This window comes from Scardinius erythrophthalmus (genome assembly GCF_964197995.2).
Source record: "Scardinius erythrophthalmus genome assembly, chromosome: 7".
Taxonomy (NCBI): domain Eukaryota; kingdom Metazoa; phylum Chordata; class Actinopteri; order Cypriniformes; family Leuciscidae; genus Scardinius; species Scardinius erythrophthalmus.
In genome coordinates this window covers 6,738,877-6,844,669 of record NC_138227.1, presented here as the reverse complement: position 1 = coordinate 6,844,669, position 105,793 = coordinate 6,738,877, and the positions used below count along the sequence as shown (strand labels likewise).

At 37.9% G+C, this 105,793-nt stretch overlaps 8 protein-coding genes and 2 long non-coding RNA genes across 13 annotated transcripts in view; all 10 read right to left on the bottom strand.

The window, feature by feature from the left end:
- Positions 1 to 291, bottom strand: part of LOC308693574 (uncharacterized protein) — a 1,876-nt gene extending 1,585 nt beyond the window's left edge. Inside the window, exon 1 of the mRNA XM_081370566.1 lies at positions 91 to 291. Within this exon, the coding sequence (XP_081226692.1) occupies positions 91 to 175 (85 nt within the window). The 5' untranslated portion in view covers positions 176 to 291. The remainder of the gene's footprint in view (positions 1 to 90) is intronic.
- Positions 292 to 2,925: 2,634 nt separating this feature from the next.
- Positions 2,926 to 4,810, bottom strand: LOC308693571 (uncharacterized protein). The gene is made up of 2 exons (XM_081370563.1): positions 4,606 to 4,810; positions 2,926 to 4,325 (listed from the first exon to the last, which is right to left on the bottom strand). The coding sequence occupies exons 1-2, from the start codon at positions 4,688 to 4,690 to the stop codon at positions 3,184 to 3,186; spliced, it is 1,227 nt and encodes a 408-aa protein (XP_081226689.1). The 5' UTR covers positions 4,691 to 4,810; the 3' UTR covers positions 2,926 to 3,183.
- Positions 4,811 to 8,860: 4,050 nt separating this feature from the next.
- On the bottom strand, positions 8,861 to 17,263 carry LOC308693576 (uncharacterized protein). Its single transcript, XM_081370568.1, has 3 exons — positions 17,088 to 17,263; positions 12,226 to 12,399; positions 8,861 to 11,172 (listed from the first exon to the last, which is right to left on the bottom strand). The coding sequence occupies exons 2-3, from the start codon at positions 12,308 to 12,310 to the stop codon at positions 10,112 to 10,114; spliced, it is 1,146 nt and encodes a 381-aa protein (XP_081226694.1). The 5' UTR covers positions 12,311 to 12,399; positions 17,088 to 17,263; the 3' UTR covers positions 8,861 to 10,111.
- A 647-nt stretch (positions 17,264 to 17,910) lies between these two features.
- Positions 17,911 to 24,068, bottom strand: LOC308693572 (uncharacterized protein). Its single transcript, XM_081370564.1, has 3 exons — positions 23,857 to 24,068; positions 22,456 to 22,704; positions 17,911 to 19,530 (listed from the first exon to the last, which is right to left on the bottom strand). The coding sequence occupies exons 2-3, from the start codon at positions 22,538 to 22,540 to the stop codon at positions 18,431 to 18,433; spliced, it is 1,185 nt and encodes a 394-aa protein (XP_081226690.1). The 5' UTR covers positions 22,541 to 22,704; positions 23,857 to 24,068; the 3' UTR covers positions 17,911 to 18,430.
- A 365-nt stretch (positions 24,069 to 24,433) lies between these two features.
- LOC308693575 (uncharacterized protein) lies at positions 24,434 to 33,585 on the bottom strand. Of its 2 annotated transcripts, XR_014030481.1 has the most exons (3): positions 33,377 to 33,585; positions 27,091 to 27,339; positions 24,434 to 26,812 (listed from the first exon to the last, which is right to left on the bottom strand). XR_014030481.1 is itself a non-coding variant. In XM_081370567.1 (2 exons), exons 1-2 carry the CDS (start codon positions 27,173 to 27,175, stop codon positions 25,728 to 25,730), a joined length of 1,170 nt encoding a protein of 389 aa, XP_081226693.1. In that variant the 5' UTR covers positions 27,176 to 27,309; the 3' UTR covers positions 24,490 to 25,727. The 2 variants fall into 2 exon arrangements, 1 of the variants encoding a protein (XP_081226693.1); XM_081370567.1 differs by lacking the exon at positions 33,377 to 33,585 and having other exon boundaries at positions 24,490 to 26,812; positions 27,091 to 27,309.
- A 424-nt stretch (positions 33,586 to 34,009) lies between these two features.
- On the bottom strand, positions 34,010 to 46,301 carry LOC308693573 (uncharacterized protein). 2 transcript variants are annotated; one of them, XR_014030480.1, is made up of 4 exons: positions 46,128 to 46,301; positions 44,679 to 44,729; positions 39,630 to 39,878; positions 34,010 to 37,443 (listed from the first exon to the last, which is right to left on the bottom strand). XR_014030480.1 is itself a non-coding variant. In XM_081370565.1 (2 exons), the coding sequence occupies exons 1-2, from the start codon at positions 39,712 to 39,714 to the stop codon at positions 36,347 to 36,349; spliced, it is 1,182 nt and encodes a 393-aa protein (XP_081226691.1). In that variant the 5' UTR covers positions 39,715 to 39,831; the 3' UTR covers positions 34,016 to 36,346. The 2 variants fall into 2 exon arrangements, 1 of the variants encoding a protein (XP_081226691.1); XM_081370565.1 differs by lacking the exons at positions 44,679 to 44,729; positions 46,128 to 46,301 and having other exon boundaries at positions 34,016 to 37,443; positions 39,630 to 39,831.
- A 214-nt stretch (positions 46,302 to 46,515) lies between these two features.
- Positions 46,516 to 55,505, bottom strand: LOC308693570. The gene is made up of 3 exons (XR_014030479.1): positions 55,365 to 55,505; positions 48,508 to 48,756; positions 46,516 to 48,216 (listed from the first exon to the last, which is right to left on the bottom strand). It is a non-coding gene; the product is annotated as an uncharacterized lncRNA (long non-coding RNA).
- Positions 55,506 to 65,854: 10,349 nt separating this feature from the next.
- On the bottom strand, positions 65,855 to 72,777 carry LOC308693957. Its single transcript, XR_014030531.1, has 3 exons — positions 72,622 to 72,777; positions 67,781 to 68,029; positions 65,855 to 67,493 (listed from the first exon to the last, which is right to left on the bottom strand). It is a non-coding gene; the product is annotated as an uncharacterized lncRNA (long non-coding RNA).
- A 2,108-nt stretch (positions 72,778 to 74,885) lies between these two features.
- On the bottom strand, positions 74,886 to 84,246 carry LOC308693956 (uncharacterized protein). Its single transcript, XM_081371149.1, has 3 exons — positions 84,128 to 84,246; positions 78,973 to 79,221; positions 74,886 to 78,662 (listed from the first exon to the last, which is right to left on the bottom strand). Exons 2-3 carry the CDS (start codon positions 79,055 to 79,057, stop codon positions 77,821 to 77,823), a joined length of 927 nt encoding a protein of 308 aa, XP_081227275.1. The 5' UTR covers positions 79,058 to 79,221; positions 84,128 to 84,246; the 3' UTR covers positions 74,886 to 77,820.
- A 2,057-nt stretch (positions 84,247 to 86,303) lies between these two features.
- On the bottom strand, positions 86,304 to 96,791 carry LOC308693361 (uncharacterized protein). 2 transcript variants are annotated; one of them, XM_081370215.1, is made up of 3 exons: positions 96,649 to 96,791; positions 89,239 to 89,487; positions 86,304 to 88,027 (listed from the first exon to the last, which is right to left on the bottom strand). In XM_081370215.1, exons 2-3 carry the CDS (start codon positions 89,321 to 89,323, stop codon positions 87,093 to 87,095), a joined length of 1,020 nt encoding a protein of 339 aa, XP_081226341.1. In that variant the 5' UTR covers positions 89,324 to 89,487; positions 96,649 to 96,791; the 3' UTR covers positions 86,304 to 87,092. The 2 variants fall into 2 exon arrangements, with proteins under 2 accessions (XP_081226341.1, XP_081226342.1); XM_081370216.1 differs by lacking the exon at positions 89,239 to 89,487 and having other exon boundaries at positions 96,649 to 96,754.
- Between the last annotated feature and the right edge of the window lie 9,002 nt (positions 96,792 to 105,793).

The following is a 105,793-nucleotide window of genomic DNA, read 5'->3' as shown; positions in this document are numbered from 1 at the left end:
CTTATTATATCACAGCCACCCAATCTGTTGAACTTGAAGCTGTATTAATGTTTCTCAGCAGTTGATGAAGAATCAAGAATAGACACCAACCTATTTGTTCCTCAGTATCTTCATGTTTTATTCTGGATGGTTCTGGATCACTCATGTCTTCAATCTCCACTTTAATAATCTCCATCTTTAACAGTCACACAGAATTTAGCTGTTTCTGCTTGGATTTCTCCAGTTATTTCTTCTCAGAACGACCATCTTCTTCTTTTACGTTTTATGATAGTTTGTAAACCACTTTAAGGTGCATTTGCGCCACCTATTGGAGTGTAGTATTGAGTTTGGAAAAATTATGGCCTGCTGATTTTGATTTAAGTGCATTATATAGTTTACATTTCTTCAAGGCATTGTGTAAAATAATTTAAGGCATTCATGCATATTTAGACTTAAAATAATACTGAAATATATGCTAACAATTAAAAACAATACGGACGTGTCACGTGCAACTAGTAGACTGTGGCAAATGTTGGCATATCTTTGTGGGTCCAGTCAGTGGATGTATGTATCAGCCATGATAAGTGAAAGTTTGTTGTAAATGTTAAAAATCAAATTAAACAAGGACATTTGCTGATTCAGATTACACGTTTTGTCATTTAACTTGGATAAAAATGCTCACAAATCAAAGAATAAAACAGTGGTTGTTTTATATTCAAAATTGTTTTATATTTGCAAGAACAACTTAATGAAGTGGACAAGATGTTTTATTTATCATAACTCCATATGCAATCAGAACACTATATAGTAGACTTTAATAGACTATGTAGCAGATGGCATCAATTTATCATGGACACACAACCTAGCTTGAAAAAATTGCAAATTAAAAAAAAAACATTACTTGGCAAGCTTTTTTGGCAAAACTCTTATCGCGATCATAGGGCAGGTCACCCATTTGTCTATATAGCAGGAAAAGGTCAGAAATAAGCATAGAAAAGGCACACAGATGTCACCTTAAACCCAGACTGTGTGAGAAGTTGGTGGTAGAGGAATGGTGGAATGAAAACTAAAGTTTATAAGCAGTTGTACACACCAAAATATTCTTTGCATTCAAAATAGGTTCAATTAATGCATTAATTACCACAATGGGTTGAAGTCATGTACTTCAACTTCGACTTGTCTGCTTTAATTAATCATTAGCTAATGATTTGCAAATATATAATTATGTTATGATGACTCTACTTGTTGGAGCACATGACCCTCTCACAGAGGGATGCTCAACTGTCGTTATAAAGTGAGTTTGGAGTAAAAGCATGTTATTAAATGTTGTCTTTTGTTGGACAAGAGGTTCATAAATGCTTCTCATGTTTTGGAAAGATGTTTGACTCGTGTTGCTTTTTCAAATGCACGTCATAAGTGACTCAAACTCATAGTGCATTTAGATGGAGCAGCGTTTACAGAGTCGTACATCAATGACACGCTATACATAAAAAAATAATCGCAGCCTTTTCAAAAGCTGCAACTATTTCAAAATTGTGATAAGCCAACTCGATTTAAGTGCAATTTCATTTGCGATCAATCGTACAGCCCTAGTAGAGGCTGACGTCAACTTGGGGACGACCGACGGAGGCGGAGCTGATGGATCCCAGGGCGCAAGACGGAGAACGATGGAAATGAGACGAGCTGACACAGGAGGCCCGGGCGAAGCCGCATCGATGAGCGTCTGAGGTGGAGCCAGATTTCCTGCCGGTGTGATGGAGGACTGAGGCGTACCTGAAGGGAAGGAGGAGCCTGTTCCACTCCAAACGCGAATAGTGCATCAAATTCACGTCTAGTTGGACGCTTGAACATTTTGAATCCATTTGCGCATCCAGAGCGAAATTGATGCGCGTAAAAAGCAAAAGATTGAAGCAAAACTGACGCGCATCTGAGGCGAAATCCGCTTGTCTGTTTGCAAGATGGCTGATGTTGATTGAGCATTCATCGAGAGAGTTACCACATCAGAGCGAGGATCACCCTTCAGGACACCAACTACAGGCGCTCTATCCCAGCTGCAGGCCGCCTGTCCATCTGTCTTCACTTAGAAAATGTATATGAAAATTTAAATACAGTATATATATATTGAAAAACTATCAATGTTTTTCAAACTGTGGTACGGATACGACTGTTGGTGCTCTTTCTAGTGATACTCAGTTAACTGCTATATTGAATATTATATTCTGCCATACTCCATTTTGAATGAGTGACTCCAGGCGGGAGTTCACCACGTGACAGCACTAAACGGGCTCCTGATTGGTTAACGTGGCGAGAACAGACGCCAAAGTTCAGATCTTTCAACTCAGGCGTCAGACGCGAATTCGCGTCAAACGCGTGAATGCACAAAAAGCACCAAATAAAAGAATTTGCGCGTAACACGCATATTGCGCCAGACACTCAATTCGCGTCATTCACGCGAATGAGGCGAATTCGCGTCCGCCACGCTAAACCCCTCATTCGCACCACAGGACCTCCAGACGCACGTAAATGCGTCTTTACATTGACTTAACAACATTGAAATCTCTCACGCCAGACGCTCTATTTGCGTTTGGTGTGAACGCAGCACAAGGGTGGAGGAACTGAGCGTAGCGGAAGATCCGCAAGTCCATGTGACGACTGACCAAGGCGGGACTGGTGGGATGAGGGAACCCGCCAGAGTTGAAAGGCAGAGGGTGTCTTGTGGAGCCGAAGGTGGAGCCGACAGATCGAGACGAAGCAAGGTGATATGAGGCCGAAGCCACAAGATGAAGACAAACAAACTAGAAGTCCATGAAAGTGACACTAACTGAACATAAACCTGATGTTTATAGAATGACTGGATGCAAATAGAATGTTTCCACTCATGAATGTGATTAAAACTATATAACTCATTCTTTGTATTCAGTAAATAGATTAATCAAGACAAAATGTTGATTCTGTTTTATTTCTCATAACTGCGTGTACTGTCAGAGGACAATATAGTACATTTTGTAAATTACATGAATATTATCTAAAGAAAAACCTATTTAGCACACAACCCATTCTGACAGAAAAAAACATACAATGAGTTATTTACACTGTAAGAGTTGTTGACTGGTGAAGTTTCAACTCCGTCTTTCTAGTTTTCCAAGCTTTTGACCAAATTCACAAAATTAAACTGATACTGTTTAGTATAAACTCCTTATTTTATCACACACATTTACTTGAATGTACATTGCAACATTTTTTCATATGAGTTGAAAGGCTTGACAAATGTTTAAAATCACTCCCACACTGAGTACAGTAGTACGGCTTCTCTCCAGTATGAAGTCGCTCGTGTGATTTCAGGTGCGGAGACTGAGTGAAACTCTTGTCACAATATGAGCACTTGTAAGGTCTTTCTCCAGTGTGAGTTCTTTGGTGCAGTTTCAGATTGGCAGCTCTAATAAAGGTCTTCCCACAGTCACTACATAAATGATCTCTAACTTCATTATGCGTTTTCTGACAACACACATGATCTTTCACTTCATTATGTATTTTCTGGTGCTGTTTAAAACATTTTAGCCATAAAAAACTCTTTCCACAAAAAGTACACACATAAGGCCTTACATCTGAATGAACTTTCAGGTGTTGTTTCAGATGTGATGATGAAATAAACTTTTTACCACATTGATCACAGTTAAATGGCTTTTCTCCAGAGTGAATGCGCAGATGATATTTGAGATCAGTTTTACATTTGAAACTCTCTCCACACTGAGTACAGTGATACGGCTTCTCTCCTGTATGAACTCGCTCATGCGATTTCAGGTTTTCAGAACGACAGAAACTCTTGTCACAATATGAGCACTTGTAAGGTTTTTCTCCAGTATGAATTCTTTGGTGATTTTTCAAATGGGAAGTTGTAGTAAAGCTCTTCCCACAGTCAAAGCACACATGATCTCTCACTTCATCGTGTGTTTTCTGGTGCAGTTTAAAATGACGCAGCCATAAAAAACTCTTTCCACAGAGAGAACACACATAAGGCCTCTCACCTGAATGAACTATCATGTGTCGTTTTAGATTTGATGATGAATGAAAATCTTTACCACACTGATCACAGTTGAATGGTTTTTCTCCAGAGTGAATGTGCAGATGATTACTGAGAGTTGATGCTTGAGAAAAACTCTTTCCACACTGAGTGCATGAATACGGTTTCTCTCCCGTATGAATTCTTATGTGTGCTTTAAGGTGTCCTTTTTGACTGAAGCTCTTTCCACACTGAGGGCAGGAGTGCAGCTTATTAATTTTGATGCTCTGCTGTTCCTCCTCTGCTTCATTCAGTTCATGTTTTTGCAGTTTCATCTCTATCCAGTCTAAAATACAAAATATTATGTGGTTAAAATAAGTTCAAGTGAACTCGGATTTAACAGAAGAAAGAAACAGAGTATCAAGTTTCAGATCTTTGATGTGTTAGTTACATAATTTTCATGCTAATCTGTTTAAAATGTATTAATAAAAGCCATTCAAGATTATGATCATTTAGATGCAGTTTCTGTCTCATTTATCATCTCTAATGTGTTCATTATTTCATAGCCACCAGCAAATCTTTGTTTCTCAACAGTCAACAATGAAGAATCAAGAATGGACACCAACCTATTTGTTCCTCAGTATCTTCATGTTTTACTCTGGATGGTTCTGGATCACTCATGTCTTCAATCTCCTCTTTAATAAACTCCATCTTTAACAGTCACACAGATTTCAGCTGCTACTCCTGGAGTTTGTCCTTCTCTTGTAGGATGATGGGAATATTCCCAGTATTTATTGGTGAATTGTTGTGTGAGGGGCTTCACTGCAGGTGTGAACTGTGATCACTGTGTGATACTGACGCCCACAGGACCAGATCTGGAAAAATCAAAAAGAAGTTACTGAATTTATACTGGATTACTTTAAAGGAGAAATATTATGCAAAATTCACTAAAACTCCACATAAACTACATAAATTTATCAATTAACCATTCAGACACATTCTGTTGCATTCTACAAGTTGTCACTTCTTCTCAAGTCTCTCCATCATTGTACGACTCCGGTCTGAACATCACTGAACACTTTGCAACACTGAAACTTACTAATCTAAATTAAATTAATACAAAGCCAAATAGATTTTAATAATGACTATTGTTTTTTTAGAGCTGCTTTACAGCTGAATTTGATTTTTTTTAAATATTTTTCTGATTTTTGATATTACAGCAAGCAACTTTGATATTAACAAATATGGCAGCTTTGACAATAAGAAATAAAGGTGATTGATTTGACTTGGTTTCTAGGAATCTGTAACATGACAAAACCAATATCAAATGTCAGTAAGCCAGTAAGACGATGTTATTTTAGTTTTTTCAATTTCTGACACTTCAAAATCTCTTGGAAAAGCAAACACTTAATTTAAAATTTTTTTTTTTTTAAATTACTATACTTATACAAATAATTGTTGTAAAATATATAAAAAAAATCGATGTGATTTCTAAGTGATCAAATTGGGTGTTTACACTAAACAAAAATGCAAGGGGGTAATATGTATTAATTTATTTCACAAATCATTGAGCTCTGATTTCTAAATGAACAAATTATCATTAAATGTATTCACACATGATATTGGGCATTTAAAATGCAGTGTTTCACAAATCAGCAGTTAGTTTTAAATTATATGTAGTCTAAATGATGATAAGTAATGTAGAGACCTGTTTTTTCCTTCCACATTTACTTTGTACACGGTCCCTACCGTCACTACTACGTTGCTACAAATTGAAGGTGCATTATTAAAACATATTTATCGTGATGTGTCAGTTCTACGTTCTAATACTTTTCAAGTAAGGTACATTTTTACCAGTATAACTATTCGCTTAGAACCTATTTTTCGCGGCTGAATATCTGTAGAATATCTAACATCCAACGTCAAACCAGCTTAATCACATTACACTCCAGTTAGTCCGTTTTGCAACATGATTCAATGAAAATCCCAGCGCTACATACCTGTCATGCTGGAGACCTTTTGCCAGATATGAATGCATCCAGATGTTATTTAATAATTCCTTAAGTAAATAATCCAGTAGCTTTTCTCTCAGTGACAACAGAAGCAGACTAAACGTTACTTCTTTTTAATGTCATAACGGTTGACAGACCAGCTTTCGGTGCATTACCGCCACCAACTGAACTGGAGTGTGGAGCATTGATGAGAAATGAGAAAAAAAAAAAAAACAATATTCTTACATCAATTCCTGTTTCCTTATTGAATAGACATTTTTTAGCCAGATTTTCATAATGATAGTGTATTATGTTCCATTTCCAGCAGCTTATCCTTTAATACATGTCTTTCAATTTTATGCTATGCATGAGAACATGTTCAACTGTTTCTGGTTCATTACACTTATTGCACTTCCCTGTAAAATGTTTATTGATTTTATGTAAATTGGCATTTAATGCTGTTTGTCCTGTCCTATGCGAAGATTCTTCTTTTCTTCCTAATATTGAAACCCAATCTCCTTTTCTCACTTTTTTCTGAATCTGAAACAGGTGTCTCCCCTTCATCTCTCGTTCCCAAGACTTCTGCCAGATGTCATTTGCTGCCTTATGACTGCAGGTCTTAGCTTCTGATTTACTCATATTAATATGGATCTTTACATCCTTATTGGTGCAACCCACCCTTAAAGTGCCTTAATGTACTAAAACAGTGATATTAAAAGATCAAATTCAATTAACACCTTTTTGATGATGCATACTATACAGGTGAAACTCGAAAAATTAGAAAATCGTGCAAAAGTTTTAATTGTTGATGATTATGGCTTACAGCTTATGAAAACCCCAAATTCAAAATCTCAGAAAATTAGAATATTAGCCTACATGAAAACAATAAAAAAAGGATTTTAAATACAGAAATGTCGGCCCTCTGAGAAGTATAATCATGCATACGTATATAGTTATATATAAATATATTAGTTTCACCTTTTAATTTTAATTACTGAAATACACAAACTTTTGCACGATATTCACCTGTATACAGGCGAGTAGATGAGCCAAGAATATTAATGCAACACGTTTTATTGGTTTTCAATGGAAAAAACTCTTAACGTGAAACCTTGTGTTGTATTAATATTCTGTGTTCATTTGCTTGCTTGTACAAAGTATGCATAATCAATAAGGTGTTCATTGAATTTGGTCTTTTAATGTCACTGCCTTACTACAAACCAGGTAAAAATGACTGGGTGGGCAATGGAGGAAAGCCTTGTTTTGCCCATGCGTTCCTATAATGGTGGACATCACGTGAAAACTACGAATACTGCGATTATTTCCTTGAGTATGCTCCCAGCACTCATTAAATAGATATCTTGTAGGGTTTAATTAAATTTAACAGGGTTAAAATTGTAAAATAAAATGGCTAATTACTTGCATAAATTCTATTTTTTGAGGAACAAGTAAAAAATTTCTGGTTTTAATTCATTTTAAGAGAATATTTGGGGGATGATTGAAAAAATGTCTATGTGGTGTAACCGTCAAAACTTTGTACCAAATAATTGATCTTGTTTAAAAAAGGTGAAATTCTCAATAAAACACCATATCAGCTAGTTTGGCATAATCTTACATTAGAACTAAAACAGTAAATAAAAGTAAATGGAACACCATTGTTCTGAATATTATAATAAATTTTTGGAATCATGTGAGTCAAGTCAAATTCCTGAAGTGTCAAGGTGGTGTAACCACCATTCAAGGAATCATTTTTGTAATATTGAGTAAGAAGAGGATGTGACAGGAAATTATATCACAGAGACGGACCTCCAGTGAAACTAACTGCTGCATGGAGACAATTTTAGGGTATGGCAAGGTATTGTTAAGTATATGTCAAATGGTATGACCCCGGAAATACATTGATAATTCATCATTATTATAAAAATCATTATTAACTTTAAAAATGACTTTTTAAATATTACCTCCAAGGCCACATGATTACATGGGTGTCCATGATAATGCCTGACAAATTTGATTTGAAACTGAAATGTCAAATGGTGTAACCGGTTACACCTATTGACTCCTATGCAAGCCTTTCTGTCAGGGGCCAATTTAGTCAAATATCACTAGTTTATGATGCTGATTAAAATGTAATATAAACTAACCTACTATTTGGAACTCTTTTCAAGTGTTCAATGTAACCTTAATGGTTCTTGTGGAAGCTCAAATGTGCGAGAATGAACCTCATTGGTTCTCGCTGAAGCTCAAATGTACTGCATAACACGAGAATTAACCTCACTGGTTCTCACTGAAGCTCAAACGTGCTGCGTAACACGAGACTGAACCTCATTGGTTCTCACTGAAGCTCAAACGTGCTGCGTAACATGAGAATGAACCTCATCAGATTTTTTCAGTTTTTCTTCAGCATTGACAAAAACAAAACCACTTCTGTTGAACTTGTTGACTGTCATGCTTGATTTTCAGTCACAATTTCCTCAACAAACAATGGCCTTTGACTCAATGATCAGGTGGTGTAACTGTTTTTTTGTCAATTGGCGTAACCAATATTTTTCATAAAAACATAATTATATACAGGAAAATTAATGTGGAATAAAATTTAATAATCTAGTTTAGTGTAATAACATGGTTTTTAACAATTTTTACATAATTTGTCAAAAGATTATTTAGAAAACAGAGGTGTTTTCAGCATATGTCCTGAAAAATATTGCAAAAACATTAAAAATTACATTTAGAGATCGCTCTAATAAAATCTATTTTCGTGTGATAAATTAAAATGTACACTTACATGCCATCTAGGTGGATAAAATATGTAATATTTCACATTCTTTTGCAGTTATACCATTTGACACATTCAGATACATTGTCTTAACTTTCATAAAAAAAAATGGTGCAAAAGTCATTTTTAATTACATAAAATCAACATAAATACACTATGTACATTTTAACATACCTAAGGCATGCTTTTAAAACAAGTTTTTACAAGATTGTCTCATCTTGACAAACCTTATTTGTCACTGACCCTGATACATATAAATGTACATATAAAAAGTACATGACATGAATATGGGACCCTGGACGACAAAACCAGTCACATGGGTAAATTTTTTGAAATTTAGATTTATACATCATCTGAAAGCTAAATAAATATTTATTTGGCCGAGATACAACTATTTGAAAATCTGGAATTTGAATCGAAATATTGAGAAAAATCGCCTTTAAAGTTGTCCATTTATGTTCGTGATTGTGCTGCCATCACTCACAAAAATAAATGTTTTATATATTTACGGTAGGAAATTTACAAAATATCTTTATGGAACATGATCTTTACTTAATATAGAATGATTTTTGGCAGAAAAGAAAAATCGATAATTTTGACCCATACAATGTATTGTTGGCTATTGCCACAAATATACCTGTGCGACTTATGACTGGTTTTGTGGTCCAGGGTCACATATAGGCTATCTAAAAAAAAAAAAAAAGAAAGCACATAATCCATCCTGACAAAAATAAACTACAACAATGACTTTATTTACACTGTTGTTGGGAATAGACGGTTAAAGACTCAAGGACCAGATATGATGCATGAAGACCTGGAGTTAAAAGTGCAGTAAATTGAAGACAAGAGTCAGAATTATAATAAATATTTTTTTTTTTACTGAAGACAGTTTGCAGTTTCACCAGCAGAAGTCAGCTTCAAGACTCACAAGGAGTTCATAGGCCGCTTCCCTTTTACATTTACAAAAATCACAGCAATTATACCCTTCACCAAGGTCTAAGCTACGTCATTACTTCAGGTTGAATGATTCTGATCGGCTAAGAAATAGATAAACATAGTAATTTTCCACACATGGACAGATAGACAGAAGCATCTCTTCATCAATGATACGGTTGACACCCAAACCCTGAGTTAGGGAAGAGTGTTCCTTCGAGGTCACGAGTCTGTGTCTAGGCGCCAACATGTCAAATAAAACAAGTCTGTAACAAAGAATACTAGCATACATACACCGATACACAGCTTCTTCAAGGTTGGAGTTAGTTGAACTCTGCTCTAAACAGGAGACTTTCCCAAAAGATCCACATAACATGTTCTTTCTCTCAGTGAGAGACAATAGCTTTTCACCAAATTACTGTTATTGTGCTTTTACACATTTACTTGATCTTTTACACACGGAGTACACTGGTACGGCTTCTCTCCAGTATGAACTCGTTTATGTAATTTCAGGTGTGCAGACTGAGTGAATCTCTTGTCACAATATGAGCACTTGTAAGGTTTTTCTCCCGTATGAGTTCTTTGATGTAGTTTCAGGCATTCAGCTCTAGTAAAACTCTTCCCACAGTCACAACACACATGATCTCTCACTTCAGTGTGTGTTTTCTGGTGCAGTTTTAAATAATAAAGACTTGAAAAAATCTTTCCACAAAGAGAACATAATTGAGGCTTCTCGTCTGAATGTACTCTCAGGTGTTGTTTCAGATGCGATGATGAAATAAACTTTTTACCACACTGATCACAGTTAAATGGCTTTTCTCCAGAGTGAATGCGCAGATGATATTTGAGATAAGTTTTACATTTGAAACTCTCTCCACACTGAGTGCACTGGTAAGGCTTCTCTCCAGTATGAACTCGCTCATGCGATTTCAGGTTTTCAGAACGACAGAAACTCTTGTCACAATATGAGCACTTGTAAGGTCTTTCTCCAGTATGAATTCTTTGGTGTTGTTTCAGATTGTCAGCTCTAGTAAAGCTCTTCCCACAGTCACAACACACATGATCTCTCACTTCATTGTGTGTTTTCTGGTGCAGTTTAAAATGACGCAGCCACAAAATACTCTTTCCACAGACAGAACACACATAAGGCTTCTCGTCTGAATGAACTTTTAGGTGTTGTTTTAGATGTGCTAATGAAATAAACTTTTTAACACACTGATCACAGTTAAATGGTTTTTCTCCAGAGTGAACACGCAGATGATTCTTGAGACCTGATGCCTGAGAAAAACTCTTTCCACACTGAGTGCATGGATACGGTTTCTCTCCAGTGTGAATTCTCATGTGTGTCTTAAGGTTTCCTTTTTGACAGAAACTCTTTCCACACTGAGTGCAGGTGTGCAGCTTATTGGCTTTTGTTCCTTGAGATTTGATGCACTGCTGTTCCTCCTCTGCTTCATTCGGTTCATGTTTTTGCAGATTTACTTCCATCCAGTCTAAAATTAAAATATTATGTGGTTAAAATAAGTTCAAGTGAACTCTGATTTAACAGAAGAATGCAACAGAGTATCATGTATCACATCTTTGATGAGCCAAAAGTTTAGTTCAGTTTTTTTCCTTATTTCACAGCCACCAAATCTGTTGAACTAAAGCTTTGTTACCTTAGGGTGTATTCACACCTGCCTTGTTTGGTTCGATTGAATCGAACTCTAGTTCGTTTCCCCCCTTGGTGCGGACCTTTTGGACAGGTGTGAATACAGCAATCGAACTCGGGTGCGGACCAAACAATCGAACCGAGACCCAGCTGAAGAGGTGGTCTCGGTACGGTTCCAAACGAACTCTGGTACGGTGTGAACATGAACCGACCCAACTGCAGAAAACTGCGTCTTTTTATTTGACTGCTCTTATGAGGATACTTAACAAAACTGACATTTTGGCATAATGTTGTCTTATTATACAGACATCCCAAGTCTCCCGGAAGTTCCGGGAGTCTCCCGCATCTCGATAGCGGCTCCCTGATTCCCGCAAATCAGTTAAAATCTCCGCGAATCTAGAGAGAGCGAGCAAGCAAGAGCACGCGCACGGCAGAGAGAGGGAGCTAGAGACCTTGCGTGTGTGTGTGTGCGCTAGTGTGCCTCACGAAGCGCATGTAACGACCCAAGCAATCAATTGTAAGTGCGGGCGGGCTTTTATCTATACCATATAGTTTCTTCATATTGCGTTTGTAGAGAATAACACCAAATCAGTAAAATAACAAATATTACATTACGAAATATCTCAATGCTGAGCCTGTTTGTGCACTTCCTGCTTTTCCCTGCTTGAGAATTCCTGTCCAATGAATGGACGACCTTAGCACACGTGTGGTTTTGTTTACACATTTTGGTTCACTTGCAAAAAGAGCAGTGTGAAAGCGAACCGTACCAAACAAAAAAAATCAACATTCTATTTGGTCCGGACCAAAGCAAGTGAACTATCGGACTTTCCTGGTGTGAATACACCCTTAATGTTTCTCAACAGTCAACAATGAAGAATCAAGAATGGACACCAACCTATTTGTTCCTCAGTATCTTCATGTTTTATTCTGGATGGTTCTGGATCACTCATGTCTTCAATCTCCTCTTTAATAAACTCCATCTTTAACAGTCACACAGATTTCTCACAGATTTTTCACTGCAGGTGTGAACTGTGATCACTGTGTGATACTGACGCCCACAGGACCAGATCTGGAAAAATCAAAGATAAGTTACTGAACTTATACTGGATTACTTTAAAAGAAAACACATGGTGCCTTTAATTTAGTTCATTTTGATGGTTACATATTAGTAGTGTATAAAACAGCTCTAGGTTGCTCACTTTTATGTAACCCAGGATATTATAAGCATGAAACAGGGCAAGGTTCTATTATTTAATTAATATCTAAACTAATCAGAACTCTAACATAAGATGGAAGAAATCCACTTAAACAATATATTCAAACTGAATAGAGAGGGGGTGGTGGGTATAAGTAACAATTCTTCTAAAAATTGTGAAATCATTTCAGAAAGTTCTGATATTAGAAAAAAACATGTTTAGGTAGAAAACAACGCCAATGTCTGGTACCATCATAAACTGTAAAATGATTATAAAAATGATTTAAACAACTTTACAGTTAAAATAATACCAGTTTTGACCAAACAAAAACTTGTATATAATGTTAATATACAGCTCAGGAAGCAGACAGACTGGCTAAACCGACCGTCTGCTAGCTGTCTCACGTCACTGAGGTCAGATAAATCCCAACAAATAGAGACTCTTTCACCTAGATATCATCATATAGAGACTGTGTTTGTTCCGTGAATTAGTAAATACCAAAAATCTCACAAACACATTTAAGAGTAAAAATGTAATTGATGTTCAACCGGTAAAAAACATAAACCAGATGAACAACTGATAAAGCTCGGGTTGCTGAATATTTGATCCCTTTCATCAAAGCACTTATTGTTAATGATATGATTGCAGATAATAACAAAGTGAGGTTTTTGACAGAAACCTGGCAGAAAACCAGACGATTACATTACTTTATAATAATACTTCAAGATATTACTAAATGAGTCCACCCCCCAATATTACTGTTATGAACAAGAGCATCGTCTGAAAGGCAAAGGGGGAGGTGTTGCTGTAATTTATATAGTAATATCTTCAGAATTACTGAGAAGTCTAGTTTCAAATGTAATTATTTTGAAGGGATGGTGCTTAATGTAACACCATCTAGTATAAATTATAAATCCTGTTTCACATTTGATGCATTGAGATTGGCATTTCGAGACATTCTGAACTCTACTGGAATCAGACAATGCGTGTCAGGACCCACTCATTGTTATAATCAGACTTTAGATCTAAAATTGTCACATGGAATCAATGTTGATGCCGTTGAAATTCTGCAGCAGAGCGATGACATCTCAGATTATTATCTAGTCTTGTGCATACTTTATTTAGCCAAGGCTGCAAAGCCCACTTTCTGTTACAAATATGGTAGAATCACTTCTACCACTAAAGATTGTTTTATAAATAATCTTCCTGATCAGTTTCATCTCGTCAGCATCCCAGATAGCTTAGAAAAACTCAATGTTGCAACAGAAACTATTGACTCTCTCTTTTCCATTACTTTAGACACAGTCACTCTTTTGTGCTTAAAGAAGATTAAAGAAAATAGTCCAACGCCGTGGTACAACGAGCACACTCAGGCCCTTAAAGGGGTACTTCACCCCTGGAAAGATGAATGTGTATTTAAAATAGGTAATTTATGTAGAAGAAATGTGAAATTATTTTTGAATTTGGAGCTTTCTAGTAGGGATGCTCATATTGACCGTTTAACCATTAACCGAAAGTAAAAAAATTTACCGGTTAATACTATCAGTAAAACGGTTTAAAACGTTTTTTTTTTTTTTAGTTTTTTTGCTGCATGGTTTAAAAATAAAATACTATATAGCTTATATATTTACTCACGGAGCGCGTCAACACCATGCTCGACACGCGCAACCACACTCGTGAAAGACATTTTTTTTTCGAGCAAGGCAAGCAAAATGAAGCGAGCGAAAAGAAGCACTGTGCATCTGCGTGCATATGGTGACGCAAAAGTGTGTGAAATTCGATGTAGTATGCACTCCAGGCGGCTAGGTGACAATGGACCGGTGATCGGCGCCTTCACTGTCTAGCAGACTTTGCGTTTTTACCCTGTCTATGTTTTTACCCTTAACGGGAACGCGACGGTGGAGCGTTTTTAAGATTACCACCCTAGAGGGTGGTTTCACTTTTTTGGCGTTTTAAGCCCCAAAACGCCGTCGCCGTCTAAACGAAAGGCACATCTGATAAACTATTTTTACGTTTTCACCCGCGAGCGTTCTCGTGTAGGCTAAACAGGGCCTGTTTACGGAAAAAAAATTGCCAGTTTTTGAAAGCTTCGTTCAAACGGATTCAGTGTTTTCTTTTTGTCATCTTAATTTGTTAATTATTTAAGTTTAAAAAATATATTTAGTGTAGGCCTATTTTGTTTTTTATTTGTATTATTTTATTGTTTTTCTCTCACTGTCAGAAATGCTGCAGGTGCGTGAAAATTTAAACTAAATCCAGGTTCTGTTGTTGATCTGTTCTGTATGCTGCTGTTTGCACTTTGCACGTTAAAATAAACCCTTTGATAAAAAAAAAGTGTTTGTATTTTTTTAAAGGGTCACAGATACGCGTCAATTTTATTTGTATTTAATGGCAATTCAATATTATTATCTTTCTTATCAGTTAACGGTTAATAATCGATTAACGAGCGGCGGTTGTCGGTTGGGAAAATTAATCGAAATGAGCATCCCTACTTTCTAGACTGAGAAAATCCAGAAAATGTATTTTTGGCTTATGTGGATGAATGACAACAACTCCCAGAATGCACTTGCTTCGCTGCCCTACGAGGCCACTCCCAAGCCACGCCTACCGGTTAGAGAGCGCAGTTGAAAACAACAAGGCTAGGCTACTAGTGAGAATCCGTGACGAGTTTGCCCGGGATTTCGAGATCACCCAAAATGTCCGGTATTCTGCTTTTGCGTTCTACAGTCGCCATCCATTATGTTTACTGTGGCGAGCAGGACGAGGCTGAGGGGCGCGGGAGAACGGCGTGAGGCCGGTGGCGTCATTTCTGAGACGCGCCGGTCACGTATATCTCTCACGGAAGAGTTGGAATTTTCTTAGAAATGTTAAGGTTAAAAAGCACATCAACCGATCACTTTTTTAGCGTTCATGTAAACACTACATTCAGATTCACCAATCGGAATGAATTCAGTTAGATTGAAACAAAAGGTGTGCATGTAAACGATGAATGGCGACTGCAGAAAGCAAAAGCCGAATCCCGGACATTTTGGACGATCTCGACGTCCGGACATGTCCGGAAAAAAGAGGATGGTAACCCCTACTACTCAGCTTTCTCCACAGAACAAGAGCCTGCTAGCTTAGCTTCCAAAGAAAGAGGCTGATACTATTTGTACATTCTGTGAGTGAGATCCCACCTCCTATGGGCGGGTTGAAAACATGCGGGACAGCTCCTACTGGCCAAAAAATCCTCCGATGACGCAAAATGATGATTTTTGCATCATCGGAGGATTTTTTCCAGACAAAAAAATACATAAATCTCTCGTCTCAGTGGGATATGAGGGTGGAAAGCACGGTAATTCGAAAATACTACAGGTTTTCTACTAATACAATGCTTAATGCTAAATCCTGAAGTATCCCTTTAAGAGACCAGACAGAAAAAAGGAGCGCAGCTGGAAGAAAACAAAACTAGAGGTTTTGAAAGAAAAAAACCAAAACATTATCAAGGTTCGAAATTGCAACCATTTTAGTCGCATATGCTCCCAAATTTGAATTTTGTTAAATTAGTAAAAGTTACAAAGTACACAGAGAGGACTTGTGAAGTGTTTTGTCCAATTCTAGGCTGTAGGATACTGTTGAGATGTGCATGCTGTGGATAAAATTGTATTAGCCTTCATTCCAAAAATAATTAATAAAAACAGAAGGAGGATATGTGCACGTCTCATGTTTGGTGCAACATTTTAAAAATGAACTTTAATGCACTAGCGCTCATCGCTCAAAACAGCAGATTATCACTATCACAGATTTCCTGCCATAAACACGCCCCCTTGTTAACTTTTTTTTTTTATTAAACTTTCAGAAAAGCTTACAGACATATCAAATATATGCATCAAACATAAGACAAACAGAAAATGGGGAAAACATATAACAGATCTTAGGCCTACATTGTACAGAGTAAAACATTAAATTCTACAAATTATTCTTTTCAATATAAGAGACGTTTTTATGCACTTCTTATTTCCAGTGATTGAGTTCAATGAGTCATAGAATATTTTAAGATCCTTACAAAAAAAATTAAAGGAGGGTGTTATAGACATACTTTAGCTTTATGGATATGAACTTCCCAAGAAGAATTATTAACTTTAATGTGTTATCAATTATATCTAAGCAGTCTAAGAAGCCCCCTTGTTAACTATTACAATAATGATTACTGACACCCAAGTTAACCTGCATCAACACAGAAGGAACAATCAATTTAAAAATTAATGTAATAATCAGTGTCATTTAAGTAACGTTACACGTTAAGTCTTCAAGTTTTTGACTGGGTTTTAGTATTAAACTTGTCCGTCGCACGTTTATTTGTACTATTTCACGTTTTTGGTGTATAATTCCATTGTTCTTCACTCTTGTCTTTTCAAAGTGCGATCATTAAATATTCACTCTTTCAAAATGTATATTAAATAAGATCAGATGAGAAGTTTGCGGTTCTGTCATTATTGAACACTCTGGTCCGTTTTTCAACATGATTGAATTAAAATCACAGCGGTAACGTTACATGCCGAGTATGCTGGAGATCTTTTACCAGATATGAATGCATCCAGATGTTAATAAATCCTGAAGGAATTCATCCAGTAGCTTTTCTGTCCGTGTCTACAAAGCAGTAGACTACTGTTGTTAGCAGTTAGCACTAGCATTGTCTACTAGACGCGACGAGGCGTGGCTCTGGTGTTGTGAGCTGAGTAAATTCAGTCTCACACCACACAACAGCAGTTTCGATTAGAATAAGTTAATTCAGATATCAGAAAATATCATAGTAAATTGAAAATGGAATGGGGATGTTGTTTTCTTTCTCTTCAAACAAAAGCACTTAGAGAGTTACCCCACATTCACAGTGCTAGCAGCCCACATTGTGAAATGTAACCCCATTTGGAGCACTTGTAATCCAGATTTGGTCATCTGAAAACGTGTGCATCTGGATCAGAGGTGATCAATCCAATTTTGCTTTAAAAACGACACAAAAGTAAAATGGATTACCTGATCCTGGATAGTCTAGTAGAAACAACAGGGTTATGTCTGATATCTTCTGTAAACTGGCATATTAATCATATTTTAATACACTGTAAACACATAGCATTAGGAGAAAATATTCCACATTTTACCTATTCACTGCTTTGGTGAATTTAAACTATAAGGTACCTTATTGTTCCTAAGAAGACTCCAACCTCTTTGTATGATACAATACCTAATTTGAATTGATTTTACAATAATACTGTACATCCCAAACATATTTATCACAGTATTAAGATTGAGCGTTTAGACTCATTAATGTGATTAAAACTATATACCTCATTCTTTGTGTTCATTAAATAAATAAATCAAGACAAGATGTTGTTTCTCTTTTATTTCTCATAATTACATGAACTATCAGAACACAATATAATACACTTAAATACATGACATGAATATATCTAATTCAAGAATTGGCCTATTGGTTAGAGAGTCGGACTGGTGTCCCCGAAGATTGTGTGTTTGATTTTCAATACCAGCAGAAAATGACTGAGGTGTCCTTGAACAAGACACCTAACGTCCAATGGCTACCCACTGCTCCGTGTGTGTGTTCACTACTCCTAATGTGTGTGCACTAACTTGAATAGGTTAAAAGCAGAGGACAAATTCCAAGTATGGGTTACCAAAATTGACTTTCACCTATTTAGCACACAACCTATCCTGAAAGAAAAATAAACTACAACAACGATAGATTTTATTTACACTGTAAGAGTTGTTGACTGGTGAAGCTTCAACTTAAGTCTTTATAATTTTCCAAACTTTTCTCCAAATTGACAAAATTTAACTAGATGATATTGTGCATTTAGGACAAACTCTCACAATTTACTTGAATATATTGGACATAAAAACAAATGTTTCTCACTTGCAACATAATTTCATATGTATATGAAGGCTTGATAAATGTTTATAACTCTTCTCACACTGAGTACAGTAGTACGGCTTCTCTCCAGTATGAAGTCGCTCGTGTGATTTCAGATGTGCAGACTGAGTGAAACTCTTGTCACAAGATGAGCACTTGTAAGGTTTTTCTCCAGTATGAATTCTTTGGTGTTGTTTCAGATTGTCAGCTTTAGTAAAGCTCTTCCCACAGTCCAAACACACATGATCTCTCACTTCACTGTGTATTTTCTGGTGCTGTTTAAAACTGTTCAGCCGTGAAAAACTCTTTCCACAGAGAGAACACACATAAGGCCTCTCATCTGAATGAACTTTCAGGTGTTGTTTTAAATGTGATGGTGAAATGAACTTTTTACCACACTGATCACAGTTAAATGGCTTTTCTCCGGAGTGAACGCGGAGATGATGATATCTGAGATCAGTTTTACATCTGAAACTCTTCTCACACGGAGTGCACTGGTACGGTTTTTCTCCAGTGTGGAGTCGCTCGTGTGATTTCAGGTTTTCAGAACGAGTGAAACTCTTCTCGCAATATGAGCACTTGTAATGTCTATCTGCAGTATGAATTCTTTGGTGATTTTTTAAATGGGCAGATGTAGTAAAGCTCTCCCCACACTCAAAGCACACATGATCTCTCACTTCATTATGTGTTTTTTGGTGCAATTTAAAATGACGCATTCTTGAAAAACTCTTTCCACAGAAGAAACACACATAAGGCTTCTCATCTGAATGAACATTAAGGTGTTGTTTTAGATTTGATGATGAATTAAAATCTTTACCACACTGATCACAGCTAAATGGTTTTTCTCCAGAGTGAATGCGTAGATGATACTTGAGACCTGATTCACCAGCAAAACTCTTCCCACACTGAGTGCATGGATACGGTTTCTCTCCAGTGTGAATTCTCAAGTGTGTCTTAAGGTTTCCTTTTTGACTGAAACTCTTTCCACACTGAGAGCAGGAGTGCAGCTTATTGGATTTTGTTCCTTGAGTTTTGATGCTATACTTTTCCTCCTCTTCTTCATTCGGTTCATGTTTTTGCAGTTTCACCTCCATCCAGTCTAAAATGAAAATATTATGTGGTTAAAATAAGTTCAAGTGAACTCTGATTAAACAGAAGAAAGAAACAGAGTATCAAGTATCAGATCTTTGATGTGCCAAAGTTTAGTTCAGTCTTTTTCTAAACTCGTTAAAACATCTAAATCGACAACATGTATGTTAGACCCTATACAGTCTAAGCTACTGAAAGAGATGCTCCCAGAGGTCATAGATCCTCTTCTTAATATCATTAATTCATCTTTCTTATTAGGATACGTACCAAAAACTTTTAAGGTGGCTATGATTAAACCACTTGTTAAAAAAATGCAACTTGATCCTACAGAATTAGTCAATTACAGGACGATCTTGAATCTACCTTTTCTGTCACTCATACTAGAAAAAGCAGTGTCTTCACAACTGTGTTCCTTTCTAGAAAGAAATGATATCTGCGAGGATTTCCAGTCCGGATTTAGACCGTACCATAGTACCGAGACAGCTCTCGTTAGAGTCACAAATGATTTGCTCCTATCATCCGATCGTGGTTGTATCTCTCTATTAGTGTGGGGGTGGGGGGCACAATGGATAAGACACATGCCTTTGGTGTGAGAGACCCGGGTTCGAAACCACTGTGAGACACCAATGTGTCCCTGAGCAAGACACTTAACCCCTAGTTGCTCCAGAGGCGTGCGACTTCTGACATATATAGCAATTGTAAGTCGCTTTGGATAAAAGCGTCAGCTAAATGAATAAATGTAAATGTAAATGTAAATGTAAATGTAGTGTTACTCGATCTTAGTGCTGCATTTGACACTATCGACCACAACATTCTTTTAAATAGACTCGAAAATTATGTTGGCATTAGTGGAATTGCATTAGCATGGTTTAAATCATACTTATCTGACCGTTATCAGTTTGTAGCAGTAAATGAAGAGATGTCTTATCGATCACAAGTTCAGTATGGCGTACCACAAGGCTCAGTACTAGGACCGCTGCTGTTCACTCTGTACATGCTACCATTAGGAGATATCATTAGAAAACATGGCATTAGCTTTCACTGTTATGCTGACGATACTCAGCTCTAGATTTCTTCAAAACCTAACGAAACTTACCAATTCAAAAAAATTAACGGAATGCATAGCGGATATAAAAAACTGGATGACTAGTAATTTCCTACTTCTAAATTATGAAAAAAAAAAGATTCTAATTATTGGACAAAAACACTTCCTCACGTAATAACCTAGAATACTGTCTAACACTTGAGGCTGCTCTGTCAAATGTTCGTCGTCGGTTAGGAACCTGGGTGTGCTCTTTGATACCAATCTTTCATTTGAAAGTCACATGTCTAGTAAATGTAAAACCGCATTGTTTCGTCTTAAAAATATATCTAAATTATGTCATATGCTCTTATTGACAAATGCGGAACAATTAGTTCATGTGTTCATGACCTCAAGGCTAGATTATTGTAATGCTCTACTGGGTGGTTGCCCTACACGCTTAATAAACAAACTACAGCTGGTTCAAAACGCAGCAGCTCGAGTTCTTACCAGAACCAGGAAGTATGACCATATTAGCCCAGTTCTGTCAAAACTGCATTGGCTCCCTATTAAACATCGCATAAATTTTAAAATATTGCTGATTACTTACAAAGCACTGAATGGTTTAGCTCCGCAGTACTTGAGCGAGCTCTTAAGGCATTATAGTCCGTCACGTCTATTACGATCTCAAAATTACGGCCAGTTAATAATACCTAGAATATCAAAATCGACTGCTGGCGGTAGATCCTTTTCCTATTTAGCACCAAAACTCTGGAACAGTCTTCCTAACATTGTCCGGGAAGCAGACACACTCTGTCAGTTCAAAGCTAGACTAAAAACACATCTCTTTGACCTAGCAAACTGCGTGGAACTCCCGCCGTTGCTACGTCGTAAGCTGTGTGTAGCACGCGTACCCTGACGTGCACCTCTCCAAAAATGTAATAATGCGTCAATTCTATGCAGACGCAAGCGATATGATTGGTCTACTAGAATCCCCTCCCTCAGGTTTCACATGCTCCCTCTGCATGTGAAATTGCATGTCAACGCGGACAATGACGCAGAAGTATAAATTAAAACCAACGCGTTGCCTACAGCGTAGAGAGGCTCCGGGGTAGGTCCGACGCAGAAGTATAAATCAGCCTTTAGGCTGCATAGATTAGGTCAGCCGGAACCGGGAACACTTCCCATAAATCCTGATGTACACGTTACATCATAAGAAGAATGGTGTCTACGCTAATATTAGTCTCTCTGTTTATCCCGAGGTTTATCGCAGTCCGCCGGATCCAGGCTGTATCCAGATCTGATGAAGGACCAGCGCCTGGACACGATGACAATGCAGTCCTGAAGTGTCAACTAGTCTCTCCCCTGTGATTCCGGTTCACGTGGCTACGCGGAAGCGATACAAAATTCTGTATTATACATTTTTCAAGGCTTGTACCTTGGAACCTATTTCATGGTTTGCGTTCTTGAACCACCCAGGCACTGTTTTGTTCGCATTAAGGGTTTTCTGTTAGAACATTGTAGTGTAAGCGGCCCCTTTGTTAATAACTAACGATCGTTGCGACGGAAGTGAATCAATCTAAACTAACTTAGGCTGGACAATAACTTTATTCTAGAGCTGCTGTAAAGCCAAAACAGTCTCTGTTACTTTAACTTCCTATTATCACTGTAAAGCTGCTTTGAAATAATTTGATATTGAAATTGTTAAAAGCACTTTCTTTTGACTTGACTTTCTTGTTAATGCATTTAAAATGTGGTGGACAAAAGCTATTCAAGATTATGATCATTTAGATAAATTTTCTTCATCTCGATTTTGCTCATTTATTTCACAGCCACCAAATCTGTTGAACTGAAACTTTGTTATCTTAATGTTTCTTAACAGTCAACAATGAAGAATCAAGAATGGACACCAACCTATTTGTTCCTCAGTATCTTCATGTTTTATTCTGGATGGTTCTGGATCACTCATGTCTTCAATCTCCTCTTTAATAAACTCCATCTTTAACAGTCACACAGATTTCAGCTGCTACTCCTGGAGTTTGTCCTTCTCTTGTAGGATGATGGGAATATTCCCAGTATTTATTGGTAAATTGTTGTGGGAGGGGCTTCACTGCAGGTGTGAACTGTGATCACTGTGTGATACTGACGCCCACAGGACCAGATCTGGAAAAATCAAAGGTAAGTTAATGAATTTATACTGGATTACTTTAACAGAAAACATATGTTGCCTTTAATTTAGTTCAAATATAGAGCATTTTGATGGTTACATATTAGTAGTGTATAAAACAACTCTAGGTTGCTCACTTTTATGTAACCCAGGATATTATAAGGATGAAACAGGGCAGAGGTTCAATTGTTCAATTAGCCTAATATCTAAACTAATCCGAAATCTTACGAGACAACATAAATCCACTTAAAAAATACAGACTGAACAGAGAGGGTATAAGCAACAAATCTTCAAACAATTGTGAAATAATTTCAAAAAGTTCTGAATCTGATATTAGAACAAAACATGACAGGTAGCAAAACACCAATGTCTATGGTAACATCCTAAACTGTAAAATGACGATGCAATAAACAACTTTACAGTTCAAATAATACCAGTTTTATCAAAACAAATTCTTCTAAAAGTGTTATAAAATGATGAACCTCACATTTGAGGCTAAATAATTATATACTAAATGCAAAGTGTTATGAACAAAAACCTTGGAAAAAAAATATTTCAAGTATTCCTCGTTGTAAATGTTAGTTAATTCATCATTAACAAACAATAACAAATGGAACTTTATTATAAAGTGTTACCAATTTGTCATTATAGTTAAAAGAATGCTGATACTTCACCATTTCCTATACAATAGCATTAAACATGGTCTCTTCTGTATCCAGTTTGTGGATCATTAACCGCAACATTTAACATGATTCTCATGTTTAAGCATTTGTTATTAGGCTGTGCTTAACATAAAACATATGCTATACTGACATGGTTTTAAAGCTTTTGTTATCTAATCTGTTTGGCCTTGAAGAGTCTTGAAACAGCCCTGTGTGTAAGAATTTTATAATAAAGGTCCTGAATGTTAAAATAACAGTGTGTGCACAGAGGACTAATGAAGGGTTTTGTCCTATTCTAACTTACATCGTTAAATAAGACAATTTCGCTTTTTTGGTGTATAATTCCATTGTTCTTCACTATACTCCTTTCAAAATGTATATTAAATAAAATGAGATGAGAAGTTTGCGCTTCTCTGTCGTTATTGAACAAACACTCCTGTGGTCCGTTTTGCAACATGATTCAGTTAAAATCACAGCTCTACATACCTGCTATGCTGGAGACTTTTACCACATATGCATCGAGTTGTTGTTTAATAATTCCTTAAGAAAATCAAATAGCTTTTCTTTCCGTGACAACAAAGTAGACTACAGTTATTAGCAGTTAGCACTAGCATTATCAACAAGACGCGTAGGGGCGGGGCTCTGGTGTGGGAGAGGAGCTGAGTAAATTCAGTCTCTCATCACACAACAGCAGATTCGACTAGGATCAGATACAATTAAAATATTTGGAATGTTTTCTTTGTAAATTCTTAGTGATGAAAGTTTGCTTTTCTAAAAAATATGTATTTTTTGTTTATTTTAATAGACAAAGATTACCAGCAAATGAGGCCTTTATTGTTAATCTTTGTTTGATTATGGGGAAATACCAAATACATCAACAAAAATGGGTTAAAGGGAACCCAACTTTTTGTTATTTCAGATAGATATGAAAAATTATATCGAGTTACTATATGGGTTTAAAAATAGTACAGCAAAACGCACTAGGTCTCTATTTGAAGCTTTTATGCTATTTAAGGGATGATCTCACATCTTTTTTTTTCTGTTTATATTTTCTTTCTTTTTACTTGTATTATTATCTTATAAATTACACTGTATATTTTCTTTTCCTATTTTTTTTTTGTAGTCTATATTTGGATAGTATTTTTACACTATATGTTGGATTATTGTCATGTTTATTATTGATATGTGGCTGGCATTCAATAATACATATTATTATTTATTTATTTTTAAAGCAGTACAATTCAGATATCTGAAAATATCATTGGATAGCCTGGTTAAAACCAGATCATTCTCAGTCGTAACTGAGTTATGGTCTGGCAAAGCTTCATTAATAACTCATTTCCAAAGGGGCGTCACCAACGGACGTCGCTCAAATGCCTCTGGGCGCAATTGGAAAGACCTAAAACCAATCAGAGCGATCGTCATCGTGTAAAGCCCGCCTCAACGTTTCTGATTGGTGCTGTGATTTTGACAGATTAGAAATGGTCTTGAATGAGCTCTTTGCCAGACTACTTGCAGAGCAAATCTGAAGTTGTCTGGGTTTTCCCAGGCTAATCATTGGAACTACTTGAAACTGAATTACAAATGTCTCTAATTTCTTCTGTGCACGTGTCTTAAAATAGTATTTAGACTAGTCAATTAGAGATAGGCGAATCATTTTCATGAAGAAACCCTTGAAGGAAATGCCAGTTGGATATTGTATTTATTATTGTTGCAAAAAATGCAGAGTTGACATTTATAAAACACAAAATAACAACAATGCACCTTTTGTTAAGAGAATTCAGAGAAAAAATAGCAATGATTGGCTAGTGAGATAAATAAGTTAAAGAAGAGGAAAAGAGGTTCAATAATGGTTTGCTTTCAGTGAGTCAGTTATTTAACAATAAATGATGTACATCGTGTCCTAACCAGATTTACTTGCTTGATTAATTACTTTTAAGGTAATGGAAACATCACAAAAAGCTTGAACATGTTCTTTGCAAAATGTAGATGTATATAAATCGTTGTAGAATCCGGCACAAAAACTGGTCTTCACACAGGGAATTCCATCAATTATTTCAATCTGATTTTTTAATCTTTTCTCTAGGGAGTGGAGCCTCATTGCAGTCGTAAGAACGGCCCTTCTCACATGATCCAAGTTAGCCGTTATGTTTATTCAAATGGTGAAGCCACAGACCCTCGGATCTCCCAATATTCAGACCATCTCTACTAGAAACTTCCAGGCAGGTGTGTTGAGGAAAGCTGGAGCGAAACCCTTCAGGACTGAGTTTGGACACCCCTTTTGTGTCCACAAACTACATTTTTTTTTATCTGACACAATTTACTTGTGAGGTATTCGACATGAAAACAAATGTTTCTCACTTGCAACTTTTTTTCATATGAGTGAGAAGGCTTGATGAACATTTGAAACTATTCCCACACTGAGTGCACTGGTACGGCTTCTCTCCAGTATGAACTCGCTCGTGTGATTTCAGGTGCTCATACCGAGTGAGTCTCTTGTCACAATATGAGCACTTGTAAGGTTTTTCTCCAGTATGAATTCTTTGGTGCAGTTTCAGATGGTCAGCTCTAGTAAAGCTCTTCCCACAGTCACAACACACATGATCTCTCACTTTAGTGTGTGTTTTCTGATGCAATTTAAAATAATAAAGGCTTGAAAAAATCGTTCCACAGAGAGAACACAACTGAGGTGTCTCATCTGAATGAACTTTGAGGTGTTTTTTGAGATGTGATGATGAAATAAATTTTTTATCACACTGATCACAGTTAAATGGCTTTTCTCCAGAGTGAACAAACAGATGATTCCTGAGACCTCTGGGACATTTGAAACTCTTCTCACACTGAGTGCAGTGATGCGGCTTCTCTCCAGTATGAACTCGCTCGTGTGATTTCAGAGATCCAGAGTGAGTGAAACTCTTTTCACAATATGAGCACTTGTAAGGTTTTTCTCCAGTATGAATTCTTTGGTGCTCTTTCAGATGGCCAGCTGTAATAAAGCTCTTCCCACAGTCACAACACACATGATCTCTCACTTCAGTGGTGTGTGTTTTCTGATGCAATTTAAAATAATAAAGGCTTGAAAAACTATTTCCACAGAGAGAACACACATAAGGCCTCTCATCTGAATGAACTTTCAGGTGTTTGTTTAGATTTGATGATGAATTAAAATCTTTACCACACTGATCACAGTTAAATGGTTTTTCTCCAGAGTGAACACGCAGATGATGTTTAAGACCTGATCCACAAGCAAAACTCTTTCCACACTGAGTGCATGGATACGGTTTCTCTCCAGTGTGAATTCTCATGTGTTTGTTAAGGTGTCCTTTGCGACCAAAACTCTTTCCACACTGAGGACAGGTGTGCAGCTTATTAGTTTTGATGCTCTGCTGTTCCTCCTCTGCTTCATTCAGTTCATGTTTTTGCGGTTTCATCTCCATCCAGTCTAAAATGAAAAGTATTATGTTGTCAAAATAAGTTCAAGTGAACTCTGATTTAACAGAACAAAACAGAGTATAAAGTATCAGATCTTTGATTTGCCAAAGTTTAGTTCTGTCATTTTCTTGTTAATCCATTTAAAATGTGGATGACAACAGCCATACAAGATTATGATCATTAAGATGCATTTTCTGTATCTCTATTTGGCAAATCTATTGAACTGAAGCTTTGTTACCTTAATTTTTGTCAACAGTCAACAATGAAGAATCAAGAATGGACACCAACCTATTTGTTCCTCAGTATCTTCATGTTTTATTCTGGATGGTTCTGGATCCCTCATGTCTTCAATCTCCTCTTTAATAAACTCCATCTTTAACAGTCACACAGATTTCAGCTGCTACTCCTGGAGTTTGTCCTTCTCTTGTAGGATGATGGGAATATTCCCAGTATTTATTGGTGAATTGTTGTGGGAGGGGCTTCACTGCAGGTGTGAACTGTGATCACTGTGTGATACTGACGCCCACAGGACCAGATCTGGAAAAAACAAAGATAAGTTACTGAATTTATACTGGGTTACGTTAAAGTGCCCCTATAATGCCATTTTAAAGGTTCTTCATTTTGTTTTGTAGTCTCCTGCAATAGGGTTAACAATTGAATATAATGCACATCACCTCATCTCTAAAAGAGTCTGAAAACAGTGCACTTTGATTTTTGCAGCCTTTTTTTTACTTACACAAACCGCTTAATTACACACTGCATGAAAGTAATATTCGAAGAAGCTAAATATGAGTACTGTACAGCAAACATATTATGCCTTTAATTAAAAGTTAAAATATATAACATTTTGATGGTTACATATTCGTAATTTCCTCCAGAGGAACGTTGCTCTTTTTTTTATGTAAACTGGGATAAGGATGAAACGAGGCACAGGTTATGTGCTATATTATTCAACCAATATCTAAACTACTTAGAGAACATCCATAGGAATTAAGTGAAAACACTTGCTCAGCTCTGCGCTAGTGAACATGCACCGCCATGAAGGCCCATTCATGCATTTTACTTTCACTTTCAAATTAGCAGCAACTGCTTGAATAGTGGGTTCATTATTACTCTTAATGAAAACACAACAAAACAGTGACAAACTTGCTTAAATAGCGTGCCTTTACATTTCGCTTTGAAACCAAATCTTCAGCCATCGTCTTGTCAGTCAAGAGTGAGAGACAAAATGGGCGAAATGAGGTGAAATTTGACTCCTGCTGCTGAGCAGACGCATTCAGTTTTTAGTTATAGTTTCTGTTCTCTAACTGAACTAAATTAATTTTATTTTGTCAACAGCTGCGTCCGAAAACTTAGGCGGCTGACTTGTTGCCTCGCTGCCCTATCTATCAGTCAATGACTTAGCAGGCAACGTTTGCACACGAAGATGCTGTAGATCATTAAACTGTTACACTGCCTCAGAAGTAGGCCTGCATGATAAATCGTTATAAAATCGCGATCTCGATTCACGATTTAATTTTTAAATGACTTTGATAAAAAAAAAAAAAAAAAAAATTCTTGACTCCTTTTGATTCTGCCTTTATTTTGAAAGGACAGCTCTCACAAAGTTCAGGGCTTCACCCTCAGCCAATGACAAAGCACCTTTTAGTCACGTGTTTCACTCGTCAGTTCAGGGCTTCACCCTCACCCAATGACAAAGCACCTTTTAGTCACGTGTTTCACTCGTCAGTTCAGGGCTTCACCCTCACCCAATGACAAAGCACCTTTTAGTCACGTGTTTCACTCGTCGAGCGAGCGCGGTAGTTCGGAAATAAACAAATTGGATATAGCTTGTTTGCATATGACATCACGTCACTGCGTTGCCATGGCGTGAAATGCAGATGGAGGGCAGGAAGTAATGTGCTACATTTAGAAACACTATAACAAACTCAAAATGCCTATGTTTTGCGTCGTTTATGGTTGCTTAAATCGATCAAACCGAGAAACCACGAGGAGTTTTTATCGTGTACCAAAAGTTGTTGTTCCTAAGGGGGAAAAATGCAAGAAATTGACCGAAAAACACAGAAAAAAATGGCTTGCAAACTTAAGCCTGCGGTCGGGAGGAGCCGAATCGGAAAATGCCCGTGTGTGCAATATTCACATGGGCGTCAGTTTGGTTTGAAATGTGCTGGGTACAATGACGCTTTATTTATTTTTTTCTCTTTCGTGCATGTCATGTTTTGAAAGACTATGTCCTGTAGCTTACAAGTGTAAAGAAATAAAAATGTATACAAAAATGTGATGTCCGACTCGTTTTATGAAGAAGAAAGCCTTAAGTTTTCAAAAAGCATTAGACATATGACCCACTATTCTGCTTCATAAGTAGGCCTACCATGTTGACAAAATGACATGACGTGGTTTAATGTTACAATGATTACCAAATTTCTCTCTCATATTGCTCCTCATAACCATTGAAAACGGTCAAAAAAATCGAACCAAATGTCAAATTATTACGGATGTTATCTGACATTAATCTGACGTTTTCTGGTGTTTCTGCTTCACATTTTCAGCAGGGCAGCGGAGCGGCTGTGGGTTGACTCCTCATGGTTCTCATGGTCTTTATAAGTCCTGAAAAAGCTTTATGGTTTAATGTAGCCTTCCTAAACAACGATCACCAAATTTCTCTCTCATATTGCTCCTCATAACCACTGAAAACTGTAAAAAAAATCTAACCCAAAGCCCAATTATTATGGACGTTAAGTTAAAAGTGGTGGGTACAAAATGACTCGTGACGAAATCTGGTGGGTACGCGTCCCCACCGAAATCGACGCCTATGAGTATTCACTTCGTAAGTAAGTTAATACAACTTATGGGGCTAGTTTGTGTAACGTACCAGTTTCCGAACTTTGTAAGTCAAAGTAATTGTTTCTTCCTTTCTCTGAGTTTGTAAGTTACACCTGTAACTGAAGACAAACGTAATGTTACAGGCAAATCTTTCAATTCAGTTGAAAAATCACTCCTCTTCATAACGTAAGGATCACGTCCAACATATGTTTCAATATTTTGTTATATCTTTCTCTTGTAATAGCGTCTAAAAGTAGTACGTTCAGACTTTCCTCCATCTCGTCCATTCTGCTCTTCACTTCCTGCCCTCCATCTGAATTTTGCGCGTCATCACAATCACGTGACTGCAAACCACCTATAAAGCTAAATAGACACTTACAGCATGTGTTGCCTTCATTATAAGGCTTATATAAGGCTTTTCATTTTTTGCGGCTCCAGACAGATTATTATTATTTTTTTTGTCCAATATGGCTCTTTCAACATTTTGGGTTGCCGACCCCTGCTTTAGACACTGAACCCTCAGAATGTTGAATGACGTTTCAATTAGCCTATTTAGAGCCATGTTCAGGCCATATTCAGCGCAGTGCGTTAAACTTCTATTTTTGGTAACCGACTTGAATGGCCAGTTGAATGTTAATTGTACAAAAGGCAAGCAGTTAAAGAGTGTTTCTTCTTTATTCATTGAAGCCTCTATGTTTACAGGCTTGTGGTGATGTGCAATGTTCTATAGGTGCCAAAACAAATATTTTTGGTACTGCCAATTTGTTTTGTTTTGTCATGGTTCATGTGTGCAATAAACATTACACAGGGCTCGAAATTAACTTTTTTACTTGGTAGCACTGGTGCTCCCAACTTCAAAAAGTTAGGAGCACCAGCAAAAATTTAGGAGCACCCACCAAAAATTAAGGAGCACCACAACTACAAATTATATATTAACAGATTTTATTTCATCCTGTGGCCAAGATTTGAAATTTGGTCTTCTGGCTCTATATTATCTCACCCCGATGATATTGGCACATGATTTGTCATTTGACATAAATTTAGTGAAGGCAAGCTCTTCTTTGGCGATGGTGTATGCGGTGTTATATTCATAGACAGTATGGTTATATTTGACGTATCCTGCCGATTAAAAGCCTTAATAATCGAACCTGATGAACCTGATTTGTTTGCCACACACCTGTCCTTGCATTTTTTGCTTGGCACTTGGCACTCTATTGCTATTAATATGCTGTATTAATCTTTGTTAATCTTAGTTAATAAAAATACAGCTGTTCATTGTTCATTAAGGTTACTTCACAGTGCATTAACTATGTTAACAAATAATAAAAAAAATTCAATAATGTAGGCTATTAGTAGCCCGAATGTTGAAATTAACATTAACAATGGTTAACAAATTAACAAAGTGCAGTTTATTAATAGTAAGTGTTAACTGTGTTAACTAGAATTTAATAAGTGGAACATTATTGTAAAGTGTTACCGATCTGTTATACACCGATTCAGACGTCTCATGAGTGTGTTGGACAGATCAGTTGTTTTAACCATTCATTAAAGTGAATCGGTTCAAATGAGTCATTAGTTCGCGAATCGGACGTGTCATTAGTGGACGTGTAGCATACGGCAAGCGTTGTGTGATTATCCCGGTAGTTTATTTTTTAGCACAATTCACACTCCACGGTAATTTAGGAGAAAAAAATCTCCGAATGCTCCACGTGAAACTTCAGTCTTCCGCCCTTTTTCTATCGGGTCAAATGATTTTGATCATTTTAGAGAAATGAAAACAGGTCGCACCACAACCATTATTTGCACTTGCACAAATGCTCCCAAATATATTTTTAGGTCGCACAGATTAAATTTCAGGAGCATATGCGACCAAAATGGTCGCAATTTCGAGCCTTGTTACACTTATTGAGAAAAAAATCGTTGCAGAGAATCGTGATATCAATTCTAAGCTAAAAAATCGTGATTCATATTTTTCCCAGAATCGTGCAGGCCTACTCAGAAGTCTGTCCGAAATCCGTTTTGTGAGGAACCTTCGTGCGCAGCGAGGCAACTAGTCAACCGCCTACATTTTCAGATGCAGCCCGTGTCTCTAAACGAAGGCTGGGATCTTATGCTTTCAATGCTAGCTTGCTATTGCTAGCCTCTTCTAAAATTGCCTACCCTACCTTTAAAGACATGAGTAAACCTGCATTGACACAGAAGACACAATCCATATTCAACATAATGTACTAATCAATGTCATTAGTACATATTAATACCACTCAAACTTTAAAAAAATAGGGATGCACCGAAATTTCAGCCACTGAAAATTATCGGCCGGAAATGGCATTTTAGGGTTTTGTCCGAGAGAAAATAGGCCAAAATTGTAAGCCGCCCTGCCCCTCTGTGTTCATCGCTCAAGTTTCACTCTCACGCAGCATTTTTATTATATTTTTGTAACTTTGCTATCATCCACCAACCTCAAATGTGGCTTATCATTTGAAAAATTTTAGTAGTAGCAACTTTACATGGCTGCTAGCTCTTAATGTTAATAAATGTGCACTATTATTAGGCGCATATGCGCTTTTGTGTAAAGTTTGGAAGTTGAAGTATTAATGCACAATATAGAAGCGTCTGCACGATCACTTGCATTACTCTACTCCGTCATTTTTGGTCATACAGATACATCATTAGAAACTGTAAAGGTTTTACGTAAAATACAAAAACACAGGATGCGCTTTCTACCGTCTCGGTCTCCCTGAACAGCAGAGCGTCTCATAAATGAACTGAGACTCAGTGTATAGGCTTCTTGCCTCACAGAAATGAGAACAATATCTATAGAAAGCTTGAAATGTCTACTTTTAAATTAACCAATTCGAATCGAAAAACAAATAAAGATCTGTGTATTTCTCTCTAAACATGCGTAGAGATGTAGAAGTCAGCATCGTCAACTTCATCTTTGCAGCTGACTCGGACTCAGAAAACACTAGTTTATATATAACAATTAACAATTAAAATGTCTCATTGCTATTTTTTCTGACACATTCATTATAATTACTTTTGCTGGTGCTTTTCTGCAAGATTTATCCGTGCACTTGAACAAGGAATAGGCTATATATTCCGGACCCTGCATATTTTAGTAATTAAATTAATATAAACAAGGAAATAATCAATTAATGGCTTAAATTAATGACTACTAGACGAGTAGAAAAATATTTATTTGGGGGCAGCCCTTGGTTAAATCTGATTCTGTTGCATATATTCAGTCACACTTTAGTTTAGAATCCAATTCTCACTATTAACTAACTATTAACTACAACTTTGGATCAATCTCCTAATTACTGCTTATTAATAGTTATAAAGGTAGTTGTTAAGTTTATGTATTGGGTGATTAAGGAATGTAGAATATGATCATGTAGAATAATGCATTAATATCATGTGCTTTATAAGTACTAATAAACAGCCAATATCCTAATAATATGCATGCTAATAAGCAACTAGTTAATAGTGAGAATTGGCAAAAATTCATTTTCGGTTTCGGTTTTCGGCCAGTGCATCCAGAATTTTCATTTCGGCGCACCTTCTTGTCCGTCACGCGTTTATTTGTGCTATTTTAAGTTTTTGTGTATAACACCACTGTTCTTCCCTCTCGTCTTTTTAAAATGTATAATACATAAAACCCGATGAGCAGTTTGCGGTTCTCTGTCATTATTGAACAAACATTCTGGTCCGTTTTGCAACATGATTCAATTAAAATCACAGCGCTACATACCTGTCATGCTGGAGACTTTTACCACATATGAATGCATCGAGATGTTGTTTAATAATTCTGTAAGTATCTTTTCTCTCCGTGACAACAGCAGCAGCAGTTTTTGTATAGTTGTTAGCAGTTAGCACTAGCATTATCAACAAGACGCGAAGGGGCGGAGCTCTGGTGTGGGAGAGGAGCCGAGTAAATTCAGTCTCACGTCACACAACAGCAGATTCGACTATTGGATCAGGTAATTCAGATATCTAAAAAAAAATCATATGCCAATACTAAGTTGTTTAATATAGTAACGGTCTAGAAATAAGTGAAATACAGTTACTTTTGCAAAATTAACATCTTGTATCAGTTTTACATTTCTTCATGAAATGTTTGACAGAATCAAATTTGTTAATTCATTTGAAAGATACTTTTACTTTTTATTAGTAAGAAATATATATATATATATATATATTTTTTTTATTGAGATTTTCAAATACATTTTGACTAGTTAAAATAAAATTATAAATGTCTCTAATTACTTCTGTGTATGTGTCTTAGTATTAAAATAAGTCAAAACCTGTTTAGAGATATCTTGTATCGTTTTCATGAAGAAAAACATGAAGAAGGGAATGTCAGTTAGATTGTTTTTTTTTTATTGATGCAAAAAATACAGTTGACAGATTTATAAAACAAATTGTAACTACAATGCACTCATTGCCAACAGAAAAAAAATCATTTGTTAACAAGGGAAAAAAGATAAATAAGAAAAGAGGAAAAAGAACATTAATTTCTTCAATTAATTATTAATTGCTTAATTGCTTCATTAATTAATTTTAAGGTAAATGGAAGCATCACAAAAAGCTTAATCAGTAATACTTATTTATAAAAGGTAGTGATAAAAATAAATAAAAAAAAACATAAGCATGTTGTTTGCAAAATTAAGATGTATATAAATCGTTACAGAATTTAGCACAAAAATTGGCAGCGAGTTTCTGGTCTTCACACAGAGAATTCCATCAATCATAAGCTTTTCAGTCTGATTTTTAAGCTTTTCACCAAATTCACAAAATGAATGTAGATCAGGGTCCAATCCTGCTTTTGGAGGGTCAGTGTCCTGCAGTGTTAAACACACCTGAACCAGCTTATCAAGGTCTTACTGGGCATACTAGAAACAAACCCTGCATCCAAAATCAAATACTTCTCTACTATATAGTATGTGAAAAACAGTACGCCAACAGATTAGTGTGTCCGAATTCATAGCATTAAAAAAAAACAGTAGGTGAAAAGTTCATGGATAACTTACTACTTCCAGCGAATGAAGCGCAATGCCTGCTAACGCTAGTACGCAGGGATACTGGATCCGACAGGAACGGCACAACACGCTGAAAAAAAAAATGGTTGAAAGTTTTTACTGTGTCACGATTGCTTTGTTACAGATTGTTTGATATGTACGGATTATGTGTACATGTCAAACCAAAATCACCAGTGACCAGTGATTTCTGATATGTAATGTCAGATGTTTTGGTCTCAAAATCGTTTATTGTCAGTAAATGAAACCAGTGACTAAAACGGTCAACTTCACATTGTTTCTGAAAGGGATAAAAATAATCTCTTATGTAATCTATGTAAAGTATATATAGAAAGCGATTAAAGAACGCTCACTTTACAATTGCTGGAAATGTCAATCAAACAGTGCGAGTGTTGTGGACTCCCATTAGAATCAACGAATCTCTTATTTACATTGTATTTGCACTGTTAGTTGTGACGAAAACATTCGTTAGTGTGCAGAAATCGAGTTACAATGACGAGATCACTGCATTCATGTGATCTACAGTTCTCAACTCTCCAACTTTCATGCCAATCTTAATATGATGCTATAGATCTAAACATTATGTTATAATCAACACTTTTCATGATTAGACAACCTTGAGAGCTGTAATAGTAAAAATGTGCTAAAAGTTTTCAAGAGAGTCCATGTAATACTTAGCTATTTCATACGCAAGGATGTTAGCCAATCACAGCAGTGGGCGTTTACATTGAAGTCTCACAGCCAATCACAGCAGTGGGCGTTTACACTGAAGTCTCACAGCCAATCACAGCAATGGGCGTTTACACTGAAGTCTCACAGCCAATCACAGCAGTGGGAGTTTACTCTGGAGTCTCACAGCCAATCACAGCAGTGAGAGTTTACACTGAAGTCTCACAGCCAATCACGGCAGTGGGCGTTTACACTGAAGTCTCACAGCCAATCACAGTAGTGGGCGTTTACACTGAAGTCTCACAGCCAATCACAGTAGTGGGCGTTTACACTGAAGTCTCACAGCCAATCACAGCAGTGGGCGTTTACACTGAAGTCTCACAGCCAATCACGGCAGTGGGCGTTTACACCGAAGTCTCACAGCCAATCACAGCAGTGGGAGTTTACACCGAAGTCTCACAGCCAATCACAGCAGTGGCCGTTTACACTGAAGTCTCACAGCCAATCACAGCAGTGGGCGTTTACACTGAAGTCTTACACAGACACGCCCCTTCAAACATAGCATTCAAATCAGAGAAATCAGGGGTTTGGAAAAAATGGCTTTTATTTCTAAATTAAGACAATTTTTGATGTAAAAATCATACTAACATTATAAGTGCACCACAAGAAACCTAAAAAATAAAATAATGCCGTTCATGACCCCTTTAAAAAGCATTTTTCGGTTTTGGTTTTTGGGCCAGAGCACCCAGAATTTTTATTTCGGTGCATCCCTAGTAACTGCGAATTTCGATCACGGATGCCACTGCCATTGGATGATTGGCTGGAGTGTCTCACATGATCCAAGTTAGCCGTTACGCTTTTTCCAATGGTGAAGTCACAGACCTTCGTATCTTCCAATAATAAGACCATCTCTACAAGAAACCTCCAGGCATGTGTGTTGAGGAAAGTTGGAGATTGGATGCCCCTAATCTAGATGATATTTTGCTTTTAGGACAAACTCCAAATTTGCTTGTTGCTCATTTACAACATTTTTTCATATGAGTGTGAAGGCTTGATGAACTTTTAAAAAACTTCTCACACTGAGTACAGTGGTACGGGTTCTCTCCAGTATGAACTCGCTCATGTGATTTCACGTTTTCAGAACGAGCAAAACTCTTGTCACAATATGAGCACTTGTAAGGTTTTTCTCCAGTATGAATTCTTTGGTGCCGTTTCAGATCGACATTTCTTGTAAAGCTCTTCCCACAGTCACAACACACATGATCTGTCACTTCATTATGTGTTTTCTGGTGCCCTTTAAAACTCTTAAGCCATAAAAAACTCTTTCCACAGAGAGAACACACATAAGGCTTCTCGTCTGAATGAACTTTCAGGTGTTGTTTTAGACGTGATGATGTAATAAAATCTTTACAACACTGATCACAGTTAAAAGGTTTTTCTCCAGAGTGAACGAACAGATGATGTTTGAGACCTTTGGGACATATGAAACTCTCTCCACACTGAGTACAGTGGTACGGTTTCTCTCCAGTATGAAGTCGCTCATGTAATTTCAGGTTTTCAGAACGAGCAAAACTCTTTTCACAATATGAGCACTTGTAAGGTCTTTCTCCAGTATGAGTTCTTTGGTGATTTTTCAGTTGGTCAATTCTAGTAAAGCTCTTCCCACAGTCACAACACACATGATCTCTCACTTCATCATGTGTTTTCTGGTGCGTTTTACAATGATCCAGCCTTGAAAAACTCTTTCCACAGACAGAACACACATAAGGCTTCTCATCTGAATGAACTTTCAGGTGTTGTTTTAAATTTGGTGATGAATGAAAATCTTTACCACACTGATCACACTTGAATGTTTTTTCTCCAGAGTGAATGCGTAGATGTTTACTGAGATCTGATGCACAAGTAAAACTCTTTCCACACTGAGTGCATGGATACGGTTTCTCTCCAGTGTGAATTCTCATGTGTTTTTTAAGGTCTCCATTGCGACCAAAACTCTTTCCACACTGAGTGCAGGTGTGCTGCTTATTGGCTTTTGTTCTTTGAGTTTTGATGCTCTGCTGTTCCTCCTCTGCTTCATTCAGTTCATGTTTTTGCGGTTTCATCTCCATCCAGTCTAAAATAAAAATATTATGTGGTTAAAATAAGTTCAAGTGAACTCTGATTTAACAGAAAAAAGCAACAGAGCAGCAACATCAAGTATCAGATCTTTGATTTGCCAAAGGTTAGTTCTATCTCTTACTTTTTAATCAGTTTAAAATGTGGATGACAAAAACTATACAATATTATGATCATTAAGATGCATTTTATGTCTCATTTATTAGGGATGCACCGATACCAGTATCGGTATCAGCCGATATTGAGCTCATGCACTCGTAAAAATGCTCCGATACCAACAACCGATAACAGGCAGCATGTGTACAGTGTTTGTGTCCAGACATAAGAAACACAGACAACAGAGAGCATAATGGGGATAAAAAAAGAATGCTGTCTATGAAGTAAATGTATCTTATTAATGGATTAATAAACGAAATATAGTAACGCAGCGGCACAGAAGCGCGAGCTGGTCGAGTGCATCACTTTTCACAGACGAAAGTGGAAAGTTTGTAGTTCAGTCGAATGTCAATGGCAAAGAAAGTCAAACGAGGCATGATGTAGGTTATGAATGTTAACTGACACGAGAGAGAGAGAGAGAGAGAGAGAGAGAGAGAGAGAGAGAGAGAGAGAGAGAGAGAGAGAGAGAGCACTTCTGTTGAATGCTCTTGATTGCTGATCGTTCACTCAACACATGTTATTTGGATTAAAACTAAATCGTATATACAAGTAAAACATGAACTGTTACCTGATTTATGTATAACGAAAGCTTCCCTACATTATTACAGGACGTGTGCAGGTCAAGAATTTCCATGAACTAAACATTCAAAGTGCGCGCCCCAAAAACCAGCGTCTCAAGCTAGGTTTATACTCGACATGTCCGCACGAGCGTGAAGGTGCGCACGGCAAAAGTGACGTCATTGCGGTGTGGGCGGTTGTGCGAGTTGGGTGCCCAACACCCCATTTCGCTTGGCGTTGTGCGCAGCTTTTTTTGTGACAGCGCGCGCGGCTCCGCATCTGAAGATGAACGACTCCAAGCCAAATCTGGCCAAGCACAAACTTCTTGTCACACCAGCACCCAGTTTGCACGTCTAAATTAGTTGCTTACATTTAAATGAGCATACAATAGCATAATACGTATTTTTAATGAACATAAAGATTTATGTTTAATAAAAATGTTAATGAAAACTTAATGAAATGTTTAGAAAATTAGAAATTAGAAAATATTTAAGAGATCGTTAATTTAGTTAAATTTAGGGCTGTCAAACGATTAATCGCGATTAATCGCATCCAAAATAAAAGTTTGTTTTTACATAATACATGTGTGTGTACTGTGTATAATTATTTTCTATATATAAATACACACACATGCATGTATATATTTAAGAAATATTTGCATGTATATACTGTGTATATATATTTATATTATATATAATTTATATTATATATAAATATTTTATATATAAATAACACATTTTCTTAACATATATATATATATATGCATGTGTGTGTATTTATATATAGAAATAATTATACTCCATACACAGACATAAATTATGTAAACACAAACTTTTATTTTGGATGCGATTAATCGCGATTAATCGTTTGACAGCCCTAGTTAAATTGTATACATATTCTCATATACATATATTTTGTTTTAATGTCACGAGTAATAATCTCTTGGTTTACTGGTTTTTACACAATACTTTTTGTAGTGTGGTATTGGTGGTGGTGTACTAAAATAAACACTGTCAAGTGTGTATAGCTTTCTTCTTCTCACCGCTGATTCCTGATGGTTTGAGGACAATTACTCAAGTCGCCCCCTGTCGTTTCAAACGGCTCAAGTATAAACGCCTCGTCTGTTTGGGGAGGTGCATTTTAGCAGGCTTAATTAAGCATGAAAATAACTGAGGGAAAATATATATTTGATGAACTAATTAAGCAAACTAATATGATTTATATTCTTTTGGTTTCTCTACCAATAAATTACAAAATTACAAATGCAGTGAAAATACAGGTATCGTCTCGGCGAGCACCAAAAATGAAAGTATCGCTATCGGACTCGTTGTGGAAAAAGTGGTATCGGTTGCATCCCTTTCATTTATCTGTTGAACTGAATTAATCTGACACCAAATTTGTTGAACTGAAGCTTTGTTACCTTAATGTTTCTCAAAAGTCAACAATGAAGAATCAAGAATGGACACCAACCTATTTGTTCCTCAGTATCTTCATGTTTTACTCTGGATGGTTCTGGATCACTCATGTCTTCAATCTCCTCTTTAATAAACTCCATCTTTAACAGTCACACAGATTTCAGCTGCTACTCCTGGAGTTTGTCCTTCTCTTGTAGGATGATGGGAATATTCCCAGTATTTATTGGTGAATTGTTGTGGGAGGGGCTTCACTGCAGGTGTGAACTGTGATCACTGTGTGATACTGACGCTCACAGGACCAGATCTGGAAAATCAAAAACAAGTTACTGAATTTATACTGGATTACTTTAAAGTGCTCCGATTATAACCTTTATTTTCTCACAATATACATTGCACATCACCTCATTTCTTAAAGAGTCTGAAAAACTGTTTGTTCAAAGAATGTCTCTTTAAGCCCCTCCTTTTTGCGAGCCTGCTCTGCTCTGATTGGTCAGATGGTCCAGTCTATTCTGATTGGTCTACAGTTTTGCGCATCAGAAACGAAACTCCCATTCCTGGAATTGCTGTCGACACATTTTGGCTGTTCAGATTTGATTCCTCCTTTTAGGAGACAATCCCTTTATTTTGTTGAATAATATCAATGAAATGTAATTACCCTTCCTCCTTGTTTATTGTAGACACCTTTTAGTTACAAATATTTAGCCAATGTATTGAATATAATGCATTGCTTAAAATGTTCTTATTTATTTTGTTTCTAAGAAATACCTTATACAGTATTGGCAGAGATGTACAGTATTTATTAGCAGAGAAGTGTGATTATGTGTCTGCGCTCAAGGACACAAAAGACTACTAGAACCTTAATAGGAAATCAGCCATCTTGGTTGAGTTTACTTTGAGCTCGAGGACATGAAAAGGCGGACAGCTTGCACCTGGGATTGCCTTGTTGAGAAGGATCTTGGAAGTTTTGGGAACTTACATCAATCAAGAAAATTAAAACATAACTTCAGTCCGCAAACAACAAGAGTATAAAAGACTGATGAGCCGATTGCCTCTTTGGATACTGATACTTCATTAAACCCTAGAAGCCCAGAGCTGAGGACAAAAAAACCCAAACTGAAGACAAGAAGACCAGAGCTGACTACACCTTTGACTGAAAGTGTGATTATTGTGTTTTATACTTTAATGATGAAGTTTAATTTGACCTTACATTTTTGTTTATTATAAAAAGAAAAAGTAACCAATTAAAAGAAATGTAATTGATTACAAAAACTGCCTACAGAGGCTTTGATTCTTAGTGTTTTAAGACTTTGAATAAGAACAAAACACAAGAAGTCTTGTATTCAAAGTGCTTATAATTCGCCTTTGGCTAAGCCACACCCTTGAATGTAGATTGACCAATCACAGCGCAGCCAAGAACGAGCTCCCACAGAGGTCCGACACTTTTTCACAGCGCTCCATTGACTTTAACGCAGGCGTCTCATATTTTTGGTCTCGGCAGGCTATTACCATCGTAGTTTTATCAAAAATATGGTTAAACGTTGTGCCTGGGGCATTTGTAACACAGATATGCGTTTCCCGGAGAGGTTGGAGGGGGGTGTCCGTTTTTTTCCCTTCCCAAAACCGAAGTCAAATCCTGACAAGTGTCGTCTTTGGATTAAACTGTGTGGACGTCCTCACAGTCAGCTAAACCCCTCAAGGATCAACAAGCACACTTTTGTGTGCTCTAAGGTAATTTTTGCTTTTAACCTTACTGTGAAGTTATACTAGTTAGACAGTTTTATGCTGTTTTAGGTTATGATTTCGGTTCTCTACCCTAATTAATGAAGAATCAAGGTGCTAGCAAGCAAGCTTAGCGATAGTTTAGTTATCACATAAGTCAGGATTGTATGTTTTGACTAGTGGCTGGATGTTAGCTAACTTTGTTATTCAAGATACAAACACCTAACGTTAATGTTACAGACACGCTGTTGTGGTAGTCTTGAAGGTGACTAACGTTACCGCCACCGTGTTGCCACAGTCCAACAATATGAAGTTGTGGGACGTAGTTGTCGGACAGTAACAGTAACTAAGGGGGGCGGGGCTTAGCCAAAGGTGAATTTACGCCAGACTCGACTTACTTTACATATCCTGAGAATAATAAATAATAAGGTTAAAGGTGGTAAGATCAAAGTACACACCGCAAAATAATTTATGCACTTTGATTTTTGCACCCCTTTTTTACTTTCACAAACAGCTATATTGCACACTGCATGAAAGATAATATTCGAGAAAGCATAATGGGGCACTGTACAGCAAATGCCTTTAACCCTCTGGGGTCTGAGGTGTCTTCTGGGCCCTTGAGGAGTCTTGACATGCCCTGACATTTGTGCTTATTTCTGTTACGTACAACATTTTCATGGCAAAAGTCTGATCACAACGTTTTCAGCACAAACTGCTTCGATAATATGTTAGCAGCGTGTATGTAAAAGTTTATAGTTTTGAGAATATTACATTTATTTAAAGTTTTTAAACATTTTAAGTCAATGGAATAAGGCCATAAAACCCATACTGAATATTTGTTCGCAGACTTCTGAAAACTGGATCATGTACCCTAGAATTTTTGCTTCAAAACGATGTGAAAATCATCCTGCCCACTCATTCATATAATACAATACATTCATTTAAAAGACATGTTTTGCGTAAGGCGGCAGTGTGTTGATGTGTTTCACACCTGGGAATAGGGGTGGGCGATATGGCAAAAATATCATATCACGATTTTTTTCAGGAAAATCACGATTAACGATTTTATCACGATTCTTTTTATGTTGGTTTTACTATTTTGTGACTTAGCATTACAGGCAATCTAATGTCCATATTCTAAAAACAAAACCTTAGGTAACAAAATAAAAAATAAATTAAAAAAATGGCAGACAGGGGCAAAGATAAAAATATTTGTCATTATTTTCTTTGTTATTAAATATTAAGATCACAGATACACATTACACATACACAACTTAATATACAAATTAAATAGGCTAAACAGTGCTTTATATTTTCAGCTACAGTAGGTGTATTTAACAGTAGCATTGAAGAAAGTAATTAAATGAACAAATATGAAAATAAAACAAAACAGACTTCACTGTATAAATTAAACATTGATACTTATTAAAGCTACTATTAAAGTTATCAGTCAAGAGCATTGAGTGATTTTCTCTTTGCATTTTGTTGTTTTATTAACATTAAAGGGATAGTTCTCCTAAAAATTCAAATTATCATAATTTACTCTCTCAAGTTGATTTAAACTCGAATAAGTTTCTTTCTTCTGTTGAAAATAAAAGTTATTTGGAAGAATGTGGGTAACCAAACAGTTGATGTACCCCAGTGTGATTACCATAGTATAGCCTATGTTTCTCCTTTGGAAGTCAATGGGGACCAGCTACTGTTTGGATAGCCACATTCTTCAAAATATTAATATTAGAAAAACATTAGAAAATATTAGAAGGAAATGAATACAGGTCTGGAACAACATTAGTGCGTAAATGATGAGATAATTATTTTTTTTTTATTACTATCCCTTTAAGGACAAGCGGCAGCGTGTTTACTATTGCTACTGTCTCTTTAAGAGTTGCGCGCGACGCGTCTAATATAGCAGATTTTCTCTCAATTTTCTCAAGTTTGTTTTCACTTTAGACATAAACGACTTTATGTAAACCTTGTGTGTATTTGACAGTATAAGCACAATGGCCCTCATTTATCAAAAGTGCGTACACCAAATTTCCAGCGTACACCTGGCGTACACCCAAAACCACGGTGACTTGGAGATTTATCAATATGGACGTTGGCGTACGGCACGCTCAAATCCTACACCTGCTCAGGAGGTGGTGTACGCACGTTTTGAGTGCGGGAATGCGCAGAAAAACAATTCCTAACACCACAAAACGCACTGACAAACTAAAAGATATGATATATTATGACCCACTGTAAAAAAAACAACAACATAGTAATTATAAACTTCAATGTTTATTTTTGTGCAACATGGACTTCAATGATTAATTTGTGTGACTTTACCAAATCATTTGATTTGTAGGCATATGTATTCCTTCAGTTGCGAGCCTGTGCGCTTTACCTGACGTTTCAAGCCTTGTTTATACTTTCGCCTGGCTCCGCAGCGCGAGTCTCCGCAGACTGCGCGCGCACCTCCCCAAACTGACGAGGCGTTTATACTCGACGCGCTCGCCGTTGTACTATTCTTTGAAACGATGGTTAGGCAGGGTTAGGCCCGGCAGGTATGCACGGACTGGGTTTAGTAATGAAAGGCTTTCAATGACCAAAAAAATAATTCAGACTGACAAAATAATAAAAATGCCATTCTTCTTCTTTTAAATAATAATAATACAAATAATAATAACGACATTCTTCTTCTAAATAACAATAAGCGTCATTAATAATAAAAATCTGGAAATCAATTTTGTTTCTTTCCACTTCTCTGGTTTCGCTTTCTCTTTCTCAAAGAAGTTTCTCTTTAATTTGCCGTCTTCCGTGTGTCCATGGCGTAAAATGAGGGCGTGGGGGAAGCGGAGACTTGAATATATAGGGGCGTGTTATTTTAATGACGATCGATTTCAGCCGCAGCATTTATCAAGGGAAGGTATTGCGTACACCAGAATTTCAAAGGTACGCACAGCTTCATAAATCAGGCGATGAGAGGAGTGTAAGCATAATCTTACGCCAATATATACGCCCGTTTCTACGCAAGATTGATAAATGAGGGCCAATAAGACTCGAAAGATAACTTAGTCCAGTATCCTGGCGCTGGTAGACAGGCTTTTAGTGCATGTGAGCTTGTACGCGCTGAGGAACACACATGTTAGAGCAGCGCATGAGCGCGCAAATTAAATGTTTAACCGACAAGGCATTTAAGCACATGCAAATTATAAACTTGAACTGCAGTGTCCCGTTCCGCTGCGTTAACATTTGATGTGAATATACGTCGCGTTGTTCAGTATGTTGGGACAGAGGCGCCAGATATAGGCTAATGCACGATTCTACGATATTTCTTCAAAAGCAGATCGTGGAGACATTTTAATCGCCCACGATCAAAAATCGTCATATCGCACACCCCTACCTGGGAAGACAAAGACCCCTCTCTCCTGATGGCCGTATCAGCTGCATGGGACTAGAAGGAAGAATGCGAGATTAAAATAATGGCAATAACATTGTATTTTATTTACAACACAACATAATCCAAATACATAACGAAGGAAAAAAAGAGAAATTAGAGCACAATTGAGAGTTTATCTCACAATTCTGAGAAAAGATGTCAGAATTGCGAGATATAAACTCGCAATTATGTGTTATAAAGTCAGAATTGCGTGAAATAAAGTCAGAATTCTGATTTTATAAGACGTAATTGCGACTTTATTTCACGCAATTCTGACTTTATATCTCGCAATTCTGAGAAATAAAGTCAGAATTGTGAGATAAAAAGTCGCAATTATCTTTTAAAATGTTTTATTCTGTGGCGGAAACAAGCTTCCATAGAAACATGGTGAAATCCCACATTACTTAAAGTTATTTAGCAGCGATATTGTCAGGCTTTTCTATGCTGTAAGCTAATTGCCTACACAATATATTTTAGCATTATAATATGTAACAATAAAGTATGCAGTGGCTTCATAAATGAATTAAAAACATAAAAAAGCAAAACACACCCGATGCACATTCCTTGATCTTCATTTTCTAGAAGTAGGCTAGAGTTTAAGACGACTTGAACGCACCAAAAGTAACAATTCTTCTAAAAATTGGGAAATCATTTCAAACAGTTCTGATATTAAAAGCCAGACCGATATATCGGCCGATATTAGGCATTTTCCAAACTATCAGTATCAGCATTTAGCCTATATATAATGGCCGATAAATGAATATTTATTTTGAATAATATTTTATTTACTGAAAACGACAACTGGTCTATTTAACTATTTTCTGAACTCTTCCTAAGTTAGTATTGTATTGTTTAAAAAAATTATATAAACTTATTTTCTTTCCATTATTCGAGGTCTGACAACACGGCATCTTTTTTGTTATTTTGAGCAGTTTTCGTTTTCTGCAAATAAATGCTCTAAATGGCAATGTTTTTATTTGGAATTTGGGAGAAATGTTCTCAGTAGTTTATAGAATAAAACAAAAATGTAAATTATTACCAAAACACATACCTAAATAGTAAAACCAGATAAACTGATAATTTTGCAGTGGTCTCTTATTATTTTTTTTTCATATATATATATATATATATATATATATATATATATATATATATATATATATATATATATATATATATAAATATATACATACACTTTACCTTGATTATTAAGTATTATTCTTGTCCGTCACGCGTTTATTTGTACTACTTCACGTTTTTGGTGTAAAATTCCATTGTTCTTCACTCTCGTCTTTTTAATATGCACATTAAATAAAATCATACTATAATTTTACGGGTCTCTGTCGTTATTAAACAAACACTCCTGTGGTCCGTTTTGAAACATGATTCAGTTAAAATCACAGCACTACATACCTGCTATGCTGGAGACTTTTACCACTTATGAATGCATCCAGATGTTGTTTAATAATTCCTTAAGTAGCTTTTCTCTCCGTGACTACAAAAGCAGTAGACTACAGTTGTTAGCAGTTAGCACTAGGCTAGCATTATCAACAAGACGTAGGGGCGGGGCTCTGGTGTGGGAGAGGAGCTGAGTAAATTCAGTCTCTCATCACACAACAGCAGATTCGACTAGGAGCAAGTAATTCAGATATCTGAAAATATCGTTGTGACTAGTCGAAATTGAATTAGAAATGTCTCTAATTTATTCTGTGCATGTTTCGTAAAAATGTATTTAGAAATATGGTTTTTATTTAGAAACACTTTTCATTCAATTCTTGTGCTGCAAATAATTGAAGGGAATGCAAGTTAGATTTTTTATTGATGCAAAAATAAAGGGTTTACATATTTATAAAACAAAAAGGTAACAACAATTCACCCATTACCAACAGAATACAGAGGGGGGAAAAAAACTAAAAAGGGCTAACAAATGAAAAAATGTAAAGAAGAAAAGAAGAATAAGAAAAGGGAAACCATGAGGGTAAGAAATTAATTTAGAGTATGCTAATTAAAGGCACTGCAAATAGAAATGGTTCTGATTGCTTTCTTATTTACTGAAGATTAAATACATTTGAGATATTCTTTAAATTATTTTTAAAAAATGGTTTATTGTTGGTGAGCTTGCATTTGTGGATATAAAATTTGCAAAGATAACAAAGCTATTAGTTTCTTTAGCGGAGTTAGATTCATAGTGTCCTAAGATAGTCTTTTATTACATCTTGCAGGATATTAAAATTGATAAATATGCTAAATATTCTTCCAAAGTTGTTCAATATAGTCACAGTCTAAAAATAAATAAGAGACATTTTCTGTGAATTTTGCAAAATGAACATCTTATGTCAATATCAATTTTACATTTCTTCATGAAATGTTTGACAAAATGTAATTCATTTGAAAGATACTTTAAATTTATTAGTCAGAATTTCTTGTTCTTTTTACAATTTAGATTTTCAGATAAATGATTCCAGAAAAAAAAAACGTACAGAAGACACCCAAGACACCCGAGTTTGATCAATGATAAAAATGTAAAAACCCTATTAATCTTTTGGCCAATACTAGAGATATTAAATTGTATTCATTGTTTAATAAGACCAATTTGGGTCTGTATTCACAAAACATTTTATCTTACCACTAAGAATTCTCCTAAATGGAACTAAAAGTTCTTAGTTAAGAGTTTTCTCTTAAAAATCTGTTCACAAATCTGCTAAAACCAAACCCTCCAGGTCTGAGTTTGGACACCCCTGATCTAGAGGATATTGTGCTTTTAGGACAAACTTTTTTTTATCTCACAATTTACTTGAGGTATTTGACATGATAACGATTGTTATTCACTTGCAACATTTTTTTACATGATTGAGAAGGCTTGATAAATGTTTAAAACTCTTCTCACACTGAGTGCACTGGTACGGCTTCTCTCCAGTATGAATTCGCTCATGTAATTTCAGAGATCCAGACTGAGTGAATCTCTTGTCACAATATGAGCACTTGTAAGGTTTTTCTCCAGTATGAATTCTTTGGTGCTGTTTCAGTTCAGCAGTTGTAATAAAGCTCTTCCCACAGTCACAACACACATGATCTCTCACTTCATCATGCGTTTTCTGGTGCTGTTTAAAACAGAACAGCCGTGAAAAACTCTTTCCACAGAGAGAACACACATAAGGTCTCTCATCTGAATGAACTTTCAGGTGTTTTTTTAAATTTGATGATGAAATAAAATCTTTACCACACTGATCACAGTTAAATGGTTTTTCTCCAGAGTGAACACGCAGATGATGACTGAGACCTGATCGACAAGTAAAACTCTTTCCACATTGAGTGCATGGATACGGTTTCTCTCCAGTGTGAATTCTCAAGTGTCTGATAAGGTGACTTTTGTGACGGTAACTCTTTCCACACTGAGGACAGGTGTGCAGCTTATTAGCTTTAGTTCCTTGAGTTTTGATGCTCTGCTGTTCCTCCTCTGCTTCATTCAGTTCATGTTTTTGCAGATTTACTTCCATCCAGTCTAAAATAAAAATATTATGTGGTTAAAATAAGTTCAAGTGAACTCAGAAGAAGAATTTAACAGAAGAAAGCAACAGAGTATCAAGTATCAGATCTTTGATCTGACAAAGGTTTGTTCTGCAAATTTCTTGTTAATCTGTTTAAAATGTGTTTGACAACAGCTATACAAGATTATAGATGCATTTTCTGTATCATTTATCTGATACATCTTGAACCAGTCTGTTGAACTGAAACTTTGTTATCTTAATGTTTCTCAACAGTCAACAATGAAGAATCAAGAATGGACACCAACCTATTTGTTCCTCAGTATCTTCATGTTTTATTCTGGATGGTTCTGGATCACTCATGTCTTCAATCTCCTCTTTAATAAACTCCATCTTTAACAGTCACACAGATTTCAGCTGCTACTCCTGGAGTTTGTCCTTCTCTTGTAGGATGATGGGAATATTCCCAGTATTTATTGGTGAATTGTTGTGGGAGGGGCTTCACTGCAGGTGTGAACTGTGGTCACTGTGTGATACTGACGCCCACAGGACCAGATCTGGAAAAATCAAAGATACAATACTGAATTTATACTGGATTACTTTAACAGCAAAACAAATATGGTGCCTTTAATTTAGTTCAAATATAGAGCATTTGATGGTTATATATTATAGGGCCTATAACGATCTAAGCGCATGGTCTAAAGCGCAGGGCGCAAGTCTAGAATAGTTTAACAACAGGAAAAACGGTCGGCGGGTCTAAAATGGTTGTCCCTATTCTCTTAATGGGTAATGGTTGTGTTTTGGGTGTAATGTGCAATAAACTAATCAGAGTCTCATCTCCCATTCCCTTTAAAAGCCAGTTGCGCTCACACCATGGCGGATTCGCTATTTACATGGCAGAATTTGTAAAAATATTGAGAAAGACTGAACGCTACTCCAGAAAGCGAACGGATCTGCTTAAGCGCGAGGTTAAAGCTCAAGCGGACCATCTACGGGACAAGCCGGAATCCAACATATCTTTATGTACACACAATTCATCTTTTACATTGTAATCCTTTTATTTTTTATATTTGGCTAGTTTGTGAACAGAGATGAAGCTAGAAGCGACCAAACTGGGCTAAGCTAAGTGCTATCAAAGTGTCGCCGCTCGCCAGAGCGATTGAGTGCACGCACTGAGAGAGGTGTGTATCAACTCGTCTTAGTTAAGGGAATAACATAGTTTAATATGAAAAAAATGTGAAGTATCCCTTTAAATAACAAAAAATACTGCGCCATTGACTTCAAGTAGCAATGCACCATCAATGCGCCTGAACACACCTCGTTTTCAGAACAGCGGCCCACTGACAAACAGATGAGCGCAAATGCATTTGCTATTTAAACAACGTTGCGTAGCATGGGAAAATGATAACTGCGTCAGGCTGAAACTAGCAAAAACATTTGCGTTGTGCCTGGCGCTGCATTGCGGCGGGTGTATGATAGGGCCCATAGCGTATAAAAACAGCACTAGGTTGCTCATTTTTATGTAACCTAGGATAGTATAAGTACTACATTATTCAATTATTATCTAAACTAATCGGAAATCTAACAAGACGACAGAAATCCACTTAAAATGTACACTATGTAACGTTTTGCACTCTAGCTGTGAATAAACAGAATTGCATGTGTCTTGCGGAAAAAACATTGCAGCCGGATCTACATCTCTCTAATGTCTATGAGGAGTCATGCAGGAACTGGGCTACTGGGCTACGGTTGCGTCCTGCTTCGTCTAAAGTAGTCCGAATATAAACCTTTTATAGTAAATTATAGGCGTATACTGTAGTGATTCAGGATAAGAGAAAAACACTGTTTGGAAGATAGATTCATGATGTACTCGCTCATACTATAAATTCTGTAAATTTTTAACACCAACAAAATCAAAAATCATTTCAGAAAATTTTGATATTGTAACAGAACATTTTGTTTTGGTAGCAAAGTTGTTTTGAAACAACACCACTGTCTATGGTCCTAAACTGTAAAAATGCTGATAAAAAAATAGGCTACAATATGAACAACTCAAATAATACCAAAACAAAACATCCCTAGAAGGTGGCGCATGTGGAAAAGCAGAAATACAGCGGTTACTCCTGAACACAAGCAGCGCTTATAAACTACTTTATTAGACATACTGAGAAAAAATAAAAGAAGATGCCATCGAAACTTTTATGAAGACAGTCATTTCTCTTCAGATACATTTAAATAAAAACTCCTCAGATCTGCACTAATCACAGGAATGGTCTATTTCAGAGTCAGAAAGAGAGTTTGCAAGTGTGGTTTCTGCCTTTAATAGTATTTTTAGTCATGTACTTTAACCTGAGGGGTAAAACATTGATAGGTGATTATCACATAAAGTGATTATCCTGTAGTTGGTCTGACACTAATGACATGCTTAATGTGCCAATTTACAGAAGATCTCAGACATCACCATAATGAATGAGGTGAAAACAGGGACTATTGAATGAGATAAAGATGCTTTTCAGCAGCTCAGTTAAATTTTATAATTCGGTTATTTTGTTAGACTGTTAATTTGGTAATTGTAAGTTACATGGTTTGTTTTTTGTTGTTGTTTTCTATTATTCTCATCAATCGTTAAAAAAAAGAGTTCATTCAAGAGATTCGCTGATGCGTCCAGTAATGGAACAAGTGAGTTCATTCAAATCGATTTAGAAAAATAATGCAAATTAATTAAATATTTAGTCTTTAAATAAAAAGATTGCATTTCAACAATTACCATTTTGTCAGAACATCAAGTAAATGACAAGTTATTTTGTTTAGTTGCCTATTCTAAAATAAACATGATTCTCAATTTATCCAGAATCTTGCAGCTTTACAAAAACGGTGCCATTACTTTGACAATGCAAATGTGAATATTTGGATACACTATTCACCTTATTTTCCATGACAACAAGGGCGGCGCCATTACGCTCATTTTGTCATCTTACTTCCGGCTGAGCGGGACTTCAACTTCCGGCTGAAAGGACCTACGCTAGTTTCTAGCGTAATTCTATAGTTGTAACTGTAAAATATGTTAAGTATTATATGCTCAATTAGGGGCTGACATAACAATTGGATTAAGAGGATAAAACAATTTAACCAACGGTGTTACGAACACAACGTAGGCTAAAGCGATCGGAATGTTGTGGTGTACTTAACGATTTACACGTGGAGCACCTGAGGCAATGGCGGAGGGCGCTAAACTTGAAGTGCTCACCCAAGCGCTGTGTGTTCGTACCATGTGTGTTATATGTGTGTTTGTACCACTTTATGGACGGGGAGCTGACTGACGAACGAACACCCTTACCCCGTGTAAAGGCTCGGCTACGATGTTCTGGTAAAGAAGTCCCGCCGGGTGCTGAACAGGTTGTCAGATTCAGGTAAGCTACCTAACTGTTGTTACCTAACTTACATATCTATGTGCTTGTTAGCCTAACGTTAGATGTATCTACTACAATATATTATGGTACATTACAGTCTTACAATAGCTCACATTATTCCTGTAAGGAGGCCAGCTAGCTACATCTCTTATTCAGATATTGATATTGACCTAGGCTACATAGAGTTAGGAGATTGTGTGTATACTGTCTCGTTTTTAATGCATCTCTCTTTTTCACACTGTTGTAAGTATGAGTGCCATCATAAATTAATTAATTCTCATGATCTATTTTAAGTACTAATGTAATAATGTTTATGGTTATATTATTTCCATAGATGCATTGATGAGAGTCAGTGTTGCAGTGGACAACTGTGAGGATGATCACAGCCACACGCCCCAGACCTGTGATGCAGACACACAATGGGAGGATCCATCCGTCTCTGACCCAACTACACTTCAAAATCTCAACTCAACCTGAAGCCACCTACATCTGAAATGGTCACACAATGCGTTGAGGCAGTGCCATAGTACATAACTCTGCTGAGAAACGACCACCTTTGTCAGCTCTACACAGGGTCGACATTGATGCATTCCACTCAGTTGCCGAGCACCTTCCCAGTTCACACACCAGCAGCTTTCAGCTACACACTTGGTATCAGCTCCTGATGACTCTGATGAAGCTGCGTCTTAAAGGGTTAGTTCACCCAAAAATGAAAACTCTGTCAGTAATTACTCACCCTCATGTTGTTCCAACCCCGTAAGACCTTCGTTCATCTTCGAAACACAAATTAAGATATTTTTGATTAAACTGAGAGCTGTCTCACTCCTCCATTTTTTTTTTTTTTTGTGTTCCGAAGATGAACGAAGGTCTTACGGGGTTGGAACAACATGAGGGTGAGTAATTACTGACAGAGTTTTCATTTTTGGGTGAACTAACCCTTTAATTTATTGCAGGGTGATCTTGCTGAAAGGTTTGGTGTTTCTCAGTCCATTGTAAGCAAGGTGATTTCGTGTTTGCGTGACATCATGGAGGAGAAGTGTTTCAGAGAGCAGTTTCCAAACACAACATGTAGAGCACAATATATCAAAATATCGCAAATGTATATATTGCAATATGCATAATTTTTTTTTTTTTTTTTTGCTTTAATAAGCTTTAATCAGTTTATATAATTCATACAGTGAAAAACTAAGCAGTGTTTTACTTTTACATTTGATTATTCAGTTTCTGTTGTTAAATAGACCTAATGTAGGATAACCTGAACCCTGTGGTTTACACTGATGTAAAAATAACACATCTTATATAAAACACTGATGTTCACTTTCACAAGTTGAAGGGATGTTTTCTTGTTACAAAAAGAATGTGAAACACATATGTAGGTTATATAATTTTAAATCTAATTTAAGTTAATTTTATATACTTTAAGCATTATCATATCGCATATCGAATATCGCATTGTTTAATGAGTTATCGCATATCGCATTTTTCTTCAATAACTTAATAACTTCGTCCAGGCAATGAAGTAATGGCAGACAGAGGCTTCACCATTACCGATCTCCTCTATGAAAGGAAGGTGAAACTTGTCCTCCTTGTGAATCTTGTAAAACAGATGTTACCTGTTGTGAATGTAGTTATTTTTATAAACCTTTACAATGTGCCCAGATGTTACCTGTTATGAAGTTTTTTTATAAACCTTTACAATGTGACCAGATGTTACCTGTTATGAAGTTTTTTTATAAACCTTTACAATGTGACCAGATGTTACCTGTCAGTTATTTATTATAAGACAATATAATGTGAGCTCTGTACAGGGCCGGAGTGGGGCCACTTTTCAGCCCTGGAGTTCAGGCCCAAGACCGGCCCACTTTTTCCATGGTGGAATTCCAAATTAGCACTTTTTCCAATTTGGATAAATGAAGCAACAGTTCAGCTGAATGAATGAATGAATGAGGCATTTATATAGCGCTTTCATATGTACTACTGTACACCCAAAGCGCTTTACAATCATATCAGGGGTCTCTCCTCAACCACCACCAGTGTGCAGCATCCACTTGGATGATATTACTATTGCTATTACTATTGTGTAGTTTGTATTAATACTATAGTTCAAGAAATAATGTAAAGGTTAAATAATAATTCACTTAGACATTATAAGAAGCAATTGCGACTTTATATCACACAATTCTGACTATATCTTGCAATTCTAAATTTCTGACTTTAAAAAGAAGCAATTGCAACTTGATTTCACGCAGTTCTGACTTTATATCTTGCAATTTCTGACTATAAGAAGCAATTGCGACTTTAATTCACACAATTCTGACTTTATATCTCACAATTTTGACCATCTCGCAATGCTGACTTTATAACACGCAATTGCAACTTTATTTCAGGCAATTCTGACTTTATATCTCGCAATTCTGACTTTATAACACGCAAGCGACTTAATATCACGCAATTCTGACCATCTCGCAAAGCTAACTTTATAACACGCAATTGCAACTTTATTTCAGGCAATTCTGACTTTATATCTCGCAATTCTGACTTTATAACACGCAATTGAGACTTTATTTCACGCAATTCTGATGTATTCCGAGATGTAAACTCGCAATTGTGAGATAAAAAGTCGCAATTATCTTTTAAAATGTTTTATTCTGTGGCGGAAACAAGCTTCCATACCTCCTGGCCTCTTCCTCCCATCCATCCTCCCTGACGCGTACCGTTACGGTAGGGCCGGCCCAGCTATCGGTAGGCGCCGGCGATGCCGCGGGCCCGCGGCCGCAGTAGCCTACCTAAAAACGTTTTGGAAAAGACTGGCTGTGGACCCAACCAACTCTGTAGTAGGGGAGGGGAGAACTCCCTCACATGGTACAACCCATGCAGAGACTGCGCGCTGCAGTATCAGAAGGCGGAACGTGTAATGTTACTAACGTGACATTGAAATGTGAAGAAAAAAAAAAAAAAATCCTCGACCGGCCCAAAAGTGAAGCGGCCCACCGGGAATTCTCCCGATTCTCCCGATTACCCAATCCGGGCCTGGCTCTGTAGATTCCCCTTAAAACTTAAATGAATTAAGTCTTATAGTTAGAAGGAATAAGTCACGTCAAGTTTGCAAATGAATACCATCTTGGTTTATTACTTATGAAATTTAAATGGTAAAATGTTTCTATACATGAAGGTCAGTAGAAGGTGTCTCTAGCTTCCTGAAAACATCAAACACTTCTTACAACTGATTTTACTCAACTTTAATCGTTCATATAACCAATTACCTAATCTCCTATCTAACCCTAAATATTCTAATTCCTTATTATTTACAAATATTTTTTTATTGCTGCTCCATCAACTCCTTCTGACAGGAGGACGTAGTTAAATATTCCCATAGGTTAACGTTACCTCTGGCAACGTTAACAATGACGATGGATGAGACAATGTGAGACGAACTGATAGCTACGAAGTTTTCTCCGTGCTCCCGATTTAAAACATTTACGGTATTAACGTTATTAGTCATTTTGATAAAGTTTTGGCTAACTATAAACAATCTTCTAACGACTGTAATAGCTACCGGATGTGCCGTGTCAGTTTAGCGGAAGTCGGATGACAAAATGCGGAAGCGCGAAGTATTAAAAGTGGGCGGGGCGGAATAAGGTGAATATTATTCACTGTGACACTTGGACAGCGCTTCTTCATGATTCACTACAGAGCTTGAATGTCTAAAACTCTCTCCACACTGAGTACAGTAACGGTAAAGTAACATTGCTCACCTGCAGACTGGAATATGGCATCCGGAGAAAATATTCCGCATTTGTCCTTCATTCACATCCACGATCGTTAATAGCGTGACTTTCAGCCTCAACTGGTGAAAGTTTCAGCTCGTCTCTCTCGCTTCTCTCTTCTGCGCATCCTCAGTGCGCAGAGTGTCATGTTTCTTAAAGGGGCCGCAAATTATATAAGTGTATAAACCCTTTCGCAGCAAGTTTAAATCAAGCTAAGCCCTAGAATGCAACCTTAATATTTCCACAATAGTGCTGTATGGTAAATCTTAGACTTGTTTTAAGTTTAAACAATCAGTTAAAATGTTTTTGTCCACACAATATGTTTTTTCTGTTTATTTCTCACAATATAGTAAACTTGGTAAATAAGTAAGAGACTTCATGTAAATGTACATATATCTAATTCAATATAGACCTACTACACAATCCATCCAGGGAGATTTTTGCAAAAAAAAAAAAACATTTATACTATGAGAGTTGTTGAAGCTTAAACTCTGAAGTCTTTCAAGTTTTCCAAGCATCTCACAAAAAAAAAAAAAAAAAACCTAGAGAATCTCCATATTTTATCTTGCAGAATTTACCTGAAAGCATTTTACATGAAAACTAATGTTGATCACTTGCAACATATTTTCATAGGAGTGTGAAGGCCTGGTAAAATGTCCAAAACTCTTCTCAACTCTACTTTATTTATTTATAGAGCACTTTCAACGTCACAAGTGGAACCAAAGTGCTGTAAAGAAAAAGTTCAAAAACATTTTTTTTCCTAAAAACAATACAAACATATGACATACACTGCTTACAATGCAGTTTCAAATTCTCAAACAAATAAATAAGTTAAGCGCACTCTGAAATACACCCAATGTAGGAGAAGATTAAACAGACAGAGGAAGGTCATTCCAGAGCCTAGGAGCTGCAACAGAGAATGCCCGATCACCTTTGCATTTTAATCAAGATCGCTGAACCATGAGGAGCTATTGATAATTTGAGCGCAGAGATCTACCGGATTGATAGACCAGTAACATACTCTGGTGCTAAGCTATGCAAAGCCTTACAAACAGACAACAACACTTTGTAATGAATTCTGTATTATATGGGAAACCAATGCAGTACCCGTTATAAGTCTGGCACCTGAGTTCTGAACAATCTGCAAACGAGAGAGAGGCCTGACTCCTAGATACAACACATTACAGTAATCCAAACAGGATGACAGAAAAGCATGAACAACCTTCTCCATATCTTGAAACGAGAGGATAGACATCAATTTAGATATTGATCTAAGATAAAAAAATTATTCTAAACAACAGCATTGATTTGCCGGTCCAATTTAAGCTCCGAGTCAAAAATTACACCAATATTTCTCAGTGTATAGAGATGATAGTGAAGCCCAAATTTCTCACAAATATAACACAGAGGAAGCATATAAAAAGGCAAATAAAATTGGTCCCAAGATAGAACCCTGAGGAACCTCACACACAAGAGGGTCAACAGTAGAAGAATAATCCCCTAAACTGACTGCAAATATTTCAAAGAGAGATCTTTCGAATACCAACCTGATCCCTAAGACGATCAATGAAAATATTATGATCAACAGTATCAAAAGTAAAACAAAACAGCTTCTAGAATCAACACCTCATAAGACGTCATTAGAGACCCTCGGAGGAGCAGATTCTATAGCCTGACTGGAATCTATCTAAAATTGTATTCCTCATTAAAAAATCATTAAGCTGTGCGTACACAATTATTTCCAGTACCTTAAGATATAAAAGGCAATTTCAAAATGGGGCGAACACTTCTCATGTCAAAGGGGTCTAAGCCGTTTTTTTTGAAGGGGCTTAATAAGAGCATGCTTAAAAGTTGCTGGAACAACAACAGATGACAAACTAACATTCATAATAGACAAAATACTTGGACCAATAGAATCAAGTACCTCCTTAAACAGAAAAGAAGGAATCACATGACCAGGAGACCTGGTGGGCTTCATATGAGTAATTATATCTTCACGCTGCTTCAGAGAAACAGGTGAAAAACATGCTAATTGATTAGGAGGTTCAACAAAAGCGCTTCTAAAAACTTTTTAGAAGTTTTAAAAACTCTTCACTCACAGAAAGAGTGAGTGATGGAGTAGCAACAGGGTGGAGCAAAGCATTAACAGTAGAAAAAAGTACTTTAGAATCATGATTCATGACCGTTTCTGAGATGTCAGAAAAATAATTTGATCTAGCTAATTTAACAGCTCTTTGATACTTGCTCAAACAATTCTTTAAAATCTCGTAAGAGACCTGTAAGTTATCTTTTAGTACGTTCAGCCCTCCTACACTCCTGCCTAAGAGCACAATACTGTTAAACCAGGGCTGCGATTTTACCTTTTTTTAATGACTTCAAAAGGAGCCACAATGTCTAAAATATCTAAACAAGAAGAGTTAAACTGATTGACCAACTCTTCTAAACCCATACATAAGAGGGTGACTCGATCAATGTAATTAAAGGAGAGACCTCAAAAACCGCTGAAAATTTACTAGCTGTGCAAGTACATTAGATGTAACAGAAGAAACATTATTACCCAGAGCCCCAAAAGGAAAGTTAGAGTTAAAAAGAACAGTCTTATGATCAGAAAAAACAGTATCAGTAATCTTCACACTACCAACAGAGAACCCCAAATATAACACAAGGTCAAGCGTATGACCACACTCATGAGTTGGTCCAGAAACACATGGTAAAAAGTCAAATGACTAATACATTTTAAAATTCGTTCACCAGGGGCTTTGAAGGGCAGCACACGTTGAACTCTCCCAAAATTAAAATATTGTCAAAAGAGGGGACAATTGCAGATAAAAATTCTGAGATCTCCTGTATAAAATCCCCATTAAAGTTTGGGGGTCTTTAAATCAAAGCACATAACACAGATTTAAAAGAGTTAATTTACAAACGAAATTAACCTATTTAAAGGTAGAATAAGACACAGAAGGTAAGTCTACACTTAAACTTGTCTTTAAAAATGACTGCAAGACCCCACCCCGGCCAACAGACCTAGGGGTACTGAAAAAACTACAACAGGAGAAGAAAGTTCAGAGAGAGGAGTGATTTCGCCAGCATTAAGCCAAGTCTCAGTGACAAATAAAAAATAAATTTTAAGAGAAAGAAAGCGATCATTCAAAATAAAGGTCTTATTTGCCAGAGATCTCACATTAATCAACGCCATTGTCACTGGAATGGTGTCAGGAGAGTATTGAAAAGAGGAATCTTAAAAAAAGGAATTCTTACACTGAGTACAGCTACTCTCCAGTATGAGCTCGCTCATGTAATTTCAGGTTTCCAGACTGAGTGAAACTCTTGTCACAAACTGAACACTTATAAGGTTTTTCTCCAGTATGAATTCTTTGGTGCTGTTTCAGATGGCCATCCGTAATAAAGCTCTTTCCACAGTCACAACACACATGATCTCTCACTTCATTATGTGTTTTCTGGTGCAGTTTAAAACTGTTCAGCCGTGAAAAACTCTTTCCACAGAGAGAACACAAGTGAGGCTTAACACCTGAATGAACGGTTAGGTGTTTTTTGAGATATGATGGTGAAACAAAATCTTTACCACACTGATCACAGTTAAATGGCCTTTCACCAGAGTGAATGTGCAGATGATACTTGAAAGATTTTGGACATTTGAAACTCTTATCACACTGAGTACAGTGGTACGGCTTCTCTCCAGTATGAACTCGTTGATGATGTTTCAGTTCACTAGTTGTAATAAAGCTCTTCCCACACTCAAAGCACACATGATCTCTCACTTCATTATGTGTTTTCTGGTGCGTTTTATAATTGTCCAGTCGAGAAAAACTCTTTCCACAGAGAGAACACACATAAGGCATCTCGTCTGAATGAACTTTGAGATGTGTTATTAGATTTGATGACAAAATAAACTCTTTACCACACTGATCACAGTTAAATGGTTTTTCTCCAGAGTGAATACGCAGATGAATTTTTAGTATGGATGAAGATGTGAAACTCTTTCCACACTGAGTGCATGGATACGGTTTCTCTCCAGTGTGAATTCTCATGTGCACATTAAGGTTTTGTTCATTTTGCAAACTCTTTCCACACTGAGAGCAGGAGTGCAGCTTTTTTACTTTTGCTCCTTGAGTTTTGAAGTCACAGTGTTTCTTTACTTTATGCAGTTCTTCTCTTTGCTCCATTATTTCGATCTTATCTAAAATAAACATTAAGGATTATAATCAGTTTAAGCAGGATAAATTCAAGGAAAATTCAAGTGATGTTGAAGGTTTGCCAGCAAGCAATTTTCCAATTAAAAGACGTCTGATAGCTGTCCAAATACAGCCCTGATGTCTAGGCTAAACCAAGGCAAAATTTGGTCTGTCAGTGAAAATATAATAGACGTCTAACCATAGCCCAAGAATAGACTAGTCATCAATTAGTCAAATGTCAAAGAAATAAAACCAAACACCTTGCTATCACTTTTGACTTTGTTTACATTATGGAATATCATATATCTCGCAAGTTATTTTTAGCAAAAATGATGTGTAACCAAATTCAAGGTTATTTTGGCTAGAAGTCGGTTACTCATAGCCGGACTATATCGGGGCTACAGTTAACCTAGACGGTGAAATTATGACTATTGCTTGCTGGGTTGTTACATCATTTTCATTCAATGATTCAAATGTTTTTGACAACTGCTATATCCAAGGTTATGATGATTTAGATGAATTTCAACATCATTTATCATCCATATACTACTTATTTCACAGCTAACAAAGCAGTCAACAATGAAGAATCAAGAATTAACACCAACCTATTTGTTCCTCAGTATTAGGGCTGCACGATTCTTGCTAAAATGTGAATCACGATTTTTCTCCATGGGAATTGAGATCACGATTCTCTTGCACGATTCTCATTTTTTCAACCAAAATGTATTGCACTTAAGTACAAAAACAACAAAAAAACAACAACAACAACAACAAAAAACATAGGACATTCAGTATAATAAAGTGCAGGAGTAACAAAAAATTGTCTCTTTTCTTTATTTTAGACCCCTTAAAGTGAATAATTTAAGCTTTATGTTGTTGAACATATGAGAACATTACCATATACAATAATAAATAAAAAATAACTAAATAGAACCTGTGAATTTTGCTCCATTTGGCACAGAATGTACATAGTACTTACATCTACTGTGTTTACGGGAATACTCGACTTGGCATTTTGAAATATTTCTGTTTATTTGGCCGTTTAGGCGCGCAACCAGAGACAAAGTCTACTATGCTTGTCCGCGTTGCGCTCGAAGCACGCGCACTGCATCCTTCAGTTCTCTTTCGCGACTTATCGCGCTTTTAATATTTCATTTCAATATAAAGCACATCCTGCTCTTTTCTTTCTCATTCATTCACGTTTTGTTTTTAATAACTTTAGTTTAAACACGATCATCAACTGAAATCTGCGCGGATTATCAAAAATACGACACATTTATAGGACATAAAAGAGTCTCTGTGGCAAAAGTGAAAGTAAAAGCACAGCAAAGCACCCGTTTCAATAAGGATATATTAAAGTTTATATAGCCTACTTTTACATTTTCGCTGCTGTTCTAAAATGGTTTTCGCCGTTACCCTAACCAAGCTGCTCTGCTTGAATCCCAGTGCAGGAGCTGTAGGTTACAATTTGCCACAGAAACGCAAGCGGTTAGTTGATTGCTGTGGTGACTCGTGACACTCGCGAACAGCACTGAACACGCACTTTTGCCGGTAGGCCTACAACTTGAATATTATTATTATTATCATACACTTTTCATTAACTTCGGTAGGCTGTACAACAAGGGAATTGTAATTGGCTGCTTTTTCTGCAGAGAGCCGATCTTTGTTGATGTGTCTTAATTTATTTTTTTAGTTTGTTGGTAAAGGGTGAGAGAGCGTGCGAGCCACATGATTTTTGCCAAAGAGCCAGGTATGGCTCGCGAGCCATAGGTTCCGTTCCCAACCACTAGTGTACACGAATCGTCGGTCAGCCATCACAACCCTATTTTGTTATTGTGTGAGTGTGACCAATAACGCGTGAATGCAGCGTGATCTGAATGCAGGGAAATACCCGGAAGTGAATCGTCATCATTAAGAAATGAGATCGCATTTATGTCTGAATCGAGATCGTGATTTTTTTTTCGATTAATCGTGCAGCCCTACTCAGTATCTTCATGTTTTATTCTGCATGGTTCTGGATCACTCATGTCTTCAATCTCCTCTTTAATAAACTCCATCTTGAACAGGATTTCAGCTGCTACTCCTGGAGTTTGTCCTTCTCTTGTAAGATGATGTGAGTATTCCCAGTATTTATTGGTGAATTGTTGTGGGAGGGGCTTCACTGCAGGACCAGATCTGGAAAAATCAAAAGATTTAAAAACATAATTTATACTGGATTACTTTAACAGAAAACACATATGGTGCCTTTCCCGCCCCAGCACAGCGAGCTGCCTTCCCCGGCGTGTCAAAATGGGTTAAATTCGCTCGCAGACCACCCTGGATCGGGGGCATAATCGACACTTCGGTAAGGAGCAACATAGCACATGTCCTCCGCACCGAAATTAGTGAGTTTGCTGTAGAAAGGAGCTGTAGAGACAGTTCCTCCTCCACACAGCAAATCAGGCTTATACAGTCGCTACTTCCTCATTTCCAAAAAGGATGGCGGCCTCAGGCCCATCCTGGATCCTGGACATCCGAATCGCACCCTCATGATGCCACTGCGGCCGTTTAAGATGCTAACCTTGAAACAAATACTCTCGCAAGTACGCCCAGGGGATTGTTTTTTCTCAGTGGATCTGAAATATGCATACTTATATCCAAATAGCCACCCCTAACAGATGGTTTTTGAGATTCGCGTTTGAAGGGGTGGTCTGCCAGTATACGGTCATACCATTCAGACTTTCCCTGGCACCACACACTTTTATGAAGTGCAAGGATGCAGCACTTTCCCCCCGAGACAGAAGGGGATACACATCCTGAATTACCTCAATGACTGGCTTATTCTTGCCCAGTCAGAGTTGATTTCTCACAGATCTATGCTCCTCAGCCGTCTAAAATGGACTCAATCAACATAGAACCACTGTCTCCCAGCCAGAGAATCTCTTTCCTGGTGAATGGTTCTCGACTCAGCCCAAATGCAGGCGTAGCTATCACCCGAGTGTGCTCAAACTATCCAGCGTCTCGCAATATCGTTCAGTAGGGGTCTCTTCCCCTCTCAGAAATTTTCAGACGATGCTAGGGCTACGGCCTCCGCATCGTCAGTACTTCCACTAGGCTTGCTGCACATGCGCCCCATGCAGTTCTGGCTGAAACCCCTGGTCCCAGCTCACGTCTAGCGATACACCTTCATGTCAAAGTGAACCACGGCTGCATCTGAGCCCTGGCCCCTTGGAAGGACCCCAGCCGTGACCTGACTGGAGTAAACATGGGGTTGGTCTCAAGGAGGAAGGTGGTTACTACAGATGCTACTACAGAGAGGTCGTCCTCTTTGCCTCTGAAGACAACTTTCACTGCGCAATGTTCTTTACAAAGAAAAGGGCCTTCCCCTTTACGCCTTTCCCGCGGTCGCGCTACTCCCTCAGGTCATTAAGTTGATCAGGGAGGATAGACACACCATCCTTCTTATGGCCCCTCTCTGGTGGACCCAACCTTGGTTTCCCAAGTTGATTCAGTTGCTAGCAGCAGCCCCATGGCCAATTCCCCTGAGGAAAGACCTCCTTTCCCAGGCGAACAGGACAATCTGCCATCCCCAACCTGAGCTGTGGGCCCTCCACTTATGTCCCCTCAATGGGAACTTACAGACCTCCCAGAGAGGGTCCTGAATACTATCTCTGAAGCTAGAGCCCCGTCCATGAGACGCCTCTACGCCCTTAAGTGGTCTGTTTTCTCAGACTGGAACCAAGACCCTATTTCATGTGAAGTACCACTGGTGCTTTCCTTTCTACAGGCGCTCATTGACGCGGGTCACACCCCCTTCACGCTCCAAGTCTATGTGGCGGACATAGCAGCATACCAAGCTCCTGTGGCTGGCCAATCACTGGGTAGAAGGAACCTGGTTGTTCACTTCTTGAAAAGGGCAAGGAGGCTCAACCCGCCTCGTCCTCTTGGGACCTATCGACAGTCCTTAGAGCCCTCAAGGGGCCCCCCCTTCTAGCTGCTTTCCCTTAAGACCGCACTCCTGTTAGCATCGGTCAAATGAGTGGGCGATTTACAAGGTTGTCCTCAAGGCAGGGCTATGCGCCCAAAGTGCTCTCTACTCTGCTCAGAGCACAAGTTATTTTGCTGTCGGCTATTCCCGCTTCAGAAGACGAGCATCAATTACACTTACTCTACCCTGTCTGGTCCCTAAGAGTATAGTAAATATAGAGCATCCTGCCCAGTTTAGGCAGTCAAAGCAGCTCTTCATATGATACGGTGGCCACACCAAAGGGTTTCCAGTCACGAAGCAGAGATTATCCCACTGGATAGTGGACGCCATCGCATTGGCTTACGCTTCGATAGGCCTTCAATGCCTCATCGGCATCAGAGCACTATCCACCAGAGGCATGGCCTCTTCCTGGGCATGGTCCTGTGGTGTATGTATTGGCGACATTAGTGCGGTGGCCGGCTGGTCCTCGCCGTCCACCTTTGCCAGATTTTACAACTAGCAAGTTGAATCCTCTCTGTCTAGCTGGAGTTGACCTCCGAGTGAGCTTAACCCACTATAACCTCTCTGGAGGCTTCGACCACAGTCGAAGCCCCCTTTCTGGTTGCCCTTCATTGTCTTCAAGGGTCTTATCCAAGCACCTTAGGCTAGGGCCCTAGAACATGTTGTTCTGCTTAAACATAGCTCGGTGTGATTGGAGCGGTTCCCCATAGCGTATAGACCTTTTGTAGCCCCACCTCTTTTCAGCGCTGCGCTTGCTGTCTTTTGTCTTCTGGTTTGTATTTTCACAGCGATCTTACGTGAATGAACTCCCAGTTTTAAAATCTTCCCGGTCTACTGACATTTGTTAAGACATATGATTTAAACGTTACAATGCTCATGCTAACTTTCGTTAACTCTACAATAAGTAAATCCACTTCACCAGCTAGTTAATCTTCGACAGAGATGCCATAGACATATACAGAGCTACCGCAAAACCGTAAGTTCAAAGACAATATCCTAAAGAGGGCCACGCACTTGTTTCTCTGGTGCATAAGGTCTATAGCAAGACACAATACAGGTGAACATTTCGAAAAGGAAAATCTCAGTTACTATCGTAACCTTGGTTTCCTGATATAAAGGGAGCGAGTATTGTGTAGACGGCCATGTTATGGCGCTACACGACTTGGTGTACATCGCTTTGTATTTTATCATTTATAAGTGATATAAAATTGTTCATGAAGGCTGGAAATGAAAATGCCTTATATTCAGGTGTGCATTATTATTAGGTACATTTTCTTTTACAAATAAATTAAGCCCAAAAAGAGATTTAACTTTAATTATAAGATTAAATTATTAAATGCCCATGAGAAGGGTGCAGTACTAATGCAATACTAGAAATTGCAGAAGGCATGACCATTGGACAGTGAAAGGCTCATTTGGGTCAGGCAAAAACAGTTTTCAACCATATAATTTTCAGTTCAAGTTTTCTTTTTTGTTGTCATGCCCAATTCTCGTCAATCCTTAAAAAATAGTTAATTCATGAAATTCGTTCAAAAAGCTTATACATCCAGTAATGGAACAAGTGAGTGAGTCATTCATTCAAAACGATTTGGAAAAATAATTTAAAGATTTAGTCTATGAATAAAATGACTGCATTGCAACAACTGACTTTCTGTCAGAGCCAAATGACATGTTATTTGGTTTAATTGTATATCAAAATCGTGGTTTCTATTTTAAACAAAACATCATGATTCTCAAGTTATCCAGAACAGAAAGGGTGCCATTACTTTGACAATACAAATAGCCTATACAAATTTATCACACCATTCAGGTACCTGAAAACAAACTAACTGAATGAATGAATGAATGGATGGATATGCTTTGCTAACTGTGACACTTGGATAACGCTTCTTTATATGATTCACTACAGAGCTTGAGAGTCTAAAACTCTATCTACATTAGTGCGTCTTCTCTCTGTATGAACTCGCTCGTGTGATTCCAGTGCAGACAAACCTTATTCACGATATGAGGGCTTTTACTCTGGAGCTGGTTAATGTTAAACTCTGTAATCTGGTAACATCGCTCACCTGTAGACTGGAAATATACGGCATCCGGAGAAAATATTCCACATTAGTCCTTCATTTACTATCGTTAACAGCGTCACTTACAGCAGCCTCAACTGGTGAAAGTTTCAGCTCGTCTCTCTCGCTTCTCTCTTCTGCGCAGGCGCGTTAGTTCATGTCATGTTTCTTAAAGGGGCCGCGTGTTATTTTATTTATTTATTTATTTTTTGGGACGCGTACATACCATTGTATTCAAAGGCTTCCGTCTTTTTTGTTGACATCTTTATTTGTCTAAAATTTAAATTTACCCATTAATAACTTGGTCACGGAGCAGTTGCGTAATGTCACATTTTCAATCAAGCTGATATTCGGGAAAACAGCACTTTAGATTTTATGTTGATTGGTTGTATGATGCTTGAGTTGCTCCTCTTATAAATATAAAAACACAGGAAAATTAAATATTTGTTACCCCAATATCTTGAATATTTTAATGGCTTTTCTGCCCCACTGTAACAGGTAACAAGTTTAGTGAGACAGTATAGAAATTATCAATCTCGATAAAGAAATGTGACATAAAAAACATACAAATTTATCAATATTCTTCCAAATGTTCACTCTTTTGAACTAAAAGCATTAAAGATAGTTGTTTTATGCAGTCCCATGACCACAAACAAACAGTAGCAAATGTGATTGAATTTGATATGGTCTGTACAGTGGAAATGCGGTTAATGATTTCTCACTGACATATAAATGAACAAATCAAACAAATGCAAACAGGTAAAAGTGAAGCCCCTACCGGACAGAGTCAGTCTAGACCAATAGAGAGTCCGGCTCAAAACACACATGATTTCTCTCATGGTCTGTATTTTCTGGTGCTGTTTAGAGTCCAGCAGTGAAAAACTCTTTCCACAAACACATATTAGACTTGTTTTCAGGTTAAACAATCTCAGTTAAATGCTTTTTGTCAAGAAGAGATGTTTTTCAGTTTATTTCTCATAATTGCATGTACTATCAGAAGACAATATAGTAAACTTAGCAAATAAGTATGACATTAATATATCCAATTCAAGATGGACAGATTTTGCAAAAAAATAAATAAAAAATATTTACACTTTTGAAGCTTCAACTCTTAAATCTTTCTAGTCTTCCATTCTTTTTAACAAATGACATCGAATAGACAATCTCCATATTTTATATTGCGGAATTTACCTGAATGTATTTGATATGAAAACAAATGTTGATCACTTGCAACAGTTTTTCGTATGAGCATGAAGGCTTGATAAATGTCTAAAACTCTCTCCACACTGAGTACAGTCATACGGCTTCTCTCCAGTATGAACTCGCTCGTGTGATTTCAGGTTTCCAGAATGAGTGAAAGTCTTGTCACAATATGAGCACTTGTAAGGTCTTTCTGCAGTATGAATTCTTTGGTGCTGTTTCAGATGACTAGATGTAGTAAAGCTCTTCCCACAATCACAACACACATGATCTCTCACTTCATTGTGTGTTTTCTGGTGCCGTTTAAAATTGTTCAGTCTTGAAAAACTCTTTCCACAGAGAGAACACACATAAGGCCTCTCATCTGAATGAACTTTCAGATGATCTTTTAGATGTGATGACAAAATAAACTCTTTACCACACTGATCACAGTTAAATGGTTTTTCTCCAGAGTGAATACGCAGATGAATTTTGAGTAAGGATGAAGATGTGAAACTCTTTCCACACTGAGAGCATGGATACGGTTTCTCTCCAGTGTGAATTCTTATGTGTCTGTTAAGGTCTCCTTTTTGACTGAAACTCTTTCCACACTGAGAGCAGGAGTGCAGCTTATTGGCTTTTGATCCTTGAATTTTGAAGTCACAGTGTTTCTTTACTTCATTCAGTTCTTCTCTTAGCTCTGTTACTTCCATCTGATCTAGAATGAACATATCAAGTAGATATAATCAGTTTAAGGAGGATAATTTCAAGGAAAATTCAAGTGAAACCAAACAGACAACAAGAGAGTAGGTTTCTGTCTGTGTGAGTATAAAATATCAGATCTTTGATGTTGAAGGTTTGTTATATAATTCTCATTAATTTGAATATGCTTTATACAAGTTTGGGATCATTTCGAATTTCTACATCATTTATCATCAATATACTACTTATTATTTCACAGCCACAAAAGCATACAACAATGAAGAACCAAGAATGGACACCAACCTATTTGTTCCTCAGTATCTTCATGTTTTATTCTGGATGGTTCTGGATCTCTCATGTCTTCAATCTCCTCTTTAATAAACTCCATCTTTAACAGTCACACAGATTTCAGCTGCTACTCCTGGAGTTTGTCCTTCTCTTGTAGGATGATGGGAATATTCCCAGTATTTATTGGTGAATTGTTGTGGGAGGGGCTTCACAGCAGGTGTGAACTGTGATCACTGTGTGATACTGACGCCAACAGGACCAGGTCTAGAAAAAACAAAAGATTTAAAAAAGAAATTATACTGTATAAATTTAACAGAAAACACATATGGTCCCTTTTCCCATCCTATGGTGAGATGAGCTCCCCTTTGGCAGGATCTGCGCTCGGTTCAGGATGCGCCTTGATTGGTTTGTGTAATTCTCAGCACTGCGTTAATTTAATAAAAGGCTTAAATAACCAGAGAAAAATGAGTTTTCCCCATAGCATCAAGAAAGACACAATACTCATTTCTGTTATCTCAGAGAACCAAGGTTATGTTAGTAGAAGACATTATATTATTCAATTAATATCTAAACTTATCAGAAATCTAACAAGATGACAGAAATTCACTTAAAATGTACACTATGTAGATGTTAATAAACAAAACTGCATGCATCTTGCGGAAAAAACATTGTAGCCAGAACTACTTGGTCACTAACGTAACCTCAGTTCCCTGAGATGAGTATTCCACTGGACCAGGCCCACGAAGAGGCCATACCTCTCGTGGAGTGAGCACTGACTCCCAAGGGGCAAGGAAGGCCCTTAGATTTGTAAGCTTGCGCAATAGCATCTACTATCCAGCGCGACAGCCTTTGCTTTGTAGCAGCCAAACCTTTAGTGCGACCGCCAAAGCATTTGAAGAGCTGCTCTGAATGCCTAAACGGGGCAGAGCGCTCCAGATAAATTCTGAGAGCCCTTCCAGAGCAGAGTAAATGCACGTCACTCTCATAATCTGGCGAGGAGAGAGCCGCCAGGGAAATGACCAGTGCTCTAAATGGAGTGGAGAGCACTTTAGGGACATAGCCGTGCCACGGTTTAAGGATGACCTTAGAGTCATTTGGCCCGAATTCCAGGCAGGAAGCGCTTATGGATAGCGCTTGTAGGTCACCCTACCCGCTTGACTGAGGCGAGCACCAGCAGAAAACCAGTTTTGAGCGAGAGCGACTTCAGGTCTACTGACCGAAGCGGCTCGAATGGGGGACCTTTCATGGCTTCCAGAACCTTAGAGAGGTCCCAGATAGGCACAGACGGGGGGCGCGGAGGGTTCAACCTCCTAGCGCCCTTGAGAAAACGCACAATGAGTTTGTTTCTTCCTAGCGGTTTGTCGGCTATCGGAGCGTGAAACACTGTTATTGCCGCCACATAGACTTTGAGCGTGTAGACTTTAATGCGTTCCGCATCCAGCAGCTCTTGCAAAAATGTGAGCACACTTGGTACTTCACATGTCTGAGGGTCTACGTTTTGTGCAGCACACCAGCCAGCAAACACCGCCCATTTCTGAGCATACAAGCGCCTCGTTGAGGGCGCTCTCGCCTCTGAAATGGTCTTTAGCACCTTATCCGGGAGATGCTCGGGTACCCGTTGAGAGGCCATGCATGGAGGGCCCATAAATCTGGACGGGGGTGCAAAATCGTTCCCCTCGCCTGTGTGAGGAGGTCTCTCCTCAGGGGAATCGGCCAAGGGGCTGTTCGTCCAGCATCTGTAAGAGCTCTGGGTACCAACACTGGGTTTTCCAGAGGAGGGCTCCTAACAGCACTGCACACCTGTATTCCCTGATCCTTTTGATGACCTGCGGTAGCATCATGAATTAGCGATTCAAATTATTTCAGAGAATTAAATTAGAATAGAACAACATGTTTAGGTAGCAACGTTTAAAAAAAAAAAAACTTCAAGTTGCCATTATTATAGTCTGTGTTCGCGCAACTTGCATCATTAAGCCAGTAGGTGGCGACAAGTGACTGTCTTCATGAGCGAACAATTGAACCGTTAAATGAACAGATTAGTCCAAAAGCATTGATTATTTTAGGAAAGAAAAAGTAGGCTAGCTGAAACAGATCTTTGATGCTCTACTAATTGCTCATATAACTCTGGACACAGAAGAATTGCATTGGCATTTGATTGAAATGTAACATCTATGCAAAATAATCCTTGAATCATTTATTTAAGGCCATTCCCATTTCGAACATGTGATTGTGTATTGTCAACAATAAGCATAAAAAAGTTCTGCATTTTCATTTTGCAGTGATGGATCATTCAAACTGATTCTCATGATTAAAAATCTGTAATCTGCTTGACAAAATCATTTATGCTACTGCCCACTGACATGCTTTTAAAGCTACTGTCGCCCAATTTTATTTATTTGTTGGCCTTCAAACAGCTTAAAATGCACATGTCAAGATCAGGAAAATCTAAATTTTCTCGTGGGGGATGCCCCAGAACCCCCCTAGCAAGATCACCTTTGGGACCTCGGTATTTATAAAACCCTTTTTATATTTTAGAATGCAAATAAGCTTCCCTTCCCTTAAAACTGGATTCACCTTTAAATGTTTAATAATTGTAGATTTTGTGCGGTTTTGAAAATTGGTCAAAAACCTTGGTGCGGATGGATGGCGGATGGATGATGAGTTTTGTGATGCGGTTGCGGATGAAATAATAGCCCATCCGCGCATCTCTACCGTATATAAAGTTATTGTCTTTCAAAAGTAAGAGTCGACTCGTTGTGACGTCAAGACGAAGCATTAGCATATTGTCCGCCCACTTATTACGCACGCAGACACCAGGGAAAACTCGAACCTCAAACCAGCAGCTGATTCCTGTGGATACTGGATAGCATCAGGTCAAGAAGACGCTGTGCTCTACAATGTGAAGGTAAAGCCAGTTTTTTTTTCACTGCCCAAGGACGAGCATGTGAAGAATCAGTGGTTAAAATTCATCTTTACCACAATATCACAACAGTATAATCCTAAACTTTTGCAGTGTTCCCTTTATTTTACTGACGACTTGTCAAATCTCAGAGTTTAGTGTATATGCAAACCACTTGCTCATGGCAGATGGAGTTCAAAATACTTAGTTTTGAGTTTTATATTGTGTAACTTGGGTCTCCTGCTAACTGGCTAACTCACGTTATCACTGTGTTACTGAAATACTTCTGCTAATCAGTTTGTGGGCCACGATTACCTATAACTGTGTCTATTAATGCAGATTGTCTGTCGTTCTCACTACTTTGAGGAAAGATTAATCATGGAGCAAGATTTGTTTTACCATTAGGCTACATCAGTCATTCACGCTAGAGCTCGGCTAACGTTGCATACATGCACTGTTATTGATACAGTTTCCACGTGTCCACTGCAATATATAATCTTTTATTATAAAATAAAGTAAAATAAGTAAAATAACTGGTTTATTGATAGACATGCATTTGTTAATATGCTGATGGTGAGGAATTACAGTTGCAACATCTCATAATGTACCTCAAACTGAGTAGTATCACTGAGAAACGTCCTGCTCGAGTCGTCCTTGCGATGGAGGTTTGGGTTGAATAACTAGTTCTTCCAGTGTTTCATCATCGGACTCGCGCTCACATTGATATAGTAAAGTCAACATCATTGTTCGTTACTGTCTTTAGTTAACGGTGTAGGAAGCCTTGGGACAAGCAGAGCTGATGTTGTTAAGGCAATGGACGTTTTTGTTTTCGACGCGGTAAACCAATCACAACAGACGGAGCTGTCTGGCCAATCAGTGCAGAGTAGCTTGTGGAAAGGAGGGATTTAGAGAGATTGATTCATTTGATGAGTCGTTTGAGGATCATTGAAAATGTGGTGATGTGCAAATGCAGGCTATATTATGAGGAAATTAAAAAAAATAATTTTACCTTTGATGCATAAACTTGTTGCACTAATCACGTGAATGGTGTATTTCAGAGTCAGAAAGAGAGTTTGCAGGTGTGGTTTCTGTAGCCTTGCTTTAATAGTATTTTTAGTCATGTACGTTCATAACATGAAACACATCGATAGATGATTATCATACAAAGGGGTGATCCTGTAGTTTGTCTGACACTATTGACGTGCTTGATGTGCCAATTTACAGAAGATCTCAGACATTACCATAATGAATGAGGTGAAAACAGGGACTATTGAATGCGATAAAGATGATTTTCAGCAGCTCAGTTAAACATAATGGCGCTGTAATTTTGTTTGTTAGACTCTTAATTAGCTAATTTTCAGTTCAAGTTTTATTTTTTATTTTTTGTTGTCATGCCCAATTCTCATCAATCCTTAAAAAATTGTTAATTCATGAAATTCGTTCAAAAAGCTTATACATCCAGTAATGGGACAAGTGAGTGAGTCATTCATTCGATGTGGAAAAATAATTTAAAGATTTAGTCTATGAATAAAATGACTGCATTGCAACAACTGGCTTTCTGTCAGAGCCAAATGACATGCCATTTGGTTTAATTGTATATCAAAATCGTGGTTTCTATTTTAAACAAACATCATGATTCTCAGTTTATCCAGAACAGAAAGGGTGCCATTACTTTGACAATACAAATACAAATTTGTCACACCATTCAGGTACCTGAAAACAAACTGACTGGATGAATGGATGGATATGCTTTGCTAACTGTGACACTTGGACAACGCTTCTTTCTATGATTCACTACAGAGCTTGAAAGTCTAAAACTCTCTCCACATTAGTGCGGCTTCTTTCTGTATGAACTCGCTCGTGTGATTCCAGTGCAGACAAACCTTATTCACGATATGACGGCTAGTACTCTGGAGCTGGTTAATGTTAAACTCTGTAATCTGGGAACATCGCTCACCTGCAGACTGGAAATATACGGCATCCAGTGAAAATATTCCATATTTGTCCTTCATCCACGATCGTTAACAGTGACATATTCAGCCTCAACTGGTGAAAGTTTCAGCTCGTCTCTCTCGCTTCTCTCTTCTGCGCAGGCGCAGTGCGCGATGTCATCATGTTTCTTAAAGGAGCCGCATGTTATACCATTGTATTTTGGGTTTTACGGCAGCTTGCATCCAATTTGCTGCATTACTGCCCCCTACTCTACTAAATTTCCTTATTCTCTTGTCCAATCCGGTTTCTTTTAAAAAACCTACTAAATATTCCCTGCCTTTCTGTTTCTCTGCACATTCTAAAATACTTTTAACAGTTGGAAATAGATTTGCCTGCTTAAATAAGGTTAACTAATTAGAAATAACACTTTGAACATTTTGCTATAATTTCTATTGCTGCTACTAGTCAATCATCAACAAAATCTATCTTTTTGTTTACAAACTTTATTTGTCTAAAATTTTAAGTTACCCATTAATAACTTGGTTACGGAGCAGTTGCGTAATGTCACAATTACAATCAAGCTGATATTCGGAAAAAACAGCACTCTTGGTTTTATGTTGATTGGTTGTATGATGCTTGAGTTGTTCCTCTTATAAATATAAAAACACCCCAATATCTTAAATGTGGGGGGCATTTGTTATTTTTAATGGCTTTTAATCTGCCCCAGTGTAGCAGGTAACACATTTAGTGAGACAGTACAGAAATGATCAATCTCGATGAAGAAATGTGACATAAAAAACATACATATTTATCAATATTCTTCCAAATGTTCACTCTTTTGAACTAAAAGCCTGAAAGAGAGTTGTTTTGTGCAGTCCCATGACCACAAACAAACAGGAGCAAATGTGATTGAATTTGATATGGTCTGTACAGTGGAAATGCGGTTAATAGAACGACAGAAGGAGGAGGTTGCGATCGCTCAACAGCCTGAGGACGTGAGGATGAGAGCCAACATGAACTGGTGGTGTGAATGAGGGGGAATATGCCAATCTATGCCGACTGAAATAGAGTGTCTGTGCTGTGGCGAGTGGGAAAAGTTACTGGGATGCACCAATATGAAAATTGTGTCCAATCCCGATAATTCTTTACATTTGAAAGCCGATAACCGATATATTGGCAGATAAATCTAAATTCAAATTTTGATATACTTTGATAGCCAAAAGACTCATCATTAGTCCCAAACACTTTAACATAAATCAAACATATAGAATATAGTAGCTTAGTTTGAACCAGTGTAAGATTCCTTAACTTTTAAAATTAAATTTACACTCCTATGGCCAACTTTCTTTATTAAAAAATGGTAACACTTTATAATAAAGTTTAATTTGTTAGCATTAGTTAACATGAACCAACAATTAATGAACAATACTTCTACAGCATTTATTAATCTTAGTTCATGTTAAGCTCAACATTTTATAATACATTTTTAAGATCCAAATTCCAAAGTTGTATCTGAACATGCACTGAACTAACATGAACACAAATATTTTATTAACTAACATTAACAAAGGCTATTGTTAGTTCATGTTAATGCATAAACAAATGAGACCTTATTGTAAAGTGTTACCAAAAATTAAAATACAATTAAAATAAAATACCTAAATAATGCAAACAACTAACATTCGGCTGCATATAAAGAAACAAAATGCATGTACCATGGATAAATACAATGGAATCGCCTCCGCACGGACAATAAGGAAATTATTTTAATCAAACCATTGATGAAAATAATACGATAACAAAAAATGCTAGTTATTAATAACGCATCAATGTTTTTGCAAAAAAAAAAAAAAAAAAAAAAAAACATTTTTAATATTACAGTAATAGTAAACATCTTCAATTATAGGCTTACTGTTTCAAATGGCTTCATTGCTGTTAGAGCTGCGCTCGCTGAAGCTGAAGAGAACTGAAGAACTTTTCAAGCAGGTTGTTTAAATCAAGGAAACGCATCCTGTGTGAGATTAATCAGATATTTATATTTCATAAACGTAATATTACAACTTATATCTGCACAAAATGACGTGAATGAACAAACGAACTTGACTGCTGGCCAGAACACGCTATTTCCACAACAATGCGCTGAAACACGGTAACTAAACCCAGAAAATTGACGTTTTATTACAATAGTGTTCTCATAATAATGTCATATGTATGACAGCCCCAACTATATTTATAAATGCGCATTGCTGTTTAAGCTGTGCACGCTAAAAATAAAGATGATCACCAGTAGGTTACAATTACGCGCTTTAATGCATCGTTAATTAACTCAAACAAACGCATCCTATATTAGATTAATCAGATACTGTATACACACTAAATTAACATATCACAACTTACAAGCTGCGAATGCTCAAGCGAACTTGTCTGTGCTTGTCATGAAGTCTTGACTCGGTGGACACGTTCTTTCCGCCACAAGGCTGTAACAAATTAGCTCAAAGGGGAAATATTAATAATAACAACAAATTACCAATTATGATTAATTATTAATATTTGGGTCGGTTAATTAGATTAACTTGAGGTAGCTAAATTAATATTACAATCAATTAATCAGTTCCAACAAACTCTTTTGATTATTCAGTTATTCTAAGAAAAGTGTATCTTTCATGGCCACCGAAAAATAATTATTTCTTTGCATGTACAGCGCTTAGAGCATGTAACAAGATCAAGATCGTAAAATGGACTTTGTTGCAAGCAGATAATCAGAACCAACTATATATTGTGCACAAGTTTTATGAACTAAATCACAAACATAACTAGACAAACATACATATATTCACATACATGCATAGGTAAAAGGGTGAGTGATATGGAACCGGAAGCAGGAAATGGATCTATGGAAAAGACCAATTTAACTATGAAAAGAACCATCAGCTTATCATTTTCAGAGCACCTCTTTAAATTGATACTTGCATGGTATGTGCAGAGGACAATTCTTGAAGTGGTTGAAAATTGAGTTCGTCGGTGGGTCCATGAGTGTCAAATGTCACTGTACAAGTTGCAGTCGTTTTCTTCTCTGCTGGATGGAGAAGATATGATGAACTTGCATGGTGGTTTCGACGCTGTTGTGGTTGAGAGAGAGTCCGCACTATCAATGTGAAGATGCAAAGGCCAGAGAGAAGAGCTAAAGAGGGGGAGGTCACTGTGGACTGTCTCTAATAAAGCCTGAGAACGGCCCCACCCCTCCTGTCGATAACGATAACATCAAAAATTAGGGCCCTATAAAATCCGTTTTATTTTTTCCCAAATTCCGTTTTATTTTTTCCCAAATTCCGTTTTTTCCGTTTTAATTTTTGGGAATTCAGGGTTTTTTTTACCCTTTACTGTTATTTTAGTCGTAAAAAGAGTGTTTTTAATGTTAATGATTAAAATGTACACAAATAAAATAGGAATGACCCTAAATTTATTGAGGTAACAAACAAAATTATCATTTTAAGAGGTGTTAAATGTGGTTTGGTTTGTTTACATTAGTGAATGTATTAGGCTAACTAACATGAACCACGAGCAATACATTTGTTACTGTATTTATTAATCTTTGTTAATTTTAGTTAACCCTAACCCTGTATTTTTATTATGTTACTTCACACAGTGCATTAGGCTAACTAATGTTAACAAATACAACTTTTCATTTAAATAATGTAGACTACTAAATGGTGAAATAACATTAATAAAGATTAATAAATGCTGTAGAAGTACAGTTTATTAATAGTTAATGTTAACTGATCTAGTTAACTAGAGTTTAATAAATGGAACCTTATTGTAAAGTGTTACCGATTTTGTTATACACCGATTCAGTGTTGGACAGATCAGTTGTTTTAACCATTCATTAAAGTGAATCGGTTCAAAGGAGTCATTAGTTCGCGAATCAGACGTATCATTAGCAGACTTGTACGCGTTGTGTGATTATCCCGGCAGTTAGGACATCGCACAAGATTTGTCAACACAGAAAACATTTCATCATTGGATAGGTTTTGTTTAGTTTATTGAAAGTGTTTTTTATGTCAGCTGAATGGGCAGAACGCTTTTCAGAGAAGAAGGCAAGGTAAAAAAGTTTTTTTTTGCACAATTCACACCCAGCGGTAGCTTAATTCAGGGAAAAAAATGACCGAATGCTCCACGTGAAACTTCGTTCTTCCGATCTTTTACCATTGTGTCAATTCTCAATTGATTTAGATTAATAAGCGCGAGGGAGTGAGAGAGAGCAAGACAGTTTGAAGACGCGCGCGCGACCGGGCCTCTCTCTCTCTCTGCTCGTTCTTTCAGTAATATGCGATTTTCCTCAGACATATGTTTTTCTCCCACACAAAAACAGAATTTTATTCCAAATATGTAAAATTCCGCGAAATTCCGCGTTGACACTAGATTCTGCGTTAATTTGCCAATTCCGCGATTCCGTGATCGCGGAAATTATAGGGCCCTAAAAAATGACCATTTATCGGCCGATATCGATATGTGGTTGATATATATTGTGCATCCCTACAAGTTACTGCCACCGATGACCAGGCTCAACGCGTCAGATCAAGATAAGCGTGCCCGCAGTTGTGTCACAGCTACCGAGGATTTCACTGCGTTGATCCATCCTGCAGCACTCGATTTTTTTTTCCGTTGTGTTAAAGTGAACTGGAAAAAACAGACCAAACGGACAGCTGTCCACAGAGCAAGTGATCATTTTAAACATGACGCATGTATAGATCGACCCATATTATACCTGTATTCACAAGTCGTGGGATTTCATGTGTTGCGTGATATCTCTGCGCCCAAGTAGCAATGCTTCGCCTGTGCTTCCCCCTAATCTAGTCCCATGTCAACATCTGCCTAGGAAATCGCCTAGTGTTAATCTGCATCGCTATTTGTACTCGTTGTGTACTCGCAGGCCACAAGAAGTAATTAGTTGTTTTTTTAATCACTTTTACTCAGGACATGCTAGTTGGCAACAAAGGATTCCATTCATTAAGCTAAGCTAAGATCGCGCCGACCCTGTCAACTAAAACAATCCATGCACTGAGACAAAAATGCATTTGCCCACCTATCTAAATGTAAACGGTGGAATGTTCCTTTAAATATATCTAGTCTTCATTAATTTTAACAAAAAAATTTAAATAGACAATCTCAATATTTTCTCTTGCGGAATTTACCTGAATGTATTTGATATAGAACTGAATGTTGATCACTTGCAACAGGTTTTTATATGACCATGAAGGCTTGATAAACTTCTAAAACTCTTCTCACACTGAGTACAGTCGTACGGCTTCTCTCCAGTATGAACTCGCTCGTGTGATTTCAGAGGTCCAGACTGAGTGAAACTCTTGTGACAATATGAGCACTTGTAAGGTCTTTCTCCAGTATGAATTCTTTGGTGCTCTTTCAGATCACCTGATGTAGTAAAGCTCTTCCCACAGTCAAAGCACACATGATCTCTCACTTCATTATGTGTTTTCTGGTGCCGTTTAAAATTGTTCAGCCATGAATAACTCTTTCCACAGAGAGAACACACATAAGGCCTCTCATCTGAATGAACTTTCAGATGTTCTTTTAGACGTGAAGATGAAATAAAATCTTTACCACACTGATCACAGTTAAATGGTTTCTCTCCAGAGCGAATACGCAGATGATTTCTGAGAGCAGATAAATATGTGTAACTCTGTCCACACTGAGAGCATGTATACGGTTTCTCTCCAGTGTGAATTCTCATGTGTTTGTTAAGGTCTCCTTTTTGACTGAAACTCTTTCCACACTGAGAGCATGTGTACGGTTTCTCTCCAGTGTGAATTCTCATGTGTTTGATAAGGTATCCTTTTTGACGGAAACTCTTTCCACACTGAGAGCATGGATACGGTTTCTCTCCAGTGTGAATTCTCATGTGTTTGTTAAGGTTTCCTTTTTGACTGAAACTCCTTCCACACTGTGAGCAGGAGTGCAGCTTTTTGGCTTTTGTTCCTTGAGTTTTGAAGTCACAGTGTTTCTTTACTTCATTCAGTTCTTCTCTTAGCTCTGTTATTTCCATCTTATCTAGAATGAACACAGCAAGTAGTTATAATCAGTTTAAGGAGGATAATTTCAAGGAAAATTCAAGTGAACACAAGCAGAAAACAAGAGAATAGGTTTCTGTCTATGTGAGTATAAAGTATCAGATCTTTGATGTTGAAGGTTTGTTATATCATTCTCATTAATTTGAATAATAAAATGTGTTTGACACACTGCTATATACAAGATTAGGATAATTTAGATGAATTTCTCTATCATTTATCATCAATATACTACTTAATATTTCACAGTCACCAAAGCAGTCAACAATGAAGAATCAAGAATGGACACCAACCTATTTGTTCCTCAGTATCTTCATGTTTTATTCTGGATGGTTCTGGATCACTCATGTCTTCAATCTCCTCTTTAATAAACTCCATCTTTAACAGTCACACAGATTTCAGCTGCTACTCCTGGAGTTTGTCCCTCTCTTGTAGGACGATGGGAATATTCCCAGTATTTATTGGTGAATTGTTGTGGGAGGGGCTTCACAGCAGGTGTGAACTGTGATCACTGTGTGATACTGACGCCCACAGGACCAGATCTGGAATTGGAAAGTTATTGAATTTATAATGAACTACTTTAATTACTTGATAGTTAAGTGAATATACAGTGAGAAAAATAAGTATTTGAACACCCTGCTATTTTGCAAGTTCTCCCACTTGGAAATCATGGAGGGGTCTGAAATTGTCATCGTAGGTGCATGTCCATTGTGAGAGACATAATCTAAAAAAAAATCCAGAAATCACAATATATGATTTTTTAACTATTTATTTGTATGATACAGCTGCAAATAAGTATTTGAACACCTGTCTATCAGCTAGAATTCTGACCCTCAAAGACCTGTTAGTCTGCCTTTAAAATGTCCACCTCCACTCCATTTATTATCCTAAATTAGATGCACCTGTTTGAGGTTGTTAGCTGCATAAAGACACCTGTCAGTAAGAATCCAACTACTAACATGGCCAAGACCAAAGAGCTGTCCAAAGACACTAGAAGACAAAATTGTACACCTCCACAAGGCTGGAAAGGGCTACGGGGAAATTGCCAAGCAGCTTGGTGAAAAAAGGTCCACTGTTGGAGCAATCATTAGAAAATGGAACAAGCTAAACATGACTGTCAATCTCCCTCGGAATGGGGCTCCATGCAAGATCTCACCTCGTGGGGTCTCAATGATCCTAAGAAAGGTGAGAAATCAGCCCAGAACTACACGGGAGGAGCTGGTCAATGACCTGAAAAGAGCTGGGACCACCGTTTCCAAGGTTACTGTTGGTAATACACTAAGACGTCATGGTTTGAAATCATGAATGGCACGGAAGGTTCCCCTGCTTACACCAGCACATGTCAAGGCCCGTCTTAAGTTTGCCAATGACCATTTGGATGATCCAGAGGAGTCATGGGAGAAAGTCATGTGGTCAGATGAGACCAAAATAGAACTTTTTGGTCATAATTCCACTAAACGTGTTTGGAGGAAGAAGAATGATGAGTACCATTCCCAAGAACACCATCCCTACTGTGAAGCATGGGGGTGGTAGCATCATGCTTTGGGTGTGTTTTTCTGCACATGGGACAGGGCGACTGCACTGTATTAAGGAGAGGATGACTGGGGACATGTATTGCGAGATTTTGGGGAACAACCTCCTTCCCTCAGTTAGAGCATTGAAGATGGGTCGAGGCTGGGTCTTCCAACATGACAATGACCCGAAGCACACAGCCAGGATAACCAAGGAGTGGCTCTGTAAGAAGCATATCAAGGTTCTGGCGTGGCCTAGCCAGTCTCCAGACCTAAACCCAATAGAGAATCTTTGGAGGGAGCTCAAACTCCGTGTTTCTCAGCGACAGCCCAGAAACCTGACTGATCTAGAGAAGATCTGTGTGGAGGAGTGGGCCAAAATCCCTCCTGCAGTGTGTGCAAACCTGGTGAAAAACTACAGGAAACGTTTGACCTCTGTAATTGCAAACAAAGGCTACTGTACCAAATATTAACATTGATTTTCTCAGGTGTTCAAATACTTATTTGCAGCTGTATCATACAAATAAATAGTTAAAAAATCATACATTGTGATTTCTGGATTTTTTTTGATTATGTCTCTCACAGTGGACATGCACCTACAATGACAATTTCAGACCCCTCCATTAGAGTTCTCAACGGGTCGGGTCGGCCCGACAAACCCGACGGGACCCACGGGTTCGGGTCGAAAATATAATCAAATGACTCGGGTCGGACCTCGGGCTTAATCTTTTCCGCTCAGTAAAAAAAAAAAAAAAAAAAAAAAAAAAAAAAACCTTTATTAATCATCGCTGCTGTTCACCGAAAAGAAAGTCTGGCTGCTGCGTGTAACGTGCATCATGAGAGGGGCGGGGGCAGACCTGACGCCGCTGAGTGCACGCCTTTAGCCTGGAGAAGAACATGGAGTTGGTGAGAAGTAAACTTGCCGCAGGTGAATTCACCGTCGCTACTACAGCCTATTTACATATTTAAAGTTTATTGTTTCAGTTGTTTGTATTGTTAAAAGGCATGAACATTAAAGGTTGATTTGAATTCCCATCTGCTGGTCATGATAATACGTGTATGAGAGAAAAAAAAATCCGACGCGGCGTCAGGCCGCGGGCAGATAATTCATGTTTATGTGTCGGGTTACATCGGGTCCGGGCTTTAAAAGCCACGGGCCGGGTCGGGTCGGGTTGTAATTTTCAGGCCCGTTGAGAACTCTACCCTCCATGATTTCCAAGTGGGAGAACTTGCAAAATAGCAGGGTGTTCAAATACTTATTTTCCTCACTATATTTGCTGTTATAAATTGTGTTTTGACAAAGGCTGTATATTATCATCATATAAAACAGATCTACAGGGTCATCCGTGTCAAAACAACCAAATTTTAGAAACTTCCCCGGCTAAAATTTGTTATATTGTTAATATTTTTTCGGAAGAAAGCCAGACATAAATGTGATGGGTTTATATTTACTGAGTTATCCAGTATTTTGTAGAGGGGGGTAAAAATGACTTCATTATTTTGAGTTTACACAAGCCCTGAAAAGTGAAGCAAAAACGTCTCGATCGCCCCCTGATGACTGGTCCTAGTATAGGTCATAAGCCCCGCCTCCCCGTGTTATTCAACGGGATGTGAGACCAACTAAACAATTAAATTACACTTCAAATATCTTTTTTCCAAATGTGGTTTCTTTCATTTGCTGTCGTTTTTATCACGCTGATGTAAGTTCAAGTGTCTGTTTCAAAAATAAGTTGGTTTTTAGTTAGTTACGTGATGCTATAAAAACGGTGGTGTAACGTCATGATTGACAGCTGTGATTGACAGGTTTTCCGAGCGAAGTAGTCACTGAAGCACCAACGGACATTTTTTTCGGGATCTTCGGAGGACTGAGGAGATTGTATTTACTTTATTTTAACAAGCCTCTCGTCATACTGCAATCAATTTTTTAAAAAGTGCACTCAGGGAGAGTGCATTCTGCGAGAGTGAGAGCGGAGCGTTGATTTCGCGGCTTTACTTCCTGCTCGCTACTGCGCAGGTCTGGTCCCGAGATCGCTACTGCGCAGGTCTGGTCCCGAGATCGCTACTGCGCAGGTCTGGTCCCGAGATCGCTACTGCGCAGACTCAAGTTCCAAGATGTCAGCGCCATATCGGGACACTGGCGGCTTCACTTCTCACCAATGGAAGAGAGCGAAGGGACGTCGTCCATCTTTTTTTACAGTCTATGGTTTACACAGAGATTGCTAGGTCCCAATGTTCAAATTGTTGAATTTTCCCATTTTCAATGGTTAAAAACCAAATATGGGTATAACTTCTCAAACAGTGGATACTTGTTTTGTTTAAAGAAGAGTGTATGAAGAATAACTAGAAATGTATCTTGTTTCCCTCTATCAAAACAATTGCATACAACATCCAACTCTGATTGCCAAAAATACACTGAAATTAATATTTCCAGTATTTATTGGTCAAGTCAAGTCAAGTCAAGTTTATTTTTTATAGCGCTTTTCACAACACAGGTTGTATCAAAGCAGCTTCACAGTAATAAATTAAAACAATACATCAATGTTTGTTTCTAGTGGAACGTCGACGTTTGGTAATGCTGATCAATAGTATCGTTGATTGATTAATTAAATTAAATATCCCCAAATATCCCCAACTGAGCAAGCCAAAGGCAACAGTGGCAAGGAACCGAAAAACTCCATCAGGTGACCTAATGGAGAAAAAAAAACCTTGGGAGAACCCAGGCTCAGTCGGGGGCCAGTTCTCCTCTGGCGTTTATGAACTATAGGTCAGATTTAACTGTAAGATTAAAAGTATCATATGAATGCCTGGCTGAAGAGATGCGTCTTTAATCTAGTTTTAAACTGAGAGAGCGAGTCTGAGCAACGAACAGTATCAGGAAGGCTATTCCAGAGTTTTGGGGCTAAATGTGAAAATGCTCTCCCTCCTTTGGTGGACCTGGATATCCTTTGAACATTTTGACCAAAAGCCTCGAATTTAGTGATCTTAAAGAGCGCGATGGATTATGGGGCGATAGAAGATCCGTTAAATAGACTGGAGCTAAGCCGTTTAGGGCTTTATAAGTCAGTAGCAATACCTTGTAATTAATACGGGACTTTATAGGTAACCAATGTAGTGATGATAAAATTGGTGTTATATGATCATATTTTCTTGATCAAGTTAGAACTGTTGCGGCGGCATTTTGGACTAACTGTATCTTGTTTATTGAGGAAACAGGACAACCAGCTAATAAAGCATTACAGTAATCTAGATGAATCTTGGTGAATTATTGTGGGAGAAAAATTCGCAAAAGAAAAGAAACAACTGAATTTACACTGAATTTCTTTCATTGTATTTTAGTGAACCTTTTTTGAATAACTTTTAGAAATTTAGGATATTTTATTTAGGATATGTGGTTTGATATTAGTCACATTTAAATCAAGGCTTTTTTAATACTTTCCCAAAGTCTGAGGGAAATAACTGAGTCATCATGTTTAAATGAGCTGCTGAAAAACCTCTTTAGCCCTATTCGCACAGGACAATCATTTGTAATAATTGCGGAGGTTGTGTGTGATCTTAATCCCGCGCGAATCGGCCATGTCTTTAATTTGTAGAGTAAAAATTCCCGCGCAAATGACCTACCATATTTCGCCAACACCGTAATTTCTGAATCACACAAGGTCCCTAGATAATACTAATCCAGTGTGAATAGCTTTTGTCTCTAAAAGTTCCGTTTTCACCTCATTGAGTTTCACATCTTCACTGTGACACTTGGACAACGCTTCTTTCTATGATTCACTACAGAGCTTGAAAGTCTAAAACTCTCTCCACATTAGTGCGTCTTCTCTCTGTATGAACTCGCTCGTGTGATTGCAGTGCAGACAAACCTTATTCACGATATGAGGGCTTTTACTTTGGAGCCGGTTAATGTTAAACTCTGTAATCTGAGAACATCTCTCACCTGCAGACTGGAAATATACGGCATCCGGAGAAAATATTCCGCATCGCTTACAGTGACATATTCAGCCTCAACTGGTGAAAGTTTCAGCTCGTCTCGACTCTCTCGCTTCTCTCTTCTGCGCAGGCGCAGTGCGCGATGTCATCATGTTTCTTAAAGGGGCCGCATGTTATACCATTGTATTCAAAGGGTTAGTTCATTTAGTAAGGCAATAGTCAGGGAGAGTAAGGTTTCTTCTTCATTCTAAAATACTTTTAACATTTGGAAATCGATTTGCCTGTTTTTCAAAATAATGTTAACTAATTAGAAATAACACTTTGAACATTTTGATTGCTGCTAGTCAATCATTAACAAAATCTAACTTTTTGTTGACAAACTTTGTCTAAAATTTAAAGTTACCCATTAATAACTTGGTTATGGAGCAGTTGCATAATATCAAATTTACAATCAAGCTGATATTTGGAAAAAACAGCACACTAGATTTTATGTTGCTTGATTGTATGATGCTATTCCTCTTATAAATATAAAAACACAGGAAAATTAAATATTTTTACCCCAATCGCTTGTATTTTGGGGGCATTTGTTATTTTTAATGGCTTTTCTGCCCCAGTGTAACAGGTAACAAACAGTATAGCAGTACAGAAATGATCAATCTCGATGAAGAAATGTGACATAAAAAACATACATATTTATCAATATTCTTCCAAATGTTCACTCTTTTGAACTAAAAGCCTGAAAGAGAGTTGTTTTGTGCAGTCCCATGACCACAAACAAACAAATGTGATTGAATCTGATATGGTCTGTACAGTGGAAATGCGGTTAATGATTTCTGACTGACATATAAATTAACAAATTAAACGAGTGCAAACAGGTAAAAGTGAAGCCCCTACCGGACAGAGTCAGTCTAGACCAATGGAGAGTCCGGCTCAAAACACTCATGATTTCATGGTCTGTATTTTCTGGAGCTGTTTAGAGTCCAGCAGTGAAAAACTCTTTCCACAAACACATATTAGACTTGTTTTCAGGTTAAACAATCTCAGTTAAATGCTTTTTGATATTAAAAAATATATTTTTTCTGTTTATTTCTCATAACTGTGTGTACTATCAGAAGACAATATAGTAAACTTAGTAAATACACTACTCACAAAAAGTTAGGGATATGTGATTTTCGGGTGAAATTTCAGAATGCACCTAAAATGCAACCTTTACACGTGAACTTAATTTGGCATTTCTACTTAAATGCCCTACTTTCATGATATAATATCACTGTAGCATGAACTTTTTAAATTTTCTATAAATTTCACACGAAACGAAAGTCGAGTATCCCTAACTTTTTGTGAAACCTAAAAGTATGACATTGTAAGGACCATCCATTGGCCCAACGACGGAATCCAAGGCCTGGCGAAGGTTTAATGGACACAGATCTGCGGTAGCACCAGCCTCCTCATAATCTACTAAAATAATGATTTCAGAAAACTTCAGAATAAATCAAGATGTAACATTTATTTGTCAGGTAAAAATGTATCATGCCAATTACAGAAGTAAATGATTAAAAGCCAATTCAGAAATAATAAATACATGACATCACTTACTCAAAGATGACTCTAAAAGTAAGCAATGTTTTCCTGACAGAGACACACAGTGATGGGTCAGGGCCTTCCAACAGGAAAACACTGAAACATCACTGTATGGGGGTTCCTGGTAAAGAGTCCCAATGAACCCCCTCTGTTACCCATCCTTAAATAGTCAAGTCAAGTCATCTTCATTTATATAGCGCTTTTAACAATGTAGATTGTTCCAAAGCAGCTTTACAGAGATAAACGTATAATTTATGGTAACAGAGATTGTTTTGGCTTTATAGTGGTTCTTTAGTAAAGTTATTTTCCAGCTAAGGTTAGTTATGATTGATTCGCTTCCGTCGCAACAATCATTTGTTATTAAATTAGGGGTCGCTAAGACGACACAATTCTCTCTACATAGACTTTAAACGCGAACCTGTGAGAAACGCTGATGGCGTTTACATGCGCATTAAGAATGGGTTCTATAGAGAAGAATATTAAATACCCAGAGGAGAACAAAAATGGTTATACAAATGGGGGGGGGGGGGGATTGTAGCACCTGGTTCCTTGAGATATCTTAAAGAGATATCACTCAGAGAGGAGAAACAGGATTTCCCACGGTTGCCTACACCGTGTTATCCTGTTTTTAAAATTTGCACCCTGTTGACTTCAATGGGGCAAGTTTTAAACCTGCTTTTAGCCTCTTAACATCCTTGATGTGTCATTACAAGTGCACAGGTCGTGAGTGATTCCTTCGGGGTGAACGCGAGTTAATCTGACTGCAGTAGATGTGAAAGATATGAATAAAAATGATGTTTATTCAGTCAGCGCTCACATGAATCACTCACATTGGCTGTGCACTTGTAATGACACATCAAGGATGTTAAGAGGCTAAAAGCAGGTTTAGTACTTGCCCCATTTAAGTCAACAGGGTGCAAATTTTAAAAACAGGATAACACGGTGTAGGCAACACAGATTTTTGTCGTTGTTCTCTGCACTGACAGCACTCCAAATGTACAAAAAAATGAGCTCAATGTTAAAATTGACCGGAGTTCTCCTTTAAAATGATACCGTTTTTGCTATCTGCTGTCCAGGGTGCATTTTATGGCTTTATTGCAGGGTGCGTTTTTGTCTTAGCAGGAAAATCAGTCCTTACAGAATGAATTCCAGATAGACAGATTTTGCAAAAAAAAATAAAAAAATTATATTTACACTTTTGAAGCTTCACCTAATCTTCCATTCATTTAAAAAAAAATCTCAAATTTTTTTTCTATTATTTTTATTTTATCTTGCAGAATTTACCTGAATGTATTTGATATAGAACTAAATGTCGATCACTTGCAACAGTTATTCATGTGAATGAGAAGGCTTGATAAATGTCTAAAACTCTTCTCACACTGAGTACAGTATTACGGCTTCTCTCCAGTATGAACTCGCTCATGTAATTTCCGGTTTCCAGAATTAATGAAACTCTTGTCACAATATGAGCACTTGTAAGGTCTTTCTCCAGTATGAATTCTTTGGTGTTGTTTCAGATCACCAGCTCTAGTAAAGCTCTTCCCACAGTCACAACACACATGATCTCTCACTTCATTGTGTGTTTTCTGGTGCAGTTTAAAATTATCCAGCCTTGAAAAACTCTTTCCACAGAGAGAACACACATAAGGCCTCTCATCTGAATGAACTTTCAGGTGTTTTTTTAGATGTGATGGTGAAGTAAAATCTTTTCCGCACTGAGTACAGTTGTACGGCTTCTCTCCAGTATGAACTCGCTCATGTAATTTCCGGTTTCCAGTATTAATGAAACTCTTGTCACAATATGAGCACTTGTAAGGTCTTTCTCCAGTATGAATTCTTTGGTGCTGTTTCAGATCACCAGCTGTAGTAAAGCTCTTCCCACAGTCACAACACACATGATCTCTCACTTCATTGTGTGTTTTCTGGTGCAGTTTAAAATTATCCAGCCTTGAAAAACTCTTTCCACAGAGAGAACACACATAAGGCCTCTCATCTGAATGAACTTTCAGGTGTTTTTTTAGATGTGATGGTGAAATGAACTCTTTACCACACTGATCACAGTTAAATGGTTTTTCTCCAGAGTGAATATGCAGATGAATTTTGAGTAAGGATGAATATGTGTAACTCTTTCCACACTGAGAGCATGGATACGGTTTCTCTCCAGTGTGAATTCTCATGTGTGTCTTCAGGTTTCCTTTTTTACTGAAACTCTTTCCACACTGAGAGCAGGAGTGCAGCTTTTTGGCTTTTGTTCCTTGAGTTTTGAAGTCACAGTGTTTCTTTACTTCATTCAGTTCTTCTCTTAGCTCTGGTATTTCCATCTGATCTAGAATGAACATATCAAGTAGTTATAATCAGTTTAAGGAGGATAATTTCAAGGAAAATTCAAGTGAACACAAGCAGAAAACAAGAGAATAGGTTTCTGTCTGTGTGAGTATAAAGTATCAGATCTTTGATGTTGAAGGTTTGTTATATAATTTTCATTCATTTGAATAATTAAAATGTGTTTGACACATAGCTATATACAGTGTTGGGTGTTACAAAGTAACGCGTTACTGTAATAATATTAATTTTTCAGTAACTAGTAGTGTAAAGCATTACTCGTCTGAAAATAGTAATATTATTACAGTTTTCCCGAGCTAGTTACTTGCGTTACATTTGCCAGTAGCACCTTCATCACACACAAGGCACACAACACAGAGAACAGAAGGGAAGAGGAGGAGGGCGTGAATGGAACAGTGATTGGTCTGGGTTTGGCACGAGGTATCATTTACCATCACCGATTGGTCGACACGCGGCAGTTAAGGCCAATCAGGGATGACTTCCCTAATGAATATTCATGAGTCTTCCCCTACCATCCTGGGAAAAAAAATATAGCGCCCCGGCAGCCCGTTCACTCTCACCGCCTTCAAACAACACGAGCGCTGTATTGCTCTCTCTCCCTCGCGCATATAGTAAAAGGTCGGAAGACCGGTTGTGTTTTATAGACAATTTTGCATATAAATGACTATTTATAGGGCTTGAATTACAACCTGAAACTGCGCATGCGCGGGTAAAACTGCTGTGGTGAAACTGTGGCTCTGCAGACAGATATTATTGGGACAGATGGGGAAAAATGGAAGCGTCAACAACGGCAAGTACAAGTACAGTTGTTTGTAGTTATTTGTGCTAGACAGTGCCAGTCTGTTGTTGGCGTAATTAAAGACCCTAAAGAACACTCCTCCTTTGTATGTTCTCCCTCCATCTGATGCATCTCAGGCAATTATAGAGTAATTAAGAAAAAAAATGTAACTAGTAATATAACTAGTAATATAACTAGTTACTTTCTCCAGGGAGTAATAAAGTAAAGTAAGGCATTACTATTTTTGAGAGTAATATGTAATATATTACTTTTTTGAGTAACTAGCCCCAACACTGGATATATACAAGATTAGGATAATTTAGATGAATTTCTCTATCATTTATCATCAATATACTACTTATTATTTCACAGACACCAAAGCAGTCAACAATGAAGAATCACGAATGGACACCAACCTATTTGTTCCTCAGTATCTTCATGTTTTATTCTGGATGGTTCTGGATCCCTCATGTCTTCAATCTCCTCTTTAATAAACTCCATCTTTAACAGTCACACAGATTTCAGCAGCTACTCCTGGAGTTTGTCCTTCTCTTGTAGGATGATGGGAATATTCCCAGTATTTATTGGTGAATTGTTGTGGGAGGGGCTTCACTGCAGGTGTGAACTGTGATCACTGTGTGATACTGACGCCCACAGGACCAGATCTGGAATTGGAAAGTTATTGAATTTCTAATGAACTAATTTAATTACTTGATAGTTAAGTGAATATTTGCTGTTATAAATCGTGTTTTGACAAAGGCTGTATATTATCATCATATAAAACAGATCTACAGGGTCATCCGTGTCAAAACAACCACATTTTAGAAACTTCCCCGGCTAAAATTTGTTATATTGTTAAAAAAATTTCTGAAGAAAGCCAAACATAAATGTGATGGGTTTATATTTACTGAGTTGTACAGTATTTTGTAGAGGGGGGTAAAAATGACTTTAGAAAGATGGCAAATCATTATTTTGTGTTTACACCAAGTGTGCCGCACAAGCCCTGAAAAGCGAAGCAAAAACGTCTCGATCGCCCCCTGGTGACTGGTTCTAGTATAGGTCATAAGCCCCGCCTCCCCGTGTTAATCAACGGGATGTGAGACCAACTAAACAATTAAATTACACATCAAATATCTTTTTTCCAAATGTGGTTTCTGACTATCGGAATCTTCTCCTGCTCTCGACGCCTGTCCGCGAACTTCCAGTGACTCAGATTCCTGTGCGCTTGGCTTTTCGTTCCATCTCGGCCAAGACCGTCCTTCCCCGTGGTTGAGTGGATTCGGCGTGTTTCCGTTCACTTTGTTTTAATGGACATGTCTCTACTAGATCAACAACTCGATCTTTGCCAGTTAAATTTGCCCTCATAAATGCCCGTTCTGTAGCTACAAGACTTTCATTCTAAATGACATTATCACATCGCATGAGTTGGACATTTTATTTGTGACTGAAACCTGGCTTAGTATTGGTGATGTATCCCCTTTCACTGAATTATGTCCTCCCCAGTGGGGTTTCCTAAATTCCCCAAGGATCTCAGGCCGTGGTGGTGGCCTAGCTACAGCCTTTAAGAATATATTCAATTGCAAAATTCTTCCTGTAAAAAGCTACTCTTCTTTTGAAGTTCAACTGTTTATACTTGCAAATTGTCTCCAAACTCCTCTGTTATGTGCACTGGTATACAGACCCCCCAAAGCTACTTAGCTGCTTTATACATGATTTCTCTGACCTCCTGTCTGCTATGTCCATTCAGTCTGACAAGATGCTCATTCTTGGTGATTTTTAACATTCATGTCTGTTGCCCAACTAAGCCGATGGTGAATGAATTTTTAGCGTTACTCGACTCTTTTAACCTCACTCAATCAATTTGTGGCTCCACTCATGTCAAGGGCCACACACTGGACCTTGTCCTGTCATCTGGGATATCAGTTGATAAACTTGATATCACTTATGCTGCCATCTCTGATCACTTTTTGATTGAGTCTGAATTTTCTAGCCACAGCCCTCCCTCTGTCCCTCCCCCCTCCTACGTTTTAGCTCGTTCTTTTAACTCAGCTACAGCTTCCCTTTTTTCCAACTCTTTTAAGCCTGCTCTCCCTACCTCCCTCTCTGCTGACTTGCCATAATGCACTAATATTGATGAGCTTGTCTCTAGTTTTAACCTGTCCTGTACTGAAACATTGGATCAGATAGCCCCTGTAAAATTAAAACGACTCAGGTCAAACACTTCAACCCCTTGGGTGAATAGCTCCACACAAGCTCTCCGGAAATGGAAAAAAGATAAGCTTCAGGTCTCTTATGACATATTTCTGCAACAAGCCTACCAAGCTGCTGTTAAAAAGGCAAAAGCTAATTATTTCAGTGAGCTTATTAACTCACAGGCTAATAGACCCAACGTCTTTTTAAAGTTGTTGATACACTATTAAATCCGACATATATAGTTGATACATCCTTAACTTGTGATGAGTTTTCTGATTATTTTATCCACAAAATTGACCATATCAGATCTAGCATCACAACCCAGGGTTGCATCTCCGCTATAACTTATAGTCCTACCAGCATCCTCCAGCATTTCACTCCTCTGTCTTCCCCTGAGCTGTCTGAGATAGTTTCTCACCTTAAGCCTTCTTGCTGCTCCTCTGATGTCATCCCTTCTCGTCTCTTTAAAGAGGTCTTTGATGTCCTTTGTCCAACTGTGTTAGCTATAGTAAACTGCTCTTTATACACTGGTGTTGTCCCCTCTGGTTAAGCACGCAGTGGTCCAACCACTGTTGAAAAAACCTAATCTTGACCCCAACGACCCTAGAAGTTTTAGACCCATTTCTAAATTATCTTTTATTTCTAAAATTCTGGAAAAAGCAGTTTTCCAGCAGATCTCGTCTTTCTTGACTAGTTTTAACATATTGGATAAATTCCAATCTGGTTTCAGAGCCCTCCATAGCACAGAATCCGCACTACTTAAAGTTTATAATGACATCCTTCTTACCATTGACTCTGGATCAAGTGCATTACTTATCCTTCTTGACCTCAGCGCTGCCTTCGACACTATCGATCATGGTATTCTTATTGACCGTTTGGAAAATAGTGTTGGACTACAGGGCCCTGTCTTACGCTGGTATAAATCCTACCTGACAGAGAGAACTTTCTCTGACAAACTGGGTGCTAAATCATCCCCTCCAGTGGATATTAAATATGGCGTCCCTCAAGGATCAGTTCTTGGCCCCCTGTTATTCTCCTTATACATGCTGCCCCCTTGGCACTATCCTTGAAAAGCACAACTTAAGATACCACGGTTATGCTGATGATACATTACTGTATTTACCTATTTCTCCTGGTTGCACTACATCTATTGAAACTATTTTTAGCTGTTTGGAAGACATCAAATCCTGGATGGCAGAAAACTTCCTCCAGTTTAATACCAAGAAAACAGAGATGATTTTATTTGGATCACCTACCCATACAAAACACTGGAGCAATGCCCTTGGCCCTTGGTCATCAAACCTGCAGAGTCAGGTCAGAAATCTAGGTGTAATTTTCGACAGCTCTCTTAATTTTAATAAACAAGTTAGCTTTGTGGTTAAAGGTAGTTTTATCAGCTTAGAACAGTAGCTAAGCTGAAGCACTTTTTATCCAAGAAAGATCTTGAAACAGTAATTCATGCTTTTATTACCTCACGCTTGGACTACTGCAATTCACTGTACACAGGTCTAAACCAATATAACTTAAATAGACTTCAGTTAGTTCAGAATGCTGCTGCAAGACTCCTCACTGGTACCAAAAAGTTTGAGCACATAACTCCAGTTTTAGCTGAGCTTCACTGGTTACCAGTGAAATTTAGAATTGATTTTAAAGTCTTAGGCTGCGTCTCATTTCTCTGTCTTACCCCTTACTCTTACCCCTTCCCCTCGGTTTTGCGCGTTCATGTGAGGGGAAGTGGTGTCCCAATTCTCATTTTGACTAAGGGCTAGGGCCAAGGCGTAGGGCTATATAGCCCTTGAAACGAAGTCTGCGGAGGACCACACTTGAAAGAGAGGGGTAGGAATTTCCCAGAAGTGAGTCGCACAAATGTATGTATTTTCAGCAGTTCAATGACACTCGTGTTTTATGATACCTTTAATAAAACGTTCAAGCGGTTTTAATTGTAATGTTTTGTTTTGAATCACTAGTTAACCGCTAGCTAGCAGCTATGCGCTGTTTGCCGTTTGCTAATGTTTTGCTTATGGTGTCGCCGGCGCCGCCGTTAAATACAATGAAACAATGTCTTTGACTAATGGCACACAAGCGTGCAAAGATAAAGGGAGACCAGGCAATCGATATCACAACCCGAGACGACGGCATCTTCGTTTGTTTATGTCAACGCGTATCGCCTCTGTTGACGTAGCAGCCAGCTAGCGGAAAGGGAAGATGACGCAAACGGTAATCGAGTGGTGTCTCATTTCTTAGAGAAACGTTCTTCCCCCTACCCCCCTTCACTCGGTATCGAAGGGCAAGGGGAAGACGCAGACGAAGGGGAAGGGGTAAGAGAGAAATGAGATTGGCCCTTACTCTTTGTTTTTAAAGCTTTACATGGTCAAGCCCCTTTGTATATTTCTGAGCTCCTGTCCACTTACTCTGCTGCCAGATCACTCAGGTCTACAACCCAACAGCTTCTTGCCATCCCCCAGACACGCCTCAAAACCAGAGGAGACAGAGCCTTTTCTGTAATAGCCCCTAGACTCTGGAACTCCCCCCCACTTCATATCAAGTCCTGTAACACAATTGTCAGTTTTAAGACGAATTTAAGACTCTTGCTTTTAATTCTCTTTAATTTCTTATGTCTTTTTTCTTTATCTTTTGTTTTGAAATGTTGTTACATATATATATATTGTTATTTATCATTTGGTTTTTATACTTTATAGTTTACTTTTTGTGTCTTACACACATTTTTAAGGCATATTGTTTCTGCCTTTCCTGTTCTAACTTGTAAAGTACTTTGGGTCAACTGTCGTTCGTTTAAATGTGCTATACAAATAAAATGACTTGACTTGACAGTCAGAAGGCTTTTCCGTCTACAAATTCCCATCATTTACCATGGATTTACTGTAACATTAGCCTAGTAATATTAACTGCACTATGAAATGTGAGATATACAGTACCAGTCAAAAGTTTGGAAACATTACTATTTTTAATGTTTTTGAAAGAAGTCTCTTGTGCTCATCAAGCCTGCAGTTAAAAAAAAAAAAAAAAAAAAAACACTAATATTATGAAATATTATTACAATTTAAAATAATTGTTCTCTTTTTTAATATACTTTAAAATGTAATTTATTTTTGTGATGCAAAGCTGAATTTTCATCAGCAAGTACTCCAGTCTTTGGTGTCTTATGATCCTTCAGAAATCATTCTAATATGCTGATTTATGATCAATGTTGGAAACAGTTGTGCTGCTTAATATTTTTTTTATAACCTGAGATACTTTTTTCAGGATTATTTGATGAATAAAAAGTTAAAAAGAACTATTTATTTAGAATAGAAATCTTTTGTAACAATATACACTATCGTTCAAAAGTTTGGGAACAATAACTATTTTTTTTTAAGAAATTAGTACTTTAATTCAACAAGGATGCGTTAAATTGATAAAAGGTTATGGTAACGATTTATATTGTTAGTTTTATTGTTTTATATTGTTCTGAAGGATCATAAGACACCAAAGACTGGAGTACTTGCTGATGAAAATTCAGCTTTGCATCACAAAAATAAATTACATTTTAAAATATATTAAAAAAGAGAACCATTATTTTAAATTGTAATAATATTTCATAATATTACTGTTTTTTTTTTGTTTTGTTTTTTTTACTGCAGGCTTGATGAGCATAAGAGACTTCTTCAAAAACATTAAAAATAGTAATGTTTCCAAACATTTGACTGGTACTGTACATATTGAATTGTATTATATTATTAATGTAGACAATGTATTAAAGGACTAATGGAATATAATTACAGTATTTAATGTATTTAGGCTACTGTTTTTCATACAAATACCATAGAAACCATAAAGTTACATTTTGCCATGATAGTAAGGTGCTACAGGCTATGCTTGGTTTCATCTGTCATCTGTGGTTGTCATGATCTAAATGCATGATACTGGATGACCAATGGTTAAGTTTAATAAAACTCAAACAGTCAGAATATTACATTTTACCAAAAAAAAAAAAAAAAAAATAGCACATGCAGAAACTAAGAAATTTTCCAATAAATATATTCATTTTGTTAAGGAAAAATGACAAATGTTTGAATGTTCTACCTCAGATTTGTGAAATGTTCACCTGTTTGGCAAGTGTTTGTCATGATATGTTCTGACAATAAAGAGTAGTTTAAAACCACAGTTAACGCTCTGGTTTCTACAACTTTCACTTAGGAGCAAAAATCTGCCTTTAAACTTGAAAGAAATAAAGATTTGATTTTTATCGTGATAATTATCGATATCAACTGATATAAAAAAAATTAGCGTGATATTCTTTTTTGGCCATATCGCCCAGCCCTACAAAGTAGTCACTGAAGCACCAACGGACATTTTTTTCGGGATCTTAGGAGGACTGAGGAGATTGTATTTACTTTATTTTAACAAGCCTCTCCTCATACTGCAATACATTTTTTTAAAAAGGGAGAGTGCATTCTGTGAGAGTGAGGGCGGAGCGTTGATTTCGCAGCTTTAATTCCTGCTCGCTACTGCGCAGGTCTGGTCCCGAGATCGCTACTGCGCAGGTCTGGTCCCGAGATCGCTACTGCGCAGGTCTGGTCCCGAGATCGCTACTGCGCAGACTCAAGTTCCAAGATGTCAGCGACATATCGGGACACTGGCGGCTTCATATCTCACCAATGGAAATGAGCGAAGGGACGTCGTCCATCTTTTTTTACAGTCTATGGTTTACACAGATATTGGTAGGTCCCAATGTTCAAATGGTTAAATTTTCCCATTTTCAATGGTTGAAAACCAAATATGGGTATAACTTCTCAAACAGTGGATACTTATTTTGTTTACAGAAGAATGTATGAAGAATAACTAGAAATGTATCTTGTTTCCCTCTATCAAAACAATTGCATACAACCAACTCTGATTGCCAAAAATACACAAATTATTTTTTCCAGTATTTATTGGTGAATTATTGTGGGAGAACATTTCGTAAAAGAAAAGAAACAACTGAATTTACACTGAATTACTTTCATTGTATTTAAATAGTGAACATTTGTTTGAATAACTTTTGTAAATTTAGGATATTTTAATGTGGTTTGATATTAGTTACATTTAAAACAAGGCTTCTTTAATACTTTCCCAAAGTCTGAGGGAAATAACTGAGTCATTATGTTTAAATGAGCTGCTGAAAAACCTCTTTAGCCCTATTCGCACAGGACAATCATTTGTAATTGCGGAGGTTGTGTGTGATCTTAACTCCGCGCGAATCGGCCATGTCTTTAATTTGAGTAAAAAGTGTAAATAGTTAAAATTCCCGCGCAAATGACCTACCATATTTCGCCAAACACCGTAATTTCTGAATCACACAAGGTCCCCAGATAATACTAATCCAGTGTGAATATGGCTTTTGTCTCTAAAAGTTCCCTGTTTTCACCTCATTGAGTTTCACATCTTCACTACGACACTTGTACAACGCTTCTGTTCTTTCTATGATTCACTACAGAGCCCGAAAGTCTAAAACTCTCTCCACATTAGTGCGTCTTCTCTCTGTATGAACTCGCTCGTGTGATTCCAGTGCAGACAAACCTTATTCACGATATGAGGGCTTTTACTCTGGAGCCGGTTAATGTTAAACTCTGTAATCTAGTAACATCGCTCACCTGCAGACTGGAAATATACGGCATCCGGAGAAAATATTCCACATCGTTAACAGTGACATATTCAGCCTCAACTGGTGAAAGTTTTAGCTCGTCTCGTCTCTCTCGCTTCTCTCTTCTGCGCAGGCGCAGTGCGCGATGTCATCAAGTTTCTTAAAGGGGCCGCATGTTATACCATTGTATTCAAAGCAAGCGTGCCGCACAAGCCCTGAAGAGTGAAGCCAAAACGTCTCGATCGCCCCCCGGTGACTGGTCCTAGTATAGGTCATAAGCCCCGCCTCCCTGTGTTATTCAATGGAACGTGAGACCAACTAAACAATTAAATTACACATCAAATATCTTTTTTCTAAAGGTGGTTTCTTTCATTTGCTGTCGTTTTTATCACGCTGATGTAAGTTCAAGTGTCTGTTTCTAAAATGAGTAGGTTTTTAGTTAGTTACGTGATGCGGTGGTGTAACGTCATGATGGACAGCTGTGATTGGCAGGTTTTCTGAGCGAAGTAGTCACTGAAGCACCAACAGACATTTTTTCGGGATCTTCGGAAGACTGAGGAGATTGTATTTACTTTATTTTAACAAGCCTCTCGTCGTACTGCAATCAGTTTTTAAAAAAGTGTGCAGAATGCACTCTCCCTGAGTGCGTTCTGCGAGAGTGAGGGCGGAGCGTTGATTTCGCGGCTTTACTTCCTGCTTGCCACTGCGCAGGTCTGGTCCCGAGATAGCTACTGCGCAGACTCAAGTTCCAATATGTCAGCGCCATATCGGGACACTGGCGGCTTCAGTTCTCATCAATGGAAGAGAGCGAAGGGGCGTCGTCCATCTTTTTTTTACAGTCTATGATTCAAAGGTTTATTTCTTCAGGGAAAGTAAGGCTTCTTCTTCTTTGGGGTTTTAGGGCAGGATGCATCCAATTTGTTGGATTACTACTCTACTAAATTCCCTTTACACTATATTCTCGTCCAATCCGGATTCTTTTAAAAAACCTACTAAATATTCCCTGCCTTTCTGTTTCTCTGCCAGTGGTGGATGAAGTAAACATACCATGTACCTGAGTTAAAGTAAAGATACTCAAGGTAAAATATTACTCAAGTAAAAGTAGAAGTGCTGCCTTTAAGCACTCACTTGAGTAAAAGTAGAAAAGTATTTGCCTTCAAATGTACTTAAGTATGCAAGTACTATGATTTTTTTTATGGCTATAATGTCCTATTATTTTGTCACAAGACTCTTGCTTAACTCAGTCTATGTGAAGACTCTAATGTCACTCTTGGCAGATCAATCTATTAATAAAATGACATTAATTAGTCTATATATATATATATATATATATATATATATATATATATATATATATATATATATATATATATATATATATATTGTTATGGGAGCAGCCAATTTCCCTCCAAAATTAAACACCAAAACGTATTAATGCAGTGTTTCTGCTACTCCCCAGAAAAAAAATGCTATTATATGCAAGTAATTTTAGTGTCAGTATAATAAGCAATGTTTGTTTGGAACTATCTCGGCGGCGTGATCACAGTAGGCTTGTCTTCGACTTGAACCGGTGCTGCACACTGCACAGACCAATCGGTGAAGGACATTTAAATACAGCGAGAGCGATTAGAGAGTAGATGGCTCTGTATGCTTTTCAATCGGTCTCGCGAGTTTGCTCTTGATGTCATAAACTGATCGGTCAGTGCAGCGCCGGTTCAAGTCGAACAAGCCTAGTGTGTCGCAACCTCTTATATACTGTCGATGGTCGCAACTCTCATATTTAACGGCTCTGGTTCGCGCTTAGTTGTTACCGACAAGCAGGGTCGGCGCCAGGACATACGGAACGAGGGGGCCTTGTTGTGTCACTGGGGGGGCATACCTCTCCCACCCTCAATAATAATAATAATACACCCACTTTTAAAAAACAACAACAACAACCATCAAGTCATCATTTAGGCAACCCGATGCGACGATACAGAGCAACGCTGCCTCCAGCATTCTCATAAATAATAAGGACCAGCACTGGCTATATAATCAATCATAGTAACAAAGACAAAAAAGCAAAAACACATCCTACCTTTAGAAAAGCTGCAGTCGACGAGTGGAAGAGTTAAACTTTCTCAGAACGAGGTCTTTCCATTCGTTGCGCATTTTCTTTGTAAGGTCCCGCTCAAACGCAAGTTGCACGAGCTGAGACTTAAGCCTGTTTTATACTTCTGCGTCGAACTCACGCCGTAGCTACGTCGTAGGCTGTGTGTAGCGCGCGTACCCTTCGGCGTAGGGGAGACCGGGCAACAGGGGATGGTTGCAACATGTCATTTTTCTCCAATCAGAAACAAGCTAGAGTAATGACACTCATACTGAACATGCACAGTTAGACCCTCCCCCCACCAAAAAGACAGTAGACATTTTCAACATCTGCTGCTGCATTTATTGAACAAAACTTGATTTGGAGGTATGAAAGTAATTTTTTTCATGAGATATATTTTTTGTCATACTGTCCTGACATTTGTCCTGAAGTTGTGTTGACTTGTTGAATTTTGTTATTTAATAAAATAAAATAATATTTACACACACACACACACAAAATAGCCTAAATGTCTTAGGCCTACGTTGTGAATCAAATGGCAGATGAAAATGAAGCTTTCATCTGTCACTTCCCTTAACAGTCCAACTGCCTCAATGCGAACTTCAGCTCCATAAGTCCTTGCAGAGCTGACATGCTCCAGAACTGATGTAATGTCCTCGAATGAACTGACGATGACGGCAACAGTACCCAGATGGCCTGTCCACCTCTGGCCAAGTAAACGTTTGAGTCTGTCACCTCTATATTGCAGAGCAACCGTGGGTTTACGGCAAAAGTTATAAAGCGCGTTGCATATGCTGAAAAAATCTTGAATGGCTTTCTCAGCAGATAACGCATGCACAACAACTAAGTGCAGCTGGTGACTTAGGCAGTGTACATACGGTATCTCCCGGCCAACTTTTTCCTGCAGAAGTCGCTGCACTCCACCATATTTCCCCGACATCACCGCGGCTCCATCGTACACTTGACTCAGAATCTTAGATGCATTCAAGCCTGCCTCGGACAGCTCTGAAAGTATCATGTTTGTGATGGTTTGTGCATCGCCTGAATTTGCGATGGTCATCACAAGCAGTCGTTCTGTAATTTCCAGTGTTTTTTCAAAGAAGTAGCGAATTACAATATAAATGTTTTCCATTCCAGTAGGGTCCCTGGTTCCGTCTACTTTCACAGTAAACCACGAATCGCCGATTTCTTTCACTATTGCGTCAGTCACAATGCTGCTCATTACAGCAACGAGTTCATTTTGAATTTCATGGCTTGTGTAAGTCAGTGGTTCTCAACTCCAGTCCTCGGGACCCGCTGTTCTGAACAGAACTGAGTGTGTCAGATAAGAGAGACATACAAAATGTGCAGAGCAACGGGTCCCGAGGACTGGAGTTGAGAACCACTGGTGTAAGTGGCATTTTTTGGAATTGTTTTCACAACTGGGGGTCCTTCCTGATGCTGAATTCCAGTAATGACATGAACAGTCCACTTCCACCTTCATCCATATGATCAAAGGCCTCAATTTTACCCCTCAAGGGTAATTGATTGGACACCAGAAACTCAACAACATCAATAAGAGAAGACATGTAGTATCGAATTCTCTATATTTGTTCTGCATACAGTAGCGTCGAGATTTCTTTACCTTTATCAATTCGACTTACTTTTTCTTTCCACATACTATAATAAGTCAAATGTTCTTTGGACATTTCATGTCTGTTGAATCCTTTATTTGTTTCCACAGCGTGTTTCCAGTCATGGAAGCCTTTGGTTGTAAATGCTGGGTCAAGCCTAGTCCCACTCTGCGGCTGCCCGATCTTGATCTGCGTAGCACTTCTAGCGCTAAATTTTCTGCAAGGGTAGCAGAAGAATACTCTAGCCAATCTCTTTTTTGAAACCACGCGTGTAAAAATGATCTGTTTCTGGTGCCAAATAAGCGTGTGGGATACGAACTTAGTCTTAATTGCAAAGGCTCATCCTTTCCCAAATCATCTGGGCAAATGTCATCATCATGACTGGATGCAGTAGCTCGCCTACCGTCGCTCGGATGGGCCTCTGTCACTGGCCTGTCGACATCACTGATGGTGGTGCTAGTGCTAGCCATGACAGTTTTCACTGTTGTCGAGGCGGTGGTAAACCATTTCCTTAAATCCATGATTGCTTGAATGATCAAGCACGTTAGGTGTTATAGACGAATACAGATTATTATGAATAAAGAGTAGAAGTTGACTGAAAAATACTTAACGTCATGACGTACAGTCATATTTCAACCAATTACATACGCCTGTCGCGAGTAGAAAATGCAAAGTTGCAAAGCTGATTTTATTCTAGTAAAACTAAATTAATTTACAAATATATATATATATATATATATATATATATGTAGTTAATTATATATCAGGAATAACCGTCACCGTGCTTGTTGCTGAGTCTCAACGGCTGAAATCGTGCTCCGAGGCAGGGTGGTGTGCTGACCAGAGGTGAGGGGGCACAGTAACCTAGGTGGCCAAGCCAGGCCCCCTCGTGGCGCCTGCGATAATTAATGCGATATGGCTCAGCTTGTCAGTTAACTACGGCTGAAGAACAGAAAACTGAAGAACTTTTCAAGCAGGTTGTTTTTTAAATCAAGGAAACGCATCCTGTGTGAGATTAATCAGATATTTATATTTCATAAACGTAATATTACGACTTATATCTGCACAAAATGACGTGAATGAACAAACAAACTTGACTGCTGGCCAGAACACGCTATTTCCACAACAACGCGCTGAAACACGGCAACTAAATCCAGAAAATTCACAACGTTTTATTACAATAGTGTTCTCATTATAATGTCATGTATATGACAGCCCCAACTATATTTATAAATGCGCATTGCTGTTTAAGCTGCGCACGCTAAAAATAAAGATGATCACCAGTAGGTTACAATTACGCGCTTTAATGCATCGTTAATTAACTCAACCAAACGCATCCTATTAGATTAATTAGATACTGTATACACACTAAATTAACATATCACAACTTACAAGCTGTGAATGCTCAAGCGAACTTGTCTGTGCTTGTCGTGAAGTCTTGACTCGGTAGACGCGTTCTTTCCGCCACAAGGCTGTAACAAATGAGCTCAAATGGGAAATATTAATAATAACTCACAATTACCAATTCGGTTAATTAGATTAACTTGAGGTAGCTAAATTAATATTACAATCAATTAATTAGTTCCAACAAACTCTTTTGATTATTCAGTTATTCTAAGAAAAGTGTATCTTTCATGGCCACCGAAAAATAATTATTTCTTTGCATGTACAGCGCTTAGAGCATGTAACAAGATCAAGACCGTAAAATGGACTTTGTTGCAAGTAGATAATCAGAACCAACTATATATTGTGCACAAGTTTTATTAACTAAATCACAAACATTACTAGACAAACATACATATATTCATACATACACACATGCATAGGTAAAAGGGTGAGTGATATGGAACCGGAAGCAGGAAATGGATCTATGGAAAAGACCAATTTAACTATGAAAAGAACCATCAGCTTATCATTTTCAGAGCACCTCATTAAAGGGATACTCCACTTTAAAATGAAAATTCTGTCATCATATACTCACCCTCATGTTGTTTCAAACCTGTATGAATTTCTTTCTTCTGCTGAACAGAAAGGAAGATATTTAGAAGAATGTCAGTTTCTGGTTGCATTCCATAGTAAGAAAAAATATACTATGGAAGTCAATGAGACCAGAAACTGTCTGATTACTGATATTTTTCTAAATATCTTCCTTTCTGTTCAGCAGAAGAAAGAAACTCAAAGGATTGAAACAACATGAGGGTGAGTATATAATGACAGAATTTTCATTTTAAAGTGGAGTATCCCTTTAAATTGATACTTGCATGGTATGTGCAGAGGACAATTCTTGAAGTGGTTGAAAATCGAGTTCGTCGGTGGGTCCATGAGTGTCAAATGTCACTGTACAAGTTGCAGTCGTTTTATTCTCTGCTGGATGGAGAAGATATGATGAACTTGCATGGTGGTTTCGACGCTGTTGTGATTGAGAGAGAGTCCTTTTTCTCCTGGGGGAGCACATGGCTGTTGTGAGTCGAAGCCTGCAGCCCAGGCCTGCTGAGGCCACGCTGGACAGCACGGCATCCTGAAGTGCCGAGAGTGCCAAGAGTTGATCGTTAACCCGTTCAGTGATGGTAAGGTTGTAGTTTTCTGGATTGAAGAAAAGGCGGTCTGACTCCCTTTGGGAGCATGAAGGCCTGGCAGGCGGTGCTCAGGCCTGCTGGGGCCCTTGGGCGCTATTAACGGGGTGTGGCACTATCAACGTGAAGACGGAGAGGCCAGACAGAAGAGCTAAAGAGGGGGAGGTCACTGTGGACTGTCTCCAATTAAAGCCTGAGAACGGCCCCACCCCTCCTGTTTGCTTGACCAATGAGAAGGGTGGACTTTCTGGCGGGAGTTTCCTCTGTGGGGAAGATTTATAAGTCTCTGTTCTAAACATGCTCCTTTGCAATGGCACGCTGGATTGGTTTCTGAAGATGAAACTAAGAAAGATTCTTGTAATACTAATATGTTGGACAGCTAGCGGCATATCATGTACACAATCATTTCGATCTTCAAAATACCCATATATAGAGACCAAACATGGTATACGTGAGGTTCCTTTAACTGTTAGTTCTATAATAAAATACATAGTATCAACAGATAATAGTATTAAGAAACACAACACAAGACAAAATGTTCTGGAATGCATGTTAATTTCATGTTAATCAGTTTATCGATAAATTAATGCATGAGAGTCTGTTCTAATATCTGTAGGTTTTGCAGCAGGGCCCTATTCACATTTCTAATGATGTTGTATAAACAAAGTTCGGGAGGAGCACGTTCAAATAATCAATCCAATCTACTCGTCATCAAACAATTATGTCTACCCTAATCAGCATGACAAGAAGTATATATATATCCACTCTGTCAACTCACCTAATATTCCTTGACAGTTTTCCAGCATCCCTCCACCACCCCGACTCCTCACTCTTGGCTCAATCTTTTACAGCCAGGAATACGGGGGGAGTACTCTGGGTTCGGGCCGAATACCGAGCCCGGAGCCCTCTCCTCGGACAGCACGCCAAATACGCATTTTTTCTATCTGACTTATTTGTAAGTGTGAACTAGTGAAAGAGTCATAAAAACAACTTATCTGATCGTTGTCAGGGTAACTAAGACCGTCTTGCCCTGTTTGGGGGATGGGATCACAGATCACTGAGTGAAGTTTAAAGATTTTTCTTTGGTACATATACCAAATAATTGTCTGATTTGTCTCAGCCGCTACAATGCGCTCGTCGCGCTGAAACACTGGCGAACACGAATTCACAACATTCTTTTACAGGCGTGTTCTTATGAAGCGACAGATTTGGGCTGCACATGATGTCCTTAACTGTATCTTCCGTTTCGAAGTGATTCCAATCATTCAAAACCATCATGGCAAACATATGTGGTCGATATATATTGTGCATCCCTACAAGTTACTGTCATCGATGACCAGGCTCAATGCGTCAGATCTTGATGAGCATGCCCGCAGTTGTGTCACAGCTACCGAGGATTTCACTGTGTTGATCCATCCTGCAATACTTGATTTTTTTTCGGTGTGTTAAAGTGAACTGGAAAAATCGCCCCATGCCGAACAGACCAAACGGACAGCTGTCCACATAGTAAGTGATTATTTTAAACATGACGCATGTATAGATCGACCCATATTATACCTGTATTCACAAGTCGTGGGATTTCATGTGTTGCGTGATATCTCTGCGCCCAAGTAGCAGTGCTTCGCCTGTGCTTCCCCCTAATCTAGTCCCATGTCAACATCTGCCTAGGAAATCGCCTAGTGTTAATCTGCATCGCTATTTGTACTCGTTGTGTACTCACAGGCCACAATAAGTAATTAGTTGTTTTTTTAATCACTTTTACTCAGGACATGCTAGCTGGCAACAAAGGATTCCATTCATTAAGCTAAGCTAAGCTCGCGCCGACCCTGTCAACTAAAACAATCCATGCACTGAGACAAAAATGCATTTGCCCACCTATCTAAATGTAAACGGTGGAGTGTTCCTTTAAATATAGGAACGCTGTCATGTATCGAAACCAAACTTTGTACATTAACTCGAGACTCCAATGTGAGGATGTACAAGATAAAAAACAAAACAATAAAACATTACAAAATTTGACATCATTTGGCAAACCCCCTCCCCCAGCTATTTGGCCAGCTCCTGCGCCTAGGCCCTTTGCGACAGAGACACCGTTACAACTTTAAAACGTCCGGTCAGTACCGGTGTAAGTTGCTCACGAAGATGACATCACGAGTCCATGTCGTTCGTCCGCCATATTGGATTGAACAGAAAGCGAAACTAAACTTTCACAGGTCACAAATTTGGTCCGAACTTCACGAAACTGGACGTACATGATCCTTGGACCAAGCCTCACAAAAGTTACTAGAAGGATTTTTGATTTTCGGAAGTGTTTGCCCGTCACAGCCAAACGAAATTGGCGGTGTAGTCGCCAAACAGGAAGTCGTCCAAATCTCAGGAACTCTGTCATGTATCGAAACCAAACTTTGTACATGAACTCGGGACTCCAATGTGAGGATGCACAAGATCTGATTTTTTTTTTATATATATATTTCAGGCTAATTGACAAACCCATTTCTATGCAAAAGATTTTCACTAATGCATTTAGACAGTAGGTGGCACAGTTGTATTACATTTCACAGAGCTGCCAAGTCAGTGTATAGACTGCATTCGTTTTAACTAGGTTTGTCTTATAAATGCAGGACCTGAATTTCGTTTTTTGTTTGTGCGCGTGGGAAATATGCTGCGCATAACAATAGAAAACAAGGAGAAACGCGCAGTCACATGCTCAAACAATCAACAACGTCACTTTAAAGGTGCAATCCATTTGACCGTAAGTGGACTGCAAAGTGGACTTCACAGGGTCCCGCCATCTTAAGTGAGATTCCAATCCGAAGGTAGCGAACATGTTCAGTTCGAAGGGCACTGCGCACGGCATAGGGAATAAGTAGATATGCACCG

Excerpts from the sequence above, each read along its gene's own strand:
- LOC308693576 (XM_081370568.1), bottom strand. The coding sequence starts at position 12,310 with ATGGAGTTTATTAAAGAGGAGATTGAAGACATGAGTGATCCAGAACCA. Across the intron at positions 11,173-12,225 it reads AGATACTGAGGAACAAATAG|ACTGGATGGAAGTAAATCTG; the intron begins GTTGGTGTCCAT and ends TTTTAATTTTAG.
- LOC308693956 (XM_081371149.1), bottom strand. The coding sequence starts at position 79,057 with ATGGAGTTTATTAAAGAGGAGATTGAAGACATGAGTGATCCAGAACCA. Across the intron at positions 78,663-78,972 it reads AGATACTGAGGAACAAATAG|ATAAGATGGAAATAACAGAG; the intron begins GTTGGTGTCCAT and ends TGTTCATTCTAG.
- LOC308693571 (XM_081370563.1), bottom strand. The coding sequence starts at position 4,690 with ATGGAGTTTATTAAAGAGGAGATTGAAGACATGAGTGATCCAGAACCA. Across the intron at positions 4,326-4,605 it reads AGATACTGAGGAACAAATAG|ACTGGATAGAGATGAAACTG; the intron begins GTTGGTGTCCAT and ends TTTGTATTTTAG.
- LOC308693575 (XM_081370567.1), bottom strand. The coding sequence starts at position 27,175 with ATGGAGTTTATTAAAGAGGAGATTGAAGACATGAGGGATCCAGAACCA. Across the intron at positions 26,813-27,090 it reads AGATACTGAGGAACAAATAG|ACTGGATGGAGATGAAACCG; the intron begins GTTGGTGTCCAT and ends TTTTCATTTTAG.
- LOC308693573 (XM_081370565.1), bottom strand. The coding sequence starts at position 39,714 with ATGGAGTTTATTAAAGAGGAGATTGAAGACATGAGTGATCCAGAACCA. Across the intron at positions 37,444-39,629 it reads AGATACTGAGGAACAAATAG|ACTGGATGGAGATGAAACCG; the intron begins GTTGGTGTCCAT and ends TTTTTATTTTAG.
- LOC308693572 (XM_081370564.1), bottom strand. The coding sequence starts at position 22,540 with ATGGAGTTTATTAAAGAGGAGATTGAAGACATGAGTGATCCAGAACCA. Across the intron at positions 19,531-22,455 it reads AGATACTGAGGAACAAATAG|ACTGGATGGAGGTGAAACTG; the intron begins GTTGGTGTCCAT and ends TTTTCATTTTAG.
- LOC308693361 (XM_081370215.1), bottom strand. The coding sequence starts at position 89,323 with ATGGAGTTTATTAAAGAGGAGATTGAAGACATGAGGGATCCAGAACCA. Across the intron at positions 88,028-89,238 it reads AGATACTGAGGAACAAATAG|ATCAGATGGAAATACCAGAG; the intron begins GTTGGTGTCCAT and ends TGTTCATTCTAG.